The 144,179-nt window shown below is 36.9% G+C and overlaps 6 protein-coding genes across 12 annotated transcripts; 3 read left to right on the plus strand and 3 right to left on the minus strand.

Moving 5' to 3' along the window:
• Window positions 1-292: 292 nt before the first annotated feature.
• On the plus strand, window positions 293-66,571 carry LOC306859880 (rho guanine nucleotide exchange factor 25-like). 2 transcript variants are annotated; one of them, XM_079401268.1, is made up of 17 exons: window positions 293-795; window positions 2,959-3,097; window positions 45,312-45,619; window positions 46,707-46,817; window positions 51,890-52,014; window positions 53,244-53,310; window positions 53,657-53,760; window positions 53,914-53,983; window positions 56,853-56,942; window positions 57,715-57,807; window positions 58,913-58,963; window positions 59,231-59,308; window positions 60,443-60,634; window positions 60,718-60,898; window positions 61,073-61,290; window positions 62,198-62,365; window positions 64,604-66,571. In XM_079401268.1, exons 1-17 carry the CDS (start codon window positions 700-702, stop codon window positions 64,721-64,723), a joined length of 2,211 nt encoding a protein of 736 aa, XP_079257394.1. In that variant the 5' UTR covers window positions 293-699; the 3' UTR covers window positions 64,724-66,571. The 2 variants fall into 2 exon arrangements, with proteins under 2 accessions (XP_079257394.1, XP_079257395.1); XM_079401269.1 differs by lacking the exons at window positions 293-795; window positions 2,959-3,097 and adding an exon at window positions 16,299-16,696.
• Window positions 66,572-68,739: 2,168 nt separating this feature from the next.
• On the minus strand, window positions 68,740-70,433 carry sp5l (Sp5 transcription factor-like; the record flags this gene model as incomplete). Its single annotated transcript, XM_079400101.1, has 2 exons — window positions 68,740-69,774; window positions 70,380-70,433. 2 exons carry the CDS (start codon window positions 70,431-70,433, stop codon window positions 68,740-68,742), a joined length of 1,089 nt encoding a protein of 362 aa, XP_079256227.1.
• A 20,331-nt stretch (window positions 70,434-90,764) lies between these two features.
• On the plus strand, window positions 90,765-100,486 carry LOC306859806 (solute carrier family 26 member 10-like). Its single transcript, XM_079401078.1, has 18 exons — window positions 90,765-91,328; window positions 92,608-92,718; window positions 92,949-93,106; window positions 93,234-93,398; window positions 93,487-93,639; window positions 93,856-93,938; window positions 94,676-94,823; window positions 94,928-95,041; window positions 95,254-95,331; window positions 95,576-95,671; window positions 95,782-95,888; window positions 96,782-96,851; window positions 97,034-97,213; window positions 98,120-98,174; window positions 98,283-98,371; window positions 98,462-98,516; window positions 98,922-99,028; window positions 99,158-100,486. The coding sequence occupies exons 1-18, from the start codon at window positions 91,064-91,066 to the stop codon at window positions 99,194-99,196; spliced, it is 2,073 nt and encodes a 690-aa protein (XP_079257204.1). The 5' UTR covers window positions 90,765-91,063; the 3' UTR covers window positions 99,197-100,486.
• Window positions 100,487-100,500: 14 nt separating this feature from the next.
• On the minus strand, window positions 100,501-129,481 carry b4galnt1a (beta-1,4-N-acetyl-galactosaminyl transferase 1a). 2 transcript variants are annotated; one of them, XM_079401089.1, is made up of 14 exons: window positions 129,211-129,481; window positions 119,164-119,284; window positions 118,787-119,094; window positions 118,641-118,688; window positions 114,514-115,855; window positions 114,056-114,232; window positions 113,777-113,883; window positions 113,072-113,112; window positions 111,650-111,830; window positions 110,356-110,448; window positions 110,086-110,273; window positions 109,835-109,975; window positions 101,927-102,164; window positions 100,524-101,848 (listed from the first exon to the last, which is right to left on the minus strand). In XM_079401089.1, the coding sequence occupies exons 5-14, from the start codon at window positions 114,759-114,761 to the stop codon at window positions 101,631-101,633; spliced, it is 1,632 nt and encodes a 543-aa protein (XP_079257215.1). In that variant the 5' UTR covers window positions 114,762-115,855; window positions 118,641-118,688; window positions 118,787-119,094; window positions 119,164-119,284; window positions 129,211-129,481; the 3' UTR covers window positions 100,524-101,630. The 2 variants fall into 2 exon arrangements, with proteins under 2 accessions (XP_079257214.1, XP_079257215.1); XM_079401088.1 differs by lacking the exons at window positions 118,641-118,688; window positions 118,787-119,094; window positions 119,164-119,284 and having other exon boundaries at window positions 100,501-101,848; window positions 114,514-114,731; window positions 129,211-129,312.
• A 6,432-nt stretch (window positions 129,482-135,913) lies between these two features.
• c1galt1la (core 1 synthase, glycoprotein-N-acetylgalactosamine 3-beta-galactosyltransferase 1, like a) lies at window positions 135,914-141,271 on the plus strand. 5 transcript variants are annotated; one of them, XM_079400008.1, is made up of 6 exons: window positions 135,929-136,010; window positions 136,112-136,268; window positions 136,676-136,730; window positions 137,352-137,616; window positions 138,469-139,133; window positions 140,620-141,271. In XM_079400008.1, exons 4-6 carry the CDS (start codon window positions 137,394-137,396, stop codon window positions 140,944-140,946), a joined length of 1,215 nt encoding a protein of 404 aa, XP_079256134.1. In that variant the 5' UTR covers window positions 135,929-136,010; window positions 136,112-136,268; window positions 136,676-136,730; window positions 137,352-137,393; the 3' UTR covers window positions 140,947-141,271. The 5 variants fall into 5 exon arrangements, with proteins under 5 accessions (XP_079256130.1, XP_079256134.1, XP_079256131.1 ...); XM_079400005.1 differs by having other exon boundaries at window positions 135,935-136,024; XM_079400006.1 differs by having other exon boundaries at window positions 135,935-136,010; window positions 136,679-136,730.
• A 1,073-nt stretch (window positions 141,272-142,344) lies between these two features.
• LOC306859370 (uncharacterized protein) lies at window positions 142,345-143,719 on the minus strand (the record flags this gene model as incomplete). The annotated part of the gene is made up of 5 exons (XM_079400385.1): window positions 142,345-142,427; window positions 143,176-143,229; window positions 143,308-143,337; window positions 143,435-143,534; window positions 143,618-143,719. 5 exons carry the CDS (start codon window positions 143,717-143,719, stop codon window positions 142,345-142,347), a joined length of 369 nt encoding a protein of 122 aa, XP_079256511.1.
• Window positions 143,720-144,179: the final 460 nt, after the last annotated feature.

Below are 144,179 nucleotides of genomic sequence, written 5' to 3' on the forward strand. Positions count from 1 at the left end.
TCCATTCAGACTGGATAGGAAACAAGAAGAGAGAATGATGATGAAAGTACAAGAAGAAAAGGAGGAGGACGAAGAAGTGGGAGATAGAGGAGGAAGACAGAAACTTCAGTGTGGTGTTGTGCAAGAGAGGCACAATAAAAGATGAAACTGATGTAGAGAGGGTGGAGAGGAGTCGGCTGAAGGGGTGGTAGATGCACGCAGCCAATGACAATCCAGAAAGGCTGACCCATGACCGGTTAGATGTTCTGTTCACAAAAGGTCCCAAAAGCCAAGGAACTGGCTAAAACAAGTTACTTTTCTCAAAGGAAAGGAAAGGAGAAAGAACAGAAAGCTATCTTTACGGTTTAATGTGGTGTGGATAACCCTCTCTCAGGAACAATCCTGGTTTTAGGGGGAGGAGGAGAGAGGCCTGACTGAGACCCACAGCAAGACCTTCCCACCTGTGTGAAGGACAGGAGCCAGAGAAGACGCTTTAGTTTGGGCAACAGCACTCTCTCGTCCACTTTAAACTAGACAAAAACAGACCATTCTCCTCCATAATTCATTATTTATGTGCAAGAGCGTTCCAGAGGATCATAGAAAATTGGAGCTGAGCTGCGAATCAAAGCTCTGGCACGACAAACTATAAGAAACAGAGGGATTTTGAAGGAGGGAGGGAATATCGACAAGGAGCTTCACGTAGACAGAGGCTGCTGGAATATGAAATCTCTTCCAAAGAACCAGGGACGAACCGACCAGATTTTGGGCGCTATGGCGGATATGCTGACATCTCTGGCGATACCCAATCAGAAGTGGGTGAGTGACCTCTGTGGCCTTTCACATTTGTACTTAGTTGTTGATCAATATTAATGCAACACACATGTGACTATTGCACAATAATATCTGTCCTAATTTTGTATTTTGTGCTTTGAGAGGCTTTAGGTTTTATTTTAAGTAGCATTTGCTTTCATATATGTAAACAAGATTTGCATGTAACTCAAACTAAAGAAAGACAGCTGGTTTTGCGTGTTTGGAGAACAATTCACATGCATTTTAAATTTACTGTAACTTAGCATGGTCATAATCATAATTCACAGAGCAGTTCCTGTTATTTTTTCAGAGATGATAAAGTTTAACGGCCAGTGAAATCAGAAAAAGATGCATGAAGGATAAGCTTATTGTCAGTCATCCAATCTAACTGGCTTGACTTCTGCAATTAATGTGTGCCAGTTTACAACAGGAACTATTTGCAGACATGCTCCAGATTGTGTATTTGTAAATTTGAGGAAAAGAAATGACAGATGAATTTAAAATGTGAAGTGTGTGCTTCCTCTGTACGTGTGTACAGTTTCAGAAAAACAGTTGATAAAGATGAAATGACCCTTTGTTTGTGAACATCCATGTTTAAAATCATGTCATAACAATGGCATCTATCAAACGAGGAACACATCACAGGTAGGAAAAGAATTGAGGGATAAACAATGAAGTCAGTCAGAGAATGACAGAGAAGCATTTCGGAGGAAAACTATGCAAGACCGCTGTGCCAGATTGCAGTGACACATGAAAAACACTCTCCTGGGTATTTAGGAGGAATTTAGAGCACTTGTAGGCACAGGAAACTAGCGCTGATTAAGACATCTCCTCATAAACAAACACACGCATGCCGTCTTCTCAAAATAGCTGTCAAGCTGTAGGTCTGATTGGCTTTTTAGGTCTACTGTTCTTTAAGGCTTTCCAAATCCTGAATACATACACACATATACACACAGTTCAAATAGTTTAAGAGCAACAATGCAGAGGTTTTAAAATACCACTCTTTTGCATTTTTAGTTCCACTGCCCATGCCAAAATAAAGTCTGAGGAGGAAAACATTTGCGTGAGGAATGTTAAGGCTGGATGGTAGGAAACCTTCTGCTAAGAACATAAAAGTAAATGTGACATACATAAAAAATGTCCCATTTCACTATCAGTCTATTGGATAAAGAATTCCCAAAATATTATTGTTATGAAAATATTATCTTGCAGTTATAGTCATCCTTTGGATCTCTTAAATATTTTTCTCTAAAATCTTAATCTTTATTGTCACTCTTCAGTATTTGTTATGGCTCAACCTAGGTAGGGCAAAGAGAACAGCACTAAAAATATACTAAATTTATGTTAAATTTAAATTAATGTCCGTCTATGTGTGTATACATACGCATACGCACCATTCAAATATTTGGGGTCAGTAAGATTTTTTTTGAAAGAAAGTAACCAGCAAGGATGCATTAAATTAATCAAAAGTGACACCAAATATGCATATTAGAATGATTTCTGAAGGATCATGGAATAAAGACTTGCCATCACATGAATGAATAAATTACATTTCAAAATATATTACAGTTTAATATATAAAAATTTAATATATTTTTAATTGTAATAATATTTGACAATAACACAATATTGCTGTATTTATACTGTATTTTTGATGAAATGTATAAATGCAGCCTTGGTGAGCATTAGAAACTTCTTTCAAAAACATTACTAAACTGAAACTGTTATATAAACATGTTTAAACATTCTTTAATGTCTTTAATGTGTGTGTGACTCAGTATTAAATCAGTAAATGATTAAATAAATATGACCCTGGTTGTGAAAATCCAGCTTAAAGTCATTCTTTTGTGATTTACTGTTTTCTAAAATCATCCTTCATAAGGTAAAGACCATTCTGTGAAAATGTAACCTTGATATCTTTAATATTGACTGAGTAAGGCCATGTCAAAGATTGAAATCATAGTGAAATTAATGGTTGAAATCAAACTTTGATGCTTGTTATCTCATAATTAGGTTTTGAGACTTTAGCCTGGATTTCACAGATAGGGTCACAAATATCTAAAATAAAATATGTAATTTCAAATCTCCCATTATGAAAGTTTATATCTTTACAGCTGAAAATGCACATTTCAAGTAGAATTTGTGACTGTCCATCTTTGGTTGTAGAACTCGGAGGGTATTGAGCACCTGAGTGTGACACAGGAACAGAAAACAGGAAAACGACGCCCATGGGACACAGAGGGACTGAATTGGGATGACATGTCCCGGGACAGCCTGGAAAGAGTACGAAGAAGAGACCGAGCAAGTAAGACACAACAACCATATTTGGTCAAATGTTGCTTGACTTGACTATTAGCAGGTTAAACATATACAGCAAGAGTTGCCAGTGATCAACTCCAACGTGATGGATATGGAGCCAAGGCACATTTAAAAAAAAAAAAAAATAGAACATGGAGTTTGAAGATGGCCTTGGCGCAATCTTGACCTTCAGTAACAAAGGAGTGTATGCCAGTGTTGATGTTGATGTAAGGTCATGTTTCTGTTTAAAGCAGCTATTATTTCTGTTTGACCTACACCTCACTTCTGCCACATGTGATATCAGAAATTGTTTTGATCTGTGCAATATGCTTAATAACAGAGTGACATCCTTATTATGGGCTGAAAAAGGCGTCTTTTTGCTGCACTCAACCCGCAGTACAAACAAACATTCTGGCCTACAGTGTTTAGGGTTTGCCAAATATTTACAAGTGCAGCTAACACTATCAGCATGTTTTGGGTGCTCACATGAAATTATAATGGTTTCAGCATGGGCTGAAAATAACTTCACCTAAGATTTAAAGGCATAGTTTGCTTTTCATGAAAAGCGTAAACACTGTGGCGCTATCAAAACATTGATCTGTTTGTTTGATCATCCATTAGCAGAATATTAGTAACAGTGGCTAAACCAGTGGCATGGGTTTGGGGCTGGACTACCTGTTTGTCTGACCAATGGAAGATGCGGTATAAGCAACCTGTTTGAAAACACTCATTGAATGCTTCTCAGTACTCAGATGTTTCCTTGTTTCTCCAGCCCATGACCTGGAAATCCTTGATCATGAAGATGTAACATCTAAAAAAAAGAAACAAATAAATAAAACAAAAAAGCACCTAAATAATACTAATAATGTATAGCGATGTAGTTGAAAACTTCACATCTAACAAAATTCATTCCAACATACTGCTACATTCAGTAAAAAAACGACAGTAATGTGTTGCTTAAAGATGTGCAACAATCGATCCTGTTTTTGTTTCTTTCAGTAGGGCCTACTCTTGTTAATGCAGCAAAACTAGACATATTCATTGGCGATATTATGTCTAACATGTAAGTTACTCATTATTAATTTTTTTGTTTATTGAAATATGTTTACTGTTGCGGTGAATATCAGCACGGCCTGCACAGTGATATATTTGTTGATAGCTGGATGCAATTACAGCTGGAAAATGATATTGTTTTTGTATGTATTATTATTTTAACTACAGTCCAACAATGAAAGTCTGAAGAGGTAAATAGGGCTAATGATGTGTTTTGGCTGTGAGTGAATTTATGTTGGGTGTAGATAAGTTCAGGTAACAAAGCTCTGATCAGATCGGCTCTGTCACAGGTCTAAGCAGGTGGTTAATGAACCTCACCCTGTAACTGTACTGCCTGAACTGATAATCAAACTTATTTAATTTAAATTGTTGAGAGGAAACAATCTTTGCTAATCTTCCATGACAAAAATTGGATGAAAAGCTGCTCTGAACAGCTTCCAGATGGGAGACCCACTCGCCTGTCTTTAGCCAATGTCAGTAAAATGCACTACTTGTTGTAGCTACGATTATTTGGAGTTAAACGCATTAAATTGAGTTAATCAGAACAAAAAAGAGCTTTGTAGTGGGATGGGTGCTGAATACTGAGGTAGGTGACATGTAGCCAAATTACTTACTGTCCGACACGTGGTGTATAGGAAAGCAAGGAGCCCTAGGATGTTTGTCGCAAATTAGACTGCTTAGATGAATTGCCATGTCAAAGCTGTAGCTTCTAAATATTAGTTTAAGACATACCAAGAGCAAGCACCAGTGCCCATTTAATCAGGGTTGCTTCCTTATGTAAGTTTACTTATTTTGTTTACTTCGATGCTGTGAATGAAAACAAACAATTGTAAATGAAAATTCACAAGCGATGACCGAAATGACTACTTCTCGATAGGATAGTTTACCCCAAAATGAAAACTCTTTTGCATGTCATTTATTCACCATTTGCCATTCTAAACCTGTATAACATTCTTGGAGCACAAGAGAAGTTCTGAAGATATTGTAGTACTTGCAATTACACTGAATGAGGACTAAAGCTTTCAAGCTTCAAAAAAAGGATGTAAAAGCACCATTATGTGTCATAACACCAAAAGTAATCCATGACTCCATGCGCTACATTACAAGTCTTCTTCAGCTGTACAGTAGCTGCTGAATACACTATTCACTGGCAATCTTGCCTTCCAGTGAACTGTTCACCACTGTGTCTCTATCACCAAAATGAATTAAGTAACCAGAGCTGTGGTTCCCAAAAGCATCATAAGCCTAAGTAGATCATAGAAAGCATTGGCACCAATAGTCTCTTTGATCTACTTATGATAACAATGCAGATCAGTCCCGTCCAATTGAATCAGTGAGTAATTCAGACTTTTGTGCACTGATTAATTAAGAAGATTCAAATCAAAAGAATGATTTATTTACAAATCAGATTTTAAAGCTTCTCTCATGAACGTACCAAAGTAAGCTTAAAGTGAATAATGATAAAAAAATATAGTTCATCCAAAAATGAAATTGGCTAAAAATGAATTCACTTTCTGCCATCCATAAATACATATCTTATATATATATATAGACACACACACACACACACACACACACACACACACACACACACTTAAATTAAATGTTTCTCATTCAAAGCTATTCATACAAGGCTTCAGAACATGCAATTGAATCCTGTTTAAAATAGCGAATGGAAAACATTGTTCAGTTGTCTCCTTTTGTATTTCACAGAAGAAAGTCTAGTAGATTTGGAACGACATGAAGGTGAGTTAACAATGACACAATTTTTTATTTTTGGGTCAACTGTTGCTTTAATAGCAGCCTGTTTAACCAAATAAGTTCTCAAAAGAGCTTAGCCATTTTGTAAGATGCCGTCCCTTCAAGTTAATACTTTTAGGGTTCCCCATCAATAAGATCTGAAGGGCTCAAAGTGAAATTTCCATTCCTTGCTTTGTCTATGGCTAAAGGGGCCTCTGCAGTACTAGAAGAGCTAGAGGCACAGGAGATTACCCATCTGTTAAAGATTAGAAACAAGATGCCGTTTAGCAGCTTCAGTGGAATCACAGGACAGTGCCAGCATTCACTAAATCACATGCAGACGTGTAGCTTGAACACATTCACCCTCTTTTTTTACTCCATTTTCTTCTCTTCCTTACCAAAAGCTTATGTCCTGCAGTCCATTCAGGACATTTCGTTGGATAGAAGCCCTCAAGTCTTCACTAAATCCTCAAGCTTCACTTTCCATTCTAAGAGTCTTGAAGCATGTCATGTAGCTCTTTCATAACAGGGTTGACTGTGGATGATGACACAAATGTTCAAAACGATATGTATGCCCTTCAATTCTTTTCTTTTGTCTGGATGAATGCTGGAAAACCATAACAAAAGGAGGCAGCAAGAGCAGACTTTTCCAAGGTGAATGGCTCATACATGTATAGTTTCCTGGGCCTATATGACCGCAAATAGTGAGAGTGACATAATCAGATCCCTGTGCTGAGATGTATTTGCTTTAAATATTTTATGTGAAGACATATTTCACCTTTTAAAATGGCAGGGCACTGAGAATTATTTGTTGTTCATAATTTTTGTATTATTCATTTATTGGTTCATGTGCGTTCAAGGCTGAGTCTCATAGCGCCGTATTTTTTGTTCATAATTATTTTATTCATTATTCGTCATTCATTATTTAGTTACAGGAAAGCTGTTTGGCTCTGTCATGTGTTGCTGATGTATCTTTCTCTTGCATTCAGAAAATAATCATGCTTTCATCACTACAGTAGAAGATGCCTGCTGTGCAAACAAAGATTTTTTTGGTGCTGATATTTGACATAAAACATTATGTAGCGGCGTATCTCAAAAATCCTCAATATATGGTTTGTTCTGCAAGAAATGTTCATCCATTCATAAATTGGCCCATTATAAAGACCCCCTTTTCACATACTCCTTAGATTAAAAAAACAACAACACACAGCTGGGGGAATGTGGAGTCAGAATTCCCAAGAGACCCATAGGCTAAGCAAGTCCTAACCTTAAAAGGGCCTTTGTTACCACAGCTTTGGCGCTGCTCTGCCACACTGGGGAAAATTGGTGGTGGTTGCCTCAGGCTTTCCCAGTGTGTGTGTGTGTTTTCACCTCTATATGTTTTATTGAGCATGTTTAATGCATGTCAAACCTTTATTAGAACATAAACATTGACATTTATTGTTACAGTGTGTCTGCTATCCAACCTAACCTCCAGAATTCAGAACTGATGTAGCTGCATCCTTTAAATTCATGAGAAAGAATTGGCCACACCCCACAGAAAATTGAGTAGAAATGACAGGATTAGACATTTGCTGAATTGGAATATGTCAGCTGCAAGTCCTTCCACCTTGGTCCAAAAAAACTTATAGAGTATCTATCTGTATATCATTTGGTTGTTTTATCTCTCATTCGATCATTCTGTCTAATAAGGTTCTGTCATTCTGTCTATTTGTCACGTGTATAATTCTGTTGTTTGTCTATCATTCTATCTATTATTTTATCATTCTGTCCATTTATTGTTTTATATACACTGCAATATAAAAGTTTTTTTCTTAAAGGAAATTTATACTTTTATTTATCAGGAATACATTAATCAAAAGTGACAACAAAGACTTTTACGTTGATTTCTAGTTCAATGAAATGCTGTCCTTTTGAACATTAAATATGTCAAAGAATCATGAAAAACATAATTCAAACACAGTTTCCACAAACATATTATTAATGTTTTCAACATTGATAATAATAAGACATTTTTCTTGAACACCAAATCAGCATATTAGAATGATTTCTGAAGCATCATGTGAAACTGAAGACTTTTGGACAAAATTGGACAAATTACAATTTAGAATATATTAAAATCTATTAATTATGTTAGCTGTTATTCTCTCTATAGTTCTGTCATTCTATCTGTCATACTTGTCTTCTGTTCTTCTGTTGTGCTACTGTTCTCTGCCCTTAAAGCTTATGAACTTCAATCATTTTAAACCATTTTATTTAGCTTTGTCAAGCCAACATTCAATGTTTATCTAGTCAAACTTTGCCTTTCTAATTCAGAGATTTTAATGAATTTCTCTATTTAATATCATTTTCATTTGAATTCTACTTAATTACGTTGACATTTGAATTGCAAATCTTCATCATTTTGCGAACTCAATTCAAATGTAGAATTACTATTGAATTTAAAATGCATTCTCAATTCAATTCTAAATAGTAAAAATATGTGGCTCTAATCTTTGCACATCACAGCCACAAAATAAAAAAAAAAAAAACAGTCTATCTAGAAAGAATAGATATGCAACAAAATTAAAATTAAATTAGGTCAAATCTTATATAAAAAAAAAAACTAGAGTTGTTAAGGAGCACCGACATTCTCTCGAGTTAATGCTCCAGAGCGGGAGACACATTGATAAACTGCTGGCCTCTAGGCCAGAAGCCAAACTCTCACACCCAGTAACCATCAGCCAGCATCCTCTCAATCAGCTCCTAGAACAATTTAAGCCTGTGTCAGGAACATCGTAAAGCTCTAGGGCTGTTTGTATATTTCTTGGCGTTGTGTTTTTCCACTGGATGTTGATATATGGTTACTGTTGGGTGAGATGTATCCCGTTGTTGAAAGATCTGTGGTTTAGGATGGAGTTTGGGAATCAGACGGGTCATGTGGTGGACGTTGGTCTGTTTTGTTTTGCCTCTTTGGTGCTAACTGTTGCTTTGTTGGTCATTAATCAGAGCAGAGTTTGCTACACCTTCCCCCAAATGCCTTAGCCAAGTCCTCATGATGAACAGCGCTCTGGGGATGATCTGAAGATGAGAAAAGGCTAGTCTGACATTGTTGAGTCATTGTCTTTTTGGCTACAGGGTTGAGAGAACAACATTCATGCCAACAGAGACAGCGGTCTTGCAGAGATCAGATCTAATGATCTGCTTCTTTATGTATCAGGGAACAAAACTGGTCCACAGATGGCATTTCCACACTGTGATGTTTTATGAACCGAAATCCCAGGATGAGATAAAGGACCAAGAGGAAATGCATGCTGTTCTACTCATCAGAATAAGATGTAAGAGGAGACTTTATATGGAAATGGTAGCAGAAGTAGTTTGGAGTCTGTATAATTTAAAACAGATATGCCTTACATCATTTCTGCATTAATTTGTGGTTGAATGGACTGTGTTGCATGTCTAGATGGTAAGAAGGATTGTGTTTACATTGGATAAACCTATCTGTTTAAATATCTCATCACTAATCTTTGAAAATCCTCTTCAGGACATCTTAGCGGCTATATTTATATAATTTGGGGGAGAGTATTCAGCTGAGGTGCATCTGTTTAAGTACAATATGCAAAGGATGGGGAGTTCTGGTGAGAGGGATTGTGGGAGGCACAGCTTGATATGTTTCCCATCAGTCTACACAGTACAGGTGACAGTATGTATGTTTTTTGAATGACATATATTTAAATGTGCATTTTTGTCTCCTTTTCAGTTCATTTTATTGACCACATCCCACAGGATTGACCACATCCCACAGAATTGGAATGACAGGAAATTAAATTGGTTGAATTAAGCCATTTTGAAGATAGATAGATAGCTAGATATAATTGAATTTAGCAGCTAATTTGAAATTTAAATTTTCGATTCAGTTCTAAACGGTACATATCCCTTGTATGTGAAGATGTGAGTGAGTGTGTGTGCACATTTTTGTATATATTTTTGTGAGAGTCCTGGCCAATCTCTTGGCTTGTGTTGGGAGACAGACCAGCAAACAAAGTGCAGAGCGTACAACACCAGCTCACTGCAGCCAGCTGGATTTCTGCCAGCTGTCTCTCTGTTCTCCCACACTGCTGCCTATTCATGCAGGCCTTAATTGGAGCTCCTGCTTTTAGAAAGAGAAAGAATGAGAATTCGAGAGGTCTAAACATCCCAATAAAAACACAGTATGGTGAAGGCACTGCACAGGATGATTTAGAATGGGTTGGAGAAAGGCAGTGAGAGGACTTAGTCACTTTACTTCATTTTCATTTATACATGTTGATGTAAATTAACTTGGGACAGCTGTATTGGTCATTGCATGATTGCATAATTACATATTTAAGCTTGCTGACCTTGAACCCTCTACTGCTAACATTTTCACTGTTCCTGTCACTGTCAATGCTGTTAGATCTTGAACCATTGTTTGTGTAATTAGCATGCAGTGAACAACGCCAGAATCCATCATCATCAGTATGTGCAAAAACAATTTGGAGGGGAGTGGGCAAGCAGAGCCAACACTACTTTAAGCTATTTGTCAATCCATTTTTTCATTTCATGCACTTAAATGTGAGTGGACATTGATAAACTTAGTATTTGACAAAATAATTTTTGAGCCTCCCATCATAATAATGTCATTTGTGTGAGTTTGAGGTAGGACTATCTGTTTGGCGATGAATTATTGATGGGAAACCTGTTTGAAAATTATATTTGCGGTTTTGTATTGTATATATTCTCATGTTTGAATGCAGTATGTATGAGGATGAGCGTGGATGAGTTTACGTGCGTGTTTGAATACAGTATACGCGTGCCAGGGCAAACTCATAAATGGAGGCAATGAAGTGGGGAGAATGAGTAAATAAATAGAAACAGGAAAGGGTGAGGGAAGAACAGAGGAAAGAGAAGACAAAAAAGACTTGTATGGGTTTTGATACACTATTCATCTCATGTTCTTTCTTTGGTTCTTTTACCCTGTTGCCATGGAATTCTAATATGTATTTGTGCTGATGGATTACAATATTCAAATGCCAGACATTATTTATTACAACTTTAAAATTGTGTTGTAGTCTTGTTCAGCATAGGAAAGTGCCTTTCAGATTCTGTACATTCTTGTTAGTTTAACAGAAAAATAAGATACTGTAAAAACTTGTCTATTGGTTAACCAGACATTATATTATTGTATTTTCAATCAGAAATTATATGAAATTTAATGGGACAATACATGATTTTACACACACAAAAAAAGAAAAAAGTGAGTATAGGCAGCTTTGTTTCTGGATGTCCCTGTCTTATATATTACATTGGGTTGTATTTGTATTTTATTTTATTAATATTTTTAAATAAAAAAAAAATAAGTTAAATACTTGTCAGTTATGTACATTGACGTTAATGTTTATTGCATTATTTTAGTATTTTTTTTCTTACTCAAATATTGCTCATATATAATATATATAACATTTTTAAAATGTTATTTTGTATAATTAGTATAGTAATTAAGATATATTAATACAATTATTGTATTTTGCTGTAAAAATGCATAAAATACAGTATAAAATTGCAGTGCATTTAACCGTGCATATTTTGTTCAGACACTCTTAGAAAGGCCAATGAAAAACTCATGCCTGAGTGTTCACAAATCAGAGAAAGATTCTTTAGAGGGGTAAAGACTTGCCCAGGCACATAGTATACACTCCCTCTACTGATCAGAGATGTTAATGCAATCCTTACTGACAGCATAAGCCTTTAGTATGAGCCTTGTTATGTATCATAAGATCACATGGTTGAGATATCAATGAGTTTTTTTTACAAAGTAAATACACTGCAAAATATGTTAATTTTGCGATTACATTCTTCCCTGTACCAGTTTAGGCAGCTACTGTACACTGTGTTGATTTTGAGGGAGGTATCTGCCTCAAAAATGATTCACTTGCATGCCTTTAACGAAACAATCTGGAAGAGTGAACACAAGTGCTCAGAACAGCTTAACCAAATTTGCACTTCTGTCATGGTTAATTTCCTCAAGTATTGCAAAGAGAAAAAGCAAACTGGTTAGCGAGGAAGAGAGAAAAGTTGACTCGTGATCGTATACAAACATCACCATGCAACTCCCTTTCTCTTGCTGTGGTAAGCAGTGTACACTTGAAGTGAGAAGGAACAAAAACAGGACAGGACTGCTTGTTTGATGTGTGGTATTAGTCTTTGCATCCTACGGTGTGCCTTTTGAAATGGCTTTTTCAGTTTCAATTTAATTTGTCTTCCTTTTAACCAAATCAAAATACTGTTTGTTCTGTTTGTAGTTGGATTATAGATTATAAGAGAGAAAATGCAGCTTTGTTCTTGCGAGTCAAATCCTCTGCCATTCACGTCACAGGCAGACAACAGTGTGATGTGTTGCGGTTTACAACACTGCAACCTGGTGGAGGTGTTAAGGGGCTGACAGCAATGTTGCGGTAACAAAGTCACGTCATTCGTTTGCAATGAGAATTGCCGATTTGAGGTGACAGTGATGGACCGACTAAGTTGTTTACATGAAGGTTTATAATGGAGCCACAGCAGGTTTTGAATAGTCAAGCTACAGTTTCCATCTGTCTGCCCAAATATGACATTATGCGTTAACAGATACTGAAGGATTAATAATGTATGTCACACGTCATCTCTGTCTTTCAGAGCAAGCACACAATGCTGAGGCCAGTGGTAGTCTGATTAATATGTATAATGCTGAACAAAACCAATCTCCAGTCACATTGTCTAGGTCTGATAGTCTGGCTTTGAACTGGAACGATTGCTGGCATCTGACTGAAGTGTCCAAAAAATATGAGTTATTGCTTTAATCTGACTGAAACCAAATTGTTAAATAACACGCGAACGCACTTACTGTTTTACATGCAAGATATTTTGTGCCTGTAATGACAGTTTAAACTGTAAATTATTTTAAATGCAAAACAGGTGGTTTGACTTTGATGCATTGTGTGTATTCTGCATGTGGTCATCTCAGTCCTGATGTTCTATCTTCCTGGTGGGGGAAATGTTTGTTGGCTTCTTTAGTGAATTCTTCATTCTTATTGGCTGTATTGCACTTATATGGAGCCTCTCTGGTTTTCTGCAATAGACACTGGGTAATTGAGCTCTGGAGAGAGACTAATTCCATCAACACACACACACACACAAACTCAGCAAAATCCCCAGCTGCTCATGTACTCTAGAAGAGGCCTGCACTCCATTTCCTGCTCCTCTTCACCATTAGCATCACATTCCAACACACATTTTGCTTACACGCGCCTGGTCTCTTTATAGACACACTTGACACTGTTTAAGGGATAGCTCATGGAAAAATGAAAATTCTGTCAGCACTTAGTCAAGATATTCTGAAGAATGTTAGTAACTAAACAGTTTTGGTGACCATTGATTCAGATTGTATTGACAAAAAAAAAAAAAAGAAATTTCTCAAAATATTTCATAGTTGATTGGAATGAAATAAGGGTGAGTAAACAATACTTTTACATTTTTTTTTCTTTGGTGACCTGTCCCTTCAACCCAGGGTCATTATTGGGTTATTTTGTTCTATATTTCACATTCTTCATACAATATGCTTTCATCTTGTTTTTAATCTTGGCTCATCAGCTTTAAATAATATTGTAGTTATATTGTACATCTGTAAACCCCAGTTTAATGTTAATGTCTTTTATACATTAACATATCGATGAGATTACACTCTAAAAAAAATGCTGGGCTAAAAATAACCCAGGTTTGGTTAAATATGGACAAACACAGTGATTGGGTTAACTGTTTCACTCAACCTGCTGGGTAGTTTTATTTAACTCGACTGTTGTTTAAAAATTTCTTGCTTAAAATGAACCCAGAATAGGTTGGAAATTTGGAAATGTATTAATAGCCTATGCTTAATAAATCAACATTTATTGATAAGTTTAATAAATAATAATTAATGAACATTTATTAAAATGCTTGTTAATAAATGTTCACTGTTTGATTATTAGCAATGCCTCTAGTAATTATGTGTCTGATTTTTAATTTCCAACCTATTTTGTGTTCATTTTAAACCAGCCATATAGTATTTTTGAACAATATCTGAGTTAAATAAAACTGCCCAGGATGTTGGTCAAACATTTAACCCATCTGTTGGGTCAAAATAACCTAGTTGCTGGATTTGTCCATTTTGAACCCAACTTGGGTTGATTTTAACCCAGCATTTTTTAGAGTGTAGTAAAAGTAACCAGGTTGAGTCCAACTTTTATGGATTTATGAGGATTATTATTTTAATTTTCTCTAAAATATATTTATGCAGTTTGTGGCAATTGTGCTTTTTTCTTGAACATATGGGATGGAAATAATTCACAAGTAATTTTTTATTTTACATTAATTTTACATAAACTTAGATGGAAACTAGCTATTGATTAGACAAAGCAGTACATCATCGACTTTAAAAACTGTTTGTTCATCTGTGGAAATGTCACTATGTAGATCCTCTCTTGTACTCACAAGTCTTCTAAAACATACATCTCTCATATGCTAAAATTGAACAGTTTGTGAAAGTTTGTGGTATTCAACTCATAATCTTACAGCGGTCCTAATTATTATGGCTAATAAAACTGGGTCCCACTTAATATTAAGTGTCCCTAATACCTGTGTACTTACATAGTAACTAGATGTGTACGTAGTATGTAACCACAGTGTAAGTACACATTGGTAAATAGTATCTACAGCTGTAATATTTCTGTAATATTTCTACACACATGTAACAACCCTCAAAATGGTATGTGTAAGTACAAATGTGTAACAGGACATTGGTAACAACACTTTTTTCGCTTCACTAAGTACTCGTGTAACAGGAATTATATTATATATATATATATATATATATATACAAAACTACATTTTGTAACAACAGTATGTATAAGAGTAATTGGAACAATTTGATCCAGGGGGTGGAGATGGGTAAGTTTAGGGGTGGAAATGGGATCCAGGGGGTGAAAACAGGTAGGTTTAGGCATATGTAAAGTGGGAGGAGTTGGATCTCGAATTGGTGGAGTTGGTGCACCACAGTAATACCAGTGCACTTACATGGTAACTCCTCAGGAACTGTCCACTTAATATAAAGCACCAACCACAATTTATATGTAAAGCCTAACTTACTGGCCACTGCAGTGTAACATCAGAGTAATTACATTTACATTTACATTTATTCATTTAGCTGACGCTTTTATCCAAAGCGACTTACAATTGATATGTCAGAGGTCGCACGCCTCTGGAGCAACTAGGGGTTAAGTGTCTTGCTCAGGGACACATTGATGTCTCACAGTGGATTCGAACCCGGGTCTCTCACACCAAAGGCATGTGTCTTATCCACTGCGCCATCACCACCCATACTTAATTACATGGTAAATCCATAGGAATTGTCTACTTAATATAAAGTGTAACACTTTCTTTACCAAAAAGTGTTGTTACCAATGTCCTGTTACACATTTGTACTTACACACACCATTTAGGGAGTTGTTACATACGTGTAGTTACACAAACATTAGAGCTGTAGATACTATGTACCAATGTGTACTTACATTGTGGTTACATACAACATACATATCTAGTTACTTTGCAAGTACTCAGGTATTAGGGACACTTAATATAAAGTGGGACCTAAAACTGGCCTTTACTACTGGTTAAGTCTGTAGAGAAAGCCCTTAGGCTTTACCTCAATAACAATCCCACATTGGTTGTGTTGAAATGACATTGTAAGTCACCAGTGCTGCAACAGAACATTCAATCAGAGGTGACAAGCACACAAACTCACACTCACCACCTTGTATCAAAGCCTCCAAGATGCATAAACAAAGAAACATATGATCAAAACCTATAAACATTACTATTTGAAACGTGATATCTGCATTCAACACACCCAACTCTGTGTGTCTTCCCAGGTCTGTTACTTTCAGAACCAATCAAACAGCAGCTATCTTTATCTCGACGCCCTCGTATTCTGCAACCCTGTGTACAGTAAACACAGCACACCCGTTCCTCGTCCCAGCAGGTCTGTGAATGCCTCTCTGAGTGGAGGTAGTTGTAGAGATACTCTATTAGCCTGAAATAATTACCACATGCAATGAAGCTCACATTCAGATTTTATTCTCCACCTTGTTTATCTTGGATATGACTCATGAGGGTTCGAATTAGGACCAGCCGTCTTAGATCTTCTAAACTTATGTGCTAAAAAAGTCCAAGACTGATGGTTGAATAGAATGGAGAGCAGAGAGAGAATTATGAGAACAGTAAACGCAAGATGAAGGGGAAAAAAGGGGGAGTGGGAGCTGTATCCTGGAATAGCCAGCAAGTCAAGCTGCTAACTCCGCCCCCTCACCCCCCTCATTCTCTCGCTCGCTCTAACTCTCTCTCTCTCTGGCAGTCTTACAGTCTGTCATTTGAGCAGACAGTGAGAGCAGTAGGGACGAAAAACAGGGAGCCTGAGCTGTGCTTTTGCCTGCCGTTGACTCGTCTTGTGCAGTGACAACCCGAGACTGGATATCTGGACGGTGTATGATTCCCTAACTGACTAGCAGGACTTTCACTCCTCTTGGGATTTGTTCTGAGGTTCTCCCCCACACCTCTTTGGAATTACCGCTGCAGGGATATCCCCGGCGTGAACGTGCGCGTGTGATGTGCCATGCCCATGCCTGCTAATCTTGTGGTCAGCGACTGGGGTAGACCATGAAGGGGGGCCACCACCACCGGGGCTGCGCCTGCCACCACTTTTTTCGGAAAGTCCTGGCAAAGTGCGGCTGCTGTTATGCCCGGGTCAGAGGTCAGTGACTTTAACACTGTCACGGTGGACTTGATTACAGAGATAAAGTATAAGAAAACTACTACTATGCTTTGAGTTTGCAACTTGTTTGAATGCTATTCTTAGTGTTTTTCTCCCACACTGGTGTTCTGATTTTCTTATTTAGTCTACAATGTTCTTCAGTGCTTCTTGCATTCCAAATCTTCTCACCCACCTAGTCTCTGAAGTGATTATTGAGTGTCAGTGTATTGCATTGCATGCGTGTTGGGGGGATTCTATTTTTTTTCTTCTGCTCACGCTCAGCTGGAGCAACAGATGTCTGTCACTTTTCCTGGTTATGGCTTTCCCTCACACTTTTCTCACTCCCCCTCTCATGCGATTATCGATCGGCGAGAAATGGAATGTATGCATTGGATGGAGCGTGTTTACATATAGGACAGGGTGCCATGTGTTCAGGGGGGTTTTTGGTGCAGCACGTGGGTGCATGAAACACTGGGGGCTGCACAGAAACATTCCTTCCTCTGTTCAATAGTGAGACTTTGACTAAAGACACCCTGTGTCTCTCTACCTTCCTTTTTGGTTTGTCTTTCAGCATTTTCAGCCAGTCATGGAAGTGTCTGCTAATAAAGGGATAGTTCACTCAAAAATGAAAATTTTGTCATCATTTACTTACCCACAGTCCAATGTCAATCCGAACATTTCTCTTTTTTGTCTATACCATGAAAGTCAGTGGGGCAGTGTTGTTTTGGATCCCAGTGGCTTTCATTGTAGGGACAAGTACAGTTATTCAAAATATCTTCTCTTCTGTTACACAGAAGAAATAAAGTCGTACAGGTTTGGAATGACATAAAGGTAAGTAAATAATGACACAATTTTGATATTTGTGTGAACTCCATCTTTAAAGTTGCAGTAGTGAGTTCAACTTTTAGTAAAATATGGCATGTTAAATGGTAGCTACAAAGGAAAATAATTTCGATTACATCTACACAATTGGTTCTTTCTATACCCCATCTGTTTTCAATCGAAAATTGTGTAATTTATGTAAAGCGCAACACTTTAAAGCTTTCTTCGTGTGTTCTTTTATCATCGTTTTGACTCTGCAGGCTCTGGCATAGTTCAGATGCCTCTAGTTTAATCTCCAGTGCTTATGTAATGGCTATTCTTCCTCTGAGCCAGAGTATGTGCTTTCTACCTTCACTTAGAATCATCTAAGTTAACCTCAGACATCATTCTGAAGTCGTGCCGAACCGTGCGAGCCATGTAAGGGCTGCAAAGTTTCTGAAATAGCTGTTAGTTAGGGATGTTGCCATTTGAATGATCCATCTTCCCTGAAGAAATGTCAAAGAAAGAAAGAATTATAACTTTGAATTGACTTTATTTCTGTATTAAAACAGTTTTAACCCTATAGAGTGGTTGGCCTTATTTCACCATCATGTTTAGATCAAATGACAAAAATGATAACTATTCATTTTATCATAGAAACCCAACTATTATTGCTCACAGAATAAATTAATCATGCCTAACTGTGAATAGTGCATATAGAGTGTAGAAAACTATTACTTTGCATAATACTACACAACTATAACTCCCAAGACGACTGCAGTGTCAGTCAAACAAAAATTGCTAAGTGCACCTTTAAAAATCCATGGAAAGAGAATAAAACACCTCGTAAGTGAAAAATGGCAGTGTACTTACTTTCACCAGCAAAGATGACCGTGTCGAAGTGACAGTACCCTGTGGTTATGTGTAGCTGATTTCGAATGCTACTCTAAGTCAGCTAATATGATTTTAATGTTGGGCATTAGCATCGGGCTCTCCTCCTTAAATATAAATCACATTAGGAGAAAGCTGTAGGCAGATGGAGATGCTTAAACTCATATGTGACTTCCTCCCACCCTCTCCTTCGTTCACTTTACCAGCCTGACTCTCCTGCCTTGGAGATTATATGCCTCTTTCTGACACCTAAGCTCTATTCTCTTTGATAGAAGGGAGTATAAATGGCTGGTTTACGTAAGAGCATTTAATCACGCTTGGATGAGGGCTAAATGTTTATTCAGCCCTGGGAATAAAGTACACAACCTGAATGAGGAGGGCTGTCGACGTGCTGTTTTCTGCATGGTTAAAGGGGCAGATGTGATCGCATGTGCGGTACGAGCTATCGGTCTGGTTCAATGTCACGCACATCCCTTTCGAGACCCTACAGATGTCTGAAACGCATATTCCATACTAAGAGTGCAATGCAAACACTTGGATACACCCTCTTTGTTTTGATGTTTATAGGAAAAACAATCTAGACTGTGCAAAGATAATTATCCTCACATATCAGTTGTTCTTCAATGGTTTTTCCTGTCTGTGAGGGTGTAATGGATGGAAAAGTCCAGAACTTGCACTTCCAGGAAGCAACTTCCACAACCTGTTGTAATTTAACTTTTCCACCCTTCTTAAAAAGTATATGGTACCATACTGTATGCTAGTACCACAGAACTTTGATATACACACCATGGTCCTGAATGATTACCGTATGGAAATTTGAAATTTGTTTTCTATCCGAAATAGAAATTTGTTATGTTATAGAACGCATTTCTAAATATCATAACAGGATATTTGTATGTATTTTGCATGTGCCATGCTACCATTTAAAAGTTTAGTGTCAGTAAGATTTTTTTTAAATGTTTTTGAAAGAAGTCTTATGCTTACTAAGGCTCCATTTATTTGATCGAAAATACAGTAAAATAGTTTAAAAATAAATAAATATTATTACAGTTTACTATAACAGTTTTTTTATTTTAATATTCTATTTTAATTTAGAAATCATTTTAATATGCTGATTTGGTGTTGAAAAAACATTTCTTATTATTCTTATTATTATCAGTGTTGAAGACAGTTGTGCTGCCTAATATTTTCATGAAAACCTTTCTACATTTTTTTCAGGGTTCTTTGCTAAATAGAACATTTATTTTTCTTGGTATTTGAGATGAAAATCTTTTCTAACATTATACATGTCATTACTGTCACTTTTGATCAATTTAATGCATGCTTTGTTTTTAATACATTTCTTTGTAGGGTGATGTTCTGCTTGCTTGCCAATGTCAAAAAGCCTGGTCCCTATATAGCTTGATTCAATGTAAATTTATGGCTTTTTCCTCTGATTTAGCATCCCTCATGCACAAACCGTAAGCTTGATTTTTTAAAAAACTGTTTTATGCATCAGTATTAAAAAACTCAATCACTTCCATGAGTTCCCTAGTGGTGTAGCTGTCTTTCCAAAGACCAGGAGAATTTCAATCACATAGCTTTTTTAGCCAAACCATCATTCTGGTAATTGCAGAGCAGTGAAAGCTGTTTCTTTTCCACAGTGCAGCTGTGGATGGCTATTATTTACAAGCCCAGCAGGAATCCACCATATGACGTCTCTTCTCTCCATCCTAATGAGCACCAAGTTCCATGACAATCATTTGCTCAGACACTATTAAGGTGACCATGACTATGTAGCTGAGACAGTTCCCCACTGATATCTGAATGAAAACATTTGGTTGCAAATAGGGTGTCTGCATGTGTGTCTATGTATCATTCATAGACCCACTTAGAGAATCAATAAACTTGGAACAGAAATCTTGGACGTAATGGCACCATGCATTGACTTTATGAAATCAAGCATCAGCAAGGCTTGCAGCTGAGACAGCACATTTCAAAGTAATTGCTATTAGCATCACACTTAACTTGCAGATAGAAAGGCAATAATGTTATGAGTTAGAAACAAGAAAGGAAAATAGAAAGGGAGGAAGTAAAGGACGGATGCAAACCGTCTGAAGAGACATAACTCAAGAATTGTGTCTGAGCCGAGCTAAGACTTTGTGTTATCTTCTGAAACTTGCTTGGCTCTGACAGAAACAGGAAGCTGAGTTTTTACCTCAGGAAAAAACACATCTTTGCTTAAAATGAGCTGGACAAAGGAGCTTGTTATAGATTTTGCAGCTGTGTTCATTGAGAAGAACATTGCCATACAGGCTGGGAGCCATTTCAGTAAAAGATTCAGGAATTTCGCCCACTGATTAGCATAGTTGTGTTATTTATTAGCATGCACTTGTTTTAGCATGCAATTTACTAGAAATAGCAAGTCCTGCATGGATATTTCCTGGTTAAACTGGATTAGATGAATAAGACATTTCTTTTGCCTGAAATAATAAAGTAGCACAGCTGTTTAGTAAATTTAAGAGAGCCTACCTGCTAAGATTTGAAAAAGCTTCTGCTCTCTTTAAATGTGAAGTATACAGTTTCTGTACCTGTGTCACTTAACAGAATTACAGAAATAAAGCATAATCTCAAAAAACCTTTCCCTTACATGACATTATGATTATTTTTATTCTTACAAAATCTTACTATTTATCTGAGACTTGGCAGTAAAGAACTAACATGAAGAAACACTTCAAGTTCAGTGTCTCGAATGAAACCCAAACATTCCATTAAATTCCTTCTTGTAAAATTATCCCTAATGTTTCCCTTGTTTTACCCCATTATCTGTCTCTGCTTATTTGGGAAAGTCTTCAAATTTTTGCTTGCACAGTTCCCAAACTCCCACTACAGGTTGAACTCGAAACAGCTGGATGGATCTTTAACAAATGGTATGGTAGGCGAGTTAGTGAAAAAAATCTTACTAACTTCACTTTTAATGTGTTGTTACATTGTCAGTGTGTAGATGATTACTTTATCTCCCTGTCGTCTCTGGAAGTCTGTCGTGACAAAGATATTTGAAGCTTCATGAAAATAAAATGGCCGCCCAAAAACAGCTTTACATTACTGAAATGCATGATCTTCAGAGGCATGTAAATCTTCTTAACCCATCTGCTTTAGGCGGGTGGTGAAGAATAATGCTTTAATGAAGCCCGGGTATGAGCATGTGCTTCTCCTCATGGTAGTGATTAAGAGGGAGACAGTACCACTCTGCAGTAAGTCACAATATCTGCTGCTATATTGCGTTTCTACCACTGCAAAGCCCTTTACACCTCGGTGGTATGTCACAAACCCACAGATAATCTTGATTTTATATATACTTTTCCAGAGTACAGGCAGGCATAACACGTGAGGATATCAGACAGACTCCAGTGGCAGGAAAGAAGTGAGCAAATCGAGTAGGATCTCAGCGCCATTGCTCTGCCAAGAGGATGGTCTCCTTTCCAAGCCCCTGTTTTCTTTGGCCGTGGCGTATATTGAAACCAATGGCTCCATGCTTTCTGTCTCCCCGTGCCTTCATTTTCACCTGCAGGTTTCCTTTCACATTTTCACCCTGAGCCAATTTCAAAGCCGACTGTGGTGATGCCTGAGAGATGCGATATAAGGCAATTAGGGGTGGAGAAACGGTCACAACAACAATTGTTTGTCTCACTCTCTCTGTGTGTCTCTGAAACCAAATCCAGAGTGAAAATTTCTTGACAATTTACTCATCCCCATGTCACCAAAGTTTTTTGAGAAAAATGTTCCAGGAATTTTGTCCATATAATGGACTTGCAGTTTCAATGTAGCTTCGAAGGGCGTAAACCCAGCCGAGGAATAATCCTAAAAGATCAGGTACTTTTTAACCACAAATGCTCATCTTGCACTAACTCTGCGATGCACATGTGCATCTTCATGCATTGCGTAATCACATTGGAAAGGTCAAGCATGGTTAGATCTTCATCTGTGTACTTTGGTTAAAAAAGCTAGGGTAGGGTGAAAAAATCCATCTCATTTTCTCCTCCATCTTCAAAATCATCCAATATCATTGTTTTATCTTTTTTTGTGAAAGACGTTTGACTTTCTTTGCATGTTCGCTTTGTAAACACTGGGTCGGTACTTCTGCCTACGTCATGCGTGTGAGATTACATAAAGCGTGAGGTCGAGCATGGGCAAGACAAGACTTTGTGGTTAAAAGTGTATACATTTACATTTTTTAAGAAAATGACCAATCATTTCACTAGATAAGACCCTTATTGCTTGGCTGGGATCATGTAGAGCCCTTTGAAACTGCAATTTTGACCTTCAGCCCGTTGGCCACCATTAAAGTCTACTATATGGAGAAAAAACAAATGTTTTCCTCAAAAACCTTATTTACTTTCCAACTGAAGACCGAAAGACATGAACATATTGGATGACATGGGGGTGAGTAAATTATCAGGAAATTTTCATCCTGGAATGAACTACTCCTTTAAAGAAAATGAGTGAACGAGTGAGCAAATTTGGAAAGAAATTGATTGTACATTCATTGCTATTGATTGTTTGGATGGATGGATGGATGGATGGATTGACATTTCTATCCATAAATGCTATTGATAGAGTTGTCTGTCTATATGTATTTATATAAAACACTGGATCAGCGTGCATCAACATGACTGAAAACAAGAAACACTTGTGCAACTTCATACAGCCATTTTGAGACATAGTAGCATCGACTTCAAACATAGGGTCCATTTCAACTTTAGCCTACATTATTTTTTTCCATTTTAATCTGGTTTGTTAGAGAAATCTGAGGTGAGCTTCCCTGATTTGCTTTCTCTTGGTCTCAGTATTCCCAGGTTTCTGCAGGATTTGTCACACACACATCCAGGCTACCATGAGCCCACCTGAGGCCAGTGTCTCTGAACAGTCTTGACTCAGCCTCGTAATGAGCTGGCACTCACAATGCTTGGCAGCTACTCAAACCAGAGAGGGAGAGAGGACTTCACAACTACAGCAATAATAATTCTCATACAAAAAAAAAGACTGATCTGCTCCCATTGCACATGAACGGTGATAAGTGGCTCTTCAAGGGGCTGTCTGATTGGACGGGTTATTAGCTGCTGGTTAGAAGATGTTTTTCATGCAAGGCCACTTACTATGGCGTGTATGCTTGGAACAAACTGGGTTTAACTGCCAACCTTAAGGGTGTAGTGGTACTAAAGCCAACTGGGATGAGCTCTTTAGCACTAAACCTGCAACCTTTGTGGCAACAGACCTGCTTATACATTCTAAATAAAATCTAAACTATTTTGTTTCTGTGTGTGCTTAGAATAGATCTATAAATAGAGACATTGATAGATATTATTTATAGTAGATGGATATGATTTGTGTTCACATCCCACTAGCTGAAGTATTTGAATTTGCGGACATCTTTTTTGTCATCCACTTATAAGGTCTCGTTTCTCCATGCATTATGGAAAAAGCTGCAAAAATAGCAAAAACTGAAAGCAAGCTGAGGTACTTGAGACTGCTCTTCGCTCAGTAGTAGGAGATATTTTTAAGAAAACACCCCACCCCCCCTTCTTTCTTTCTGTCTTTCTTTCCTTCCCTCCTTTGCTCTCTCTCTCTTTCTATCACTGTAAATCTCCCTGATATATTTTCCTTCCATCCCTCACTCTTTCCATCTCTTACTCAGTCAGCCCCTCCAGCAAAATTAAGAAATAGCCTCAGCTGAATATTGGGCAGAAAGTTGTATGATATGCCTGTGAGGAATGTGAAGCATCAAGTGAAGCATTAAGATCATTTCAGGGGCAAATCTCACTTTCTGATTTTCTCTCTTTATCAATCTCTTCCCCTGAACCAGACTAGATTAAATTCTGTCCACAGCTGGATGCAATAACCTCCTCAACTATATTTACCTTTGCTTATCCTCAGCACATTCCCTCTCTCTCTTTCTGTCTCTGACCCTGAACTCCCCAAGGAGGATATGTAAGGAAAATCATCCGTTAGCGTTTCCATTAATCTCAAAGGCCACTGCTCAGTTGGCGCCACTGGAAATGTGTGATTTAAAATCTGCCATCTTTGCTCATGAGATCTTAGATCTTTAGACACTGTAAATGCCATTTGGCTAATTAGATGTAATCAGATTGTGTTTGCTGTTTGCGTCAGTGTAAGGACGAAAAGAATGAGGGAACAAGTTATTAGATGCAGGAGTGCATTCCATGCCTTGTTTAGAAAAAAAAGAAAGAGGGAGGACCTCGTTCTTCTGAATTCCACATTCTGCTGATCCTTGAACATCATCTCTGCTCTAAATTGTGCTGTGATTCACAACATTACAAATGCCAGAATGAGCCATGCTTCTGGTGTTTATCTTGGTGGTGAGAGGAGTGTTTTCATTTACTGTTGATGTGTATTTTAGTGGCACATTATTGAATTGTGTTTTTCAACACAAAGGTCTTTCTGTCACTGTTGGCAATCTCTTGAAGTTGTTTTCCCTTGAGGGTTCTTCACGGACAGCACTGGTAGACATATTTTCTTGTAGTGAACAAACAAATTGTGGTGGAGTAGAAACAGTTCTTTAACCTCTTGGACCAACAGCAGCTTGACTCCGTGTACACAGAATACAAAAAAAGGACAGATGCTCCTTGCTAAGGCTCAGCGCAAACATGAGAATAATAGCTTGTTTATGAAATCCAGCGTGTTATCCACTTATGCAACAAGCCAGTGACTTACTAAGAAATGCATGTCTGTATACAGTTACTTCTGACCTTGGGCGGAAATGAAATATGTGTAGCAGACAGCGTTTTTTAAGAAGACATTATGTGCTTTGTTCTTAGATCGGAAAGTGTGCTGCTTCAGCGTCAAGCTTTGTTAGTTAAGTCACTCCTGTAGTTTTCAAACTGCTGATCTAAGTGCTGTATGGGGCCAAATGCTGGTTTAATTAGAAAAAGGAGGAAAGTGAGAAAGAGCTCTTATGGTGAGACGTACCATATTCCAGTGATAGCTGATGATTTAACTTTTACATGTCATTGGATTTATTCATATATCTATATGCTAAAAGTAAATTCATAGTAATATTATGGTGCATGTTCAATAACAAGTTATTAGCATGTTGCATGTACAAACATGTTAAAACCATGCTATTTTGTGAAAGAAAAAAAATGAAGAGAAACCTTACGAAAAAGTACTGTAGAGGAGCCATCTGTGGTCCAATACGGTATGGTATAGATAGATAGATAGATAGATAGATAGATAGATAGATAGATAGATAGATAGATAGATAGATAGGATTTACAGTAGTTCCTTCTGCTTGAAAGAAAATAACCAACACTTACTATGGGGTACTATTGAAGTATTTTCAGTACTATTAGAATCAGAAGAATACTATGATAGCGTATTACCATTTGATGTGAATGGCACCTTTTTTTGTGAGGTATATGCAATAAACATTGTATTAGCTCCCTGCCCAAAAATGTGTTAATACCATAGTATTTCTTGGGGAAGAAAGAAAGAACCCTGACAAAAAGTACTGAAGAGGTACCATGTTCCTGTGATCTGATAGCAGATGGTAAAGCCATGGAACACTGTTATATATTAATAATTGATGACTTTGATTGCAAGATAAATAAAGAATGAAATACAAGAAAGTAAGATTTCCTCCTGCAACCAAATGCTGACGCTCTTGACACCGGTCCTTCACTCATTTGATGATGCTCAGTTGGCATTTTCACTGTCAGTCAGTCTTTTGTGCTGAACATGACAGTGATTGGCTCGAGTGTGTCTCTGACGTGAGTGATAACAAGCTGGCTATGTAAAGTGAACTTTCAGACGCGTGTGCTGTATGCATATGTCAGTCGATGCCCGTAACATGCCTCTCTTTTCTTTTGTGTGGTTGTCGCTAACTCTCTTCCCTTGGGGTTTAGTTGCCATGGCAATGTGACTTGAAGAAACAGAGACATGGTAAGGAATAAAAATTTGTGCTGGAGGCTTAACCATTATTGGTCTGCACATACTGTATACAGTGTGCAATCAGTCATGTTAACTATGATGCACCTGTGAGTCACTAGAAGCATCATCATTTGTAAGTATTACACAAAGCTCAAAGCAAAGATCCTCCCACGCAGATGGTGACACCCAGTAAACTACCTCAACATAGCTGAGAAACAAGGCTAAATACAACCTTCATTAGACAGGAAATACTGGGCATCCCTTGTTATTAAATCCCCACAAGATGTTATGCAGATGGTTAAATACACTGAGTTTTCCTCCTCAAATAAGCATTGTCTTACCAATAGCAATGAGGAGTGTGTCTGCAGGGGTGAATTGTTCCTCTGATCAGTAGAAAGGACTTTCATACCACTAAAACATCATAGCAGACACTCACAGAGCTCATCTGCCTTTTGAGCTACACAGAAAGCAAGATGAAGACTTTTTATTCTACCATTCTCTGATCAACAGGTTCGTTCACTTCCTGCCATGTAGAATCTAGTCTCACTTAGACAGACCCTTGACTAAATAACATCTTATGCTGGCCTACTTAGATTGGTAAAGATCACACACACACACACACACACACACACACACACACACACATTTATATAACATATTAAGACTACCAGAGAACCAGGAATATAATCTGCCTGTCTGTCTACATATGCATATATATATATATATATATATATATATATATATGTATATATGCATATGTAGACAGACAGGCAGATTATATTCCTGGTTCTCTGGTAGTCTTAATATGTTATATACAGTATGTATACAGTATGTATTGCATTAAATATTAAGAACTAGAGAAAAAATTATATAGAATTTTTATATTTTTAGATATAATTACATATTATATATGTAATTTATAAATGTATATGTTTTATAATTTTTCTCTCATTCCCTGTTAGTCTTAATATTATATGCTACTTGTATAATTTCTTTGATGTTTTGTTTAGTCTGTTAAATAAATGTAATGTTTAGGTTTTGTTGTTGCTGCTGCATCAAGGTGGCCCTCCTCAGATTCAGAAATTGCTTCCAATTTTGTGCGCTGCAGTATGTATTGACTGGACTGTGGGAGGTCTGTGAGTATGGTGTGTGAGACTTTTAGACTGTAAAAAATCTGTGTTTTCTGTGCACTCTGCAATGTGTGATGCTCTGTTGTGGTCGTGTGTGGGTACAGTAACAGGGAGGTGGATGAGCAGGCAACTTCAGGGAGATGTTTTTTGCTTCTAATGATCATAATTGTGGAGATCTGTGCACAAACAGGCAGTGCCACGTGGACTCCCTCGTAATGCAGGGCTTCTCTTCTGCAACAATCTCCATGAGCCATCCAATCAGTGGCATCTGGGGCTAAAAATCCTGCCACATGAACCAAAGGCTGCTGTAGGCAGATAAAAGCTTACGCACAGGGAGGTCCACCCACACACACACATTGTCACATGCCTAATTGCTGTGTGTGTTGTGATGGAAGATGAGGTACAGACACAAAGTAGTGTGAAAGAATAACTCCAAACAGATGGTAATAGACAGAAGTGATGTGCATGCTCATCCTAATGGGATGCTGGTTTTTCTGTTATTCTCTTCCTTAATTATCCCGTATAGGGAACAGGTGCTGTTGGTTTTCCTCGCCTCTGTGCCCACGTGTTCAGGTTGTTATTGTTGCCCAGGGCTGCAATGAAAAACATGCAGATTGCTCACTATTACACTATATGGATCTGCATAATGGACTCATATAAGCACAACAGAACTCCTTTCATACATTTTTTATTTTTATATACATTTATATACAATCACCTCCATAATTATTGGAACAGTAAAGACAAAATTGTTCTGTTGGCTGTGGAGTCAAGACATTTGCAAATATGATTAAAACATGAATATGAGACAAAACTACAGAATGTCACATTTTATTATTAGCTGTTTCAACACATACATGTTTTAGCAAATAAAAAGAACAGCAATTTTAGAGTTCATCCCACTCATTGATGAGCATAAGTATTGGGACAGTTGAACATAAGGCAGATATAAAAGATTAAAAGCTATTATTTAGTTGCAGATCCCTTGCGCACAATCACAGCAGTGAGTCTGTGACCCATAGACATCACCAGACTCTTGGTCTCATCCTTTGAAATAATTTTCTCAGCCTTTAATGCAGCCAATTCCAATTGTTGCTTGTTTTGGGGAGTTTCTGCCTTTACTCTCCTCTTCAGCTGGTGAAATTAATGTTCAATCGGATTTAAATCTGGAGCTTGACTTAGATTCCTTGACTGAACTGGCAGGGCGTTTTGGGTCATTGTCCTGATGCAATATGAAGCACTTCCCAATGAATCTGGTGGCATTTTCTTGAATATTGGTAGGCAAGATGGTTTTGTACACTTCCAAATTCATTCTGCCCATGCCATGACAACACCTCCACCATGCGTTACAGATGAGGCTGTATGCTTGGGATCATTTGCAGTTCCCTTTTTTTCTCACATTTTTGCTTTCCTATCACTTCGATAAAGGTTAATCTTTGTCTCATCGGTCCATAAACACAGTTCAAAAACTCTTCTAGCTCACCTTTGTGCTTTTCTGCAAACTCTAATCTTGCCTTTCTATATTTTGTGCTGGTCAGAGGTTTGCATCTTGCTGTGCAGCATCTGTAATTCTGTGTCAAAGTCTCCTGAGGACAGTAGATTGTCAGAGCATCACCCCAGCTTTCTGGAAGTTGTTGGTGATTTTACAGACACGTCTTTTAGGGTTCATTTTCACAGCTTTTATGATTTGTCTGTCATCAACTACTGTTGTTTTCTCAGCCGATCAGGTAGTTGTTGGTTGCTGGTGTCACTGGTGGTTTCCAAACTCTTGATTTCTCCATGCCCTTTGTTTCTGCTATAGCTCTAATTGACTTCCTCTTTTCTTTTAGCATCCAAATTGCTTGCTTATCTCTCAAAGTCAGCTCCCTCGTCTTCATCCTGGTTTGTGTGTGTCATCATCGAATGCAAGATTCAGAATGCAGAAGTAATGGATATAACTGATACGACACATTCCCTGCTTTTAATATCTGAAGAATTAATGTAACAGGACACAGCTGATCACTTAGAAAGACCTGTGAGGAAACTGTTCCAATACTTATGCTCACATCAGATAGAGGGATGAAACTCTAAAAGTGCTGAACTTCTTAGCTGGTAAAACATCTATGTGTTGAATCACCCAATAATAAAATGTGACATTCTGTAGTTTTGTCTCATATTCATCTTTTAATCATATTTGTAAATGTCTTGACTCCACAGCCAACAGAGCAATTTGTCTTTACCGTTTCAATACTTTTGGAGGGCACTGTACACTGTAAAAAATGATCGTGATTTAACGGTAAAAAACTGTGAAAATGCTACGGTAAAAACCTGTTACATGGTTAACGGAAACTTCCTGTAAAATTTACAGGGAAAAACCGTAAACTGATGTTCCCAGAATTCCCTGCGTTCCATTTCAAATTCTGTTTGAATTTGACGTTTTTTCTTTGAAATAACTGTTTCTTCTTAGTTTTTTCTTATCAGTTATGTTTATTAGGGTTGTATGTTACATCTAATGTTGTTAAATTAATGTTTATAGCATATTTCATTTTAAGGAGTCTCACCATGATGGTGTTTAGTGCTTGTATGAATGACACTGCATGTGCACCTTCTGTAAATGCTTTTGTTTAAAAGTTGCTTGTGAAGGGCTTTGGCTCATCATGTGACTTTCTCATCATCACCTGCATTTGGTGGTTATCGGTGTATTTCAAAAGAACAAAACAGATTTCAGTACTTTAATAGGTTGGTATATTAAGATTATATCAGTTAAATAAATTACGGTATTTAACTGTAAATTTAAGTTAAAACCGTAAAACCTAAAACGTTGCTACTGTATTTTATACGGTAGAATTCTGCCAACCACAGCTGCCGGTATTTTACCGAGAATTTGACAGATTTTTTTTTACAGTGTAGATTCTATTTGTATAAAATAATATTCAACTACTTCATTAAAAATGTGCACAACCATGTTCAGTCACACTAGTTTGATTGTGTGTGAAAATTAGACTGATTAATTGTTTGAGTTGGTTGATTAGTGGAAGGTTTTGCTTGTATTTGTGATACAGGATATCTCCAAATGGTTTCGCTGACATACATTATTTGCTTTTGTTGAGGCTTGGTTTCTCTGTTTGTTAGTTATGGTCTGTCCCTGTTGATGAGCTTTGACCTAAGCAATTTGTAATTTTTTTGGTCATATGATGTCATTGTTTTTAAGAATGTTCCCCTTGACACACTCAACTGCAGTGCAAAAACTTGGACTATTTGGCCTCTGTTTAGTGATTTGGCCTCCTGTCTGTTACGTCATCAAATTCATGTGTTAAATTGCTTAAGCTCAGGCCCCGGTTGCAACAAATTCCTTAAGCTAAGAAAACCCTTAATTATATGTATCGCACAAGAGTTTTCACAATGTTTGTTGAAACCAGCTAATCTTTTATTACTGATACACATTGCTAAATGCAAAATTAATGGGATTGTTCACCCCAAAACCTGACTTTTTCTTCAGTGAAACAAAAAAGAAGATATTTTGAATAATGTCTCAACTGTTTTGTGCAACTGTTTTTTTTTTAAATAGCTTTTTTATGTTCCTCAGACAAAACAAAATCAAACAGACTGGAAAGGACATGAGGGTGAGAAAATGATTTTCAATTTTGGGTCAACTATTCAATTTTTTGCCAAGTTAAATCAAATAGTTTTGTCTTTGCAAATTCATGTCAGATATTTTCTGGAGTCAGTGCTTTCTACATGTTTGATTTGATTCACTCACATAGTTCTCATCTGCGTGAGTCAAATATTGTTCTTACAAACTGATTTAATCAACCAACGTATTAGGTTACAGTTCCTAATAAAGTTACTGATACACTGGCAAGCAACTCTCCACATGCTCAAGCTCATTCACACATCCCTCTCTTGTATTATTGACATTCACATTCAGGATTCTGTGGTGCTTTCTTAAGCTGACAGCGAAAAGATAAATCTGAGTCATCAGGAACTATGGAGCTCATCGTTCATCCCCCTCCACTCGGCCACTCCAACAGCAGTCATGGCCTGTCTGGATGAGTGCATCAGCAGTGAGGGGTGATGCCAGGGTTGACTCAGGTCAGGTCTGGGGTGTAATTTACATCTCTTTTACCCCTCTTTTTTAGTGTCAGCAGGGCCTGAGCCAGGAAAGCAGATAGCCACGGTCTCGGTCTTGCACAGCGGTTGTGCGTCTGTGGTGGAACATGGCAAGAGGATGAGGGAAAGAGGCTGGGGTTGCTTTATAAGAAGGCTTTTGGGAGCAGCCGGGCAGGAATGCTGTGGTTTTTTCCACAGACCAGTAGTTCATCACCACTTTGGAGCTTGAGCCATGCCACTCAGTTCCCACACCATCATAGAAACAGCATTAATAGCGTGGTAAGCCTCTTACCCAGACGCTTCGGAGCGTGAGACTGATATCGCTAGTGCATTATGCATTTTTTTATGCCCAGTTTCACTTTTCATTGTTTCGCTTTTCAAAATGCACCAAATCCAGTCATTTCATCAGATTATGGAATGGCAGTGAGAGCAGGTCATGTGACCTCAACATGTGCGCATGCTTAAAATAGTTATCAGTGTGACGGTTCAACTTTTCTCAATCAGCCTGCCTCTGAGAGAGCGCCAGATATGCCGAAATTGGAGGGCGTCTCTGATTCTGTGGTGGAGGAAGAGGAAGTCTACTGTCATGACTCCATTGAGAGGACTGAAGTGCTCTTATCAGGGTTCATACTGAATGTTTGGGGCATTCGTGAAGCAGTAATTATTGTGTCAACCTGACTGTGTGTGCGTGCTTGAGTTTACGTATATTACATTATGAGAAAAAGTGATTTTCACAATAGGAATATTGTTATACTTTATTCTCATAATTGTTACTTTAAAAAATTATTTAATTCTCTGAACATTGGGACTATTTAATCAATATTTTTTTTTAAATGTGGCACTAAAATGGCATTATAGAATGCTTTATGATAGGTAATAAGGAAATAATTAGGTGGATGTCATAAAGTATGACTCCGATCTGAAAGACTGAAATCTGACAGCAATACTGCCTTCGATCATCAGCGAACCTGAATGATTAAAAAGATCTGACTAAAAAAAAAAATCCATCCATGAATCATACTTCTTCTTTCATAAATGTGGCCCTAAGAGCTAGAAAGATCTTTTTTCTCACACAAAGCTATTAAAAGTAAAGTCGTGACGTATTGTCAAGTATGGTGACCCATACTCGAAATTGGTGCTCTGCGTTTAACCCATCCAAGTGCACACACACAGCAGTGAGTAGTGAACAAATGCACACACACACACACACACACACACACACCGTGAACACACACCCGGAGCAGTGGGCAGCCATGCTGCGGCGCCCGGGGAGCAGTTGGGGGTTCGGTGCCTTGCTCAAGGGCACCTCAGTCGTGGTATTGAGGGTGGAGAGAGCGCTGGACATTCACTCCCCCCACCTACAATCCCTGCCGGCCGGGGACTCGAACCCGCAACCTTTCGATCACGAGTATTGTATTGCTATAGAAGTTTTGAAATATTGGACTACTTTTATGACACTTTCAGGCTGGTCCAGCTGATGCAGATGCACATGAGTAGAAAAAATAAAATGAAAAGTATTTATATTATCCTGCAATTTATCAGTTTTGCCAGTCTGCTCTTCCTCTATACCATTTCTACCCATTGGAACTGAGATCATTCTTAAGTATTGTTACCACCTCCCATCACAGCCTCTGTCAATCACTAGACTTCAGTCTCTCCCTTCTGAAATATCTCATCTTGTGTCACTCTCTCTTTCACTTTTACTTCTTTCAGTTTCACCATTGACATTATTAGACCTGCTCTTTGTTGAAAAGTAAACACAAATGAACTGAAGGGGTTCATGTTTGCAGAAGCATTTCTAGCGCATGCCCCTTCTTTTTTTTCTGAGTGAAATGCATTTTGAAAGCAACTTCCATACCGAGACTGATTTTAATGCTCATCTTAGCATTTCTTCATGACTGGGCAGGGTGGCGGTGGTGTGGGGCGCTGGTGGTTGAGGGTCTCTGGGGTTGAGGAGGGCGACAGAGACTGTGTAATGCTGCAGGATAGGGGGAGTGGAGAAGAGCAAAAGAGCATGTGGCAGAGAAAATGCAAAGGAGGAAGATGGGGAGGGTGGAGGAGCAGTGGAGGAAACAGCCAAGTGCCAGTTCTCATTAATTAAACAAACACATGAAGAAAAAGAGCTGTTAAAGGGACAGATCACCCCCCAAAAAATAAACAAAAAAAACCTTTAACCCTTATTACATTCAAAATCATTTGTTTTTCCTTTCAGATAATAAAAACAGAAATTGTGGAGAATATACTGGTGTTTTTTCTTACACTGAAAGGGTATTGGAGTTTCAACCTTCAAAAAGGACCTTAAAACTATCATAAAAGTGGTCCATAAGACCAAAATATGTTATGTTTATATTTTAAATATATTTATATATAATATAAATTCTATGAATGTAAACATATACATGTAAATACATGTAAATATTTTCAAAATATATACTGTATGTGTGTGTATTTATTTATACATAAATATACACAGTACACACATATATATTATGCAAACAAAAACTTTTATTTTGGATGTGATTAATCACGATTAATTGTTTGAAAGCACTTAAATTAAAGTTGTTATTCAGTGATAATGTTGCCATCCATTGAGCTATTAACTGCTGATCAACTGATTCATTAAAAAGATCTAACTGAAAAGAAAGACTCATTCATGAATAAGAACAGTGCCACAGGAGCTGGAAAAAAATGTATCACAAAAAGCTGTTGTATTGCTTCAGAAGTCTTGAAATATAGTCTTTTGTACTCCTTTACTTTCATCGTGCTCTTCTTGAAGCCTGAAAGCACTAGTCTTTAAAAAGAAACGCATACATGCTTAGAGTAAATGGATGACAGGATTTTAATTTTTGGATGAACTATTTTTTTTAGCTAAACACACAGAAAGGGGAAAAAAGGATTATAAGCCTAAAGAAGGTTGTGGCTATAAACATCAGGCTACATTTAAAAGTCTTGCTGCATTGCAAGGAAAAACTAAGCCAGGAAATGGCTGTAATCACAACCAGCCAGGAAACCAGCACTCTGATCTAGAGTGGGAGATGGTGTGTGTGGCCACAGGGGCTCGGAGCAAATAATGTTAATGGTGCAGTGCAGTACAGTACGGTCCGATCCGGAGTGGCGTGTTATGTGTCCACTCAGGAGAGGCCATCCTTCAGTGCCTCTACATACACAGACCTGTCTGAGGCTCAAACAGCTCCATTTACTCTGTGTAAGTGAAATGCAATCTAAAGGCCAGGCCTCGGTTGAGAACAAGTGGTCTAGAGTGTGAGTGAGACAAAGAGCAGGAACTACATACTTCATGACAACAGAAAAAAATAGACACTCCAAATGATTCTGCATTTGTGGCTCCACTTGCACGGCACTCTCATTCCTGGTTAGATGATGCTCTTATCGTAGAATGAGAGAGGACACTACAATTACACTACACAAGCAGAGTTGATACATTGGAGGGAAAGTTCACCCAAAAATGAAAATTCTGTCATCGTTTATTCACCCTCTCGCTATTCCAAATGCGCATGACTTGCTTTCTTCTGCAGAACACAAAAGAAGGTATTTTGAAAAATGTCCCAGTGTCTGTACAATAAAATTCAGTGTTGTTTTGGGCCCCACTAGCTTTCATTGTACGGACAAAAATAGATAAAATAATCTTCATAATATCTTCTCTTGTAGTTCATCTTCTCTTTTTCAAAAAAAGCTGTACAGGTTTGAAATGAAAAGGGGGTGAATTCAATTTTTATATTTGAGTGAACTATCCCTTTAAACCTTTGTGTAAATGAGTGACAATGTATGGTTCGAATATTTAACTTTATCCATAAAAGTAGTTTAAGGTTCCATAAATTTTTTCAGTAGTTTTTGATTTATTGGATTAGAATTTTTTAATATTTTTACTCACAACTCACAATTTCTGCCTGGTGAAATGCTTTAGAGCTTTGCATAACTAAAAAGGTGTGTGTGTGTGTGTATATATATATATATATATATATATATATATAATATTTAATCGCGATTAATCACATGATTGTCATGAGTTATCTCGTGACTAATCACAACTTAATCGCACATTTTTATCTGTTCTAAATGTACCTTAAATTAATACTTTTCAAGTTTTTAATACTCTAATCAACATGGGCATGGGCAAATATGGATGCTTTATGCAAATGTATGTTTATTATTATTGAAACCATAGTCAACATAGAGCATGAAGACTAGACATGTTTCAAAGGTCATAGATTAAAGAACTTCATGTCTATTAGACGCATGAAAAAAAGAACATAGAAATACCAGGTTCCCATTACTTCTCTTTCTTTGCACTGAGCAATTATCTTACACAGAAATGCCTGTTTATATTTTCGCAGGACAGGTTTATATTTTCACATTTATTTAGCTCACTTCTTCTGAACATGCAAAACGTACATTTATTATTACATTTGTTTGCCTCTTTGTGCCCACATACTGTATTTTGATGCAGCTAAATTATCAATAAAACACTTTTCATTGATATATTTTACTGTTTCTGGTGTCAGACAACAGAATGAACATGAAATAGTGACTGAAACATGACTCATTAAGACTACATAACCAGCTCTCCCTTCCAAGATGTTAATCTGCACAAAAATCCTGATAATCGAACCATCGTCTGATGAAATCAAATACACATAAGATAAAGACAATAGCTGTGCTGTGATTTCTGCTATACGTACATGTAAAATTAGAGAAGCAACATAATATCTGTTTTTTTTAACGCATTACTAATTATACATATATATATATATTTCAAAGGCGAAAAAAGTTAATAAGAAATATATAATTTTTTTAGTTGTTTTAACTATTTTAATGCTTGTGTGTTGTCTTCTTTAAAGCCGTTTTAAGTAATCTTGAGGCCTTCTTGTAAGGTTGCTGAGGCCCAGGTTGAGAAATACTGTTGTAGGTAAATGTTTGGGAGGAGAGGTCTTCCATCTTGGATAAAATGTGCTTCTTCAATGTGTGGGTCTAAATGAGAAAGCCTGGGTTTGGTGCAATCTCCAGAAATTGGATTATAGTAATATCAGCTGCAAAGAGGAAGTTGCAGTTTTTTTTCCAAATAATATCCTCACTTCATAACATCATATTTTCCAAGGCCTTGTCCATTAAAGTTCTGCTCTAGCCTCCAAACTTTCAGATAGCGCCTAATTATCCATAAATTACAGCCAGTGTCCCTGATTAACAGATGAGCATGTGTTTTGGATGCAGAGCCACCATATTGGATGCTGATGTTCTACCTGGCTGCTTAACAATCTTAACCTTGTTAGTTTTGATGGTATTGGATGTTGGTCCATAGATCTATGCCACTTCCCGTCCTATAGGAAGACAGAGAAAACATCAGGTGCAGATGCAGTGACTCAACCCCAATCCAAACGCAGCGACTGTGGCCATGCCAAACAAAGCTGACTAAAGCTCTGCGGGTCTCCAGAGGCCTGAGCCTCTGAAAATTGCTGCCATTAGAGCCAACACACTCCCTCCTGCAGAGCGGCTGCCTCGGCACTCTACCAGCCAATCAATAAGTGGAAATGGAGCCCAAATTCCTGGAAAGGTGGACTCCACAACACATTGGTCTTCACATGCACATGTCCCACAGCAGACATTATCACTAACATTTCTACAAGGTTGCAAGCATTTGCATACTTTTATGGCTTGTGAGACTGTCTGTTGTTTCTTGAATTGTGTAGCATTAGGCAAATTTATCAAACTAAATTAAATTTATTCAGTGTCCATTCCTATCACCCATTTATATATTAAATTCCTTGTTCCAGAGGCATTCCCATTTGTTTTGAGCGTGAACTTCAGTAATTTTAAGGTTTATGCTTTCAAGAAAAATTCAGGATATATTCAGTAAAAGCGAATATTGTTATATGCAGTTTAACCCCTCAGGTGAATTTATCATTAAATGATTTTTAAATATTATATTATATTATATTATATTATATTATATTAATCAATAGTGCACTATTGAAAATGCATATTTAAAATTTTTCTAAATGAAGTTTTTAATTCAATTAAGTTTTGCATTGAATGAAACAATTTGAATTGTTGATATAAATCACATATTTTATATTTTTTCATGACAAAAATCTAAAACTTTTTCTACAGTTTTTCTACATGTCCTACTTCCTAGTACTATTTTGAAGTTTAAATTAAATTTAGAATCCCAGATTTTCCACATTGGTCTCAAAGTTTTTTGCTTTGATCTTCATTGAGAAGTACGTTATATACTTCTTCCTCAGATAACAAAGTCTGGAAAGTTTTTAGCAAGTGTCTTAGAATCTGCATTATCCCAGAGCACAGAGATTGTGCAGCTCAGAAAAGGGAACAATCCCTTCTGTTGCACCAGACTTCTCATAAAGACAGGGCTCAGAAGAAAGTGAGAGAGATTTAGAAGAAGGACGAGGATTGTGGAGAGAGAGATGGCAGAATTGGAAGAACAGCACAGCATTAGCTGATCACTGGGGATGAGGAGGGCTCAGTCTTAATATTTTGCTTAATTCAGTTTTTAATTATCAATTTTGTTGAGCAGTGCAGTGGCTGCATTATCAGAATGCCTCTTTGTAATCTCTCCTGGCTCTCAGACACACCATCACAGAAATGAGTTCACACACATACACACACACACACACACACACACACACATGTTGGGTTTCCATGTTTTATGGGGACTCTCCATAGGCGTAATGGTTTTTATACTGTACAATCTGTATGTGCTATTGCCCTACACCAACCCTACACCTAAACTTAGCCCTCACAGGAAACATGCTGCATTTTTAGATTTTCAAAAAACTTTATGCTGTATGATTTATAAGCTTGTTTCCTCATGGGGACCAAAAAATGTCCCCACAAGATTAAGATTTACTGGTATTACTATCCTTGTGGGGACATTTGGTCCCCAGAACGTGATGAATACCAGGTGCACACACACACACACACACACACACACACACACTTCAGACTGACAGGAGAGCAGTTTTTCATTTCATATTATATCCCCTCCTCTCCTTGTCAATGTCAGAGTGATGGAGAGAGACATACTTAACCCAGTCAGAAAAACATCTAGAACACCTTTGCAGTGCCGGATGGGTATTATGTTAATTCCCTGGATCCCCCAGTTGGCAAAATGCCAAGATGCAGGAAGTAAACCATGTGATAAACCATGAGATACCAATACCATTGTATCCAACTTCATCACAGTACAGTATGTTTTACAACATTAATTTCTCAAAAGACTTGCATGTATGTATACAGATGATCTGAATCTTAATTTAAGAATTGGGACCTTTTAGTTCATGACATCCATCCATCCATATGTCATTTGATTGATATATCATTCTAAAATATAGTGAAATATTAATGTAATTAGTAAATAATATTTGCAGTTTGTTGTATTTCAAACATCGATTATTAATAATTATATGGGAGATACCCTTATGTAGTGGTATGATAACATGTTTTGGAGTAATTCTTACTAAAAATTAAACTGAAAAATTAAACTACATCTTCAGTTCAAATTTGAATTAAATTTCAGCATCCTGTTGCCTGCCTTATTCTGAAATTGAATTGAATTTAAAAGTCATTCTCTATTCAGTTCTACATGGTGCTCAGCTGTAGTTTGTGGGACTGAGTATATGTTGCAGGCCTGGAGTCAGACACATGTCGCATGAAATCAGACACTTGAAAAGAGCAATTCCTTTCCATAACATTCAGATGCCTGCAACAATACACACACAGGCATCTTATTTATTTTCCTGCAAAGTTATTTAGAATAGTTTTTGCTGCCTTGTTTGCTGTCTGTTTTCAAGCGATACAGCAAGTTAGTTTTTCTTTCTTCATCTCTTCCTGTATCCACTGTGCCTTAGCTTGTGTTTGTTCAAGACCTTTTCCCTTCCCTCCTATTTTGAGCCCCTGCTCTCCTCCATCCATTCATCTCTCCATCTCAGATCCCCTTACACTCACCCCCCACTCACGCTTTCATGTTGACTTTGTTGCTGAGGGCCGACGAAACAGCCCACCAGCCGCTCTGAGCTGAAACACATGCTCTCCAGAAATTATGCTTGGGCCTGTCAGCAGGGGGCTGTGGGGAATTCTGTGTTTTCTTCCGTCCAACTGAGCCAACCTTAGATAACTATTCAGTCTCCGTGCAGGGTTGTTTTCACTGTGCTCTCTCGTTTCCGTCTCGCTCAGCTAATGTGTTGTGTGGGCACTCATTTTGCTGGAGAGGATTCCGGTGATGGAGACTGGAGTTTCGGGGGCCCGTGGCTCTCTGCTGTGTGGACAAAACAGCATGTTCTTTTTGTGTAGTAAAAGGCTGTTCGGTAGCCCTGAGGTCTGGGAAATCCAATAACCTGTTAGGCTTGTTTCACACCTAAGTGTTTTTTTTGCCCATATTTACAGGTTACAGAATTCATACTGTGTCTACTTTCTGTTCAGTAAATCAGACTGAATCCAGATTGTTTTAGCAGTTTATCGCTACAGTTTGGACTTTGGGTTATGTTCTGTGTAGTTGAATTAACATTTTAATGTAAATGTGATCCCACTCCTTATGTAAATTAAGTTTATATCAATAGCTATTCATTATAAATGGGCAGCTCCCAATTACCATTTTATAATTTACGGCCATTATTAAAAGAAATATTCAATGTAGTAACCCAGAAACCACTTTATGTTTCAGGATAGAGCTGAAGCTTCACAAACATACTGCTTTCGCAATTGTTTTATTGCTCAGAGGTTACTCTTTCATGCCTTAGGAGATCTGTCTAATTCAGTGTTATTTTGGTATGATATTATTTAAATTTTTATTAGTTTTGTTTTTATTTATAAATATGTCCATTTAGCTTTAATTAAGTTTTATTGTAATGTTTGTAATTGTAGTATTTTATTTTAATTTATTTTATTATATTTATTTCAAAATAAGTCCGAATTTATAATAAATATATATCAGTTAGTTGGTAGTTTCAAATTTTCATTTAAATATTTAAAAAATGTTATCTAATATTTATATTTTATTTCATCTCCATTTCAATTATCAAACATTATGTTTTAATATTTCAAATAGTTTTATAGAATAAATAGTTAGTTTTTCATAATTTCAATTACCAAAAAGATATATAATTATTTTATGTTTTTGTTTTCTTATAGTTTAATTTTTTTACAATCAACATTATCTCAGATATTAAAATTTCTTTGGAGGAATAAAACTATAAAGTCAGTGTAATTGGCAGAGCTAGGATAATTTGGTTTCAGAAGAAATTTATGATTTCTGACATTTTGTGAAACTGAACATTTCTGGCATCTCCTAATGTCTAGGAAAATGAGATTACTAGAATCTTTTTGTCAGCAGAAAAATCTGAGACTAATTTTCTATTGCTCTCCGTTTAATCATATTAATAACTGAGATGTTTAAGAGATCTCATTTGTAATTTTTCTTTCTCATGAAAAATGTACTGTATATTCTGAAAAAAAAAACTTACAGCTTGTACTGTCAGTGTACAAATACAGGTTTAAATGATGTTGCATAAAGAAATCTCATTATGTATTCTCTCTAGTTTCCCCTTCGCTGAAGCTATCTAGCTATTAAGAAAAATCCGTTGTAATGTGTTGAGCACTCAGTCAGTGCCATATTAAGAGGATCTCTCTGTGCACACCACCAGCACTTAAGCGTAGCTCTGCAGCTTTCAAATCAGTTCAGCTCATCTGTTTGCCAGCAATCAAAATGGAGCATATCTTCCTGTAATTTCAGCCTCGCTCTACAAGGTGTGCTTTACAGTTTTTAAAAAAACCCTTGGGTCTCCATTTGCGTGCTTTTTTGCATTTCATCTCGTTACTTCAACAAATACCCTGGGTTTTAAGTCTGCATGTGGGGATATAGTGATGAATAACGCATTGTTTCATGTGGGTGTCACCGCTGATTTGTGGAGGATACGGTTAGCAGTGGCTGCCGGTTCCCAACAGCCTTTAGTTCCTGATAACATTCAGTTCCCTGCTTTTAAAAAACAAACAAAAAAAACAGGGTAATGAATTGGTTTTTGCTTTTTCATAACTGCCACTCTTTCTTAATCCGTTGGGTCCATACTGAGTGTGGAATGAAACCATTCCTCTCTTTTGTGTCCCGTGTGGAGACAAAGGAGGAACAGTCTGGTATGTTGTTCACACTTAGAACTGTTCCCCTCTGAGCACACAGCAGCACGTTATCAGGAAAGCAGCTTTGCCCTGCTGTTTAGCCAGCAATAAGAGTTATAATCCTTCCACTTTAGGTTCTGCTGAATTCCATTTGGGTTGAGGTCAGCTCCATTATTACACTGATTATTCCTCGACAAAAGTGGAAAGTTTGTGGATTAGATCACGACAGGAGTTGTTTCTTTGTGTATCAGCACAAATTCTAGGTCAGTTCTGCTACACAAAACATTAGCTTAATAAATTAGTCGGACCTCTGCATTGTTCTCTCTGAACCCATGTGTTCTGTCTGGAGTCTGAGAGACCCCTAGGCCATTTTAATAGCTGATGTTGCATCATGAATGTTATGTGACTTATGCGTGGGATCTCCCAGACAAATATTCTCTGATTAGTCTACACAGTACAATAGTGTATTTTATGCCATTTTTGTGCAAATTTTCCCTCTTTTTTAATTTATTGTTGAGTTTATTATTGTTGAGGTTTATTTCTGTCAGGACCACTATCATCAAAGATGACTGACAATTAGCATACAGTTTGGTTCTGTACGTTGAAAGAACTCCCTGTGCATCCATGCAGCCTAGAGCAGACAGAGCAGTGATAACCACGTAGGGTAAACAGAACAGAACCAACATAAATGTGATGCAGATATCATTAATGTTCAATAATTTATTACACATTTTAGAAATTAGTCTGATTCATAGGAGAATCAGAAGACTGAATCCTGACTGGACGAGAGGAGGAGCTGGGGATGGAGGAGGGTAATTAGCTATTGAGCAACACAAAAGCTGCTGATAATACTGAAGGACCTTATATATGAATGCTAAGATAGGCGTTGTATTCCTATTGGTAGACGTGGATCAGCTGAGAGTAAGCTGATGCGAACTTGACTGCCAGAACTGATTTTTGATTTTTGATTTAATTCAAAATAATGCACATTAATTTGACACAAAATCAAAAAGAGGTTCCTTAAAGGAAAAGTTTACCCAAATATGCACATTTGTTTACCCAAATATGCACATATGCCCATCTAAGATGTAGATGAGTTTGTTTTCTTATTGGAGCAGATTTGGAGGAATTTATCATTAAATCACTTGCTCTGCAGTGAATGGGTGCCGTCCGAATGACAGTCCAAGGTACTGATTAAATCATCACAATAATCCACAAGTAATCCAAATGACTCCAATCCATCAATTAACATCTTGTGAAGTGAAGTCTGCATGTTGAGCATTTGGAGACTCAATTCGTTTTGATGTGTAAGAAAATATTTTGCTTGCAAAATGTTTTTGTAACGGACCAATAGAAAGCATTTTATATTCATATTCAATCACTGTTGACCCTGTCTATTGTGCCTAAATTTTTGAAAACCATTTGAAGCGCATGCAAAAAAAGTTTTTCTTAAATGAAAAAGGTTTTAAAAGGAAAACTGATTGAGACTCAAAACCTTGAGGGAAAAATACTGGTTTGATTTTTTATTGGATACACAATAACTAGTATTCCAGATAGTTGTTTATTTTTATTAGTTTTATTTTTATTTGTTTGTGTTTTTGCTGAAATAACAACCATTGTAAGTCACATTTCACACTAATAAATGCATGTCTAATTTGTGATTAGATTAAAGCTGCCTACTGAGTTTCAGTTTTTCAAAGTAACATTAAAGCATGGGAAACTAAAGCTTAACTTCATAAACACTATTAGAAAAATAATGGTTTAGCAATGGTATGTAGCAGGTACTGACACAGCCTGACATCTGGGCACAGCACTGCGTGTCTCTGGGCAAAGTGTGTGTGTTTGTGGCATCCTGTCAGGCTGTGTTCGTTGAATCAAGGGGTCAACCAGGGGCTGGATCAGACGGGTGAGAGACTGAAACATGCGAAGCCTGTCCTTGCTGCCGCTGATAACCTCAGACAGCCACTGTTCTGGGTCAGGAAGAGAGTAGTGGAGGGTGTGAGGCACGACGTAGACAGAGAATAAAAAAAGTTGGTGACCTTCCTCTGGACGAGGATTAAAGTGTGCTTCCTGTGCACATCCCCCCCGTTCTTTTCCCAGGGTCCCTCTGACACCAGCACCGCAGTCTCAGCCTGAGCCTCGACTTTGGGGCGGGGTCTATATTTAGCTCTTCAGGGTCACACGACAGCTTGACTAACCAGTGTAGCTTCTCAAAATCTGCCCTAAACCAGTTTGAGTAGTCCTCATATGATTAACACTAACTGGGATGTGCGGCACGAGGCCTCTCTGCACTGGTCATATACTAACACACCGCACACACACACACACACACACACACACACACACACACACACACACATGTATTCAGTAATGACAGCGTGCAAGTTGCATACTTGTATACACTCACAAAATTTCCATTGAACTCACAACAGGTGCATATGCACATGATTTTGTTCTTTCCTTCATACTAGTGTTGATGAATGTTTTATTCAAAATGAAATAGTTAGTGATTAGGATATTACATTCCTAAAACATCTCCATTAAAGTGTTCATCCATAGTTGTACATCACTTTTTAGTGCATCCTTGTGCTTCATAAAGAAAAGATCTTCAAGTAAAGCCAAGTTTGTCATCATCAAAACCAGTTGATACACAATAACCATAATATGATGAAGCACATCATTTCTGTCACTCTGAAATAAGGCACTTTGTCAGTGCAATTAAATGTTTAATTGAAAAACATAAGTTTTCCATAGTTTTGGACAATTTACAACTGTGGCATGTTTGATATGGGAAAATGAAGTGATGCAAAGGTAATTATCTCAGAATACAGAGAACAGAGTATTTTTTGTGTAATTTCCAGTCAAGTTGTAATTTTGTCAAATTATGTGTTAAATGTGACAATATTATTTGTGTGTATTTTGAATATTTAAAGTGCTAGCAAAGGAGTCATCCATTTTATTTAAAAATGTGTTGTTTCCCTCAAAGAGTGAAAAGAAATACAGTATATAATTTGAGATGTGGTTAAAAATTACACTGTGTTGAAAATGTTCATGTTATTATTATCCAACATTGATAATAATAAGAAATATTACTTAAGAACCAAATCAGCGTATTAGAATGATTTCTGAATAATTATGTGGCACTGAAGACTGGAGTAATGGCTACTGAAAATTCAGCTTTGCCATCACAGGAATAAATTACATAAACAAATAAAGTAAAAAATCGATTAAAATTGAGAAAGCTATTTTAGTTACAATTATAAATTGTAATAATATTTCACAATTGTACTGTTTTTACTGTAATATTGATCAAATAAATGCAACCATGTTGAGCATAAGAGACTTCTTTCAAAAAAATTGGTCCTAAAATTTGGAATAGAAGTGTATTTGAAAGTCTCCAGGGTCAACATTGGCTGTAGTTGAAGAAACTAGTCACAAGCCTGAAGTCTGAGAAGGGAAAAATGCTTCACAATGCCTCAGCTATGGGCCATATTTAGCGTTATAGTGTGTTTATGTCGAGTGTGTTTATATATAAGGCAGATTTATTTTGTTTTCCCTCTGCTGTTGCGCTCTCAGATGGTTATTCCCAACTTAATTCCTCTTCCCTCTCTTTCTCTCTTCCCTCTCTGTCTCTACAGACTCATACTCAGCCGCTGGCAGTGAGGGCAGTATCTCCACCTCGGTGGCCTCTCTGCCGCCCCAGGCCTCGGGCAGTTCAGCCCCAAACTCCCCAGGCTCCCGTCGCTCTGTCAGCACCCTGAAGAAATGGCTGACCAATCCAGTGCGAAAGCTGAGTGCCGGGGCGACCGGGACGGCCAAGGGGGAGCGGCAGGTCCGTAGACTGGAGAGCAAACCCCCACCTCCACCCGCCAGGAGCAGCCAAGACCTGGGCAGCCCACAAACAGAGGAGCAGTTCACTATCCTGCCAGTCACAGACAAAGACCTGGTGAGAATTTTTTTTTTATGTGTATTATTTTCCTAATAAAAGATGGACACTCAAACCAGGGTTATCATACTAAACGCCAATTTACACCAAGAATGATAACTATAAAGATAACCATAACAGTTTTGTTATCTGTTGCTTTAAATTCTTGAGCTTTTTTAAGTTTGGTGGATTCTGATTGGATGTCAATGTTTTTATCATTCATCAGCTAAAAAAATCCTCTGTGTCATTATTGTTATAATTGTAGTGTGAACCTCCTTATTCTCATAAAACTAGGATGATTTATCATCATCATCAATGTTATAATTTATAGTTACTGTCCTTAAAAATAAAACCATAAAACATTGTTAAATAAAATTAAATGTTAACTAAAATAAAAAACTATATAAAAAGCATATTTTATTTCAGCTAGTTGCCAAGGTAGTATTTTCATTTTGTTAAACTTTAGTACTAAACTAAACTTTAACTATAATAGATATAGAATTTCTCATTTTCATTTAGTTTAACTTGAAGTACTAAAATAACGAAAACTAAAATGAATAAACAAAAATTTATAAAAACTATATAGACATGAAAACACAAACTAATAAAAATTACAAAAACACAACAAAACGACTTAAACTTGAGCTGAAATTAGTTAAAAGTGAAAGCAGAAAATATAAAAATAAAACCAAATTGTAAATATTTTCAGGACTATGATAGTATATAAGTGATATTAAAATAACACTGCCATAACACTGTTTATTTTTCATAAACAGTATCAACAAGCCTTCTTGTGTTTAATCAGTCTCTCACATAAAACATCAGTTTACATCACAGTACAGGTGTTCCTATGTTTTTCATTACGGCGTGTGAATTGCACCACACTGTGCTGCCAACTGCACGCCAGAGCCCTGTGGTTCGCCTATGAACTGTTCGATGTGAACTTTAATCACTGTGACCCTCTAACACACCCACTCGTCATAGTCACACAGAGAGAGGAATTATGGGTCAGCCTTATTTTGACCTGAGTATTGATGTTTATGAAAGACCATGAAGGTTGTGGTTCCTGGTTCTTTTAAAGCAGTATGTTGTGTGTGTGTGTGTTCAGGAGTGGAGAGATGGCCTTCCTGCTTTCGACGACTGTGATCCAGGTGTCCAGCAGTCCTACAGCTTCCGGTCGGACTCTCCACAGGGATCCACCACGCTAGGACAAACACAGGTAAGTCAGATTCACAAAATCAGATTTTGGCTTCATTTTGAATGTTTTTTTAAACCGCACACTTACTGATAACAAAATCAATGACAAATACTGCTGTAAAGCAGCTCTAAAAAGACAATAGTGTCATCGTTCAGCTCAAGTCAGTTTGATGTTGATTCAATGCAGTTCAATAACATTGTCAATGTTGCAAAATTCATCAATTATGAAAAAAGTTTGATTCATCTATAAAGCAGCTCTACAAAAGACAAAAATATCATCAGCCAACTCAATTCAGTTCATTTTTTAAAAAGTTTGCAAGTGCTCTTTCTTTAAGTTTGATGTTTAAAGAATAAAAAAAAGATATAACTCAGAATTTTTATTCATCTAGATGCTTTTTAGGGTCAATGTAGGTGTGATCAAGGACCTTGTTTACATGCTTCTGTATGTCTAGTAAACTTCATACCGCCCATCAAAAGTCTCTGGGCATGGCATCTGAAGCTGAGGCTACTATACAGTGACTCTTAGTAAGAATGACTAAGGGAAAGAGAAAACAAGAAAGGAGGTTGTAAGGACTTGGGGGCTTTCTGTCAGCTTGCACATGGGGGTTCGATGTGTTTGTATCCACGCTGAGGGTGAGAGAGGCCAGATGGTCATTTGACTGATGGGTCATTTGTTGCCAGGTTCTCTCCCACAGGTTGAACCTTTAAAAAGTGAAAACACACATTGATCAAACACACTTCTTCGCAAGTTCTTCTTGTAAAGTGTGGTCCAAAAGACTTTTATTTTCTATTTGAATATATTTTAAAATATATTAATTTATTCCTGTGACGACAAAGCTGAATCTTGAACTGCTTTGGAGCTCTAGAAACATTTATCATCATCATTTTTGAAAGCAGTTATTTTTGTGGAAACTTTTTTAGGGTTCTTTGATGAATATAAAGTTCAAAAGCACAGAATTTATTTAAACTAAATATCTTTTGCAACATTATAAATGTCTTTACTGTCATGTTTGATCAATGTAATGAATCCATTCTAGATAAAAAGTATTAATCTCCTTCAATAAATAAATAAATAGCTAGCATATTATCAACATAACAGTTTCAGTGAGAAATTAATTTGGAACACAAATCTATTTTTTTCTGTCCTCTTCTTTCTAGATCTAAAAAGATTTAATCTCAGGTTTTCAATGTGGTCTGACATTTTTGACCCCACTGTATATTTTTGCATGCGCATGTATACTATCTGAGCCAGAACACATAAATGAAACACTATGCACAACACATAAATAATCACGATAGCCAGAAGAGAGTGAATGTAAATCCAAATCGATGGCTAAATGCGGTAACATTCATCATTCCATCAGAAGGTGAGTGATGAAAGGTAATTATGACCAGAGGCCCAAAACAACAAGGGAAGGAGACTGAGATCTCAAGCACTGTGATTATGATCGGAAATTAATTTATTACAGAAACAACATGAACTTAAGGTCTAGACATGTAAGGTATATGCTGCTTTATATTTTTGTGTAAAACCATAATACAGTGGCCGATGGTGAGGCATTTCTGTCTTATGTAGATGTTTACTTATGTTTTACTGGAAAACAAGACATATTGGGTTTAACTACTCGTCGTATTGTTGTTGCTCTTCAGCGTTATGTGTTACTCTGTAACTTCCTGCCTCTCTCCGTGGTGAGGCTGAGGTGTAGTTCATATCATAGTCATTTGTGTCTCTGATTCAGCTCAGCAGACACCCCACTTTGTACCTGACACAGAAACATTTGCTGTGGGGATCCAGCGTGAGTTTATTATTTGTTGGCTAATGGAAAATTCCTGTATGAATATGTAAGCACTCCTCGGATCCGGCCTGTCTCCCGGACGGAGGAACGCAGCACATGTTTATCAAACTGGCTGTTTTGTTTTATTCCCCACACAAATGGAGGTCTGACACAGCACTTTGAGCGATCTAACGTAACACGAGTCCCTGCGTATCATACATAAAAAGCAGGGGAAAAGAAGGTTGGATTACCTTGCTCTGCTCGAGCTAACTTTAACAATTTCCTGTAGAAAAACAACAAGCAGTATGATCTTTCTTTTTATTAAAGGTCCAAGTAAAGACTCTGGGCTTCTGGGTGGAAAACAAGCTGTGGAGATAAAAAAGGGGTAAAGTGCAGGAATGGGGGTTCTCCTGCTGGCTGTGCCAAAAAACATCTGGAAATGATCTGAGTAGCCCTGTGAGCTAGGCAGGAGTAACCACACTGCTCTAAAACACACAAACACCAGCCCGCACCAGAAAACAACACAACAGTGTAATATAATACGCAGACAAGCTTGACGGCACGAACGTATCAGCAAAGTGTGGGGCGTAACACTGGGCTACAACACAGCATGATGAAGCAATACAACACAATATAAACATGATTTACACAACCGTTCAGACGTTTGGGGTTAGTGAGGTATGATTCTATCTTTTAAAGAAATACATTTTTTAATTAAATATTACATTTAAGCAGATTTGAGCTGTCTTCATCATTTATAATAATGTTTCTTGAGCACCAAATCAGCATATTAAAATGATTTCTGAATGATCGTGTGACACTGAAGACTGATGCTGATGCTGATGCTGGAAATTCAGCGCTGCCATCATGGAAATAAATGAAATTTTAAAATATATTCAAATAGAAAACAGTTATAACTGTAGTAAATGGTATTAGAGTTTTTAATGCATTTTTAATCAAATAATTGCAGCTTTGGTGAAACTTCTTTTAAGCATATTTAGAAATCTTACCAACCCCAAAGTTTTGAATCATTGTGTACATAAAAATTCTATGTTTTAAGGATTTTCATAACATAATAAATTGTAAAACCGAGTTAAATTAAAATATTAATTTATTTACTGAACATTGTTTTTTTTTTTACTTTCTTCTGTAGATTTGTTATTCTTTTTCATTCAACTCCAATGAATGACAAGTGAAGCTTGAAGCTTCTTCAGAAAGAATGCAAAGCATCATAAAAGTAGTTTGACTCAAATGCTATATTTCAAATACTCTAAAGTGACTTTGTGTGAAAAACAAAAATTTAAGAAATTTAATTACAGATAATATTCAGTGTTAACGGCTGCAACTAAATCATTGATTCAGTGTTTATTAAGAATAAATAAATAAAAAATGGTTCACAATTTGGTACTCTAATGAATGTATCAAGGAGATCTAGAACAGATGTCAAGATTTTCAGTATTTAATGGTTGAAGATTCATCCTCTCTTTCCAACAAAGCAATTAGCTTCAGAAGACATGGAATTCAGTGCAAAAGGGATATGAAACACTTTAAGGTTCTTTTGTATGGCTCTTTAATATCTGGCCCTTATTCTTGTAACTGAATGGAAAAGAGCAACCAGTACATATTATTCAAAATATCTCCTTTTGTGCTCCACTGAAAAAAGAAAATCACACAGATTTGGAGCGACATGAGGGTGAGTAAATTATCATATGATGCAAGGAACTTCCGTTCATTGTAATCCACATCATTTTGGAATAGACTGTGTCACATTTTTCTCACACAATAACACACTTATAAGCAAAGGAAGTGCTTTGTAAAGGTCCTGTAAACAAACAAAGTGGAAAAAAGCAATAACATAATAGATGGATAGAGATGTGCTCTCCATCACAAGCTCTGAGCAAAGGAATCCTTGCTTTGAAGAGGATGTGTGACATTATAGTGGAAGGAGTGTATTGTGTGTGAGAGAGAAAGAGAGCGAGAGACCGGGGTCCTGAGAATGAAGATAAAGTGATGCTTCACAGGTGACTGTGACGTTAACCAAACAGCTAAACAGCTTTGGTTAAAGGGCAGATCTTATCAGGGCTTTAGTGCATTTAAGGAGCAGGGAAACGTAATAAATGTGTGACATTGCTTTTTGTTGTTGTTTATAGAGATGTTTTTGATTCTAACAAAGCAGTAATATGTCTGTTGATGTACAGTACACTACTGGTTGTTTTTGTCTGCAGGTTATTTGATGTGGCCTTTGCCCCTATACCGAATAGTTATATCTTCATTATCTGTGACTGTCTTCAAGTCTGCCATTGATTTTTTCATACAACAGTGGTGATGCATAATAGTTTATTCCACAAAGAGTGTTCTGTGTCAGTTAGATGACAATCACTATTGTGTGGGTACAAATTTTAGTTTTAGTTAACAATAACAACACTGTTTCAAATCCAAACCTGTGTGTCCTAAAAAGATATTTTAGGAAATGTCATAGTGTATTTTTTTATTTTTTTGTCCATACAACGAAAGCTAAAGGTCACCAAAGGGGTTTGAGTTTATGGAATAGAAATGTAATATGTTTAGTAATAAATCGCGTATGAGTGTGGAACATATCTGAGTGATTTTAGCACAATGCTATGCAGTTGCACAATTTTATCTTTCACTAGGCAAAAATTGTAAGTTAGTTATAAAAGAACACTATTTCACAACAAGTTGCATGATTTGATGTATTATTCATGTCTGTTGCGCAAATGGTGTGCAAAAATATATTTTTGATATATTAACGCATTGTAGATATTACAAGCATGACTACAAACAACTGTGAGGGACGTGACAAAGTGTGAGGATTTATAGCATTGTTTATGTCCTAGTTTTACCTCTGATGTGGTTAACAAACACATTAACAAAGACAGGACGTCTTCAGACTTCCTCTTTCCGTCTCAAATTATTGAACAACTTTTGGGGGGCTGTATGCACATCTATCCTCTACTAAAACAATGGTCCATATCGACCAAAACAATTTGACACGAGTTTCTGTAAGAACATTGTTACTTCACGGGGTCAATGGAGTTGAGATTTAGGGTAGTGCATCTCCTCTGTCTCGTTGGTGTCATGATTATTAGTGAGTGCTGAATTCCTGTTATCATTCAGTCACTGTCACCAGCAGACCCAGCGTGCTCTTTTCCTGTCACCTAGGCAACCTGAGCTATTAGAACAGCTCATATCTTCCCAATCCATTCTCTCGCCTCTGTCCCTGCAGCCATCCCTGGAGTGAATAATATTTCAGCATTATGTCTCGTCTCTTATTCACAGTTATCCTTCTCTGTGTCTGCAGATCACCCAGTGCACCAGCATACAGGCTGACGACAATGGCTCTGCGTTGATGGATGACAACTCCAGCCAATCATCAGCTACCATAGACAGCGAAGAAGATCGGAAGAGTGCCTTAGAAAAAAGCATGTGTGTGTGAAATCGCCTTCATTTGCGACTTGTGCTAAGTATCATAGGAGCTTCTTATTTTAGGCTGCTTATGTAACAGAAATGCTTCATTTAAATTTTTTTGATGTGGTATTACTTTGAAATTTCTGTTGCAATATTTAGCAGAGCAGACATCAGATGTTCATTAGTACACCACAATCACGTCATCCCTGAAGGAAAATCCAGTTTAAGCCAGTAGGTGGTCATTAACTGGTTCAAGGTGGTAGACTAGTCACAACAGCTTAAGGAGATAAAATTGTTTTTTGGATCATGGTAGCTGGAGGATCATGACCATCTTTGACTGTCTAATGACTATGTTAGATCAGCTAATGACAAAATTGGACCTGTTATGTTATTATCTTATCTGGCAATCGACATGTTTTCAATATAGTAACTTAGGTAATGACTACCAGTACCAGGTAGAAACCAGCTGCCAGATGGCCAACACAGGTCAAACTGGTTTTTGAAACATGGTAGCTGGTAGACCAACTAAAGATCATCTTAAACTATCTAAACATAATATTAGACCAGCTAATTACCATCTTAGATGATCTAATGATCAGCTTGGACCAGCTTATAACCATCTTTACAAGCTAGAAACCAGATACCCGCTCACCAGGTTAAACTGTTTTTTGAAACATGATAGCTACTAGTCCAGATGAAGATAATTTTAAACTGATTAAAGATAATCTTAGATGAGCCAATGACCAGCTTGGACCAACTAATGAGCTTTTTAACTAGCTAGAAACCAGCTGGTTTTACAGCTAAACATAATCCTGCAAATGACCTTTTAGATTATTTTATGACCAATTTGGACCAGCTAATGACCATATTAACCAGTTAAAGACTAGCAAAAAAACATCTTAATCCAGGTAAAGATCATCTTTGACCAACTAATTACAGTTTTAGATGAGCTAATTACCAATTTGGACCAATTAATGACCATCTCCATGCAGCTAGAAACCAGTTACTATGTTCCAAAACACAGCTACCATCATAAACTGGATTTTCCAGTAGGAATATTTACACATTACAACATAAAGGCCCTTCATCTGGTCCACAAATAGCTCCCAGATTATTAATATGCTGCGCCAGTCAGAACTAATATTATACCCTGTATTACTCACAGCAGATGTTTTGAGCTGTCAGATATTGTTAATGTATTGAATGACTTGATGAAACCAGTGAAGCTGACCTCCTTTCTTCTGCAGGTATGTTTTAAAAGAGTTGATAGATACAGAAAAGCTGTATGTAGCTGATCTAGGATTTATTGTGGAGGTGAGCTAAAAAATATCTATTAACAAATCACATGTGGATTTGATCAACTCTGTTATGGAATGCTATCCATTTTCCTGTAATCTTAGAATGACTCGAATGCATTTCAGAGCATTTAATCACCGCATAATTAGATTTGATGCATCAACTGACCTGAATTCCTCTCAGCTGTAATACTGATCACAGTATAAATCAAAGTAATGGTGCCTGGATTTAATATATATTTGGTGATCTATATTTTTTTATGAAAGTGATATTTTATCACACTTGAAATGCCTCAGTTTTAATAATAAAAGAGTATTTTATGGGTCATGAGCTTTGGAAGTTCATCATGTTCTGTCTCTCAAAGGGCTACATGGCCACTATGAATGCAAAAGGAGTTCCAGAAGATATGAAGGGAAAAGACAAAATAGTGTTCGGGAATATTCATCAGATCTACGACTGGCATAAAGAGTAGGTTTCAGTATGTTCCTAAACCTTTAGACCGAATTGTTCTCAGCTTCTCATGTCAAATCTGTGGAATTTAGTGCATGCAGATTCCATATGGTCCTGCTGATGGCTTATGGTGGGCTCAGTGTCTGATTCTCCCCTCTGTTCTGGTCTCAGTTATTTCCTGGGTGAGCTGGAGAAATGTGTGGCTGAGCCTGAACGACTGGCCCAACTTTTTATCAAACATGTAAGTCTCTCTATTATTCTCGCTTTCATCTGTCTGTCTGTTTCTAGCAAGGTTGAGCAGAACTTCCTCTTGCACTGAATAAACAGAGCTGAGAAAACACAGGGGTTTTTAACACGCACGCTTGTTTTAACACCCCATTTATTCTCCCATCATCCCACTCTATTTCTGTCACCCCTCAGACACCCTGTTACTGATACGGCCCATTTGAGGCTGTGTTTGCTTGTGTTGTGTCCATTGGTTCACAACCACAAGGGAAAAAGAGGCGGGAAAAGTAAGAGGAGGAACAACAAGGACAGCTACGTCCTTTGATAACACTACTGCTTTACACACTGTGTCTATTTCTGGAGTTCAGTCCTACGCTATGGACATACACACATAAATAACTCGCCAAGAAGAAACAACACAATTCCCGCCACCCACTGGCGTACACGGTAAAAACTAAAATTCACAGATTTACAGTTGTGGAAGTACTTCGCAGTAATTTGTTAAAAGCTACCACATGCTGTGATACAAGTTTTGGTGGTGAATCAAAGCGTTTTGCTTAAATGAAAAGTGCTGAGTTACTGTACGAATTGGCGTCTGCCAGCGTTTGCCCTTTCTACCGTTTAATGAGCCTGAGCCCTTTGGGTAATAACTTAAAAAGGCTTGAGGGGAATAAAGAAACTTATAACAAAAATCTAAAGGTTGAGTCAAACTGTGAAACAAGCGTAGTGGGAAATCGGTTGGTAATGAGAAACAGTAATGGAGGGTGAGTGAGGGCCAGACTGTCCCCACACTTTTTTTTCCTTTCACAAACAAGACCTTCCCCCCTCTCTTTCTCGTTCCAATTTCCTCAGCCTCTACTCTCACCCTTTCTTTTAACTCCTACAGTGCATAACAAAGTTATTAGACACTGAAGTTATGTCAGGACTTTCCAACTTCCAGTCATTGATGCATAACGTAGATAAATTAAGATGATGGGTTGCAAAATCTTTCAGCTGGTCTCAGACAGTCTTATAAGGACATGTCACTGCACTGAAAAGAAAAAAAAATTCTGAATTAGTATTTTTTTTTTTTTTTGCTGTTTTTTAGTAAATATAACCAAACATATTACACAAATTACATTTATAATTTTGAATTATAATAATTAATAATACAAATAATAGTTTTAAGCATAAATTTAACAAATAAGTGAGTTTATTCTACTATACAGTAAAGTTACATTTGTTAACATTATTTAATGCATTAGGTATCATAAACTAACAAATTTTACAATAATATTAATGTTAATTAATTTAAATGCAAAATTAATACATTTAATTTATAAATATCCCATTTTGTGTTCATTCATAATAAATTAAAGAGAGAGTTCATCCAAAAATGACAATTTTGTCATCATTTATTCACCCTTATGTCATTCCAAACTGAGTTTCTTTCTTATGTTGAACACAAAAGAGGATATTTTGAAGAATGCTGGAAATCAAACAGTTGATGGTCCCCATTGACCTCCACAATTTGTCTTTCCCAACTATGGAAGTCAACGGGGACCAACAACTGTTTAGTTCTTTAAAATTCTTCAAAATATCTTCTTTCATGATCAGCATAAGAAAAAAACTTATACAGGTTTGGAACAACATGAGGGTGAGTAAATTATTTTTTGTGAACTATTCCTTCAATACTTATTTATTTAGAAATTAACATTAATCCAAAAATAATAAATATTGTAAAAATATTATTCATTTTTAATTTGTGATACCTAATATATTATCTAATGTTAGCAAGTTAAAAAATTATAAAGTGTTATTGAAAATAAACTTGATTCAAGATTATATTTTTGGTAACTTATGCTTTAAGGATGTAAAGAACAAAAATGAAATGAATTTCGTGCAGTGTCCATGTGAAGCTCTTACAATCTGTTAGAACCATTCATGCTTTGACGTCTACCCAGTCGGCTTGTCTCTAGGCAACTCGTTCTGTGTGTATGAGTGTTTATTTCTGTGTGTGTGAGGTAGTGTCCAGTTGTAACGTCCTACTACCTGAATGCAGTGTGTGTGTGAGAGAGAATGGGCCTCTGATTACATTGAGGATAATTGGGCTGAATTATACATGGCCTTCTGCTCATGCTCCTCCATCAGTGTTGCGTAATCTCTCTCTCTCTGCCATCACAGCACGCTGCTCATATACTGCAGACAAAGTCAGTTTCAAACTTATTAAACACTTACAGCAGCTTGAAAGTTTCCATTGAATCACCTCCGTCATGATATATGTTCACCGCTCCCCATCTTTTTCTAGCTGCATTTACATGTAGTATCAGGAAAGAAGGATTTAGATCAGATAAACTACCAGTAGTTACCAATTTATCAATCTTTTTCTTAAATGTCTTTGACGTATTTCCATAACAGTTACTGTTTCTTCTCACTGGCAACTATTTACTTTACTAATAGGATTTCTGGACATCTTTCAGCCACTTAAGGCACTCTAACAAATATATGAATGTCACTACTTTAGATACAAAAAAATTCAAACTAGATGGATTCTACAAACAAATTATGATAGAGACTTTCTGAGATCTAACTGCAATGATTTTTTATCTAATACAAGTGATTTTTAGTGACTGTATAAAGTCACTTTCACTTTCATCACATTAATAGTGGACATTAACTAGGTTTTATCTCAATTTGAACTGTATATACTGTATATTATTGTATCATTCAGTTATTAAAATAAAATTTGTATTAAAAAGAAATCACATTTTTAATGTGGTTTAAGTGTCCAAATACTTCTTGTGCAACATGCAACTATTACTACTCAGTATAACTATAAATACTTCACTGTATAACTAGTCTGCTGAGCTAATTCAGTCTGCCCTTTCTGTTTGCACAAACCACAGGAAAGACGGCTTCACATGTACGTGGTATATTGCCAGAACAAACCTAAGTCTGAGTACATCGTGTCAGAATACATTGAGACCTACTTTGAGGTAAGTGCATATGAAGTGCAAGCACACAAACACATGCATACACACTCAAGTGGAGTCCTCAAAGATACACAGGTTATGCATGAGGGGCTGTTTTGGTCGCGCAAGTCCATCTGTGTAAATATCTCAAGGCAGACTTTCTCGTTCTCTTTCCATTGGCACTCTGTGTGTGTGTGTGTGTGTGTGTGTGTATAATCGCTCAGTGGACATGAAGGCCTCGACTGACCCATCAATTCTTGGAACAGACAAAACAGGGAGCTGCTTGATCGAAAAGTTTGACACTTAATGGATTCTTCTCAGTGTTGTTCCAAAACATTTAGAGGTTTGATAGCTGGCATTACTTTAGGTTTTATAGATTGAGATTGCAGGGCATTATGGGATAATGGATCAAGGAGAGTGTTACCAGCATAAGCTTAATGCATACTGTCCAGTATGTACTGCATAATGCCTACCATTTTCTAATATTTGAAACAAAAGTTAAAAGTTAAATTTATCTATCATTTTTTTTAAACATTTTTAACTTAACTTTTGGCAGTCACATCATATGTTGTGTCAAGAAAAAGATTTTAAAGGGATAAAATATTTATTGTAATATGCTTTATTTGCATTCTGCACGTATCCGCTAATGAAATAGCTCATCTGGGTGCAACAAATTTATACTACAATTTTTTTTTTAAAGTGTGGTTAGTATTGTAGTATGCTGTCGCTGGCTTTCTCTCTTTGTGCATAAAGGAATCAGTCAATGAGGTGAATGTTTGTATGTGTTTGTGTGCAGGAACTGAAACAGCAGCTGGGTCACAGGCTGCAGCTGAACGACCTGCTCATCAAACCCGTGCAGAGGATCATGAAGTACCAGCTGCTTCTGAAGGTGAAACAGGGTGCAACACAGATGAACACAAACACACAAATCACACGCATTCTTGTGCACTCATTGCTCATTCTATTAGGAGTGTTGTGGACCATGTCTAATCAATTCCATATCATAAATAAAACTAGAATATCAAATTATTATCAAAATATTGATGGAGATATATTTGATTTTAAGAGCAAAAAGTAAAGAAAAATGCCCATTGCCTCACTTTGTATGTTGACGACAATTTTCTATATTCCATTTCTATATAAGCAAATTAATAAGCTAACAATGTTTACACTACTATTTACAATACTATTCAAAGGTTTGGGGTCAGCAAGATTTTTTTGAAAGAACTCTCTTATGCTTACAATGCTTGCATTCATTTGATCAAAAATACAGTAAAAACAGTAATACTGTAAACTATTATTACAATTAAAATAACTTTCTATTTTAATATATTTTAATTTATTTCTGTGATGGCACAGCTGAATTTTTAGCAGCCATTACTCCAGTCTTTAGTGTCACATGGTCCTTCAGAAGTCATTCTAATAGGCTGATTTGTTGCTTGAGAAAGGTGTATTATTATTAATGCTGAAAACAGTTAAAAATTTATTTAAAGCAGAATCCTTTTTTTAACATTGTAAAATGTCTTTGTTACTTTTGATCAATTTAATGTGTCCTGCTGAATAAAACTATAAGTTACTCTTACTGACCCCAAACCTTTTAACGGTATTATCTAAATGTTCTTATATTCTGCCCTGGTTGGCAATCACTGCTTAAGAAAGAAATGCATTCTTTGTATGCCGATGCCTTCGGTTTTAAATTGATCACAGTAACACCACAGACCTGTTACTATTCACAAGTTTATGGAAGAATAATTGTAAGATGTTACCAACTGTCAAATGGTTAAATTTAACTGAAATCTCAGTGGTTTTTCTTAGCTGCTTTGTAACTGTAGAGTCACCCACATACAATACATTTCTTCTCATGTTCAAGGATACACCAGCTTACTACTCAGAATGCACTTAATTAGTTTCCACACACAAAAAGCCATTAGTACAAATAGACCCTGATATAAAGATAGAACATTCTAGAGCTCATGCTGTGTGTCTTGTGGCAGGATTTCCTCAAGTACTACACAAAGGCTGGGATGGACACTGAAGAGCTGGAGGTATGAGTCACCCAGACACCGTAATTATTATGGAAGTTTTATTTCTCAAGACCAGAAACACATAATCCCACCAAGGAACATTGTGTGACTCCTTGACCATGCCAACATATTTTTTTCTTCCCTTTGGTGTCAGTTTGAGCCAGAAATCAGTAATACTGTATTTGCTTATAGGCTTTAGTAAGCAATTGAGGTCAGTTTCCATGCATTGCTCTTTCTCGTATTCTGTCCTTCTTCATCTTTCTCTGTCTTTCTTTCACTCTGAAACAGAAAGCAGTGGAGGTGATGTGTTTTGTTCCGAAGCGCTGCAATGACATGATGAACGTGGGTCGGCTGCAAGGCTTTGAGGTATGGCGCCAGACGCAGGCTGTGGATTAAAGCTGTCGGGCTGTGGAAATACTGGGAGAGACTCTGATCCCCTGAAGCAAGGGAGTACAAGAGAGACTGAAAAAAAATTGAAAATGTGGATTTTAAGCGTAAACTATATGATTTTTTTTTATTCAGCAGAGGTGCATTAAATTAAGCAAAAGAGACAGTAAAGACTTTTACTTTGTCACTTAACATATGCATTTTAATATAAATTCAGTTTTTATATCAGTTAATATAAAACTTTTATTCATCAAAGAATCCAGAATAAAATGTATCACAGTTTCCACAAAATATTAAGCTGATTTTTACTGTATTAAAAAAAGGTAGCCTTAGTGAGCATGAGACATTTAATAATCTGTTTTCATTGCAGTGTAGCATATTTATGTATGTTTTGTATGTTGTGTTTTTCTAGGAAATGTTTCTTTGCCATGTTTACTGGTTGTATGATTTTCTATAAAGCTTTGGAATTATATTTATTATAAAAAAATAATAATGGGTTGAAGAAAAAAACATTAGTTTAGTTTTAGTGCTGTCAAATGATTAATCGCGATTAATCGCATCCAAAATAAAGGTTTTTGCTTGCATACTATATGTGTGTGTACTGTGTATATGTATTATGTATATATAAATACACACCCATGCATGTATACATTTAAGAAAAATGTTACATTTATATATTAAATATATTTATATAATATAATATAAATATATGCATGTAAATATTTTCAAAATATATACTGTATCTGTGTGTATTTATATATACATAATAAATGTACACAGTACACACAGATATATTATGTAAATAAAAACTTTTATTTTGGATGCAATTAATCATGAAGTTTAGTTAGCTAATGCAGATTAAATATTTTCCACATATTTGACTATTTTGTTTTGGCTTTTAGGCACAATGACAACTGAAATCCAGCAGAAAGTTGTTTTGCAGTAATGTGTTTATGCTTAAATTTTTTTCATATTTTGTATATATAATATAATTACGTGCATACACAAATACAGTTAGCTGTGTTTATATTTTAAGAAGGGGATCATCATATTTGGTGGTCCCAATGGGTTTGAAAAGCCTTGCCCTAAAATTATATTTTCTGTCTTTATCAGGGGAAGATCACGGCACAAGGAAAACTTCTCCAGCAAGACACATTCACAGTTACGGAACAGGACAGCAGCATTCTTTCCCGTGCTAAAGAGAGACGGGTCTTCCTATTTGAACAGCTTGTCATCTTCAGTGAGCCAATAGACAGGAAGAAAGGATTCTCTCTACCTGGATATATTTTTAAGAACAGTATAAAGGTGAGTTTGAGGAAGTTATTATCATGCAGGGTTTCTGTATTACACAGTATGTTTGCATGTGTTAACATGGATTTTCCTTTCAGATAAGTTGTCTGGGTGTGGAGGCATGTGTAGATGGTGACCCGAATCACTTTGCTCTGATGTCTCGGGGGGCTGATGGCAGCACGGTGCAATTTGTTTTGCACTCTTTATCACAGGACATCTGCAAGGCTTGGGTCAGTGACGTGAGCCAAATACTGGAGACTCAACGTAATTTCTTAAATGGTGAGACCTTCAAAGTTTCAGTTTTAAGAAAATAATATAAACTTCAGTCAAAGTAGCTGCCATATTTAAATGACATGAACATTAAGCTATGAGGGATAATAGGACAGTCAGTTCAATGTTTTTGTTTGTGTCAAATTAAAAATGGCTATCAATTTTGTTTTGTGTGTGTTTCAGCCCTGCAGTCACCCATAGAGTACCAGAGAAGGGAGAGCAAGAGCAACAGTTTGGGCCGTAGCATGAAGCCTCCTCTTTCAGCAGCGGTTGGTCTGAGGCCCCACTCCTCAGCTTCTATCGACCGACACAAACTGCCCTCTGTGCGCTCATGTAACACATCTTTGCCCTCTCTCTACCTGCCCAGCCAGGTCCCCACTGATGACCACTCACAGCCAGAGGTAAGATAGTTCAAGCATCTGAGGTTTGCTTGAAACTCAAGCACCCTTTTTTTGCGGTTATCCATGCTTTTAATCAGACCTACCTAGGCTGAATTCCAATTTTCATGCAAACTAATAAATAAGATTGGGTTTAATGCGTCCCAAATCATAGTATACTTAATGGTGTACTATTTTTGAATGTTTAGTATGCATGCTTGAACAGTTTGTACCTGTTCTCTTTTGGCTTTTTGATGTGTTGTTACTGTTAACTAAAACTATTAATTGAAATAAAGCTAAAGAAAAAAACATTAGATGAAAAATGAAAATTAGAAATATTTTCTTGGAAATAAACTGACATACATTTAAGTTTAATTAGTAAACTGACTTAGTAAAACTGACATAAAAATACATTAACACTATTTATTAAAAATATATATTTATATATATATATATATATATATAAACATATATATAATTCAAAATATTCATAAAACCTATAATAGTGTGTGCAGTATATAAATAGTAAAATAATACTCCACAGATGTAATCAAATCAATAACAATAATAATAATCATATAAAATCACTAAATTAAAAATATTAAAATAAATCTATTTAAAAATATTTATTAAAAATAACTATGATAGTATGTAAATAATAGTAAAATAACACTTTACAGATAATAATATACAGTATAATATTTAAATACAAACATGAGTATGTTACTGTAGTCAGTCTTGCTGAAGAAGAATATCTTCTGTCTGAGATAATTTTTTAACTTTCACCTCAACTTATTTCTTAACTCTTAAGTTTTCTTTACTCATCCCAGTGTCATCATCTGAGGGGTCACAATCTTCTGTGGTCAATGGATATAAATAACTTTTTATTTCTTGCAATTTTGTAACTGCTGTTTCTGTCTGACGTTTACAGTCAACACAATTCCAGCGCTGTCCTGTGGACTCCAGACTGAATTCCCAGACGGTGTCTCCAACTCATGTGCAGCTGGCCTTCTCTGAAGAGCCATCATTCTCCCAGGCACCTGTAAACTGCCAGGCGGTCTCCAACGGCCTGTGTTCCTCTAGCACCCAAGCCTCACAGGTAAAGTGCATGCTATGCTGGTGTTTGGTAAGCATGCAATTTAGAAAAAGAAGCCACACTGCTCCCCCTGCTGGTGTAATGAAGACATTCAATAACAAAAATAAACATGCTCTTATTTGCAGGACAGGTACAATGTCTAAAGCTCTGGTTTTATGTGATTTAATACAACTGGTTTCATTGCCAATTATATTTCCGACAAAACAATTGGAGCAAAATATTAGCTCATTTCATTAGAAATAGTGCAGAGTCTTGAATATTTCTTATTCATTTTACCTCATACCTCTTTAATCATGTGTATAACTGCTGTGATGTCTCCCATGTTGAGGTTTTGCTTATTCTGATAATGTTAAAACATCCCTCTCCGTCTACAGTGGCGTCTAGTCCTGAAAGAGCTTTGATGACAGCTCAACAATAGTTGTGTGAAATAGCTGTTTATCTGCTTTACTCAGGCCTTTGAGCAACAGCACTTCACAAACAGGAAGGAGACGGGTTGACAGAAGGAAGTAACAGATCCCTATCAAATGCCTGATTGTTCTTGCAGGCTGTTGAATCAGACTGGTGCTGGATCCAAGCGCTGTTTTGACTTCAGTTCCCCTGTGTTTTTGTTTAAAGCCAGCTCATTTTATAGTAGTTTATCTAAAATTATCTACCATCTAATTTCAATTAATGCCGGCGATGATTACATTTCTTCAGGCAATATTTATAATATTAAGGAAAAATAGGGGTTTCTTAGGATGTGCTTATATTAGCATTTTGATTATTTCTATTCTGATATTGAAGGTGAGAAATGAGTCAAGGACAGGTATACCAAGGGACACCGATCATAACTAAGATCTCTGAGGTTTATAATAAGTGTGAAAAGCTTTCAGAGTTTCTAGACAGAACCAAAAAGCAAGGCATAAGACAATAACACATCTGTCTCTCTCATATCTAAGAAGGATTCTTTATCTGACAGGAGTGTTGAACAATATGTCGTCATTTCTGAAGCTCTGTTGTGACAATTTTCAGTCATGAGTATTTTAGTCATGTCATAAACCGTGTAACAAACATATTACTCTTAATATCCTGGACTGCTCGCGGTAATTAAGACTCTTCAGCCATTTTTAGACTAGCGCTAGGCTTGTGACAGCTCATTATTCTCTGCTTGGGGAATAGACGACAATTTCTTTGCCGTCACGCATCGCAAACCTTTATACATTCACGAATGAAGATTTCACTAGAATTGTCTGGGGAAGAATTTGAATCCTATGGAAGCCCGTGAGACTTAAAAAAATTAAAAGTTAATTGAGACTTAATATATCTCACTTGCAACTTTGCAACATACCAATTGCATTGTTTATAATTGCGACTTTGTATCTTATATTGTAATTTTATAGCACACAATTGTGGTTTTTCTTTCTCATAATTGTGGTTCATGCCACATTATGAGTTTATCTGGCAAGTGCAGCTTTCTCACAATTGCAACTATTTCTTATAATTGTGATTTTATATCTTACACATGCAACTTCATATCTCCCAGTTGTGACTTTATATTTCGCAATGTGACACTATTCCTCATAACTGTGACCTCAAAACCCATAATTTTGACTTTATCCCTCACGGTGTGACTATATCCTGCAGTTTTATCTTCTATCTTCATGACTTTATTTCTTTAAATTTTGTCTTTCATATGTCTTTATTTTGCAATCACAACTTTGTTTCTCGTAAATGTAAATTTATATCTTAAAACTGTGACTTTTTATCTCACAGTGTGACTAAATTTTGCAATGACGACTTTTTATGTGACTTTATATACCTTATATTTTGTAGTTACGACTTTATATCTCATTCTTTGGCTTTATATTTTACATTTGCAACTTTATTTCTCACAATTGCGACTTTATATCTCCCAATTGTTACTTTATATACCACAGGGCGGCTTAATATCTAGCAACTTGACTTATATCTTGCCGCTCTGTTTCTCATAATTGTGATTTAACTCACATTTGCAACTTTACAGCTTATAATGTGACTATATCTTGCCGTTTTACTTTATTAACTCAACTTTATTTCTCATAATTGCTCCTTCATGCCTTCGCAATTATGACTATATCTCATACTTGTGACTTTATATCTTACAATATGATTTTATTTCTTACTTGAAACACTTTTTTCTCAATAGGCACAAAAAAAGGCTTCCACAGAATCTTAAACTATCAGTGGCAAAAATAGTTTTTTTTTTTCTCCATTGTGTCCCAGAGCTCAGGAGATGTTGGCCGCAGATCTTCACAGAGAGAGGGACGCATGGCTGTTCCAAGTCCCTCCTCCACTCTTCAGCGCTCCAGTAACTTGGCCCAGCTTGATGAGGATGACCTGTGAATGGAAAGACCCTGAATCTGACATTTGCACCAGAGCATGCCACAGTCTGGACTTTATTCACGTCTGTTATCTTGTGGTATTCTTCCTAAACCTGTGACGCGAATTACCTAGTGACTTTTTAAATAGTTTTATATAATTTCTCTTTTTTTTTTGTCATTGTTGTCTTTTATTGAAGTTGTGTTTTGTTCAAAGGAGAATCAACCATTCCTATATTGGGAGGTCACTGGAGCAGGAACCAGAGCAAACCTTTATTTGAGGGTGTGAGGATACATTTGGGCAAGCGTGCATGTAATGTATGAATGTGTATTTGTGTGCTAAATTCTGATGGCTTCATCCTTGCAAACATGCTGAACATTTTCCATCAGATGTGTTTTGCAAAGAACATACTGTATTATTATAAACATAAGAGGGTCTTTAGTGGGCTCACGCTGGATTTTAAAGGTTTCGCACTATCGGTGCCTCTTTACAAAAGCTGTCTTTCTATCTCCTGTCTATATTGAATGCTTTTGTGGGCTGCGTAAACTCTTCTGAAGGAGCTAAGGGGAAACAGACTGTAAATGCAGCTAATTTGTATATACCGTATGTAGAAGAATGATCTGTGCATGGAGATACGGACACTTGGCTTTCTCTTCGCTAATTGGATGTTTGAATTCTCGAAGATCAATCAACTCTGTTGTAGTGGACAATGAGTGACGCCGTTCGCGGAGCTTCGTGTTCAGACTTCACAACTACAGGTGGACATGAGAGATCACACACAACGAGCATCTGGAGGAACTGCTCAAGGGTTGGACTGAAAGATGGACAGCAGTTGTTACAGCAGAGGAACATGCAGTATAAAAGCAGTTATCTGTGGTTAAATGACTCTTTTTGGTTTCTGCCACCCTCCTCGTGTAATGCACACTGCCTGGATTATTCTGCAGGTCTTGTCGTACAAATTGAGGTTGCTGAATTATTAGATATTATTATTATTATTATTACATAACTTAATGAAGGCCAAAAGTAAATTGTCATGTCATTATGTGCCAAAAGCAGGTGCCAGTACCCTTTACACAAAAATGAATGAAATATTAAGCCTAAAATGCAATTCAGTTCATTTATCGACCATTTGAAAACAAGCTAAAACACTTGCTTAATTTTTGAGAAAATGTTCTCATAAAAATGAGGGAAAAAGCTAAAGGTTTAAACACATTTTTTGGTTATTGTGTTTTGTTTAGTTGTTTTATTGTTCTTTTTAAAGCAAAGTATTTGTTAATGACAAACCAAATCATTAGTTAGAAAGAGGATTGACATTGTTAATCGAGTCTGAAACATATAGTTTGTCATAAAATGTTAGATGTCTCACCAAAGAAGGGATGGTATGTGTTTGGTATTTGATGTTGAAGCATGATCAAAAAGCACTTTCACGCCGTTTAGCTCGTTGCACATTCTTTCCAACAGAGGGTACCAGAGAACTTCAGCGCTGTATACACAAAACAATCAGTCTTTTCCACAGATCAGTTTAAAACTTCAAATTCAAAACTCTGTGCTTTACTGTCGGCATGTTTCAGATGCATTCGCATAAATATCCTTAAAATGATTGTAACAACCTTCTCTTGCCTTGCCGTAATATTCAAATCAGCAGAAATCAAATAATTTGACATAGCCCTGTATAAACTGAAAGCTTTCCTGTACTGCCTTTCCACAAATGTGGATTTAAATCTTACATTGTTGCATGTTATTTTGAAGAACACCCCTAAAAGATGAAGGAAATGATGTAGAGAAAGAATTGGACATAATTTATGTCTATGTGACAAAACCTATCATTGTATTATATCAAATTAAACTGGTTCCTTTTGGAACACAAGAGTGTTTTGGAACACACAATGTTTCCTTTTCTGCTGTATTCACAGATTTTGCTGTGTGATGTCTTTGAGGATGTGTGTTCGTGTTAGGGGAGACCGGGGCTAGTTGTCACACTTCAATATTTCTCAGAGTAGGATTATTTCAGAAAGTCAGATTCTGTATAGAAAAAAATGTTCTTTTACAAAAAGACCCAAGATAGTTCACTGAACACGACCTATAAAAGTGCAGTTTGTCAAAGTCACAATAAAACCTGCCATTAAATGGCTTTTTGGCTTATCAGCAAGATTGTCCCGTAAAACAACTATAAATTAAATTGAAATGATCATTTGTATAAAATTACAAAATGTCAAGTATATGACAACTTGCCCTAATATTATGAAAAATATTTTTGCCCTGAAAACAAAGTTAAACCTTTCAGTCAAAATGATATTCTAATTTTAATCTAAAAATATAATCTTCATTAAATAATTGACCTTTTTTGCATTGTGGTTTCATTGAGGTATAGTTAGTTCCAAGATATAATGATGAGACAAAATTTACAGAAATTATTAGTTTTTTTAGACTCTTGATCTGTGTGTTTGAAACTAACACACAAAATCATTGCTAGAGAAAGTCAAAATGTGGAGTTTTTGGATTTTTTAAAACACCTTTAGTTATTGTGACAACTTGCCCCGTTAAGTAGGTTCTGGTGTAGTTTATTCAGAAGCAACTGGTCGGAACTAGATTTGCTTGTTGAATTTCTTATTATTAAACTCCATCAGACACTTCATGTTGACCTACATGGATGAAAACCTTCACAGTCATTTTTGCCAAGTATATGGGAAAAAAAAACAAAAAAAACGAAAGACTAGAATCATACTGATATAAAACAAGAAGATCAGTGAGCTTTCTGTGATCTGGCTAGGGAATCTAGTTAACACATGCAGACATCTGGTTAATTTGTCTCTGTTTAGATCACATTCAAGGCATTCTTGAGCAGTAAAGGGTTCATTTACACACACAGATGGGGGAAGAGGGTTTGTGAGCATTCACTATCACAAAGGTGCCAAATCAAAGAGACTTCTGTCATGGCCAGTGGGATATAAACAGCCGGGGGTCCATTCACAATGAGCTCCAGTAGAGCGCTATCCTCAGTGACTGTCGTCTGTTATTTACACTGGCCATTACGAGACAACATGACTGTGAACTTGATGGGAGAAAGTCAGACCACTGTTCTCATGAATGGCCCGACTATTTACTGACAACTGTAAAATGTCAGAAGACTCTCCAGTCATTTGTCTTTGCTTTAAGTGCTTCCTCGACACCTTGGAAACAATGGCCACCTTAAATTATCATCCTGAATGCTAGTACATTAACATTAGAATAAATGCAAAATGCTGAGGCCTGACACGCTGTGTTAGATTTAACATTAGCCATTTGCTGAACTTCACACATCTGTTAAAATGCACTAAGGGTGCTTGACAAGGTATTAGACGCTGTGAAGGAAGGAACAAAACGAAGCACGAGATTTTGATTTGCACAGTTATTTGTGTTTATTAATATTTCACATGCTGGTCTTAATAGAACTGTGCGCTATATAAACATTATATACATTTGGTTCATGTCTTGAAACTATTTAGATTTAGAGTGAAATAGATTTATAGCATTGCCATTCTCTGCAAGAAAACAAGACCTACGGTGATCTGTCAGGGAATAATGTTGGCCAATTTTTCAACCAGATCTTATGATTTTAATATAAGGCATCAATTTTCCCTAAAAACTAGAGAAAGCAACAACAAAATGTAAACAAATGACATTTTCAGCATGTAACAAATACTTTTGATTGTGCTGTTCAGAGAATTTCTTGGAATTTAATTATCCTTAAATAAATGTGCAAGGGCAAATTCAGTCATAAGAAGTCTTTGCATCCAGAGCCATAAAAAAACGTCACTTTTATCAGCTCTATCACGTCCATTGTGACCTAAAGTCTCAAAGATCAATTTCGGTGCAGCATTGTGTTCTTTCTCTCCAGTGTTTTCAAAACAGGCCCATGCTCCTATTGCTTTTTGGAATATACTATATTTTTTTAACAATTTCACCTTTTCTATAAAATTTTTTAGATGACACAAATGGCCTCAAAGGGTCTCTGGTTTCATTCCTGATACTATACTGTGTTCTTTTGCATTCAGCATCCTTTACTCTCTCTTAATGTTGCTTAGCAGTGCATCAGTCCCACTTTGAGAAGGCTGACTGGACCGGCTCTTCCTGCTCTGGTGGGTCTTCACATGCTTGGAGAGGTGATCGCTCCGCATAAACCTTTTGCCACACTGCTGACAGCCGAAACGCTTCTCCCCGGTGTGTGTGCGAAGATGCCTCTGCAGCTCATCTGAGCGCGTGAAGCTCTTTCCACAGAAGAGCCAGTTGCAGATGAAGGGCCGCTCGCCGGCATGCCAGCGCAGGTGCGCCTTCAGGTGAGAGGTTTTTTTGTAGACCTTGCCGCAATCTGGAATGTGACAAATGTGTAGTCTTTTCTTCCCGAATTCCAGAGCAGCACCTCCATTTCCCGTGGACTGGCAGTTGGGGCATTTGCACCTGCGACAACGGCGAGTTGAGCTCAACAGACCTTTTGAGGTTCCTTGAAGAAGAGCAGCGATTTGAGGCTGGTGGCCCAAAACCAGCTGGCGTCCCAGAGAGAAGGGGTGCCCAGAGGGTGCACTGTTACTCTGAGATAGACTCCACCACTGCTGGCCATCCTCAACATGTCCACCTGGCAGGTGAGGTCTTCCTGAAGCGTTTTGAAGGAAGCTAGGAAAGTTCTGACCCACAGTGTTGTGCTGCGTGTAGTACTGTGCGTTCCCCTGCACCTGGGAGGAGAGCATCTTTACTGGAGACAGATCGAATGAGTAGGCAGACGGAGGCTCGGCTGGAGGGGTGAGGGGGAGCTCGTGGTGGTGATGGTGGTGATGATGGTGATGATGGGAGTGCGAGCCCAGGGTGGGCTGCATGTGACTGGGGAACTGCATTTTGGGCACGGTGAAGGTCATCTGGTGAGCGCTCAAGCTGGAGTTTGGGGCCACGTCATTGCTCCAGAGCTGAAACATGCTGGAAGCGGAGCCCACCGGCCCCTCGTAAGGGAGCTGCGACCCCTCCTGCCAAGCATGACTGCATGTGGTGGCCAAAAAGGAAAGGGTGTTAGGACCGCTTTCTGGAGAGGAGCTGGGAGTACGATCCTAGAGGGGAGAAAATAATTGATTCAGAATTATATAGAATTATATTTGGTATAAAATTAATTTTGTAATATAAGTTTATTTACAGTCTTGTTTTTAGTTTTTATTATTATTTTGGATTATTTTTGAATTAGTAAATTAATAATTCCAAAATGATAATAATTAAATTTTAACGCAGCAATTAAACTCATTTTACTAAATTATTTTTACAGCGAATATATTGAATATAATACACAATCTTGCCAAAATGACAAATTTAAGTTACTTGCACTTTTTAATTACTTGTAATTTAATGACTTTTCTTAAACTCAGAATAGTTGTTAAATTTAAAGGAAAACAATTGACATTTTAAATGAATGTAAAGTAGATGAAAGAAAGAAAGAAAGAAAGAAAGAAAGAAAGAAAGAAAGAAAGAAAGAAAGAAAGAAAGAAAGAAAGAAAGAAAGAAAGAAAGAAAGAAAAAGAAAAAGAAAAATACCTCCAAATAAAAGTTATGCTGCGAAAAAAATTCAAAGTTGTTGATTTAATTGTGTTGATTTAATAAGTATCCTTATGTAAGCGGAAAATGTATGATAAAACAAATTTATTAAAAAACAAATGTGTAGTACCTGTAAGAAATTGTGCAGGAAATTGTCCGCTCTGGATAAGGTTAACGCAGCCATGTGTGCACGGGAGCTTCAAGATATATCCACACCTGCGTGAAGCGCTGCGCGCAGTGCGTAACCGTGACAAAGTCAGAGAGTGCGGGCGAGGAGGCTCGCAAAGATCCTGTACGGATTGACCCCGTTACGCAACCAGGTTACCGGTGCATGAGTTTAGATATAGTGATCATCAATAATCCCTCGATTCTCTCTTCCTACTCCTGTCCTTTATCGGTTGTAAGAGTCTTTGACCACTTCGCGCTCTTGCTCCTGGTTTTCTGGGTCCCTTTTTCAAAAGCAGCGGCTTTCAAACCAGAACTCTTCCTTTTGAAGTGCGACTGAAGGGCCTGTCGCAATAAGTCCTGAGGATCATTTCAAAGGCGGTCGGAATGCATCTTCTCTTTATAGGGAAAAGATCCTCTCGACGGGGTCTCTTAAGTATGTATCAGGAGGGCCAGTGAATGGAGGAGAGATGCGGTGGGGGAATATTGGGGAGGGCAATCTTTGGGAGATTAGCAAGAGGGGTGTGTATTATAACCTTTATTTCATTCTAATTTAATTTTGCCAAATGTAAACCTGTGAGAACCCCTTTACTTTACAGGTTGTTGGTGAGAAGAGTCCAATATGAGAAAGTGTGTTTACATGTATCTGATATTTGCAGGTTTAACGACTCGTTCTTTTGTCAAAAATTAAACGAGCACACTTGCTTCTTACAATCAAGCCTTTATAATAACTTAATTAAACCAACAAAATGTAGCTAGTCACAATAATTTCCACTCGATTTTAAGAGTTTCAACTTGATTTTTCCCCATCAGTAATTACATAAAAGCGCGACGAACCACACAAATTATAACTTTTTAAAATGCATTTTAAATAAAAAAACGTGCATTTAAAAATGAATATGACAATATATTATACATATGAAAATGTGATATTTCTAACTGCTTAATTGGCATTAATATAATGTTTTTTTCCCCTACTGTTGGTTCCTAATGTAGTTTGAAGGGTTTAAAGTAGGCCATTTTATGTATTTTAGCTCCACTGTAGGCTGTTCGATTTTTCTGTTAATCTGTTTTTAATCTCTTCAGATGTTATTAGTTGTCAATTGATCATTCTGGTGACGCTCAATGATGTTTGAAGACGATCGAATAAGGCTATTATTCTTGTCCCATTAATAAAGGCGATTAAAGAAGCTATCTATACCAGGTAATCAGTAGAAGTTTCCAGCAAAACAAATGAAATAAATCTCTATGCACACTCAGTAGTTCGCACTCTGAAGTGATATAATTAATAAAGAACTCTGCGTGACATTTTCACACTCCGGGTTCAAGTTAAGGGCGTCATCACATTTAAAGGGATTAAATGCAGAGCATCCAAAGTTCATCTAACACTTTGAGTCTTTCTCTCACAGAATTTACATTGAAGTCGGAAAGCCATTTAACATCTTAATACATAGAAAATCCTCACTGCTTTGTGGTGCCTCTCACCTCCAGGCGCATAACAATCGACCTTTGTCCTAGCAGATGCATTGCTTTAGTCTGCTAAAATATACCACAGTGATGGAGAAATGAGATGACACGTAGGAAACGTACTTAATTGTCTTCAGATCCGTCAACTAGGATAGAGCTGCTGTAACATTCATTTTTATCTTGAAGACTGCCTTTAAAATAAACTAACCTAGGAAATGATACTGAGCCTATTAATGACTGTTTATACCGAGTTAGTGATTTCATTCACACATTAAAAGAAAGAAGAAAAAACAATGTTTAATAATAGATAGATAGATAGATAGATAGATAGATAGATAGATAGATAGATAGATAGATAGATAGATAGACTGAAATGATTGCTGTTAAATTTTACATTTGCAAAATTTGAGTCATTATGTCTCGTTTTTATAATAAGTGTTTTTAATATTTTATGCCTCGGTTATTAAAAATCTAAACTGCATAGATTCCTCTTTCACAATGGCTGAATTAACATTTTCTGTTTGTCTGTTTATCTTAAATTTGACTGACTGCTGATTGCTTAGAGTTCATTAAAATAAAAAAACAAAATCTATAACATTCGTAAAAAACCATCAACATACACTCTTAAAAATAAAGGTGCTTCACGAGAAGAACCTTTTTGTCCAAATGGTTCTGTAAAGAGTGGTTCCTTTAACATCTGAAGACCCTTTCTGTTTCACAAAAGGTTCTTTGTGGTGAAAGAAGGTTCTTCAGAGTATAAAAAGGTAAGCAAGAGATGGTTCTTTAAAGAACCTTTGACTGAATGGTTCTTTGTGGAGCCAAAAATGTTTTTTTTTTTCTATGGCATCTCTTGAAGAACCTTTTGAAGCTTGTTTTGTTAAAAATTAAGCTGCAAAATTTTGGTTCTGTGGAAACATCATGTTAAAGACACTAAATTTTAAACGCAACATGATAAGCAGCACATCCCTGCACTGTATGGAGGGCAATTAAGGTGTGTAATACTAATAAAACAAAATAATAGTCAAAAAAGGGGGAAGAGAGGACGGATGTATACATCAAAAATTTTGTGGCTTTACGGGGAGGCTGTTTCTGTCGCCTTTTGCGTGCTTTATTACGGAGCAGAAGTTGTTAATTACCCAGATTCTTATTTCCTGTCCCCTAAATCCCCCCTCCTTCCCCCAGCCACCCCCACTCCTCTCACTGCCTCCCAGATGAGTGTCTTTGAAGTGCAAAGTACGCTCTCCTCACTTTGAACTGTGCAAACAATGCTCCAGTGGTTGTGCTTACCTTCCCCATGTTACCTCATTTAAATAGACCTGGATACGGCTTATGCCATTTTCAAGGGAAAACTCATTTCCAAAGCAAGCGCAGATCCCAGCCTTCATTAGGCAGCTGTAGAGATGGCAGGCAATCAGGAGAACTGCCTTTAACAGAGGTTTCAGCTGCTGTTAGGTGGCCGCACACTATTTCCTGAGCATGATTAGTTTACTACATCCATTCAGGCATAAAATGGTTAGCTCCTCCATTTATATATGGTTTGAACTGAAATTAAATTATTTAAAATGATGCTTTGAAATGAAAAAAAAAACAAAATGTGTCTATTATAATATATGTGACCCCGGACCACAAAACCAGTCATAAGTAGCACGGGTATATGTGTAGTAATAGCCAACAATACATTGTATGCGTCAAAATCATCCATTTTTCTTTTATGCCAAAAAACATCAGGATATTAAGTAAAGATCATGTTACATGAAGATATTTTGTAAATTTCCTACCATAAATATATCAAAACTTGATTTTTGATTTGTAATATGCATTGCTAAGAATTTAATTTGGACAACTTTAAAGATTTATTTTGCACCCTCAGATTCCAGATTTTGAAATAGTTTTATCTCAGCCAAATATTGTCCAATCCTAACAAACCATAAATCAATTATTAATTAATAATAACAGCTTTCATATGATGTATAAATCTCAATTTCAAAAAATTGACCGTCATAATTCTTCCCTTAGTCTTTTTGATTTCAGTTTAAATCATTATTTTTTACATTTAAATTTATCTGATTTATCAAATACTTTATCATAGAGAATATAAACATATATATGTGTATGGTAGATTTAATTGATTTAATTTAGATTAGATTTCATTTCATTTATCTGTAGATTTAATTTATAGATTTAATTTATTTCTACAATCTAATTTTAAAAATGTATTAGTGATACAGACAGCAAGTCTTACTTTTCTCCATTACAAATGCAAAATCCAAAAGAAAATAGATACTAGATGTCCAATAGTTATAAACAATTATGTCAAAAATTATATTACAAAAAAAAAAATATTAAAATAATATAATATATAGAATATTATGTTTTTCTTTATGTCATCTTAGATGCATATCATTTTAAGTAATGGTAGTAAATTAGCAAATTCATTCTAATTTATCATAGCATATATATGTATTATAGTATATAGATTTAATTTAACTTTACACTCTAATTTCTAAAATTTGTTATTGGTCCAGACAGCAAGATTCCAACTCTTCTCTATCACAAATGCAAAATCCATTGATTCAAAGATCAATGTCCTCATAAAATAAGCAAAACAATGGCAGGCATGTTGTCAAGCTGTTTTTTTAGCATGTCTGGAGGGCAGTTTAAGAGTCTCAGATCGCTAAATTGTCCCAGCTGTCTTGACCATCTGCACTCCAAACAGCCAGCCACAAGCTTTTGTACTGCTGGCCATCTCCAAAAGCCAGTTTACAGCCCCACATGGACTAAATGACTTGAAACCCCCAACTTGACAAATGTGGCATAATGGATGAGACAGAGTGCATGTAAAAACCTGCTGCCCCCTGCATCTTTCTAGCCAAAACTCTAATCAATGCAATCAGGAATGGCACTGGCCATAATTACCTCGACAGTGTCAAGGAATGTTGAATAGTTTAGGATGCTGATGATGCTGAGCTTTAGGTCTGGCTTACTGATGATTTTGCACAAATATTTGATTTAATTGCCATAATCTCTCATTTAATGTTCATATAATGATTCTTGAGGCATTGGAGAACCGTCTGGAGAACCTCTAGCACCTTTTGAAGGGGCCTCAAGTATCCTATATTTGTGTTCAAGGAAACCTATTTCTGCCACATACTGATAAAAAAAAAAAGAAAAAGTTGTGACTTTTTCCTCACAATTCTGAGTTTATATCTCGCAATTCAAAATTTGTTTCAATTTTGCAAATCTGATTTTAATTTAGAGACAGAGTTTGTTTCTGCCACAGAATAAAAAAGTTAATTGCAACTTTCTATAACTTTCTTTCAAAATTACTGACTTTTTTTGAGTTTATATCTCATAATTTGAACTTTTCTTCTCAGAATTGCGAGTTTACTGTATGCCTCGCTATTGCAAGTTATCTCACAATACTAATTAACTAACTTTTTTTTTTATCTCACATTTCTGAGTTTATATCCCACAATTTAAATTTAGTTTCTCGCAATTCTGAGAAAATAAATCCAAACTGCAAGAAATAAAACTGTGAGTTTGTGAGATATAATCTTGAAATTCTGAGATGAAAAATGGGATAAAAAGTCACAATTACATTTTGTTTTATTTCATGGTGGAAATGGGCTTCAATATGAATATATATTTCAAGTGCCTCAAAATCTTCCCATTTATGAAAAGATTCCACAAATGGTGTCGGAAATATCTAGTTTTTTTACTATTTTTTTTATTTTTTATTACTTAGTTCATTACCAACTGATCACTTCTAAAGGTTAAAAGTACAAATGAAAGTTTTTGAAAATACTAAAAAGAAGATTTATTGAATTGGAGTTAAGAATTAGAGTTATTTTGCACTATGAAATGCCATTTTATGAAATAAACCATTTTGAAACTATGAAAGAAGTGTTTTTAACAACTGTCCATTTGCATTAATGCGAGAAGGAATTCCATCATTTGTGTGTGAAAATGCAAAAGCACAAAAATCTACTTGTCAGAAAAACTTTTATCATTACTAGGGGCACTTGAAGTTTGTTTGTATTTTGTTTTTCAGTACTCTTAACAACTTCAGAAGTCAGATCACAGGAGCCTGTGATCAAAGCAGCTTTCGGTTAGTTCAGGAAACACAGGAGCTATACCCCGTGCTTTGATATTCTACATCAATATTTCAATTCAACAATCGCTTGACATGCGCCTGCACTCCCTGAGACGAAAGACGAAAGGAAAGAGTGAAATGGAGGGGGTACTGGAACTGTATATAAAAACGAGAGTGAAGACTTTACAGCATGGAACAACTCCCTTCCTCAGCACCGATCTGCCTCGTCTGTCATTTAAATACACCCTGACTGCTTAATCCCACAGCAACAATGGATGGTAAACCAGAGCGATTCAGCTCTTTGACCCACACAAAGTCACGTGACAAACTCTGAAAGTTGCCATCTGAAAGAAATTTGCTCAGTGTCCGAGCTTTGAAGAATACTTCAGCACTTTGAACTCTCACATATTGAAAAGACATCCTGTTTGAAGACCAGACATTCAGCCTCAAGCACTCAGTTCCACTGGAAGACAGACCATTTGATACAGACTACTGTTCAAAAGTCTGGGATCAGTAAGATTTTTTGAAAGAAATTAATACTTTTTTCAGCAAATATGTATTAAATTGATCAAAAGACATTTACAATGTTACAAAATATTGTTATTTCAAATAAAAGCTGTTCGTTTGAACTTTTCTCAACAAATCTGGGAAAAAATGGTTTTAAACAACTGTTTTAAACATTGATAATAAGAAATGAAGGATCACGTGACACTGAATTCCAGAGTAATGATGCTGAAAATTCAGCTTTACCCTCACAAGAATTAATTACATTTTAAAATATATTAAAATATAGAAAACAGTCTTAAATTGTAATAATAGTTCAGTTTTACTATATTTTTAGTGCAACAAATGCAGCCTTGGAGAGCAAAGCTTACTGATCCCAAACTTTTGAACATAGTGAAGTTTGTTTGCTTCTTATATTGAGAAAAGACTTTCTAGAATTATACACAAAAGAGTCCAAAAGACTAAGATCATTAATGAAAAATGCTATTTTGCATTTCTATACATTTTCCCCAGTAAAAACAACACTATTCCAATAATAATTTGAGCCAAAAATGTATATGAATTTCAGAATGTCTTAGTATCTGATATGTATTATTTAGTTTATTAAAAAAAAAAAAAAAAAAAAAAAAAAAATTGAACAAAGTTTTTCAATGTGGATTTTGGACCCACAATACTTTATTACTCTATTACTTTACTCTGACACTTATTAAAATGCACTGAAGTCAGACACAGCAGATGTTGGTTGTGTGCAAATAACGTATCTGAAATTGAAAATGAATGATTACTAATTTACAGTGCGAGGGGGGCATTTTTTATTTATGGATCATGTTCTTTAAACCCCTTAAAGACTAAAGACTAATTCCCCAAAATAGCTGTCAGTCTAAGGCAACATAATATAAATAATATACAAGCCCGGTTGAAAACAAAAGAAAAGAACAGGCGGATTATCAATCAAATACGGCTCATAACACGCAAACACACACTGAAAACAAAAGAAAATAAATAGTCAGAACACCTGACAATGTCAAGTTAATGTGGGTATTGCGCAGCACATGGACCCCAGCCAGTTTCCTTAGAAGCTCAGAATTACAGTGAGACATGTGAGGGGTATGTCAGGCTTTGATGGCTGTGTTCTAATTACACGTATAATTCCTGTACCTCCATTTGATTACATGGCAGAAAGCTTTACTCTGTGGAAATCACTAATATAATCGTGGAATTCTGATTGGATGTTAACTAACTTTGCAATACATTATTTTTCCGTCAAATCACTTTAGTTTAGTTAGAAACATTTCTAAGAAATAGCTTTACTTCATTAGGAGAGGAAGTGAAAAAACAACCTATTACATTTAACCAGCAATCAAAACCAAAACATTTGGTTAGAGGGGTCCAACCTTCCTATACCAAGCTATGCAGATCACAATTGTTCCTACAACAAAAGCTGTTGAAATGGATATGACGTTTGCTTCTGACAGTGATGGCATTCACACGGAAGGGACAAAAGTGAATGATGATTTAAGCGTTTTCTTAACAAAAAGAATGTTTCTTTAAACTCATCAAATGCAGGTGCTTCTACAGGCCCTTACTCTGACCGTACATGTGCGCACCTAGCAGATTTACTCAAATGTGCCTAAAATGCAAACATTATATAAAGTGCTTAAACTATAAGTAAACAGTATCCTGATTATTTTTTTTTCCCATGGAACAGACACACCATAAAAAAATAAATACATACATACACATTTAAATACTCTTTGGAGCCTGAAAGACTATAATCACTTTCATATGGAATCTTGTTTCTGCCACAGTATAAATAAAAAGGTGATTACAACGTTTTTCATTAGCAATTCTGATTTTTTAACTAACAATTCTTGAGTTTGTGAGTTTATGTCTCACAATTTTGTCTTTTTCTCTGAGTTGTGAGATGAACATGAAATCCTGAGGGGGAAAGAAATGTCGAAATTGTGAGATATAAACTCACAATGGCAAGAAAAACTGCAAGAAAAAAGCCCAAGTTCTGAGTTTATTGGCAAAAAAAAAAAAAAAAGTATGAAATGTGAGATGAAAAAGTCACAATTAAATGTTTATATTTTTTTTTATCCTGTGGCAAAACATGATGCAATACCTACATGTTATTTTAAATCTGTATGACTTTCTTTTGCAGAACATAAAAGAAGATAATTTGAAAAATATTGGTAACTGAACCATTTCAGTTTCCATTGATCTTCACTATAAACAAAATTACAATAGGACAGTGGGACCCACAACAGTTTGGTTACAAAGACTCTTCAAAATATATGTATAGTTCAGTCATGAAACTCTAGATGGTGCAGGCTGATGGGTTGTTAACGTAACTGATGATATTCAGAGAGTTAAACGGCTTGGCACAAGCTGATTGGTTCATGTTGCATATGCAGCCAATGAGCTTACTGTCTTGCATTTATAAGGCTGGCTAGTATTCACTTGAGATTTTGGCAGCGTACTTTCAGAGTTTCTCTGAAACCCTTCATCTTCCCCAGCTCCACCTGTATAGATCTGCTACGGGTTATTTTATATACTATTTGCACAGCAGCAATGTCTTAAATACTCACAGCACCGTATCGCCATATGCATTAGCAGTAGCAAGTTCCTGTATACTTGCTTGCAACAGCAGCAGCAATAATCTGCAACTACAGCAATAACCAACAGCAGCAGCAGCAGCGTTGCAGATCTGTTCCGCCGAGACCAAACACATTAACATTGTCATATCCATCACCATGCTAAAATTTTCTGAGGGATGTCATTATTGAACTTCTTTTGTGACATCAGGGTGAGTAAATGATGCCAGAATTTTCATTTTAACCTATTGATATGAAAAGATCTATGTGAAGACATTATGATAAAAACATTTTTGAAGGACATGAGGGTGAGTAAATAACAACAGAACTTAAATTTTTATATGAAGTCTCCTCACTCAGACCCTCTGTGCCCCTCCTCCACCCTGTATCTCAGGCCATATGCAGCCTACTCATCCAATGCATTAGTAATGAGCTGGTGGCAGAGTCCCTGACATGAGAAGCAGCTCTCTGCTCACAGATGTAGATTTATTTGTGTTTGCACACCTCCATCAGCAGCTGTTTGGCCCCCACGGTTAGCACAGCCCCCGTAATACACGGAGAGATGTCATCCGGCAGCGGGCCATGCCAGACATCGGCGGTGTCCTGTTGTGTGCTGCTTAACTAGGGGTGCTTTGAAGATGCCACCTTTTGACAGAGAGGTGCTTTTATCTAATCCTCATGCCGTAATTTGCACCCCCGTACCTTTAATTTATGACTACTGATCAAATACCTGCCTTTGGAAAATGAGAAACTTAAGTGTTTTTTTATTTTTTCCTTCTTTTCTCAATGCAAAAAGAATTCCTAATGTTGCAGGTTGAAGGGGGTGCATTAAGATAGAGAGGAACGCTGGATCAACATTTCTTTGATCTATGGTTTAATTGAGTGTGCAGACAATAATAAGACCAAACCTGCTGTGATGGATCAATGACATTAATTCCTGATACAAATTCATAATGTTAACTTGCACAATGTACTAAGGAACGATGGGCATTTTCATATACAATATATGTTCCCACACCTTTAGTTCAATGAATTTGCTTTGTATTTCTAGCAATATTTTAGAGCTGAGTATAGAAAAACCCCCACAAATAAATAAATAAATAAAATGTGCATAATTGTCCATTCTTTTTTAGAATATGTTATTTTTTTACATGATTTTCAAACTATTAAAATTCCCTGACATTTCCTGGAATTGAACTGAAATTAACAAATTAATCATTATTTGATATTTTTTAATGAAAACACTATAACCACATACTGTACTGTATACAGTATATAATAAACAATATGAAGTAGAGTAAAAGCAGTAATTATACATACATACATACATACAGATAGATAGATAGATAGATAGATAGATAGATAGATAGATAGATAGATAGATAGATAGATAGATAGATAGAATTTCTTTTCCCTCCCAATTTCCTCCAAATCAATGACTTTCAGTGTCATTTTTTTCTGAGCCCTGTTACCCTGATTAATTTCTCACCTTGACCTTTATTAACATTAATTTGATAAATTTGAAATATACTACATTTACAAATGACAAACTTCAGAGTCACCACTGGAATGACACACATTGAGTGAGGCATTTGTGAGAAAGTCTTTTCAGGACGTCTCGGTCTACTGTACATTACGTCTATTGACTTCCCTTCATTGAGTTCACTTCACTCGCTGACGACAAGCAGGCACGTCAGAGACAGTTTTACTCCTTGTCTTCTAAGATCTTTTCTTCCTCTTTCCCCACCACAGAACAGACGGCTCTAGTTTGCAAAACAAATGAACAAACAGATAACAGGAATGGAGTGATGAAAGAGTAAACAACAAGCTCAATGCCCCAAAACCATAATACACTCTAAGTAGGTTATCCGCCATAACCCAATTTGATTGTTACGTATCCTACTATCTGAATGATGAACTTCATCTGTCCACTAAATCCAGGTGAAATAAAAAAGATAAGACAACACTCTCCTTTCATAAGCTGCAGTATACCCCAAACACTTCATTATGAAGAAAGATGATATTTAGTCAATCTATTGATGTTGCCTAACTAATTGTAAAGCAGGGACTCAAAGCAGATGCTGCATTTCAAAGCACTTGTGAGCAACTAGACAGGTTATGATTTATGCTAAGATGCGTGGCTTCAAAGCGCCGAATGAGGCTTCTAAACAAATTGAACAAGTCAAGCACTATTCACCCAGGACTGAGAGAGTGCCGAGCGCATGCAGATCAGAGGAGAGCGCCTGCCGCTTGTAATATCCCTCAATGGAAGCTCAGGTCTGCTGGGAAGAGCCAGCAGATAGCGGTTAACACTGGGCTGTGTACTCGGGCATGGGAATTCTGTGCCAACGTTGCTGCAACACCTGTGCTGAGGATCCAAGCCTCACTCATGTCATGGGCATGATCAGGCAGTCGGTAGTGGGGAGGCTGGCAGACCCTCCCTGGAGACTTGACACCTTTTCTGCACGGCACCATTATTTAGGTGTGAACAGAGAGAAACACACGGTCTGTGTCAACAATCTGATGCAATATCAGTAAACATTGATAATTATTTATGAAGCGCCAGCTTACTGTACCATGATAGCTGTTAAAAAAGCTTGTGGAATATCCTCTGGATATTGCAGCTTGTGAGTAATGAGCGTTGACAAGTCAAGTTAGTTGTCAACAGGTTTTGATGGAGGTAGAGGATGCAGGTTTGTCTGCAAAGACCCCTAACAGAAAAATAACATATTGGGGTATGTGTGATGGACAATTTCAATGTATGGACAAAATCAGTTCTTTTAGGAAGGTGAGTAACTGATAACTGAACTTTCAGTTTGGGGTTAACTATCCCCTTAAATGAATGTGATTAATGTTTCAAAGGGAGGATTTCACAGTAATACCATAGAAGAACAATTTTGGTCCACAAGTAACCTTTTATTAAACAGTTTAGTGAGAAGAAAATTTTAATCATCTAAAAACCTTTTTCCTCTTTTAAAGAACCTTTTGTTCAATGGAAACCCAGGTGCCAAAAAAAAAAAAAAAAAGTTTTAAGAACATTTTGCTATATTCAACATGTCCAGTTTTTAAAATTGTTTAAAAAAAATTTTCTTGGTTGTATGAACGTCAAGGGAACACTATTATTTAAAGAGTTTGTTCATAACTTTGAGAGAACCTTGCCAGAACGGAACCTTCCCATGGGGAATATTCTCAGAACTTTAGATGTTAAAGGTTCTTCATGGAACCAAAGATTCCAATAAAGAATGTTTATTTTTATGTGTATAGCCAGAGGAAATAAAAAGTATTTTGTTTTAATATATTAAATATAAAACATATTGTATACTTATTCCTGTAAGATATCTGTAATGACATTTTCTAGTAAAAAATGTGACCGGTTTATGCATCTCTCTCGCTCATTTTTTTTCACCTTTTCCTTTCTCCCATTTGATGCAACCTAAATTGGTGCTGAAGAAACAAATTGCTAAATTTTTAATTAACTTCATAACATCTGCACTTCAGCTTTGAGAGAGCAGGGAGATTTCCTTTTAACCTGTTCCAGCACATTTGCACACCAAGGTAAATCTTGATGCTGGCACTTTTACAGAGAGGAAGAAAAAAAATTAAAAATGGAAATGAACTCGTACTTGTGTGTAGATCAAAGACACAGAATTATTCAACTTTTTGCCATTGCTTGATCTTCAAAAATAAAAGAAGTGAAAGTGGGGAAACGCAGAGATGGATAGCTCGGTGCCGTCTGCTTATTTATCATACTGCTTTTACACTCCTTCATACATTTGTTGTAAATATCTATCCTGATTCTTTTTTTATATCAAAGTAGATCATCTACATGGCAGAGGAAATAATATTTTCACATCAAAAACAAATCTGCATCCCTGTTCCTGTGGGGCTGTCATTTGCGTTAAATTAAGTATTAAAAAATTAAAGTAAATGAGTACAGATAGACCAGTTTTGTTCATTTTCAATATGTGCAAATATTCAGAAGATAGAATATTTATTGATGCAATGTGAGTAGTTAAATGCAAATATTAACCTATTTTATTATTAATATTTTCATTTAAAATTTATTTCCAATGTGGAATTTGAAATGTGTATTTATTTTTAAAATACTATAAATTTAAATTAAATTGACTGTATTTAATCTGTATTAACCAATATTTTGTTTCTTTTTTCATAGGAAAATAGGAAACAAGTTTCAACTTTCTGTATTGCAAGTTCTGGTCCAGCAGAGGGCAGTGCTGAGTCAACGATGAACCAGTGAGTCTACACAGTATGTGCTTCACATAGGCCTTTTGCAGTATTCATAAACATAGTCTAACATAATAAACGGACAGTTTGTTTTGCACAGACTTCACAAGATAGAACTCTGTAGAATAACAGATACACTATATATTTGCCAGAAACACAGATACGTTCATGCAGTAGAATAAGCATGGCTGAAATGTGAGCGGTCCGGTGACCATCCCCCTCTGCACACCTGCACTGATATGTATGATAGTCCAGAACAGTACAGCTTCTTCAACAACTCTCTCTTTGATGAAAAACACAATGCTAGCTCTGTATGGCAGCCATCACCTGTCTACCTGTGGGAAAAGAGGGCATGCTTCCAACCCAAACAGCAGGGCAATATACAGGGACGATGCCTGCTGAGCTTGTAGAGTGGGTTGTGACTGAAAAAAATAATAATTCACACCTAATAAAGTATGAGGTTTGTCTTGCATCAACCTCTCCACTAGGGGACAGTCTTTAAATCATTAAGTCTTATATTATAAATATTATTAGCCTTTAGTTAATTGATGAAATATGTATCGTGTTAAGTATATGTACACCATTCCAAAGTTTGGGGTCAGTAATCATTTTTAAATAATATTTTTATTCCGCATGGACCCAGTAAAGATTTTAAATTCCACATGCTTTTAAATAAATGCTGTTCTTTGAAACTTTCCATTTATCAAAGAATCCTGAAAAAAAAGTATCACAGTTTCCATAAATATGCAGATCAACCATTTTCATTTTAGTTGAGTACCAGATCGCATATTAGAATGATTTCTAAGGATCATGTGACACTGAAGACTGGAGTAAGTCAGTGGCTGTTAAAAAGTCATTTTTTATCATCACAGGAATAAATTACTTTTAAAAATGTATAAACATAAAAATACTTATTTTAAATTGTAATAATATTTCACAATATGTATTTTTACTTTTGTGAGCATACACTCTTAAAAATAAAGGTGCTTCATGATGCCACCTTTTTGTCTAAATTGTTCCATAACGAACCTTTAACATATGAAGAACCTTTCTGTTTCATAAAAGGTTCTATGTGGTGAAAGAAGGTTCTTCAGAGTATAAAAAGGTAAGAAAGAGATGGTTCCTTAAAGAACCTTTGACTGAATGGTTCTTTGTGGAACCAAAAATGGTTTTCTGCAGTCAGTAAGAACAAGGATGTTATGAGTTGTGTTAAAAATGCTGAGCAAGAGACCTTATGAAAGGTCTGCTGAACTATTATATGTCTGATATTTTTTAGAATCAAGTGCTTTATCATAGCTAAGCGATATATGCCAATGATTGGTAAAATTTATACTTTTAAATGTAAATTGTATGATGCTTCCTCACAGAGCTTTTATGAATTAACATAGTTCCCTGTCTGTGTTCCCTTGGAGGAGGCCAAAAGATGCAAGATGCAGTAACTGGGCAGTGTCCCTCCTGCTCTCTCTGCACCCACCTTCACCTTCACCCCTCTGTTTTCAGCATCAAAGGGCAGTCATGGCTCCAGCTGGGTGGCCACTGGCCTCTTATTTCCTCCCACATGCTCTCCTGCCATTCATTCTGATCCAGGCCCCGTCAGGGCTGAGTGGACCCATGGGATCCGACCAACTGGACCGCTCATGGCCACTTCCTGGTCATTTAAGACCTGTACTGCAGAATGGAGGGCCATTGTCCAGACTGTTATCTGATGGCCCGAGCCAAAAAGCAGACAAAGCCAAGTGCTTGGAGACTCACCCCTTCCGCTTTGCTGAGGTTACGGTGCTTTTTTTAAAGCATGGCGATGGATGATTAAAAAGAGATGAATGAAACTGAAATATTATCAATGAAAACAAACATCAGCCATTTTAAATGAGCATAAATAATTGCGATAAAATAAACAAGTTTTATAATGGTCAAGGGTCTATGAAGGTGAAATATTAATCATAGGTAGAGGAAGTGACTGCTGTGTGAAAATGAGTTGATAAAGAAGACTTTGTTACTTTGTTAAGCTATGATCCTCATTCTTGTTTCATACATTTTCATTGAAATTGCGAATACACATTCCAGTTTATACATTTTATTATTTATGCTAAAGTGCAACCCTGCCTCATCAGAGCTCTTAGTCAATCTGTCACAGCTAAAGATTAATAGCAGTACACAATTGTGACATAAAAGTTCATATGTGTTGAACTGGGTGGAAGATAATAATAGTTTAGTCTAAAATATGTAATAATATGCAATACCATTCAAAAGTTTGGTCAGCAAGTTCCTTACACTCTTAAAAATAAATAAATCTATCTATCTATCTATCTATCTATCTATCTATCTATCTATCTATCTATCTATCTATCTATCTATCTATCTATCTATCTATCTATCTATCTATCTATCTATCTATCTATCTATCTATCTATCTATCTATCTATCTATCTATCTATCTATCTATCTATCTATCTATCTATACACTATTAATTCAGGGTGACAGTATGTCCCCAAATGACTCTAAGTATCCGTGTGAACAAGACTAGTACTGTAAAGTACCTCCATTACAGCCTCTCTTGCAAAACTGACCACGTCAGTGTTTCGCTCTGAGAAGACACATTTGTTAATTAAAACTTTGCATCTAAGCAATACTGTAAGAACTCACTGTCTCATTATTGCTAATCATTCTCTAAATTAAAACCTTTACTGTTTAACCATTAACATAACATTAACCATCTCAACGATATTTGGTATAAACAAATCAAACTAGCCTGACAGAGTGGCTAGAAATCACTGATGTCAGCTCTCCTTAAGAGCCAAGAGTCCTTCAGGATCTCTGGACTCTTTACTTAAGATGAGTGTGTGTGTGTGAGTGTGCGTGTGAGAGAGATAGCTGACCTGGGTTCACCCAAGACCTCACTCTGGCACCAAATATTAGTTATCAGTCTCCACTGAGATCCTCAGGGGTCATATAAAGAGGGAATATAGAATTTGAGGGCCACACAGTGATAGAGCTGCGGACAATGCAAAGAAAATTTCACAATGTAGTTCAAGGTTGTGTCCCAACAGGGCATTATAGCAGCACAATGCTGAAAGTAAGGGCTAGGAACAGTAATTCCCTATAGCGCAATCCGATGCTACACCAACGCTTTGGAAGTCATCTATACTTACCATAAACTTTGAGAAGATTGTGTATGTATAAAATCTATCAAATATATACATAGAAGTGTGAGATTAGAGGTGAAGGTGTGTTTGCTAAGGTTTATCCTCCTCAGAGAACACAAGGTCACTGCATGTTCTTCAACTCCCCTTCCTCTCCTGCTGCTGTTCAGACGCCGGTCACACTCCTGTTTTCCAAATGATAAGACAAGTTACCATGGTTCAAAACAATTTAAACTGTAAGCATTTTGTTGGCCTGCATTTTCTGAGTCAGCACTCAATGACCCTAAACATTCTGTTTTCGTAATCAGTTATTTTCTGGCTGATTGTGTGCAGATCTGGTATAATATTTAGGAATATTATCATATAATTTGTATATACATATATTGTTTTTTTTTGCAGCATATAATTATTTTCAGATTAAAACTAATATAGGAAAAAAATCCAAACTGTACAGAAATTTTAAATTATATTAAAAGTTATTTAAATAAATATATTAAATTAGTAGTTTAAAATGGTAAAATAATATTTGTTTGGTTTATTGATTGTGGAATTAGATTTTAAACAAAACATTAGATGTATAAGCACTCATTGACCTTTTTTTTCAATAATCTTTTCTGGCTGATTCTTTGCAGAGCTGGTGTAATGTTTAGTAATAATATTATTAAGTTATTACATATTTTTGGGATTTACATATAATTATTCTAATAAACTTTCCAAATTATATTATGGAGGCAGAAATCTAAATTTAAAAAACAAAACAAACAAGGCTGTAAAATGTAGAAAAGCAAAACAAAGAAAGTCAAATAAAATATGCCATGATAAAAGGTAAAAAGTGCAGGTTACACAATACAGCCAGACACATGACAAAATCAAATCTATGGATGTGCCCAGTATTGCTAAGATGATCAAGCAGTACAGCAGTATGGAGAGACCAGAATAGCTGAAGGAGCAAAGAAGAACTAATCATTATTCATTATAACCCGTAAAATGAATGTGGAGATGTACTTGTGATTGAACAGGAAGGGAGAGGTGGTCAGATGGCGACAGAAAGATCAGTTCAGCACCCGTCTCGTTGTCGAGGTCAGAGCAAAGGACATACCAGTGGGGGTCAGCTGAAGTAGCCCATAAAAAAGATAAGGAACAATGAGAGGAACTATTGATTTTTGACTAATTATTTGTCGCCCATCCAATAACAAGAACAACGTGATGAAGCAGACGACAATAGCCGAGGACCACGACACACTCTCAGCGTGAGGGGGGCATGAAGGTTAACAAGTTATTGTTCTAATGCAATTATTGCATATACAGCTAGGGAAATTATACCACAAAAACATTTCTAGTTAAAGAAAACCAAGTCGGTCCCCCTTATGCAAGTACTATCACATGACATGCTTTATTTTTTAACTATGCAATGAGATCCAGCTTTCTGTAACAACACTAATTCCTTTTTCCACTTTTCCTTTGGATTCATTCAAATAAATGCCTTAAATAGCTTCACAAATGTTATATCTTCATTTGGCTTTTTTATGCAGACTGCTTGGGCAGTCAGAGGGGAAATATGTCTGAGACTCAACACTTTATCAACGAAGACCACCTGTCAACCGACATCCAGATTAGACTGTAAACACACTCCAGTTGAAGTGAATCACTCTTGTTTATAATATCTATATTGTCTGGTTTATCATAACCTGTCTTTTGTTGGAGTGCTCGAGCTTCGTCTTGCTTTTGAGGGGGGTTCAACACTCCATATCCTCTTCCATTCAGTGCATTGTTCCTTTCACCGCTGATTAATATCTTGTTTAAACAGCCACCAGACGCAACACGCCATCAGTGTGTCCATAAATTCTCCTGAGCTGATGAACAATAGCTGCATTCCTTGACAAAAAAAAAAAACTTCACATATCAGAGCATATCTACAGAGACCTGGAGATTCTGGAGAATATGAGATCAAAACAACTGTATTTTTCACTTATAATTAAAAATACACTCAAAATGGATACACTTCACATTTTGGACTATATCCAATGGTGAAGACATTGTGAAGACATCCCCTCTGGATGGCTTTTGCTTTGTCTTTAGCAATACAGCCACAGTGAAAAAAGTGCTTACGAAATTAATGTCTAATGCTGATATAAAATGTTTGTGTAATTTGGCAACAATCTGTTAAAGAATGAATGAGATAATTAGTCATAAAGTTCATGCCCTTTAGCCATGCTTCCCTCAATCAGAGAAAGCATTTATTTGAAGTGTTGGACTGACTTTTCTGTTACATCAAAATGCATGATTATTATATTTGATAAACTCTATATTTGATACATTTAAATTCTAAATGACTTCTCTTGTTCATATTGCTTTTTCAAAGTCTCTGTCAGTCAGAAGCAGTGTAATTTTAGTATTATTGTTTTAATTTTTGTTAATATTTAACATTTTTATATTTTGTTTTTATTTAAAGTTTAAGTTATAGTATTAGTATTTTTTTTGTTTGTTTTTGACATTTTTATTTTTTTTAAATATGCATGTATAGGTTTAGTTAAGTTAGTATTTAAGTTTAAACTAATGAAAATGTCTGGATTTTATATTTTATTTTAGCTCATGTTTATTTTATTTCAAGTAATTAAATTGTTTTTGTAATGTATTTTTTTTTTAGTTAATGTTAATAACCCTGTATTATTTAAGTACTACTGATATATTATTATGTTTTTTTAATATTTTGAATGAGATTTTTTAAGTATATTTTCTGTTTTCACTTTAATTCAACTTAAAGGTATAGTCATTTTTTGTTGTTTTAGTTTTAGTTAACATAATAACCCTGATTGAGACTCATAAGAACTAGCAGTACCACCTCAACCAAGTTTGCAGTGTGACAGCAGCCTGTCCAGTCTGAGCCAGCGCAGGTGCGTGGCATTCTGCACGAACCAACAAACAACATGGTCAGGAAGAGGATCATTCATGCGTCCTAATACTGGGCTATTACCAAAACAACTGTTCCATTTATATTGTATCGGTCTTTGTTTTATGGGTTGGACATTTTGTGAGATTGCAATCTCAGGCACCCGTGACATTGTCTAGCAGTACAAACGGCAATGGTTTTGTTGGCTGAGCCAGAGCTAGAGTGATCTCCACCACGTTCACACTAAAACTCAGAGGCTCACCCATTTTTCATTGCAGTTTAACAACGTAAGTTACTCTTCAGACAATAGAACATACTTGACAATGGCAATGAAGTACATTCAACTGGTTCATTCAAATTGAAACTCTGGGCTTCCCCTTAACTACTAAGTACTTCACTCAGACATGAAAATTTGCTTAAAATGTACTCACCCTATGTATAGATGAGTTTGTTTCTTTATCAGAACAGATTTCCATCTGAAATTCAGTTCAAATAGCTGATAAAAGCACCACAATAATCCACAAGTAATTCATACGACTCCAGTCCATCAGTTAAATTCTTTTCAAGTAAAATAAGAAAAAATCCATCATTAAGATGTTTCAACTTTAAACCGTTGCTTCTGGCCAAAATATGAGTTCATAATCCATAATAATTTGTTTAGAATTCTGGAATGTTTTCGCTTTCAAATACTGCTCGATCTGTGCATATTTCTCTCCTGATTCAGATGAGACTATTTCACTGGAGAAAGCAATATTATGTTTAGAAAACTCATATTTTAGCTGGAATCAGCAACATGTGTTTATTACAAACATAGCTTTTCAATTCAAAACTAATTCATTTATCGACTGGAGCCTTGTGGATTACTTGTGGATTATTGTCATGTTTTTAACTCTCATTCTGACGGCACCCATTCACTGCAGAGGACTGGTGAGCAAGTAATGCTAAATTTCTTCAAATCTGTTCCTACATCTTGGATGGCCTGAGTATTTTTTCAGCAAATTTTCATTTTTGGGTGAACTATTCCTTTAATGAAATAAAAGTACACAATGCACGCTTTCCAGAGTCATATTGCGGTTTGATCAGCGAGTGAAAGAAATTATATATGATTACGCTTCACAAGGCAGCTTTGGTTCCTCAAAGCCCAAGAAGACACTAAAGGCAGGGAGAAATCGAGCCCCTCTCGGAAATGACCACCTCTAATAATCAGTAATAGTTGTGGTTTGAGGTTTCACCTTCAACAATAGCACTTTGATCGTCATGCAGATGTCACACAGAGCAATACATTGTACACTTTCTATACACCGTGACTCCTGATGTCATTGACATGAAGACAGAGTCTGTTTGAAGAGTTACGGCCATGATGAGGAGGAGGGACTGAGAGCAGGTCTATGTGTTAAAGATGAGAGTGTGTCATTGATTGTTTTGTAAAAGCCTTTAGCAGTAGGACCTGGAAGAGGTTTTTCAAGAATACGTATGGAGACTGTTTCATAAAAGTAGGATGTTTTTTGCAGTTTGACTTTATCTAAAAAAAAAAAAGAAAAAAAGAAAGACACTGGTGTTCAATTGGCTCCAGTACTTGACAGGAAAATACAATTGTTCCTGATGTCTTATTCCAACGACTCCTGCTATAAATGAGAGGTTGGGCACATGTTTGGAGCAGTTTAACTCTGAATATTATTTACCTTGCTCTCCGAAGAACACTTTAGGACGAGATGAGTGCATCAGTGGCCGTGTATAGAAATATATACACTGAGGATCGCTTCAGACAGACGTATGGTACGGAAGACCAGTCTAGAGGGAGAGAGCGGCTCCGCGACAGACTGGCGCAGAGATGCAGCTGCTCTCGGGTGGACTGTCTTCACCTGCTCAAGAAGAGACTGCCCGTGTGCAGCTGGCTGCCAAAATACAAGCTCAAGAAATGGCTTTTAGGAGATATCATAGCGGGACTGACTGTTGGAATAGTACACATTCCCCAAGGTAAAAAAAAACAAACAAAAAAAAACTTTAATTTACGCTATGAAATAGGCTAGAAGAGAAAGAAATGTTTCGAGAATATGAAAAAGTTATTAAATAAAATCAGGTTAGGATCATTCACGTGAACATAGTTTTGGAACGATACAACGACTTTGATGAGAGAAACGTATTAAATCGAATATTTTTGAACACCTTATGGCTGGCTACTTTGATATAAACTCAAAAAATAGCCTATAAAACAATAGTTGTTCATGCGAAATCCTACATCGTGTAAATTATATACACATTATCTTTTTAATATGTTATGTTTTTAATAATAACACTTTTAGTAAGAAAATCTCATGAACTTTTTAACACCGTGTGGAGAGATTAATTAATTACTTAATAGATAAATAGCCTAAATAAAGTCTTAACCATCACGTTAGATGAGTTAAATAATTTATCTGTGACTTGAATACACGTGAGTAAACAAAAGTGAATAATTACTTTAAAAAGGTGTTTTCTATTGTCATGTCTATATATGCCTATATATACTAATATGAAATATAAAGAGATTTTTTAGAACAACTATCGACGTTTTCACTGTAAAAAGTGATAAGTTGACTTAACTTAATCACTCCAAAAAGTGATAAGTTGACAACCTAAAAAAATTGAGGAAACCCCTTGCCTTAATTTTTTTAATAAATAATAATAATAAAAAATAAGTTAAGTGAATTGTCAAGTTCACTTAACTTTTTATTTTTATTTTTAATATTATTTACTTAATAATTTTAAGGCAACTGGTTTCCTCAATTTTTTTAAGTTAATTCAACGTATCACTTTTTACAGTGTAGGAGTACATTAGACCTGAACAAAACATTTAACAAATCGGTTAAACATATATCTGATTTTTGAAATTTTTTATTGAACTTTTCTTGTCACATGACAGCAATATGGCGCCCTATGTGTTTGTTATACTTGTGGAGGTCAGTTTGAGATTGTTGACCAATTATAACAACAACAACAACAACAACAACAATAATAATAATAATAATAATAAAACAACAACAATAATTCCAATATTGATAACATATTCATAATAGAAACTGCATATTTAATCAGAATTAGAATGAGCTTTATTGCCAGGTATGTTTGCACATAAGAGGAATTTGTTTTAGTGACAGAAAAAAATAAGACTTTGAATTTAAATTTTAGTAGTTTTAATTTAGTAGATTAAATGCATCATGTATTTGACCCATATTCAAGACACCATAAATGATAAAACATACTGTTTGTTTGCTAGGAATGGCCTTTGCTTTGTTGACATCAGTGGCTCCTGTCTACGGACTTTACACGTCCTTCTTCCCTGTAGTTCTCTATATGCTCTTCGGCACTGGTCACCACGTTTCTACAGGTAAAAGACTTTCATTGAGTTTAGCACGGTGAAAAAAACTGTGTTTTATTTAAAAATGTGGTTCCATAAAGTTTCCACAGATTTGTTCACCTAGGCTATCACATTTTGGATACCAGTATTCCCAAGAGTGCTTGAATATTTACTATGTTATTCATCTGCAACCATGTTTAACCAGTGTCAGTGTTTAACCAAGAAAATGAAATACCAATTCAAGAGTTTGACTTTTGCAGGTACCTTTGCTGTGTTGAGTTTGATGACTGGTTCAGTGGTGGAGCAGCTTGTTCCCATCCCACTCGCTCTGAACTCCAGTAGCCCAGAGGCTGCAGAGTTGGAGGCCCAGAGGATTGGCGTGGCATCTGCTGTAGCATTTCTCTCAGGCATAATGATGGTAAGACAATTCTGCTGTGTAAACACATAGCATCCATGTGTTTTAGTTAAGCAGTTTGTTGTCTGATGAAATGTTAGACTCGGACTACAGAATTATGATGGCGTGTTGCTTGTTTTTATTGTCCCAGCTCTGCATGTGCGGGCTCCAGTTGGGTTTCCTTTCCACTTACCTGTCAGAACCAATTGTTAAGGCGTTTACAAGTGCAGCCGCCTTCCATGTGACTGTCTCACAGCTGCAAAGCATGTTGGGATTACGGCTTCCCCGATTTGCTGGTGCCTTCTCTCTTTTTAAGGTAAGACATGGTGGAACACAGACTGTTTTTTTCTATTCTGGCTACTAATGGAATAATTACTTAAAACTACTATCTTTTAAACCCACAGACTCTGGCATCAGTGATGGAGAATGTGCCCCACACTAATTTGGCTGAGCTGGTGATCTCCCTGCTTTGCCTGGCTGTTCTGGTGCCAGTTAAAGAGGTCAACTCACGCTTTCGGGAGCGTCTACGCACTCCCATCCCCGTGGAGATCATCACTGTGAGTTTGCACTCCTCAACAGATATTTTGAAGATTTAAAACATTTGTGTAATGTTGTGTGAATTACAGACATAAATAAGCAAGTGAACTTTTGTACAAATATTTGTCATTCACAAGACAACTAGTCCAGTATAATGAGAGTTTCATCATCAACCCTATTTCTACTGTTGTCTGCACTGTGAAAAATAATCTTCCATTCTCTTGTGGCTCCTGCAGGTAATAATTGCAACAGGAATTACATATGCCTTTTCCCTGGATTCCAAATATGACATACAGATAGTAGGACATATTCCAGCAGGGTAATATTTTATTATTATTTTTAAATATATATATATTTAATAACATATAGATTTAAAAAAAAAAGAGTCTCTTATGTTTACAAGGGCTGAATTTATTTGATCAAAAATACAGTAAAATAATAAAACAGTTAAAATGATTATAATTTATTTATTTATTTCTGTGATAGCAAACTGATTTTCAGCAGTTATTTGTCCAGTCTTTAGAAATCATTCTAATATGCTGATTTGGTGCTCAAGAAACATTTCTTATTATTATTAATGTTAAAAACAGTTAGATTAATATAAATGTAAACATAGTTAATAAATCACTTAATAATAAGTTTAGTGTGTTTTTTCAGGATTTATTAATAAAAAGAATGTTCAAAAGTACAGCATTTATTTGAAATAAAAATATTCTGTAACAGTGTAAAAGTCTTTACTGTCACTTTTGATCAATTTATTGTATTGATATATTGAAGAATGATAATATAAAATAATAATATAATAAAAGAAGCTGCTGTCAGACTCCTTGTGCAAACAAAAAATCTCACTGGATTATTACAATTAATGGCAAAATGAATGTTTGGAAATGTAAACTGATATTTCTTACTGACACTCTACAGCAAAAGATAGAAATAACTGACTTAAAACCATTTTTAGCTAGTGAAAATACTAGTGTTCTAATAATTTTGGCCACCACTGCATGTACATCCTGCAGTTTAACTATAATTTAAAGCTAAATATTGACTACTTTTCAGCTTCCCCGAGCCACGGCTGCCTGCATTGGAGACGGTTCCAGAAATTGCCGGTGACACAGTTGCTATCACCCTTGTTGCTTATGCTGTGTCTGTATCTCTAGCCATGATTTATGCCGATAAGCATGGATACTCCATTGATCCAAATCAGGTAGATACTATATTAATAATCTGAAAAGTTTTACTGGGTTCGACTGGTTGAGCATAGATTTGTAATTATCATCAGAAAACAATGTTCTTTCATTTTTGCTTTAGGAGCTTCTAGCACATGGGATCTCCAACACTGTGTCATCTCTCTTCACATGTTTCCCCAACTCAGCTACACTGGCCACCACAAACATACTGGACAGTGCCGGAGGTCACACACAGGTACTGGTTTGTTTGAGATCACCTGTGCTGTTCTTATTCCATGTTAGAAAACTAAGCAATGTTATGCAGTAAATGTCCCGCTGAGATAATATAATGAATGTTTACTGCATTATGTTTATTGCTAGAAGTGTAAGTTGATCATTTTTCTGTTTGAGATTGTCAAACATAATAGGAGTTCAATACAATAATATCCTTTTTCTGTACTTCAACAGCTTGCAGGACTGTTCACAAGTCTGGTCGTTCTTATTGTACTTCTGCTAATAGGACCTCTGTTTTATTTTCTACCCAAGGTAAGACACATATACAATGAATTTATCTTCTAATGTGACATATTTCAGAATGAAACAGTATTTTCTTAAGAGTATCGCTTTGGGTAAATGCATCTGATAAATGCACCATAAATCAATGTAAATATTGTCTTATAGGTCATAGACATTTGGTAACAAAACAAATAGGGTACTTTTCATGCTATTTTTTAAGGAATTATCAATATAACCTTTAGCATAACTGTCTCTCTCCTTTCTCTTCATCCAGGCTGTGCTTGCATGTATAAATGTGACCAGCCTGAGACAGATGTTCCTGCTGTTTCAGGATCTCCCAGACCTTTGGCGAATTAGCAAAATTGATTTTGTACGGTTTTACCAACACTTGTTCCCAGATAATCACTAAATATGTTTAATTTCTGAATGAAATTGAGAAAAGCTGATTAATTTCAATTGTTGTTACGTATGTTTGAACAGATGGTGTGGCTTGTGACCTGGCTGTCAGTAGTTGTGCTAAATGTAGACCTGGGCCTGGCCATTGGGGTGGTCTTCTCAATGATGACCGTTATATGTCGTACACAGAGGTAAAAAAACTGACACTTTCCATTATGACTATTTGGGCTTTCATATACTCACTTCATGAGATATTTAGTATAAATTAGAGCAATGTTTACTAACTTCAGGGTCATGACCCGCACTAGGAGGAACTCTAACCTGTGCTATATACACATAAATGAGTGAAAAATATTCAGTTAGAGAAGAACATATAACACATTATGAAAAATTATATAAATAAGTAGATTAAACCCCTATGCTAAAGGCAGAATGAATTTAGCTCTATACCTGTTAAAGAATTCTAAGCATGTTTTTCCAAACTATTTATGATCAAAACAACACCATGTAACATATTGGAAGCAAGAAATGATTTTTATATAGCAAGCAATAAAATTACTCCTGAATGTATTTGCTGAAGAAATGCATGCACAGGTTTAACTTTAAACATGAATTGAACATTAAACTTATTTCTGTATAAATTTAATTAAATGTACGCTTAGATTTCATAAGAGTTTTGAAACATATAACATGTAAAAAAAGGATCCTCTGGGAGAAAGATTGGGAACCACTGAATTAGAGTGTGTGTATCATCCTGGCTGTATAGAGATAATGATATTATCAATCCAACTAGAGCAGCCCCAGTGAAACGAGGTATTGAGTACATAATATAATTGAGATCGAAACTACCTAATTAGATTTGTGTATTTATCTGCTTTAATAATCATGTTTACTACATCCTTTAATTATGTGTTCCAAAGCTCAGGGGCTGTATAAAAACAGCGAACCAGTATCCCTTACAGACCCCTGTGTTCCAAAACAACCTTCCTCTCTTGGCGGATATGATATTCACATTTAAGTAAAGGGGAGATAAAGTTGAGACAAAAAGATGTCCCTGAACTCATAGTAAACTTTCTGTTTTCAGGGCCAACTGCTCTGTGTTAGGAAGAGCTGCCAACACGGAGATTTACAGATCCATCAACAACCATAATAAAGTGAGTCAACAGTCATCATATTAAGTTTCTTTTCTTATTACCACACGTAACGTAATTTACTATGATTAGAATTGGGCCTTGTGCTTTTGCAAAGTAAATCGATTAACTGTTATTGTCTTAATCACATCTGTGTTGCGTAACTGCCAATGTGGTTATACCCTCCTCATCTCTCTGTACCGTAGTGCTATGAAGTCCCTGGTGTGAAGATCCTGACCTACAATGGGCCCATCTACTATGGGAACCGTAGCTTTTTTAAGGCTGATATGGCTCAGCTTCTGGGCCTCACCCCTGAGAGGATAAGCAGCCGAGAGAAAGCCCTGAAGGCCATTGAGAAGAGAGAGAGAGAGGCCATTAGCTCTGTAGTAAGATGATCAATCTATCAGTTTATATGTAATATGCTCCTCAAGTTTAGGAGTTTATTTTAGCTTATACTTACCCCCAAAAATGTCCCCTGGCATTTTATGTTTTACATTATATCTGAATGTTCATAAGCCACATTCAGAGCTGTTGTAAATGCACAGCTGCACATTCTGTGTTGAAGGCATAGTGAAAAACCCTTCATCATTTACTCACCCTCATGATGTTCCAAAAAGAATGTGGTTAATTTTTTTAATAAAAAAATAAGATGTTATATTCTCTGTCTCTCCATTAGAAAGACCAGATAACCAAAACTTCCCAAAGAAGATCCCAAAATAATTAATTTAGGCTTTTGAGCTTCCACTTTGCCATATGTCATGTGCCCCATGGATGTGCCTAAATTAAATCTGTTCATCATTTAAAGTGATCATATACCTTCACCTTACCTGGATAAAACTGCTCAATTCATATAGATTCATTTTATGATGCCTTCATGAACTTTTTGGATCTTAGAAGTCTTTCAATGGAGGGACAGAAACATCTAAGATTTCATTAAAATATCTAATTTATATTTGGGTGAACTATCCATTTAATGAGCCATATTGCACGTAATTATATAACTATAATATTGAACTATATTACTTGGTGGAAAAATGGTTTATTAATATAATGATAAGTTTAATGTCAGCTGTTGCCGTGGTTGTATTTTACTTGCATTTAAGTGGTTTTAAAATCTAGTGGCTTTTTGCTTTCATAACCTCTGAAAGGCTTTACTTGTAATCAGGCCTGCATTATTATATTGATTTGATATTATATTGATATTTGCCTTGATATTTTGGAGATTTTCTTCTAACAACGAAATAACATATTTAAAGAAAAGATCTGATTGGATAACTGTATTGTTTTTCAAGGAACAAGGAGTTACAGACAGTTCATTTTCTTCAAAGAATGACTTGTTCAGATCAGGTGCATCCCCACTTGTTCAAGTAATATCAAAAATCACATTAAAGAGTCTTTTATTTCAGTTGTTTTACACTTCTATGTCTTCTATTTTTTTTAAATTGTTCACTGCAGAGATGGCTGAGGGTGAAGTCGAAGCTGTGTTAATAGACTGCAGCAGTGTCATTTTCGTGGATGTTGCAGGAGCTCGGTTATTCATACAGGTGAGCCGGACTGTATAGGTTTTGTTTAGACACCAGTCAACATTGACATCAAAAATGCCTTATGTTTACGGTACTTATATCCTGCCACAGATGTGCATGGAGTGCCAGAAGATAGGGGTGTGGATATACCTGGCTAACTGCAATGGTGAGTTTTCACATATACTGTATACTTAAAGGGATAGTTCACCCAAAAATGAAAATTCTATCATCGTTTACTCACCCTCAAGTAGTTCCAAACCTGTATGAATGTCTTTGTTTCCCACATTCTTCAGAATATCTTCCTATGTGTTCAGCAGAACGGAGCAGTTCTGGGGCACCATTGACTTCCATAGTATTTTTTTATCCTTCTATGGAAGTCAATGGTGCCCCAAAACAGCCTGGTTACAAACTTTCTTCAAAATATCTTCTTTTGTGTTCGGCAGAACAAAGACATTCATACAGGTTTGGAACTACGTGAGGGTGAGTAAATGATGACAGAATTTTCATTTTTGGGTGAACTATCCCTTTAAATAAACCTTTCAAACAATAATATTTTCTCTCTCTCCTGTAGAGAGTGTTCTGAAGATTCTCACATCTAGCGGGCTGATGAACTACATGAGTCCTCAGCATATTTTTGTTACAATTCATGATGCAGTGGTCTACATACAACAGCAGCGGGTATGATGCAAAACCTTCTCCATAAATGTGATTTCATATCTCAACAAAACAGCATATTTTATGTGCTAAACTGTAGCGTTATGGAACAATTTCATTTCCATTTAAAAATGTCATTGTTTTGTTTGACAGGAGAAACCTCCCGAGAACAACACAATGGTTTGGGTGTGATCTATCTGACACAAAGCAATGCAAGACTGAGACTCAAAACAGGACCTAAAGAACCAGTTGGTTACTTCAAGTGTGTCAGAAAAATGACTTAAAGTTATTCCAGCATTTATTTCGACTCATGCTGTGATGAGTTTGTCAGGGCTATCAGTGGTTGTTTTAATAAAAATTCATTGTCATAAACATTTTAATTTGAATGAACGATCAGTAATGTGTGACCAGCACAAGAATGTTCATGTTATCAATGCAATGGATTTTTTATGGAGAGGTGTTCTAATCTCTTTTCTATTGCACTAGTAAAAACAAAACAAAAAACCTAGTCAATCAATAAGATTCATGCTTTTTATCAGTTGCCCAGAGCTGCTGTTGTTACATAAAACTAGAGTTGGTGGCACTCACAGATTATTTTGCTAATCGGCAGTAAACTGCTTGGCTCGCTTGTTTCTGTACTCTTGTATTTGGTGTTGGTTAAGAAACACCATAATAAATACAAAAATCTGAAAACGTATATATTGTTTGACTCATTTCCTTTGCCATGACAGAAACCAAAAACACACCTCTTTGTGTACTAGAACAGCTGGTGTTTGGTTTTTCATCTTTTATAAATGCCATCTGTCAAAGAGTGAAACTGCATTGTTATTCAGCCTCTGTATTTTGTGCATTGGTCAGAAATTGGACCGAATATTTGTGCTGAACATTCATGTTGGTGTGAACCAGCCTCAACATTGCCAACCATGATTAATAGCAGTGTTAACAATATTTCCAGCCCTGCAAACTCCATGTGTAGGCAACAAAGATCAAATATGGTTATTTTATTATGTATGTCTGCATCTTTTCAATTTATCAAAAGTGGCTGAATGTTTTTTTTATGAAAATGGATGTTCTGATCTTGCCATCTTTTACTTTTAAAGTATACATAAATGCTGTACGTTACCAAATTTCCTTCCATAAGCTATATATTATGCAATATTCATATTTAATCATTACATGGTAAAAGATTACCAAGAGACCAAACCAAGAAATAATTGTCTTTTAAATAATTTTAAATAAATATTTTCTTTTATTTTTCTTTTCAGTGTCATTTAAAGCGCAAATGATAAAATCAACTCAAATTTAATTTTACTATATCGTGCATTATCCTGCTTGCCTCTATTTAACCATTTTTGGATCAAAGTTTGGTGATTGTATAAACTCTTTTAATTTGTAGAGTTTGAGTTTCTAAGTCTGCAAGTGAAATACTGACTATCTTATTATAACCTGTTAGTACCTTGACCTGATAAAAAAATACTGTTCAAACACAAACTCAAAAATTCTCAAATCATTTTTGTTTAATGTTTGATGTCTGCATTTTTCCTGTGGTATTTCAAAGACCACTCTCAGGAGAACACCAGTTTTTTCTTTAAAGCTCAAGAAATACTACACTAATTGGCTGAATGGAAATCAGCCCACATTACTGGTGCACAGGACTACCCAGCTGCCCCTGCTGGCATCTTGCAGCCACACTGGATGTTGGTGTTATACAAAAGGCTAAAATTAGTAATTGTTTTCAAATGATGATGTGATCTGACATTGATTTTTATTTGCTCTATGAAGATGTTTCATAGAGGGAGACAAACCCAATGCTTTACAAGATCAGTGATAAGTTAAATATAGTGAAAAAAAATACTCATCACATTTATGAATTACAGCATAATCATATTGTGGTTCAACAGAAAAAAATCAAAACAAAATAAGAGAGACTGGGGAAAGCTGTCTCAAGGGCAAACTGTTTTTTTCTGGCCCTTACTGGTGAAATTAGGATATTATTCTATAAATAAATTACTTATAAAAATAAATCGTTGTTGAGATATATCAACAAGGGATAGAAAAACCCCACATGTGCCAGCTGTAAAATTTCCTGTCAATTTAATGGACGCTCTGATGAGCTGCTTTTATCTTGTGGCTTGAAAAGGCAATTGCCACATTTAATAAATTGAGAGCAAAATTTATTTAAGATACAGCTGCCAAATGTATTATGTTCATAATGAAGATGCATCAGCAAATCTCTTAATAAAGGGAAATAAACAGAAACATTTGTTATTTTAGTTGGCATAGTAGGCTACAATATGTAACATTATTTAAAAGGAAAGATACCCAAATAGTCTGCATATTTTATTTAATATAAAAATAAATGCAATATTTTTTACTCCACAATTAAAAAAAAAAAAATCCACGAATCCATCATTAACACATATGCACAAAAACCTTTGGTATTCAACATAATGTCACATAACATTGTTTTCAAAAGACACAAAATTACTTCCATCTCCAAACTGCTTTGAGATGAAATGACACAATTCATGTCCTTAATGCATGTCCTTTCTGGCGTTGTTTTATAAAGGCTCGTTTGAGAGTGTCTGCCATGAAAGTGCTTTGTAGAAGTTTTAACATTCCACATTTAGTCACTGGTGACACATTTAAAATGATTCTTGAGATAATAAAGATCATATTCATTCACAGATGTCTCCTGAGTGGATGCATAACGGAACTTGGAATAGGCCTTGTCAATCTCAGACTGTCCCCATGGCAACATCGCCTTGATCTTCGATGCATGACTGATAATAATATCATCACAGGAGCCCACGTGGAGGGAGCTGAGTCCATCAACAAAAAATGCTAAAGAAGAACCAAAAACATAGTAATGCACACACGTGTCAAATACATGCATAATCTACTTTGCATTAGGCCTCTTACCTAAATGGCCAGCTCGAGCCAGACGCGGGTCAAAGCCCACCTGTCGTATCTTTTCTGTGCGAGCCATGAAGAAATTAATGACGCCATCTGCAACCACACAATTGGGAAATCCCTCGATAACGTGGTGGAATCCCGTCCTTATGTGTAAGCAATCCCCCTCTTCATCACCTGCGTCTGTGGAGATGATGTGTCGATAGGTAGCAGTGTATCCCGTCACTTCTCTCACAGCTCCCCCCACCTCACGGTGCAAACACAAACCCAGGAAGCAGTTTGTCAGAACATGTACATACTTTTTAATCTATTTGAAACATTTATATTACATTATATATTTTAACATATAAGCAATTTTACATTTAATAAGAATATTTATTAAACTTCGTACAATTAGCTACACTTAGATAGGGCTGCCAACTTTTGAGTTCAACTTAAGAGTGAGAATTCTATATTATATATATATATATATATATATATAGAAACATCTGTCAGCAGAGTTTTGCAATAACAAGAATAGCAATACAGTGAAAAAATTGCAATATTTAGCTATGGTCATACTTTTATAAATAATGCAACCGCATTTAAAAAATATTTTGACACGAAAATAAAATATTTTTCTATTAATCTATCTGCATTGCTTGATCATCTAAATTATATCGTCTCCCATTCGGAAATGAATCCTATGGAGCACCGAATTACTCAAAATGAAATAATTAAATATATCAATTAAATGTTGAAATATATAAATAAATTGTTAAATAAATAAATAAATAAATCACAAGTATGGATTCAATTGTTAGTACATGAGTGTGAATAAATTAATGAATAAATAAGTGCATAAATAAATATTTATTTCATTTTCAGGGTTACAGTATGGTTGTTGTCACGTAAATTAAATACATGAATGAATAAATACATATTTATTTATTTTTGCATTTATTTATTCATTTATTCATTCAATCATTTATTCCTTTATTATGATTCCATGCATTAATGAACGAATTAATAAATATTTATTTATTTATGCATTCATTCATGTATACAATCATTTAATTATGTATTTATCGATTTATTTATATAGCCTATTTCAACATTTATTTAATGATTTAATTTTGAGTCATTTGGCCCTCCATAGAATCTCTCATTTATGCATTTATATGGCCGTCAGCAGCACGAAACACAACTTTTATTCAAAATTCTGAACGGATTATAGCCTACTAAGAAAGTGCACTTCTTGCTTTATAATCACTAAAAAGGTGTCACTTTACTTCAGTTCATCGCGATCTCACAAAGTTCCTTAATAATTGGTGTCTAAAATACAGATAATTCCATATTCATTAAGCATTTATTATCAATGTTTTCTTTGGGATATATTAATCTTTTCAGTGATTTTATTCTGTATAAATTCAGAATTTAATGCTACTTAACACAGTTATTCATAGATTTAGTGCACAGGTATCCTGCATTTATTCTCCATATACATCTGTGATTTAATGCTTGATTTTAGATATGCTCTTGTTCCACTGACGTATTGCTCTTATGTCTTTCTTTCCTTCGTCTGACATATAAAAGTTCACCTTGTTATGTTCCATTTATGTTGGACAGGATGTTGGAAACGTATTCTTTATGCATAATGTTTTTATATGCACGGAAGTGTTCGATTTGTATCCATCTCTTCTTAGAGCATACGAATATTCTGGGCCTAGCAATATTGGAAGATTTGCAGAGCTTGCTGTTTCTGCTCAAAGGGTGTAAAAACCACAATAACCTCCTCCGACAATCAAGTTGACCTTGCTCTGACATTATCCAAGTCAGGGAGAGCGAAAGGAAAATAGTAGGTAAATAGCAGCCATATCACCCTGCAGACCAAGACTGGTTGCCCACTGAAGCCAAGCAGGGTTGAGACTGGTCAGTACCTGGATGGGAGACCTCCTGGGAAAACTAGGTTGCTGTTGGAAGAGGTGTTAGTGAGGCCAGCAGGGGGTGCTCACCCTGCAGTCTGTGTGGGTCCTAACGCCCCAGTGTAGTGAGAGGGACACTATACTGTAAAAAGTATACAGGTCTCCTCTCCACCAGTAAGCTGGTGTGTGGTGGGCGTTTTGGCGCAATATGGCTGCCATCGCATCATCCAGGTGGAAGCTGGACATTGGTGGTGTTTGAGGAGATCCCCCCCCCTTCTATGTAAAGCGCTTTGAGTACCCAGAAAAGCGCTATATAAATGTAACTAATTATTAATTATTATTATTAAATTATTTTAACATTTTGTTGATCAGACAAGAACATTCTTGATCAGACGAGAATATTCCATGAAGATGTAGGTATCGAAGCCTTTATAATACTCCTTCAAATTGGCATCTTCAATCTTTCTCTTTGCATGCTCTGAAGATCTTCATCTCTCGGCTCTTGAATATTACTATACTCAGATCAGATTACTCAGATCCGATTACTCAGATTGTTAGACTTTTTTAGCACAATCTGTTCAGCTTGGATATTGTATCCATTTTTTATCTTTTTCTTTAATTTTCATATTTAATCATCTGTAATCTGTATCCCTTATACTTATGATAATTGATTTTTAATAAACTACACTTACGGAAAGACTTTGTCTGCCTGGATCTCTTCTCAGTGCATCAATAATTAATTAACCTCTTATGGTGTTACAGTGAGAGGATTTGCAATAGTGCAGGAAAAAATGTGTAGGCCTACAGGAACCTTTACCTAATCCGTTTCGCCAATATTAACTGAGGGTGCTCTTGACCGCCTGCGAAAATGAAAATGGCCCTCATACTCTATATTTGCAATGTCTGTGCAATGACTACTGCTTACTCACGCTTGTGGTCTTTGCGTTAGATCACTTAGCCCGTTTCAACATACTCACTTCCTGCATTTGTTTTTGAGGTGTTAGGCATAAAGATCACAAGTGCATGTAGAACTTTTGATGGGTAGCGGAAGCTGGGAGGCCTTTGAAATTACAGTCACATCGGAAAATTTAAACCTGCTTTCCCGCAGCCGCTGATCCAGAGAGAGCAGCGCTCATCATGAAAGCTTTAGGCCTATGTTTTACAGCATCACTAACAGTCTAGTATAGGCTACATTTCTGTGTTGCAAACATTAAATGTGACTTGTGCTAGCAAAATGAATCACAATGAGCAAATTTTCAAAAATGAGTTATTTTTATTTTCCATTAAAAGACCTTCAAAATGATGTAGGCTATGATTCGTTGGAATCTGCCAAACAATGACTGACATCCGTTTGAAGTCGACAAAGTCAGCAAAGTAAAATAGAGTTAATCATGTCATTGGTCAGATTGTGATGACAAGCACGACGTGTGTTGCGTGCTATGCTCACAAATGTGTTTTTATAACAGTAAAAACATTTTTAGTGTAGTCGCACTGTTATCTAGAGCCATGTTTATTAAAAAACACTGATAAAAACATGTATACCCCCACTTTATTGGTATTTAGAAGCCTATATGTTTATGTTGAATGATGGCGCTTAAGCAGTATATAAGAAGTGTTTCTGTTGCTCATAAAAACGTTTCAGTGTATTTGACAAATATTACATTTAATGCAAATTATGTGTGAAGAGTAGCCTATGGAAACACCGTGCGAGCATCACTACTGGGAGCTGTGTCTGACTTTTTTTTTTATTATTAATGGTACCAAAGATAAAAGTACAGAAAATATTAACTTTACGTACAAAGAGTTGACATTACATGCAAAGCACCTTTTATATACGTATATAACAATAAATAAATAATACAAACGAAAGCTTTAACAAAATTGATATAAAAGATTAAATAAAGGAACTGTTTTAAGAGCTGTAAGATTCTTGGAAGATGAAATAGTTTGGATGTACTGTTGAACCTCTTTTTTAAAAACAATAGGCCTAAATAAAGGGGTTTGATGATAGAATTTACTGCGGTGAATATGAAATTTCACAAGAAATAATAAAAGGTTAATAATAAAATATTCCTTAATTTTCTCTCTTTGTATATTAAAGAAGCCAAACAGTATCCTTAAAGAGCAAAGAGAAACCCTGGAGCACATTACGATTGATAACACTAGAGAATTCAATCCAAAATAGATGTGTGTGAGGACAATCCCAGAAAATATGCATATCAGTTTCATTAGGTTCGCCACAAAAGAAACTGCTTTTAGGCCTGATTTTAACACTTTAACTAGGTAAAATCTGTTTAACAATTTGAATGAGATTTCTTTAACCTTGCTATTTATCATGTAGGCCTATTTCTATACTTTTTTCCAATTAATATGATCAACAACATTCTTCAACATTCAACAACATTCTAAGACACCACATATGGAGTTGTTACAAGCTCCTTTTGAAAGAGCAATCTAATCTTATAGTTACTAATCTTATAGTTAATCTTATAAGTGACTTGAAGTCTTTGCTTTTAATTCCGCCCCGACTGCAAGCGTCTACTCTCGCCAGCCAGTGGCAGGCTAGTGTAGTTCATTTTGAACAAGCCTAAAGCCGGGCATACACTGTGCGATTATCATCCGATTTTGAGCCGAATTCTGAGTCGTGCCACTCTTTTTTGAGTTGGGCTGAATTTCAGCATTGTCGTGCGTCGTTTGTTGTGCAGTGTACAGTGTACAGGGGAAACGAGAAGTGATTATCCTCTCTCGAAAGGGAACCGGACCAGTCAATTCATTAAGCTACTGAAAGTGAAAGTGAAAACTGACCAACTGACCCAATATGTCTTTTCGTCTCAGAGGAGATGAAAGACATATTGGGAAGTATTTTGTGTTAAACAAGTTGTTTTTGGAATTTCCCTGTCTGTAATAAATGTTTATTTCATTGACTGAAGATTCATTAAGATGTTCATTCAGTGTTCGGAGTCTGGACAGGACTAGCTAGACGGTTGAGAATTTTAATGCTTTATTTGATATAAAATAATAAAGCTTAGATATCACCATAGTGAATATGGGTAATATTAAAACCATTTTATGTAAAAATAGAAAAGTGTAACGAATTTAGATAACATCTAATGCTGCCTTGTCGGGTTAAAATAATGACAAAATAATGAAGATTAGTAAAAAAATGTTTGTTAAAATTAGTAAAATAATGAAGTTTAGATATTAAAGAGTGAACTGGGAAATAAAGCCTTTTTTATTAAATAGAAGGGGATGATGGATTTCTAAGGTATGAACTGACATACCCTGAGATGTCTTTAATGTTAATACTTTTAAAATGACTACACATCCATGAATGAGCAAACACCTACTAATTACTCACAAAGTAAGTGAACTCAACCTCACAAGATTGCTTATCTAAAGGGAGGTACTGACCGTTTGTGGTGAAAAGTCACACCCTGAAACTACGCTTGGGACACTATTGCTTATGCAAGTTCATCAGTATTCTTTACTTCCAGAATTGTTATGCATCAATACTGCACGTTTCTGTGTCTACGCAAACATAAGTAAATATACATTTGATAGAACCACACTTTACGTAAAAATACATACAAATAGATACAAAATAAGAATGTTGTAGTGCTTGTTTATACATGTAAACCAACCCGCAGCTGCATGATGCCCTTGCTTTCTCCTTTGCATCTTACAATTTTCTGTTTAAGTTATCTTTGAATCTCATTTGTTTGCCACAACCAACCAAACGACACAAAAGCTTTGTGTAATGAGAAATTTATGCTCTGTGGTATGTTTTTCTTCAACCACATCACCTTTAGATTTTTTGCTGTATGAAATATTAGGAAGTTGTCTCCAAATGTAAGCCTGTGTTTGGTGGTGCTGCTACAAGAAGTGTACTGAGGAGCACTTTAACACTTTAACTGACTCTCAAAGCATGTGGCAGAGCATCAATACATCACGGATTATGCAAGCACCAACAACACTAGCTCAACACAAAACACAATGAGCTCATCTCTCCCTGAGGAGCTGAGTCAAGTCTTTGCTAGGTTTGACTTTGTAAATACCTGACCATACGGGACATTTTTACAGGACGCGTCCTTGCCAGGATTTCTATATTGCCTAAAATATCCAGGTTTTGGCTGTTTGCACTGTGCAGGTAGATCTTTGTGTGACATTCATGAGAGCTATAGAGAGCAGAGCAGATGGCTCCTTATGCTTTCGAATCGCTCTCGCGCCTACCTTGTGTCTTTTCTGATCAGTGCGCAGCGACGCTTCAAGTCAAACAAATGAACAAACACATGCGCATATTTATTTGCATATTTTGATATTTATTTTGTATATATTTGCATATTTTTATATTTATTTGATCGTTCTCTGTAGATTTCACCTTCTCATGTGCAGCGCCATGATTGGTCAATTATGTACAATACCTTCATGTTAGTGGTCAAACTACTTTGGATGATTTAGGCAATATTAAAATCCTGGCCAGGACATGTCCCGTATGAACGGCACATGGTCACCATATAAATACCTCATGCACCACAACATGGACCCAGCAGGGACCCCCATCAAGTGTGCTGGTGTTGAGTCCCCTTGAGGTGAGACGGGCTCTGAACCACATCAACCCGAGCAAGGCTACTGGGCCAGAAGGCATACCAGGGTGTCTCCTAAAAATACACTGTGCAGGCAAGCTGACAGCAATATTCACTGACCTGTTTAACAACACCCTGGAGCAGGCCATTATTTCAACATGCTTCAAGTCAGCCATTATCCCAGTTCCAAAGTAGGAAAGTTTTGATTAAATATTTTCAGCAACTTGTCACACATCAAGAGATTTCACCCTCCGAGAATCAACACCAATTTGCCTATAGAGGAAACAGGTCAAATGGAAAGAAGTTGCTCACCACACAGCCCTAAAACACATAGGGACACGCATGTGCAGATGCTATTTATTGATTATAGTGCCGCCTTCGAAACCACCCCACCAACGCAACCTTGGCCTCAATACACAGTTGTGTAGCTGGGTGCATGACTGCCTCACCGGTAAACCGCAGACTGTGCTCAAGTTTCCCCCTCCATCATACTGAACACAGGAGCACCGCAGGGCTCTGTGCTGAGCCTCCTTCTCTTCTCACTCTACACATACAACAGCAAACCATCTAATGAGATGAATAGTATCAGTAAGTTTTCAGATGACACCATTGTTGTAGGCAGAATAACCAACACCAACAAATCAGCCTACAGAGCTGAGGTCAAGAAGTTAGAGAGCTGTAGCCAAAACAACAACCTGATCCTCAACACAACAAAAGACAAAGGAGATGATCCTGGAATTCAGAAGACTGAAATTCACAAACCTAGAGACCTCAACCTCCTCTCTCATATTATCTCTTGTGCAATTCTTTAATGTGCAATTCTTTAATGTCTATAACATTTATGTAAATTTGTTGTCTTTGTATGTCTCTCTGTAGTTTTTATTTATTGGACTATTATATGGTGTACGGTGTATAATGTATATTATGCATGTAGAGTTGCATTGCCATTAGTGTATAAAACTTGTGTATAGAATTGTTATATGGGTGTTTGTGTATTCATAGGCATCTGGAGTTTGCTTCACTGTTTCATTGTACATGCACAGTGACGATAAATAATTTACTTACTGAAGAGTGCACTGATATGATAATCAATGTTATTAATAAGGCTGTGTTCTCCAAGAGAAATTTTTACAAATTTTTAGCCAGTTGCAAGACAAAACCACAGCAGCATGACACAGATGCACAGCAAAGTTTCATCCAATGTTTGAGACATTTTCTAAAGCAGTTTCTTATCATTCCTGTTTCTAAATCACAAAGGCATGGGCTATGTGGAAAGACAAAAAATTCAATCATTTAGATCCTAATCTGTCTGTCATTATTTCTTAGTCACATACCTCATCACTTTACATATAAAAACATGACTGGTCAGAACACACTGTATTTTCATGAACATTTGTCTTGGTATTAACAGATGATTGAAAAACTCTCACCAGGTCCAAAGTTGTTCTCTCCAATATATCCATCATTTTTTCCAGTTTGGTGCTTGAGGTGAAAATAAAGTCATCATCCACCCAAAGCACATATTTGGTTGATACCTGAGAGACGGCCAGGTTACGGCCAGCAAACCAGCCCTGTAATTAAAAGACAGCATATTAAATATATTTGTCCTAAAAAGAAAACATAATAGCTCAAATAGCCTTTGCTGAGTTTATTTAAGAATATAAAAATAGAACATCCATACCTTGCCAAAGGGCATGATATAATGTTCAATGTAGGGTCCAGTTACAGGTTTAGGCTCCTCTGTGTCATCAGCTATCACTATAGTTATAGTGGGGTAGAACTGTCGAATGCTATTGATCAAATCCTTAAGTTTATCATAGCGTAGAAATGTTTTTGTGGCAATTGTGACAAGAGTGCTTATATTGTAATCTGCAAGAAGGATGATATAAAAAAATTAGTATTGTAAAATAAAATTTTATTATGAATTGATTATGAATTATATTTGTTTTACCATTTTTGGGTCCAGGATTATAAAATTTAGGCATTGGTGGATGTCTGATCTTAACAGTAAAGGAGGCCTGGAATATACCTGCTTTAAATTGTACTGCCATAGACAAAGGAACAGTGTTATGTAACTTAAAACTAGGCACAAAACAGACTGCTGAATATAAAGATAAGCATTTATTACAGAATAAACAAAATGTAAATGAATACCTTTCTAGTAATCTAGAAAGTTTTGACAGTTTTTCTTATTTTAAAGTATTTTAAAGTCAATTTTTGTCCTGATGATCTTGCCTTAATCATTGTGTGTTTTGAATAGTTTAATCATATAATTATTCAGCTCTATAAATCCCTGTGGATGGCTATATTATCTGTGTCATTACAACATCATCACAGGAACCTGCTATATGAGACGACAGAGAACATGCTGGCCAGATAATGAATATTTGACTTGACATTGTCTGTGCAGTGCTACTGTACATCACAAAAGATCACAGAAGAATTCTGAAGCTGTTTGCTCAGTGATGCAGTTTGTTGTAATTGTAGTTGGGGTAGAGAACATATTTCTGATAGCAAACCCATTATTTCCTCAGGTGAATGCGATAATACATTGCTGTTGTTTGCATAACTCAAACATCTGCTTTCATTATACCTATTTGATGATTCTGAGTTGTTGTCACATTAAAGCCACACTGTAAAAGTGATTGTGGCGAGGGGGGCGTGATTCAGCGGAGTCTGCAGCGGGAGAGTACATTGGGAGACGAGCGGGGAGAAAGTGGGTCAAGTGCAAAATGATGAACACCTGTGTTTGATTGCAGTGATTGGCGCGGAGAGACTGCTTAAGACGCCGGAGAGAGATGCACAGGGAGAGAGACGGAGACTTGTGTGTGTGTGTGTGACTGCCAGGAGCTGTGGGAAACGCTGGAGAAAGACGTACCGACACAAGCTGCGCTTTTGCTCATCTGGGCCGTTGGGCCAACTTTATTTTGAGTTTATTTTATTTTGAATAAAACCACTCGAGTCTCCGACAGCCACCCTTGTCCTCTTCCTTCCAGATACCGAACTGAGTTGTGTTACAGTGATTTTTGCTAAAATTAATTAAAATGAGTTTAACAACAGTTTCTGAACATTCTGTATCTACTTATTGTGTCTAATCTAATTAAATAAGAAAAACTGAAGTTTTTACTCAACCAATCGCGTGAAATCTACCCTAACAAATTGTTACCTCAATTTTATTGAGTAGATTCTATAGGTTTACAGTGTATTTTTGGTGGAAAGTCTGTGTTCTGGAGTCTCAGTCTCACCTATGTCTGCTGTGTTGGGATGGAACCGGGTGTTTGTGTAGGTAACAAACTCTAGCTGTCTGTTCAGGGAAGCCAGTGAACTGCTTACAAAACTAATATGCATCTCCCCTTCTCCTTTGACTTGCACTCCATCCACCAGCGCTGCTGTATTGAATGTTCCCATTGTAGCAATCAGATCTACCTGCAAGTGATATTGTATTAAAAAAGTATGACTTTGCTCTTTTAAAGCAATTTATTGCAATTTATCTTGTCCTTGGATAAAAAAATATAGTCTGTCAATCCCTCTGTGAGGAAGCTTTCTTTGTATTACATCCCTTTTAAAGGGATAGCTCACTCCAAAATAAAAATGATGTTAAGATTGACTAATTTCAAACCTGTATGCTGTTAAAGAAATCACTTAAATAGGACCTGCCTGACAAAGTGAAGTGGACCAAAAGATCCTCAAAAGCTACACATCATGTTGAGATCCAAAGAAATTCAGGAACAAATGAGAAAGAAAGTAATTGAGATCCATCAGTCTGGAAAAGGTTATAAAGCCATTTATAAAGCTTTGGGACTCCAGCGACCCACAGTGAGAGCCATTATCCACAAATGGCGAAAACATGGAACTGTGGTGAACCTTCCCAGGAGTGGCCGGCCGACCAAAATTACCCCAAGAGCACAGTGAAGACTCATTCAAGAGGTCACAAAAGACCCCACAACAACATCTAAAGAACTGCAGGCCTCACTTGCCTCAGTTAAGGTCAGTGTTCATGACTCCACCATAAGAAAGAGACTGGGCAAAGTGGCCTGCATGGCAGAGTTCCAAGACGAAAACCGCTGCTGAGCAAAGAGAACATAAAGGCTCGTCTCAGTTTTGCCAGAAAACCTCTTGATGATCCCCAAGACTTTTGGGAAAATACTCTGTGGACTGACAAGACAAAAGTTGAACTTTTTGGAAGGTGTGAGTCCCATTACATCTGGCGTAAAAGTAACACAGCATTTCAGAAAAAGAACATCATACCAACAGTAAAATATGGTGGTGGTAGTGTGATGGTCTGGGGCTGTTTTGTTTTACATGTTTTACAGCTTGTTCATCTCATGTTTTGTGTGGGCTTTGTTTTATTTGTGCCATGAGCTCCTCTGTCAGTTGTCTTAACCCAGCCCCTTATTTAACTTAGTTTATTTGCCCTACCTGCTCTTCCTCATTACCCTCCTATTCTGTGCCAGATTGTTGGTTAAACAAAGCACGTTGATCTCTACATTTGAGTCATCAACCATCCCTTACCACAAAACTTGACAGTCTTTTCATTATGAAATAGATCTTTATAAATAATCTTCTGAAGCAAACAGAATAAAGGTTTAAAATGACATTAGGTTGAGTAAGTTCATTTAATCAATTACATTTCATTATTGAAGCATGAAGAATAATTCTGTACTTACCAAATAAGGGCCCTTTTTGGGTATTTGGTCCAGACTTAAACCTTGAAAACACAATAACAGACTTTATGTGAGATCTTACTCTTGTGCTTTAACTCGTAAAAGATATGGCTTATATGCTTAGAAAAAATAGTTTTTTTAATTGGTCATAATCTTTTATGGCACATCAGAGGTTAAGTTTGAGCTATTTTTGAGGTTAAAACCTGTATATTAAAATTAAAAATTGTATTTATTTCCAGAGGAATGAAAATTAAGTTATGTATTTCAATTCAAGACAGACATAATTTTTTTAAATGCTGACACAAAACCGAATTCAGTTCCCCCACATTTCTGCTTCTAAATTACACCTCAAAAAAATACAATTAAAATGTGTTTTTTATTTTTATTTATTTATTTAATTTTTGTGAAACCAAACTGTCATTTAACATATTTATCAATCTGTCAGACACATATTTAGCTGTATCATACATGTGAACAATGTCTCTCGCTCTCAGTAACATTCTATGATTTCTACTGAGGGGGACCAAACACCCAACCCCTCCGAAACACGATTTCTACCAAGGGGACCCCCAAAGCTCTAAACACACCCCTGCACAGTAAATGGTTCACTTTGATTGGACCCAAAATAAATCAAATTGATCAGTGGTTCTTGAAGACAAGCTAAGCCAATCTGTTTTTACATATAAAAACATCTTGACTGTATTTTACCAGGAATTAGAATGGTCCTTGTTGGTCTGACTTCCACACCCTGCATAGGGTACTGAAGAGGGCTGTTGGCTTCGGCTATGATAAGTGAGTCTGCAGCTGTATACGTCCTGAATGGGGAAAACACTACTAATTTAACAGTTATTTATTCATGTCATTCCAAAACTGTATGACTCTCTTTCCCAGCGGAACAATAAAGATATATTTTATTAGGTTCCCCCCGGAATGAGCAGAATGAGCAATTTTTTAGAATGCAGAAATTTGGTAAAAATGGTGCATCACCTCTTACGGAAACTTTGATACTCTTTATTTCTGTATTGCTTTGCTTTTTGCAGGTCTGAATCCTGGAAGGACGCATGTAGCTGGGTAGCTGATACTTGAGGAAACAGCAGCTGAGAGAATGGGAAATGAATGCCTGGTTTGTCTCCTTCACAAACGCACCCATTATTGGCAAGCCTCCTGTTTAAAAGCAAAAAGCATATTTTAAAATGTTCTAAAATCCAGCCACACGTTACATCTTTCATTCAGTGTACTTACAAAAAAAAAAAGTGGAAGAGTTGCCATGATTTGTGAATTATAATGATACATTTCCCTGTTTTAATTTCAAATACTGAGGTTTTTAATTGCCAGTGGAACTTAATTACAACATACATTTGAGATGGAAATTGGATGGTGGAAGTGGTTTTGTAGCAAAGCTACACTGGCACACAAAGTGTCTATTTCCTGTAGTTTCTACTCACTTTGGCAGGCTGTCTTTGACATGGTAAGGAATATGGTCATTTTTGCGGCCCATGTTTTGTATCCTTTCCTCCAGTAGCACTTTTAAAGAGTCTGGTCCTTGTAGCACGTCAATCATCGTAACGGTGTATACATACCAGTAGTTAATGAGCATGGCGGTGAGTGACAAGACCACCAACAAAACTGCCACTGCTTTCTTTTTTACAGCATGCATAATTGCCTGAAGCACAGAAAGACAGAAGAGAGGCATTGGGAATTACACAACAATTTATACAAATTATCTTCAGGACACAGTTGACATAAATGACAGGTATAAAATGCTTTGCATTCATCTTGTATACTGGTCAGTAAAGAATTCTGCATGTCTCAAAGCAGACGATTAAATCGAGTAAACCAACTGCAGCATCAGCTGAAACGCAAAGCAAGGACCTGGTTGATTTCCTTGCATTTGTATCCCTCTTCGGTGTTATGGAACTGGAGAGAGAGGGTGTGCCCGAAGCGTGAATCTTGCTTCAAAGTACTGGCTGAGTACTGCTGCTCCATAGTAAACAGAGGAAGTGCGATCACGAATCTCGAAAGTCAAACTAAAAAAAACAAATCTCTGCATCCACACGTAGCCTACATACACAACCATGGCAACGACAATCGCGGAAACAAGCGAAGATGACACAAAAGCATATTCCATCAAAAGCCAACACGGATAAGTTGTGTGAGACAAAGCAAAATCAACCTTACGCACCAATCAAAAAGAAACAACACAACCTCGGCGTCCAATTCGAGCCCTTCCTGCTCCTTGAGTTTCTCTCCACCGCTGGAAAGCTGCTCTGATATATATTTACGCGGGTCCTACCTCTTGCCTGATCGTAACCCTTCTTTTTAATGTTTTGTTTCTCTGACATGTTCCTCTTTTTTATCTGCCATCTCTCTCTATCTTTTTTTTCAGTAGCTAGTTATTGATGAATTATTAACAATTGTTAACAACAGCTTCCAGTTACAATATATGTCCAAAGCTTGTTCTGATTTAAGAAAGGAACACAAAAACAGACATGAAAGAGGAGAATTCAGTTTATTTAATCAACAGTCTTCATTCAAAGGTTCATTTTATTTTGTGAATTTATATGAGCAAACATTAGGAAAATTAATTGGCAGTAATAACCTAACTGAAAATAACTGAACTACGAACTAACAGTTTTCAGCGGCTTATATGCTAATTCACTTATGTGCCTTAATTTTTTTTGTTTATATCTTGAATTTTTCCAGTTAAATAGCCACCAAGTTTTCCTGCTCTGGCCTTCAGCTCTGCTTCTTCCAATTTTTTGCCCTCCAGCCACTTTTGAAAGCAACCTAGGAAAAAAAAAGATATACAGCTGATCAATCAATTGCACAGCAAATACAATCAACAGATTACATGGATAGAATAAAAGTTAGAAACACCGTAGGGATCAGTTATTTTGTTTGGTGTAGTAGCATCTCATAAACCTCCATTTCCACTATCAAGGTAAATTGTTACTGTTTTTGTTCTATACTGATGACGACATTGACACAGTTATGTTTTCTTTTTCAATTGTGGTGCTGTGAAATCAGTATTAGAATGGACTGACTGAGCAAATTACATATCGCAAATTCGCATATCGCAAAAAAGAAATGGAACAGAATAGTAGTTGTTTTTTTTTAAATTATGGATATAATCAATAACTCAGTCTTTTTTACTTTTTGAAGTGAAGTGAAGTGAAGTGACATTCAGCCAAGTATGGTGACCCATACTCGGAATTCGTGCTCTGCATTTAACCCATCCAACGTGCACACACACAGCAGTGAACACACACACACCGTGAACACACACCCGGAGCAGTGGGCAGCCATTTTATGCTGCAGCGCCCGGGGAGCAGTTGGGGGTTCGGTGCCTTGCTCAAGGGAACCTCAGTCGTGGTATTGAGGGTGGAGAGAGCGCTGGACATTCACTCCCCCCACCTACAATTCCTGCCGGCCGGAGACTCGAACCCGCAACCTTCGGATTACAAGTCTGACTCTCTAACCATTAGGCCACGACTCCCCCTCCCCCCCCTTTTTGATGTACTGTTACAAAGTGTGTCATTTTATAGGATAGACTGAGTTTGGCTATCACAGGGAAGTTGTCTCAATCAATCACAAAAAAAAAAAAAACCTTGACAAAATCTGAATTACACACATATTTTACAATTATGTGTTTCCTTGAGCAGTTGTTGGATTCAAACAATTAATTCAAACTCTCTTACATTACTACAGTATTTTCGGTCCTGCTCCAGGGGACACACTGTCCTTCAGAGTTTAGTTACAACCCTAATCAACCACACCTAAGCCAGCAAATCATGTGCTGGAAAAAAAAAATGACAGGCCACCTGTGCTGAAGCAGGTTGGAAACAAAATTCAGGGGACAGTGGGTCCCCAGGAGTAGGATTGAAGACCTAGACAACAGTTCATTTAAAATTTCAGAGTAGTATTTTGTTGCTTTTATGTACAGAAATGCATAATATTAAACCACACTTTTATATAATGTAATTGTATACAATTTAATCATTACAATATTGTTAGCCAAAATAATATTCTGATGTTTTTGTACATTATTTCAAAAAATTTCCCAGTTTCATAAATTTCATGAATCTATGTATATTTTGTTGTTACCAAATATGATGTTTAACGGCAGGTTTCATTGTGCCACATATTGTGAGAAAATGTCTGACTTTGGTATGTTCAGTTAAATATGTTTTGTATGTTCAGTAGTTTTTGTATGCTTTGAGATAAATGCACAATAGAAAGAAAAATACTTCTGGAATAAGAAATAACAAATAGTTCCAGTCTCTTCTATATATTGAATTAAATAAATATGTACCTCATGGTTTTCTGAAATTTGTTCAGAGCTTTGATAGGTAACAACAGCAAATCTGTTCTCTGTGGGAAAGGGTGTAAAGGACTTGGGGTCCTTATAACAATGGGGCCAGATTAAACATATGGACAACTGGGTCAAGGGGCACCATACAATAAATTTGCCTGTTCAAATCTTTAAAAATGTAAATACTTTTGTGATACCACATGGTAATGCCGCCAGACCTGTGTGCTGTTCCAGCAGTGGTATGGATGATATTTATACTCAAGCTAATGATTGACTTCAGATGCCAATGGATTGAAATGTTGATGTGCAGTGCTATATAGCTATATCAAACTTAGAAGGTTTAAACAAATGGCCAAAGAGGGCCAGAAAGGGTGCACCCCTGGATGTGATGCCAATGAGAATATGCCAAGTTGTCCAGAAGGCTAACCTGGTCCTGTCACCAAGTCTTTTCACTATACTTAATACTAATAATAATTGTGATTGATTAAATAAAAATGTTCTGAAAAGATCATATCGTTAAAATCTTTACAACTGCTGTTTGAGGGTTCTTTATTTTGTCTACAGGGGGGCTCCTCTCTGCAATCAAACAAATACATCAAACAAATACAATTACATTTTTGGGTGAATATCCCTTTAATGACAGTCGGCTGCATGTTTAGTACTGTCCCTTTAAGAGCTGCACGCATCTAATATACAGGTATGCATCCGTTTGTCTCGGCTGTTTACTTTCATATTAGACATAGCCAACTGAGTCTATATGTAAACCTTGTGTGTTTTGACAGTATTAGTTCAAAAGATAACTTAGTTGAGTAATCAGGCGCTATTAGGCGTTTTAGTGCGTGCGCTTCAGGTGTACGGGCTCAGAAAAAAGCGCACGGCAGATCAGCGCGCGAATGAAAAGGCTTTGAAACACGCAAATATTGTACTTTTGTGATTGCGAATAAGGGAAGTGTCCCGTGAGTGTAACTCTACCGCCGAGTTAACACTGATGTGAATGTATGCGGCGCTGTACAGTAGGCTATAGCCTACTAGAGACGGCGGCGCCAGAACTGAACTGATAGAATGTGTGCTGTAGCACGATACTACGATATTTCTTCAAAAGCTGATCGTTTTGACATTTTTATCGTCTACAATCAAAAATCGTCATATCGAATACCCCTAAGTAATGGTAATAATATTACCATAATTTTAGTATTATTTATACATTTATTATTTTCTTCTTCTTTATTATTATTATTATTATTGTGCACAAAATCTTACCAGTTGTCACTGGAAGGGCCTGGACAGAGCCTGGAGATGTTCCGTTTCCTGGAAAATCAAGTCACAAACATTATATTTACATGTGTAAAACAGCCAGTAACCTGAGTGTGGTGCTTTAAACATTAAATAATAATAATAATAATTACCACAAAGAATTTTGGCAACTAAGCATGTCTGAAGTTCAACATTTAATTTCCTCAATTCCTTCCCTTCGGCAATTGCCTCTTGGTATTTCCGAGAGAGCGATTTGTACCTCTTCTCAAGTTCATCAAATTTCGATTTTGGAATTAATTCATCTTCACTCTCACTTGATATCTCCTCATCCACAGTAAATTTTACATTTTTGTTGTAGAATGAGGAGGGCATAGTGGTTGCTTCCTTTTCAAGACTTGTCTCTGTTCTAAAATGTCCATCAGAAATGTCTGCTTTCCTTCCTCGATGCTTGCCTTCTGTGCTGTATGAAAATGCAAGTTAAAATAAGACATTTTTAAAGATATATTATTAATAGAGTTAATCAGCCTACAGCATTATCTTTAGCTTCCTTCCTTTCTGAAGTTTTGTTCTCTGGTGGAATTTTATCAAGCAGCTTTGCACTCAAATTCTTTTTCCAGTTGCCAGAAATTGTTCAATTTCTTCGCAAGTTTCTGGAAAAAATAAACAAATAAACAAGATGATGTGAAAAAGTGCTTTCTATTGTAAGTAAATGTTTCTTTTCAGTCTAAAACTAAAACTTTTTACTCAAGTATATTTCTTTATACTTGATTCATAAAATGTCCTTTAACTGGACTCTTTAATGTTTTAACTGTAAGATGTTTACATGAAGTAAATGTTTTTACCTGTATTAAACTGACAGAAAAAAATCTAAAAAGTGAAAAGTGAAAAAAAATGAAAATCTAAAAAGCAACACCTAAATTAACTTAACTGATCATTCCTAAATACACACACAGAGAGAGAGACACATACAGACTCTCACAACATAATTTGCATCCCCCCCCCCCCCCCCCCTAAGGCTATAAGCAGATACTAGAGAGGTCAACAAATGCTAGAAATCTTTCTCTAAAACGACAGTGGTGAGTGAAAACTATTCTGCTAGTTTAAATATATGCAAACATAAAATTTGTTTACTTTTAGTTTATTAGTATTAACCTTTGTGCAGTGTTCAGGGTCATTTCAGAACCCAAAATTAAATTGTTAAGAAGAAAAAAAGTTAAACAAAAAAAGGCACAAACAAAACACACACACACACACACACACACACACACACACAAACAAACAAATAAAAGGTAATTAAATAAATAAGGAACAATATCTGGCTGTATGTTAGTGTGCTCATGCTCACACATGCACAGATGTATCTGGCATAATTGCAAAAACTGATACTTGAAGAGAAAGAAGAATATATATATATATATATATATATATATATATATATATATATATATATGCGATCAATATATTATATATAATATATTGATCGCATCCATAATAAAAGATTTTGTTTACATAACATATGTACTTAATATATTTCAGCAAGCAAAACTGTATGCCAATGGTGACTGTTCCAAAATGTGAAAAAGCACTCCCACTTTCCCCCAAAAAAAGTTTGCATGCCTGTAACTCAAGAAGCATGAAAGATATATATATATATTTTAGACTGTGGTTCTTGTTTCCAACTATTAAAACAACTTCATGATTCATGACACCAGCTCAGCCGAGCTGGTCCACCATCTCAGCCAGGTCCCCACCAGCTCAACCAGGTCCCCAACAGCTCAGCCAAGCTGGTCCACCAGCTGCAACCAGGTCCCCAAGCTGTTCCACCAGCTCAGCCAGGTCCCCACCAGCTCAGCCAAGCTGGTCCACCAGCTCAACCAGGTCCCGACCAGCTCAGCCAAGCTGGTCCACCAGCTGCAACCAGGTCCCCAAGCTGTTCCACCAGCTCAGCCAGGTCCCCACCAGCTCAGCCAAGCTGGTCCACCAGCTACAACCAGGTCTCCAAGCTGGTCCACCAGCTCAGCCAGGTCCCCACCAGCTCAGCCAAGCTGGTCCACCAGCTCAACCAGGTCCCCACCAGCTCAGCCAAGCTGGTCCACCAGTTCAACCAGGTCCCCAAGCTGGTCCACCAGCTCAACCAGGTCCCCACCAGCTCAGCCAAGCTGGTCCACCAGCTACAACCAGGTCCCCAAGCTGGTCCACCAGCTCATCCAGGTCCCCACCAGCTCAGCCAAGCTGGTCCACCAGCTCAACCAGGTCCCCATCAGCTCAGCCAAGCTGGTCCACCAGCTCAACCAGGTCCCCACCAGCTCAGCCAAGCTGGTCCACCAGCTGCAACCAGGTCCCCAAGCTGTTCCACCAGCTCAGCCAGGTCCCCACCAGCTCAGCCAAGCTGGTCCACCAGCTGCAACCAGGTCCCCAAGCTGTTCCACCAGCTCAGCCAGGTCCCCACCAGCTCAGCCAAGCTGGTCCACCAGCTACAACCAGGTCCCCAAGCTGGTCCACCAGCTCAGCCAGGTCCCCACCAGCTCAGCCAAGCTGGTCCACCAGCTCAACCAGGTCCCCACCAGCTCAGCCAAGCTGGTCCACCAGCTCAACCAGGTCCCCACCAGCTCAGCCAAGCTGGTCCACCAGCTACAACCAGGTCCCCAAGCTGGTCCACCAGCTCAGCCAGGTCCCCACCAGCTCAGCCAAGCTGGTCCACCAGCTCAACCAGGTCCCCACCAGCTCAGCCAAGCTGGTCCACCAGCTCAGCCAGGTCCCCACCAGCTCAGCCAAGCTGGTCCACCAGCTCAACCAGGTCCCCACCAGCTCAGCCAAGCTGGTCCACCAGCTCAGCCAGGTCCCCACCAGCTCAGCCAAGCTGGTCCACCAGCTCAACCAGGTCCCCACCAGCTCAGCCAAGCTGGTCCACCAGCTGCAACCAGGTCCCCAAGCTGTTCCACCAGCTCAGCCAGATCCCCACCAGCTCAGCCAAGCTGGTCCACCAGCTGCAACCAGGTCCCCAAGCTGTTCCACCAGCTCAGCCAGGTCCCCACCAGCTCAGCCAAGCTGGTCCACCAGCTACAACCAGGTCCCCAAGCTGGTCCACCAGCTCAGCCAGGTCCCCACCAGCTCAGCCAAGCTGGTCCACCAGCTACAACCAGGTCCCCAAGCTGGTCCACCAGCTCAGCCAAGCTGGTCCACCAGCTACAACCAGCTAATAACCATCTTAAACCAGCTTGAACCAGCTACCATCTTAAACTGGTATTAGCTGGATTTTCCAGTAGGCGCCATTCATAATGTAGCTTGTAATCAACAGATGATGTGCTAATGATGACAAACAATATGTAGAGACGTAAATTACAGCCATGTTCATTCATAATTTGGTATGCAAACAAATCAACCTACACTAAACTATAGTAAACAAAACCTGACAGGGTAAAGTTTGGAAAGTAACAGTAACAAAACGTAAACTGATGTCACATAAAGTATCTTACCTTTGATAGATGCGCTGAGAATGCGTTGAATTAAACAACCGAGGCAGATCGCCACTGTATTTTCTTCGTTTATGGTTTATTACTGTGTGTTTACATTCTCCGAGTCAGGATAAATACAGCGAATTCAAACTTCCTGCAGTGCCGAAACACGGAAGAGCGCCACGAGAGTGCTAGCGGCCGAAAGAATATTACATCCGTAGTGGTTTCGACCCGAGTTCGAGTTCGCCTTTTGCCAGACTTTTTCTTCTCCCTTTTCAAATCTCATATCGCATGAGAAAGGCATTTATTTTCAATAAAAATGAAGAAAATGATCAAAAAGTTAAAAATAATAGTATCGGGTAGGGTTAGGGTAGGTGTTGTTACATAGGAGGTTCCTGTACCACCTCCTTCGCACCACCAGAGGGATCCGTCTCCCGAATATTAACTCTCTTGTTGAGCTCAAATTCCCATCATGCCTCTTACCTGGGACTGATTGCGCACTACACCTGCATCTCATTTACACACACACATATAAGCCACTCACACACACCACATCCCTACGAAGTCTTGGGCTGTGTCCAAATTCAGGGTCTGCATCCTTCGGAGTACTCATTTGAAGGATGTTACGTCACAGCGCCGCGACGAAGGCTGTCCAAATTCGTAGGATCCTTCAAATGCGGCCCACAAATACGTCCTCCTTTTCCCTGAATTGGAAGGATGGGTGTGGTGGATCCTTTCCCGTCCTACCTATCCCATAATTCTTTTCGGCAGAGCGTAATGGCGGACGAAGTGAGCGGTAGCGGAGTGGGAGAGGAGTTTCTCTGACAAAACAAGCTAAAGTTTATGCTTCGGCTCAATGAATTTGTAGGAGAAATTAGTAGAATACTTAAAAACAAATAAAAATAGGCAATAATGGCTTACCTGGATGTGACTGTCTTGTAGTCTGATATAAAAAACTCTCCGACAACGAGCAAAGAAAGTATTTAATTTATTTAATTGCTTTATTTCTTCCAAAAGAATTAAAATGAGGAGAATAACTCTTTGTTTGTCCATTTTCCCGCTTCTTGCTTGGCGCTGTCACGGTTGCTAGGCGACAGGATATGAGCAACGGGTAAGGGAGGGAACTGAAAGAAGGGTAGGCTGTCCAAATTCACAAACACCGACTTCCGGGTTTTGCGGACGTCGGAGGATCCCTCCTCCTTCAACCGGGTAGGAAGGATCCTAAGGAGGATGCAGACCCTGAATTTGGACACAGCCTTGATTTGCCCCGGCTGTCACTACTGAGCGCTTCTTACATGTGTTTTCTTTATATCTCTCGACCTTGGACTGTTCCCGTTTCTGATTGTCCTCTGCCTGCTCCGACCCGGATTGTTTACTGGACTCTGATTCTCGCCGCCCACCTCGACTCTCTGTCTGACTCTCGTCTCTGCCTTGTCTCCATTGCACAGTTTGTTGGTATTTGACTGTGCCTGTTTAACTATTCTAATAAAGCTGCAAATGGATCCAGCCCAGTCTGATCTATCACAACAGGTGTAGGGAAGGCTTTATTGTCCCAATAAGGTGGCATCCATTTAATAATTAGAATTAAAACTATAATTTACCCTCAATACGTTATTGCGTACTGTTTTATAATGTACCTACAATTTGCAATGAATAGTATGAAAATCTTGCTATTTTAAGATAGCGTAAATGGAATCTATAGCTATTTGCACTGTGTAAATAACATATCGTTAAAAAAATACAGCTATTTTCACATTTAGCTATTTTCAGAATTAGATTAGAATCCATTGCTATTTGCACTTAGTGTAACTAGTATCTATCGCAAAAAAAAAATGCTATTTACACTGAGTGTATGTCTCTGGTCTACTCGTTAAGCCCTGGTGTGCCTGTCTGTGTTAGCTGTGCCTTGTCTCGCCCTGCCTTGTTTGGAGTTGATTAAAGACTGTTAGTTTGAGTTTACTCCTCGTCTGTGTGTTCCTGTATCCTCCTCGTGTGTGCACCGTGACAGTGTAAATAGCATCTATTGCTATTTGCACTTAGTGTAAATCGCATCTGTCACTATTTACACTTAGTGCAAATAGCCGCTGCCTATAAAAACACTTCAACGGGTAAATGTTTCTGAGCTTGTATCATTAAAGATATGCAGTTCTATTAATATTAGGCTACTTAGATGGTATAAATCACGTTTTAGTGCAAGTTTAAGAGTAACACTTTTGAATTTCCTAACATTAGATAATATCAAAGCATTAAAACTGGATCAGTTTTGAAAACAATGTTTGATTTTCTGTTATTACCAGAGGTGGGAATGTCTGTAACCACCCAGAACACACTATCAATAGTCTAGCAACACCCCAGAAACTGCATAGCAAGAGCCTAGCAACCACCCAGAATATCCTAGCAACACTTCAGCAAACATCTAGAACAACTAACTGACCAACTAACTATTTATGTTTCTTAAGACGTTAAGACAAGCCAGCATAAATGTGTATTTCAAACTTTCAATCTATTACAGGTATTCTTAAATGCTTACAATTCAAATACACAGATGACTTTCCTACCCAGTGAACACTCATGAGATCAATAACACTTAACAAAAAACTCTTATTAGGATTCAGGATTTATTTTTGCAGCTCAATGTCTATTATAGTATACAAGATTATTTAAATTACAGATAATAATTCAGATAATAAACAGCAGATAATAATTCAGAACTTTTGGGAACATATAATTTTAATCTTGCAGTAGATGAAAAACACTAGAAAAGTTCAAATACCAAAGAATTGTATATGAACTTGGTATACACCACAATACAGTACAGTAAAAAAAAAAAAAAAGTAAATTCAGCATCCTCTGCATATTTGGTCAAATTTCATTACAGTATACAGTACTATAGCAGTTTCCTGGTCTCCTGACACAAGACTAGCTATATCTCTAGGCAGCCATTTAATCAAAGGACTTTAATCATTGCTTTTTGAAACATGCTCTGTGGAATTTTCAACAGTATGTTACCTGTGCAACACGATTTAATATGGTTATGGTTAGAGGTGCATACAAGTCTATTAGTAATCCACCCTTGGAATTGTCTGATCATAGCACTGTGTTTTTAATTCCTGTGTATAAAACAGTTTTTAAAAAGCATAAGGCTGAAAACAAATCTATCATGAAATGGTCTGCAGACTCATCTTTAGCTTTGCAAGGAGGTTTTGACTGCACAAATTGGTGGGTTTTTGGGAACTCATGTATTGATATTGATGAATTAACAGATGTAAGAAGTTACATAAATTTTTGTGATGATAAGCTTATTCCTCAAAAAACTGTATGAACATTTGCTAATACAAAGCCATGGATGACTAAATCTATAAAGTCCCATATGATTGAAAGAAACAAGGCATTTCATGCAGGCGACTTAGAAAGGAAGGGTGATTTGCAAAAACAAATAAAGTATGAAATTAGGAGGGCCAAAGATAAACCTGGCTCTGCCTGGGAAAGTATGCATATGATAACTGGATCCAAGAGTAAAAATAATGTCCAAATAATTAGCTGGTTATCAATCCGATATTGTCAGTCCTCTGTCGTGTGTGATCATTAGTTAGTTCTTGTCCAGCCGTGTACGTCTCATTATCTATGATTATCCTGTGTCTTTATAGTCCTGTCTATTCCGTTTGATTTAATCTGGTCTACTCGTTACTCCCTGGTGTTCCTGTCTGCGTCTGCCTTGACTTGCCTTCCCTTCCTTGCCCTGCCCTGCCCTGCCTTGATGTCTTCAGTAAAGACTGTTGAGTTACACCCTCGTCTGCATGTTCCTCCCTGCTGTGTGCAACGTGACAGATATACAGTTGGCTCAAGAATTGAATATGTTTTATACTAGATTTGATGTTGAGGATTTTACTAGTGAAATGAATGTGCTTAGAAATGAGACTATATGTATAATATATAGTGTACATTTTATAATCAGCAGTATGTTATACAAGCTTTTAAAAAGAGCAAAGTGGGAAAGTCCTCTGGACCAGATGAGATTGGAGGACGTTTACTAAAAACATGTGTGGATCAGCTGGGTCAGTTGTGGAAAGAAGCTATAGTTGTTCCTGAAGGGAAGACAAGTTATCTTAAGACTCTAAATTATTTTAGACCTGTTGCTCTGACGTCATTGGTGATGAAAAGTTTTGAGAAATTTGTCAGAGGTAACTTTTATTGATAACTCAAAATCTTTTAGATCTGTTGCAGTTTGCTTACTAGGCCAGAAGGGGAGTTGAGGATGCCTCATCCACCCTGTTAAATATGATTATGAAACATCTGGAGGGAAGTAAAATCCATTAGATTGCTCTTTGTAGATTGTTCATCAGCTTTTAATACTATTCAGCTCCATGTTTCAATAAAGAAATTAATTTCAGAGTTTAAATTAGAATTGAAGATAGTGGGTGGTTATTATATATATATATATATATATATATTTTTTTTTTTTTTAAGTGATAGAATGCAGAGAGTGAGATTAAACAGCACCTTCTCAGATACCTTTAATACCTTGGGCTTATCATTGATGATAAGTTGTGTTTTGATACTCATGTTGAAGCAGTATGCAAAAAAGGCCAGCAACGGTTACACTATCTTCGAAGGCTCTCTACTTTTAATATTAGTACTCTTATGACCATGTATTATGAATTTATTGAATGGCATTGTCAACCAAGGAAGTAGGGGTGGGCGATATGGGAAAAATATCATATCACAATTTTTTTTTTAAATATCACGATTCACGATTTTATCACGATTCTTTGTCATGTTGGTTTTACTATTTTGCTTTTACAAGTTGTCTGAGCATTACAGCCAAACTAGAAAGACAAAGCCTTTCAAGGTAACTCACACACAAAAAAAGACATGGCAGATATTTAGGCCAAAGTGGGCGAAGATAAAAATCTGTGTCATTATTTTATCGTTCTTATTAAAAAATAAGAACAAAGATACACATTACAAATACACATAATATACAAATAAAACAAACAGTGCTTTATTTTAAGGTACAATAGGTGTATTTAGCAGGAGCATTCAATGAAATTGAATGAACAAATATAAAAATAAAACACTACATAGACTGATTCCTAAAGCAACTGTATTAAAGTTTTTCAGTCAAGAATAGGGAGTGATTTTTCTCTTTGCGTTTTGTTGTTTTGTTAACGTTAAATGAATAGTTCCCCCCAAAACTAAATAGTCACCTGTCTGTCAATTCTGTCATAATGTTTTATTTTTATACCATCATTTACTCAAAAGTTGTTTTAAACCTGAATGAGTTTCTTTCTTCTGCTGAACATAAATGCTATTTTGAAGAAGGTGGAAAACCAAACAGTTGCTGGTCCACAGTGACTTCCATAGGATTTTTCTTTCCTGCTATCAAAGTCAATGTAGACCAGCAACTGTTTGGTTACCCTCATTCTTCAAAATATCTTATTTTGGGTTCAGCACAATAAATTAATAGAGGTTTGGGACAACATGTGAGTGAGTAAATAATGACAGAAATTAAATTTTAGGGTGAACTATCCCTTTAATGACAGTCGACAGCATGTTTAGCGTCCTGTCCCTTTAAGACCTACACGCATCTAATATACAGGCACGCATCTGTTTCTCTCCTAACTATTTACTTTTATTTTAGAGATAACCAACTGAGTCTGTATGTAAACCTTGTGTGTTTTGACAGTATTAGCGCAAAAAATAAGTTAGTTGAGTAATCAGGCGCTGTTAGACAGGCTTTTTAGTGCGCGTGCTTCAGGTGTATGCGCTCAGAAAAAGCACACATCAGACCAGCTCGCGAATGAAACATTTAACCAGCAAGGCTTGTATGCAAATAATTACGTTCGCGAATAAGTGCAGTGTCCTGTCAGAGTAACTCTTCTGCTGTATGTCGTGTTGTACAGTATATAGAGACGGAGACCAGAACTGTATTTGACATAATGTGTGCTGTAGCACGATACTACGATATTTCTTCAAAAGCAGATCGTGGAGACATTTTTATCGTCCACGATCAAAAATCGTCATATCGCACACCCCTACAAGGAAGTAAGATTATCGTCATTAAGCAGACTGGGTTATCAAATAGTTTTGAACGGTTTGTTTTACAGAAAGCTAATAGCCTACTATTCTTGCAGATTGTATACTCATCCACTGATTTATTTAAATTATTATTTTATTTTATTTTGTTTTTATTTACTCTTATTCTTTTAATTAAAAAAAAATGTCAGTAAAGCTAATGAAATTCTGTTCAGTTAACGCTTTGACCAGAATTTTGACAGCTTTTTGTGAGGCAAGGTTTTTGTGTTGAATTCTCAATCCAAGCTGGTCTTTTTCCAATTAAGCTGGTTTTTCATCTGAATGAGAGACAGGAATAACATACAAAAGTCATGTGGTCAGAAGACTAAGTAGTACGCATTTTTCATTTTATGACCAGTTATAGCCTACTGTCAAAAAAGTTAATTAATACATTAACTGCCTGATGTGTACCATCACCCTGTGGTGAACAGTGTCAATTAATGTGTTTATTTTATATAGACTGCATTATGAAACATTTATATTGTGCTCATGTCATTTGTGTTGCAACTTATAAATCATGCCAATTTGGTTTCTGTTCTAAATATTAACATACATAATATTTGATATTTGTTTGAACAGCATATTAAAATTAAAGCGGAATCTATCATATTTTTAAGCTTTAAAGAATGTAAATGAGTGTCATGGGTCATGTGAGTAGCATAGAAGGTGAGCAACACCTTCCTATATGTTTGTAAACCAGCACATTGCGTTTTTTAAAACTATTGTTACTGTTGTTGTTATTGCTATTGTTTTAACCTCTGATGTAGCTTATGGACACTAATGAAAAATGTTGCCTGAAGAGGACAACACCAACAACTTTGATAAAGTACAAATGAGAAAAGCCTTTACACTTTGAAAATAAACATTTGCATTAAACAGGCCCACATTTTTTGCAGCTTTGAAACACTTTCTTACAAGCTTTGAATTTATCATTTTCGATTTATTTTGAGGACCTTTAGGTCAAGTTTATTTTCCCCTGATCACGTGTGTTTTGACATATATCAATTTAATAATACAATAAAATGGTTTGTAGTATAATACCTTACCCTAAAAATAGGAGAAATCCTAAATCCGTTTGACTACCTCAACTTGAAAGACACGTGTGGCGTCAAAAAGCGGATGTGCTGCTGCTTGCGAAGTGCGAAAGCATAAACGCACACATACAATAATAAGACGTAGCCTACGTTACGCCATTGTAAAAAACAAAAAAGCTTGAATATAATTCTAAGCGCACAGCAGGAGCGTTATGCGGAACATGAGCAAGGTGCCCTGCTGTTGAGTTAAACTGTATAGGAGGAAATAATCCTTTCAATTGCCTAGTTATTTAATATTTGACATTGGCAGTAAGAATGTTGCATCATAGAGTCCATCACATGTAGTGAATTCATTTTTAGTGTTGCCTGTTGATTGCAGTAGTTCATTTTAGAAAATGTCACCAACTTGTGTGTTAGTTGCTTTTAACCATTATTTTGCATTGCACTCGAAGAAAAGGCTCTTTAAAACACAATTCAGAACATTCTTAGCCTATATAAAGTCTTCAATGTCTTCTAATGTCTATAATATAATGTTTAGCAAAATAAATATGCTCGAATCGTCCGCTTATAGGGTGAAAATGAATATAGGCTACATAATTTACCATGCAAAATGGATTTGAGAAGGATGCCAAGTAAATGAGCAATATGAGTGATTTTTTTTTATGCAGCTATAGCTCTGTAGTCAAACTGTCAAGGACCAACTCCTCAGACAACTGGCACCGCTCCTCAGGTATCCTCAAGACCCAAAGGTTTTGGGTCAAGACTGCATCAGAAAACTGGTCCCTTTCATCTTTAATATAATCCTAATGGTTTGCAACCACAATTGCCATTCTAGTGGCAATTATGTTATTCACAATTGCCATTGTTGGACTCTAGCTGATTCCATATTATAAATGAAGACATAATGTAATGTCTGCCTTACATCTGACCCAGACGTTTGGCCAAAAATACTGCCCATCAGATCTGCCCTTGATAGCAGCTTCATGCATACAACAAGTAAATGGAGACATCTAGTGGCTACATCCAAGTGAATGCAGAGTTCACTCACACGTGATGTTAAAATGGGACAGGAATATCTTGCCCTTACAAAATTTCACATTAAAAGAGTAAAAATAACATACAGTATATATAAAGTAGGGTACAACGGGGCTAAAGGCACACTTTAAGAAACAAAATTGCTATTCACTGCGCCTAAATGTATGATTGCAGAAAAAAATATATACATTTGTATTGAACATTAATGGAGCAACCGATTTTGTGTGAAAATAAATCATACAAGTCGTTTATTTTGTTTAAAAATCTTATAATTGTATGGGGTAGCAAGGGGAGCCTTTTACCCCACACACGGGGTAAAAGGCTCACCAGTTTGGGGTAAAAAGCACGTGGTATTGAAACAAATACTTCAGCTAAAATAATGTTTTTTTATATGTTTATATGTTTTTAATACTAGTTTATACTAGTTTAAAACAATCACTTTAGCAAAGTTTGTACTATTTTCTGCTTATTTTGAAAAAATATTTTTGTTTAATAAATATACTGTCATTAAAATGTTAATATTTTAAAAAAATATTTAAAAATACAGAAACAAAATCCTTTTAATAAGTAAAGATTCTGAAAGCACTGTTGGAGATCCAATAATAATTGAATATATATTTACAGTAAGAACAACAATATTTTATTGTATGATATGATTAATATCATGTTTTTAAATATGATGGTTTCATTCTAAACATGGGGATTATCTCTAATATGGACTCCCAACAAAATATATGATATTTACCATCTGAATCTAACCATGTCATGTCAACAAATGGAAAAGTCAGCCATCTCTTAATTATCATGTTAATTACTGTGGCTTTAGTCCCAACAGCAGTGGCGCATTTTACCCCAAATACCTTTACATAGGCTATTCTTTCTTTATTTAAAAACGTTGCTTTAATTAGGAACAAAACTGAAAATTATTTGCTACTTAAATCTATAACATAAAAAAAACCCCATAAAATATTAGATCAAGTAAGCACAGAATCAACGATCGCGTTAAGGATCAGACAAATATACAGGTGCATCTTGAAAAGCGAATGTTTTGGAAAGTGCTACGCCACGTTTTTGTGCCATCTAGTGGTTTAGATAAAAATAATATCAAAGGCGCCTTTTATCCCGGGGCGCCTTTAGCCACGTTGTATCCTAATATTTACTAAATGATGTTTTATTAACAAAATTCGGGAGGAGCACGTCAGATACTTAGCCTAATTGAACACAAGTAGCACGCAATCTAATCAATCAACTCAAGGATATAAATACAGCTTACATACCTCCACTCATTTGACGGTCTATCAGCATCTGGTTCGCTTGTCTAAACCATGTCTCATCTTGACTTTTCTTCATCAGGAGACGATTCCATCTCTCCCTTGGTCGAATCACCACAGCCAGCCGGCTCTAGGACTACTGCTTTCCCGCGCAGCAAAGCAACCGAGCCCCAGCCTCCTTCTCGCGGGCGGCTCTCGGCTCGTCTCGCCAATCGCCTCCCAAGACGCCCAGGCTCACATTCACCGTCTCCGGCGAGAACACTAGCCGATTCCCCGGCTTCATCGTATCGGTCTTCCATGCCAGCTTTTCCGCCCATAGGCCGCCTCCGCCGCCAGTCACGGCCCTGCTGCCTACCCCTCTTTGCTCAGAGCCCTCAGCCCAAGCAAGCGCTTGGCCGCAATGGCCGGCTTACACAGCCCCGCCACCCGCCTCTTTTTGCTCAGGGCCCGCAGCACAAATGTTTGCATGGCTGCACGGGCAGCCACACCCAGCCCCGCAGTCCCTCCCTTCCGGCCCAGGCCTCACAGCCCAAGCAAGCGCGGGGGCGCCGTGGCCTCCTCACTCAGTCCCACAGCCTACTCCTTCCAGCTCAGGTTTTGCAGCCCAGGCAAACGCTTGGCCGCATGAGCTGTCAAACTCAGCTCCGCCTCCAGCCCCCTACAATACTCTACTCCAAGCGAAATCACAATATTCGCTCTTCACTCCAATGTCCGTCCCTTCAAACGCCATAGCCTCGGAACCCCCACAAGTGGCTCACAATATCCGAGGGCAGATACTAGCAGAAATTCAGGACGCTGGCTCCAGAGGCGGACCTATTCCCAACCCAAGTACCTCCATATTCAGAACTAATATTTCCATAAATCATCCATTAAAACCTCTCCTCGACGAATCACTCGACATCATCCTCCAGGCTGTCTCTCCCAGAACACTCCAAACTTACGTGACAGCATGGAGATATTTTAAGTCGTCTCATCTCTCTTACAACATGCCATTTCCTGATTTTTCTCTACTTTCTATAACCTCATTTATCTCTTTTCTCAACAGCATCAAAGGCCTACAAGTCAGTTGCATCAAAAGTTACTTAAGCGGCATCCAATTTTTCCATAAACTTATGCACGGCGCTCCCTCGCCCGCAATCAGCAATTCCCAAACCGCCATGTTGATCAGAGGAATTCAGTGATCCCGGCCTACACGTCCCGATTCCAGACTACCCATCACTTTAGACATCCTTACTAAATGTATTCACTCCCTCTGCACAAACTACCAGCCCCGCAGTACCGCCCGTACACTCGACGCCATGTTCATTTTAGCCTTTTTCGGGTTCCTGAGATGCTCAGAGCTAACCATCTCCTCTAAATTCGATCCGGCCATCAACCCCACCATTTCAGATCTAACCATCCTCGATAGCGAAACCATATCTTTTTTGATTAAACAATTTTTATTAAGTAAAATGGATCAAGTTAAGAAAGGTCACTCCATTTACATTTTCAATCTCTTTTCTCCCATCCAACCTTACCAAGCTGTCCTTGAATACCTCCGACTCAGAATTTCCCAGGCTAAATCCCCCTTCAAACCTTTATTCTTAGATGATGCCAAAAAAACCCCGCCAGTCGCTCATGGTTCCAAAAACACCTCAAATCCGTCCTGCTTTCGTCAGGTATCTCGGCAAAAAATTTCTCAAGCCACTCCTTTCGCATCGGGGCAGCAACATCAGCAGCCCAAAAAGGCCACACCAAACAACAGATCCAAACCCTAGGAAGATGGTCTTTAGAAGCTTTCCAAAGCTATATTAGAACTAACCAGTTCCACATTAAATTAGTCCACCAGCTTCTCATCGGATGAGTAAAAAAAAAAAAAAAAAAAAGAAAAAATGGTGCGAGCCTTCCAGCCTTTTTGACTTACCTTTTCAAGTCTCACGCTTGGCGAGGCTCAGCCTTCTGACACCGTGAATCTTCACATCTTGTCGAACACCGGCAAGTGCCTCCCGGCCACCCAACTTTACCTTTCTGTCTTTACCTGTCCATCACAGTGAGTCTTGATCTCCCGACGGACGCTGGCGAGAGCCTCCCGGCTAGACAACCTTACCTTTTCAAGTCTCACGCTTGGCGATGCTTACCCGTCCGAAACAGTGAGTATTGTGCTCCCGTCGGGCGTCGACGAGAGCCTCCCCAGCCAGACAACTCACCTTTTCCATATCACGGCCGGCGAGACTTACCCATCCAGAGTGCGAGTTTAATCTCCAGTCGGATGCAAGGCAAGAGCCTCCCGACCACACAACTTGATCTTTTCCGTCTTTACTTGTCCGTCACAGTGAGTCTTGATCTCCCGTCGGACGCTGGCAAGAGCCTCCCGGCCAGACAACCTCACCTTTTCAAGTCCCAAGCTGGAGATGCTTACCCGTCCGACACAGTGGGTATTGTGCTCCTGTCAGGCGTCGGCGAGAGCCTCACAGCCAGACAACTTACCACTTCATCCTACGGTCGGCGAGACCGACCCGTTAGACTCGGTGAGTATTGGCCTCCCGTAGAGCGTCGGTCTTGGCCACCCACCTAATTTTCCGTCCGACGGGCAGTGAGGCCTAGCCTTCAGTTGCTACGGGTCTCGTCCACCCGCCGAACACTGTCCAACTGTCTCTTCTAGCCTCACACCTTTTCCCCCCACCTGGCGAGGCTTACCCGTTCAATGCTCTGTGAGTCTCAATCTCCCATCGGATGCTGCGAGAGCCCTCCCAGTTCCGGGTTTTCTCTTCTCCCTACTCGTCGGCGAGGCTATCCGTCTGACATCGTAGTCTTGATCTCGCGTCAGTCGTTGACGCTGGTCTCCCGGTGGGCTCCTATGCTTGCCGCCCGCAAGTGAGGCTCATCCATTCGATGTGGTGAGTCTTGATCTCCCGTCGGATGTCGCGAGAGCGTCCTTGCCAGGCGTCCCAAAGTCTTTTTATCTGCCAAGCCGATGGGATCCACTTGTCCGACGTTGGAGTATTGAGCTCAAGCCGGAGGCTTCATGGGCCCCCTCGGCCAGACGACCGCCCTCTGTCCTCTGATTAGCAGGGGCTGACGGCCAGTAGAGCCTGTACGCCGACTCCGTGAACTATCCCACTGCAAGCAACTCGGGTCCTCCTGGTCAGGGCCTTAACCACGCTGCTCCTCCATTGGCAGGCAGGGCTCACCCATCCCAACGTGATGAGCACACCGTTGAGCTTCGGTTCGAGCCTTCCCCGACCGGTCGCCCTAAACCACGCAGTTCACACCAGCGACCGGTGGGGCCTAACCATGCATGCCAATACGCTCCCTCAGAGCTCATAGGTTCCCCCGGCCCTGCAATACAGGCCACTCCTCGTAACTAGCTCCCGTTTTTGGGGCATACTCTGGGTTCGGGCCATTCCCGAGCTCAGAGCCCTTCCCCAGGACAGCACGGCAACTATGTATTACCATACTCGCCAAATATGCATTACATAACTCGTGCTAAATATATATAAGGACGCTTTCCTGTAGCTCAAATAGTAGAGCATGGCGCTAGCAACACCAAGGTCATGGGTTCAATTCCTACGGACAGCAAGAGCTGATAAAAATGTAAAAAAACCTGTAACTTGAATGCAATGTAAGTCACTTTTAGTCTGCTAAATGCATAAATGTAAATGTAAGTGTGAACTCGTGAAATTATGCTTTATTAACAAAGTTCGGGAGGAGCACGTCAGATACTTAGCCTAGTTAAACACAAGTAGCACGCAATCTAATCAATCAACTCAAGGATATAAATACAGCTGACATACCTCCACTCATTTGACGGTCTATCAGCATCCCTCCACCACCCCTTCTCCACCAATATCACTAAGTTCTCACCATACTATGGGGGGGGGGGGGGGGGGATACTCTGGGTTCGGGCCATTCCCGAGCTCAGAGCCCTTCCCCAGGACAGCACGGCAACTACGTATTACCATACTCGCCAAATACGCATTACGTAACTCGTGCTAAATATATGTAAGTGTGAACTTGTGAAATCTATATTGCTGTTTGATGCTGCTTTCTAAAGACTAGGAAGACATTATAATATGTAGGCTATTATTTTGTTCTAATGGCATCACTAGTTTTTAAAAGTAAGAAATTAATACAAATCTGCATATGGCTGTGTGAAATAAATGATTTGAGAATAATTTGTATTAGTGTTGTGTATTTATCACCACTTTGTCTTGTTTTACTTTGTCTTATCTGAGGGTTATCAGGCACTTTTTTGTTAGTCAGTTTTAGAACAATATTAATTGTGCTAAACGGGTACACTTGACATAACGTACTCATGGTACAAATGGTTAGCAAATTTGTCATCCATGAAATAAGCGAACGTCCCTAGTGGGCGGGGACTCACATGACAACAAACCGGCCATTCCTCCAATCAAACACCTCGACACGGCGATCACGGCGTGTGTGATGCTGCTGATACAGTAGTCGCTCATGACAGAGGATCTGTTGTTTCGGTAATAGCGCCCAAAGAGGCCTGTTCACCATACGGTAAAAAGCAAAACGTATGCTAATACGGGGCAAAATAAGTCGGGTGACTGGCGTACACCATGTCCTTTAACTAAAGCATGAAATCTTTAACGTTTGTTTAGGTGTAGACGTCACAACGCGCACTCAAACGCAACCTGACGCGTTCCTCTCATGTAAGCTCGCGGATATTTAGAGGAATAAAGACTGAAGGCATGACCGAAGTCCACAGCGTTCCTTGGCACATTGAGAGGCTTGCAGAGGGGAATTAAAGAATGCAAGGTAAGGGCCTTTGTCTTCGATCTCTAATGCACCTCTTTTGTCTCTACGAGTGCGTGCATTATGTATTTTGGTTGTTTAATGCATAGACCATATAACTCGGTATTACAGAATGTTATTTATTTTCTCCATGCATCAAAAGATGTGTAACTTAATAAAATTCCGTGCCGTGTTCTGTCTATTAATAGAATTTGGAAAAATCGAGCTTTTGAATTTATTGAGTCATTGCGGGATTTCCATAGAGCAAACATTCGAACACTTTCGTTAAATTAAATGTTTAGGCCTAACAGTATTAATAGATAGTTATTTAGGATATTTGTAGAAGTGTTTCATCCATCATACAAAGGAGTCACTCTGCAGTCAACCTGAATGTTACTTGTCAACATCATAAAACTGAGATTTTTAAACAGCAGCAATGTGACTGGAGGCCTGGGAGCAGCAGGTGCCTAATTCTTGGAAATGAGGGTAAGAACCAAGATTTATCAGTCATGCAAGGTAACAAGCTTGTAATTATTCCTCACATCTAACCTTGCAGCAGCTGAATCCTAAATAGAAAATGGGCTTAGTATATCGAAATGATATTGAAATGAATAAATGGTTTATGTTTTGTCTATTTGATTAGGTCTTTATAAGGTTATAATTTAGAAAGTGTCAGACTCTAATATAGGAAACCTCATGGTACCTCAAGTATGTTTTTAGATGGGTTCATAAGTTAATGAAAATCTAATAATTAAAAAAAGAATCAGATGGCCTTAACATGAATCATTTTAAAGTATTTACAAGGAATATATTAACTGACATCAGACAGCCATAAACATGCAAATGTGCTGTTATATTAACTTAAAATGTCACAGGGTGCTTCAAGTAAATATGTTAGGAAAAATGAGTTCAGCTGGGAAAAAAAGGTTTGGAAATCCCTGCTGGAGGGAAACAGAATTTAAGTTTATTTGCAAGTTTTCCTGTTATATGGCTACAGGAACAAATTCATAATGCAGGTTATAGTATATTAGGATCTTTGTATCCAGACTGTTAAAACAATCACTGGAAATGAATAGCCTCAAATTAATGTAACTAATATTTTTCTAGTCTCACAGTGACCAATGTTGGTGGGATCCCTGAACTGTCACAATGAAAGCAGGGAATTCAAGATGTGCTTTCTCCCTGGGCTTCCTGGTGGGCAGCTGCACCTTGTACGTCTTCTTGAGACAGGTGTGGTTTGAGGAGAGCTTCAGCTGGAACCGTGATGGCAAGAGCAACACTGCTCCACCGGGGCCTGAACAAAACAGCCCTAACCTTACCTGGAGAGTGGAAGGATCTGCACTGATCAACCTTAAACACCCTCACCAGCCAGGTGCTCAGCGCTCTCTAGTGCATCATTTATGTTACATACATTAATGAGTGTAACATGATATACAGCACTGCAACAAAAAAGCTGGTGCAAAGCTTTCACTTTCTTGTCACTTCATTGAGTTTTCAATGGAAGATCACAGTGATTTGTTAATGTGCACCAAGAAATCTTTAGCAGCGTAGCGGCAGCATTATGTAAAAATGAATGTTTTTAGTTACCGATGCCATTGTATTTGCAGTCAGCCATGAATAATATACTACGTTAGTAAAAGCATCCGATAACATGGTTGTTACTGAGTTAAAGCGATTGTTAGGATGAGTAGTGCTTTCAACCGATTAATCACAATTAACCGCACTCAAATAGAAGTTTTTGTTTACATAATATATGTATGTTTACTGTGTTTGTTTATTATTTATATATAAATACACATTCCGTATATATTTTGAAAATATTTACATGTATACACATTTATATATATTTATATTATTATATTTTGTTATATATAAATATATTTAATATACTGTATAATCATAACATATTTTTCTTAAATATATACATGCATGTGTTTGTGTTTATATATATATATACATAATAAATATACACAGTAGACACTCATATATTATGTAAATAAAACCTTTTATTTTGGAAGTGATTAATTGCAATTAATCGTTTGACAGCACTAAGGACGAGTCAATGGGTCAGTGATCTGACTCTTGTTTTGTAATAAGTTTTGTGTATAAATATATTTGTGTGTGTGTGTATATATATATCCTACTAATAGGTTAGTGTACACAGATTAAAGTTTTGATTGTATTAAACTGCAATATAACTATAGAACTTGTTTTAAAAACACAGGAGAGGATGGTCACATCGCAGATGAGCTGTTTAAGAGAGTGCGTATCCTGTGCTGGGTGATGACAGGGCCTAGTAATCTACAGTCAAAGGCTCGGCATGTGAAGGCGACGTGGAGTCGTCACTGTAACGTGGTGCTGTTTATGAGCTCTGAGGAAGATCGCAGCTTCCCCACAGTGGGTCTCGGCACAGGAGAAGGCCGTGACCAGCTGTACTGGAAGACCATTCGTGCCTTCCACTATGCTCTGAAGAACCACGGCGATGAGGCAGACTGGTTCCTCAAAACCGATGATGACACGTTCGTCGTTGTGGACAACTTGCGCTGGATCTTGTCGAACTACACGGCAGAGCAGCCCATATACTTTGGCAAGAGGTTCAAGCCGTACGCCAAGCAGGGCTACATGAGCGGAGGTGCAGGTTATGTGCTCAGCAAAGAGGCCCTGAGAAGGTTTGTGGAGGGTTTTAGCACTAAAGTGTGCACTCATACCACCTCAGTGGAGGATCTAGCGATGGGTCAGTGTCTGGAGAAAATGGGGGTGGTAGCAGGGGACTCCAGGGACACACTCCACCGTGAAACCTTCCATCCTTTCATTCCTGAACACCATCTTACAGGAAAGTTCTCCAAAACCTTCTGGTACTGGAACTACTGTTTCTACCCAATTGTAGAAGTAAGTCACACGCTTTTATTATTATTTATTTATTTATTTATTTTTAATAAGTCTTTTATGATCACCAAGGCTGAAATTATTTGATCAAAAATACAGTTAAAACAGTAATATTGTGAAATATTATTACAATTCAATTATTACAATTACATTTTTTTTTGGTAGCCATTACTCCAGTCTTCAGTGTCACATGATCCTTCAGAAATCATTCAAATATGCTGATATCGTGCTTATGAAATATATTTTTGTGAAACTCGTTATAGATTTTTTTCAGGATTCTTTGATTAATATTTTGAAACCTTTTGTAATAATATAAATGTCTTTACTGTCACATTTTAGCAATTTAATTTGTCCTTGATGACTTAAAATATAAACCACAAATTTTGGATGGTAGAGTAGGATAAAATATGCACTCATTGTCATTTTGCTTAACATATTTTATGTCCTTCATGTCCTTTGTGACATTTCCACAGCTTCCGTCTCCCACACACAGGAAACAGCTTAGTTATTACTTCAGTAATGACAGAAGTTAAACTCGTTTTTTGAAAGTTTTAAGAACTTGACTACTGTCAATGCCGGAGAGGAGAAAACTATTAAAATGTCAAAAGTAATTTTCCATTCAGGATATAGGTATGAATAAAAATGAACAACATTGTTTGAGAAATATACTTTGAGAACGAAATTACCTAATTTTATCCCTCTCATTATTAAAAGCCAAACTGAACTAGAAACTCAGGTGATTGCAAGCGAAGCCAACAATGGATAGTTTTGATGGAGACAGCATTTGTCAATAGTTTTCCTTTCATGTACATGATGATGTGGTTCGTGACTAGACAGCTAACGTCTAGCAATACAAAACCCAAAAAATAAACTCAATATTGTCTTGTCGTGGTCATCAAAGTGACAATGAGAAAAGATACAAATGCTATTTCAGTGTTTATAAAGTGAGTATAAAATCAAAAGATTAAGAACAGAATTGTGTGATTTCTTTATGAAAAAAAATTTTTTTTAAACATACAAATTAAGCTCATTTGAACAATATTAATAACAAAATTTTCCTTTTTACAAGAGCAAAAATCAGTGTTACAGACAATAGAAGTAAATTTTATTAATACAAAGCTTAATTTATTCTTCTTAAAACTATTTTTTAAGCTGTCAAGTGCTCTTTTTGGTCATTAGTAATTAAATTGTAAACTTTAATATAACTGGATACAAAAACAAATAGCAAGTGATTTATTTATCCCCACACTAAAATCATACACATTATTTGTCCTATGGATGCATATTAATGTTCAATTGAAAGTGCCACACTATAACCCAGATTTTCCCTTTTTTAAAGAAAGGACAGATAAGTCAAAATTAATTTTCATGGTAATCACCATTTTGACAAAAGTGTAATGAACCCAGCATATTTCTTTGAATGCAAACTATCTGCAATCACATGTAAATGTAACAGATCAGCATCTCTTATATTTGTCTTTTCCTACAGGGCCCACAGTGCTGCTCTGACCTAGCTGTGTCTTTCCACTATGTAGACCCTGTGCTAATGTACACTCTTGAGTACTACACTTACCGTCTCAGGCCCTATGGCTACCAACACCGCTACCAGCCTCCAGTGCCTGCTGTACTGTCTTTAGCTTCCCACACTGGGAAACCCACTACAGAAGCTCAGAGATTAGAACGTGTTAAAGAAAAATCAGTTCCAACATACACCATGAATCCCAGAGCTGAGAAAGTGAAGACTACTGGAACATCAAGTCACAAAGTCACAAATGCTGCCCAGGGGAGAAACATAACAGACCAAAGTACTGCATGATTTTGAATATGATTGTTTCTTCTTGTGTAAATCTAAAATGAACGCATGTAGCACTGACAGATGTGAACTTGTGTATCATTTTGAATCATCCAGACTGTGTACTGTGCAAATGGAGTGGTGAAGTGGTTACAGATCTGGGCTAATAACCAAAAGCTGTAAGTTCAAACTATTAACAATGAACAAATTTTGTCATTATTGCTGTTGATCAAGTAACTTGACTGGTTGTGCCAGTTATAAATCAACTGTAAATCACTTCGAATAAGTGTTTGCTACTCAATGGATTAACATGCTATTTGAATAAATTATTTTGCTGCCTTCTAGTCTGAATACAGTGAAAGTGTCTGATTTACAAGCATCATATGGCAAAAGTTCAAGAAGGGCTTCAATAGTTTTTTATTCCAACAATGAGACGCAATGAAAAGCTGAGTTTCATATCATCGATGATTCTTTGGGTTTTCTTTAATATTTCTTTACTTGGAAAGTTCAGATTGGTTTATTTTTTGTCGGGATGTTGTCTATGATTGTTACAGTACTAAACTGTTTCCTTAAAGACATACTGTGCTTTAACGATCTACTGATATCCAAAGCACTAACAGAAAGTCAAACTTGAAGCATTAGTTAAGTATTAGTATTAGGGACATCATGTTTCCTTTATAAAGATTAAGTTGACATCAAGTTAAAATACATATATGATATAGATAATTATATATGCAGCTGGTCACGAAGCCTCTGTGTTTTGGCAAATGTAGCAAATTATTGCTTTGTACAGCATTTTACAGGGTCCAAGTCACTACATTTTATGCTGTTTTAAACATTTAAATCATAAAACATTGTGAGATCAGATATTTTTATTTACAAAAATCATGGTTTATACATTAGACAGCAAAAATAACTTTTAATAAATATATTGAAATGCCGGGGATGTAAGTGGATATGTAAATGTGGCGATATATAATCTAGGTAAATGTGTAATTTGCAGTACAATGAAACCAAGCACACCGTAGGAAATCATGTTTATTTGATTCATCTTATATAAATATTTTCTTTTGCTCCATTACTTTTGTAAAATAAATTATGACTTTTTGTTGTTGCTCCAAAGAAATGTCTTGAAAAGAAGCTGTCATGACAGGGTGGGATAGACGATTCACTGGATATGAAACAATTCATTTGCCTATAACCCACGACGAAACCTGCAACAAGATGTTAAAAAAAACAATTATAATAAATACTCGTATAAATAAGTAGGCTATATATATATATATATATATATATATATATATTTATTTATAAGAAAAGCCAGTCAATTTGTAACAATAGACAGACATACTTTAGGAACAAATGCTGTTGTGATAGTTGTAATAGCCTGCAGATGGCAGAGCAGCTTTACTACTGAATTGCTCACCTCAGTTTGCATTTGTTGAAGAAGATACCTCCGCTTGAGCCTGTTTCTGGATACTCTTTCCTCCATGGACGCCCAGTTTCTGATAAAAACGAATACAGTAAGTCTGAGATGCGTGATAGACTGAACAATTTTCTGACAATTGATCTTTAAGTTTGTCATATGTTTGAGGTTCAATTAGCTAAGACAGGATCGTTTCAAATGTGTACTTTTAGCACACCGTTTCGTATGAACGACCAGTCAGACACTGGTGTAAGTTTCACTAACCTTAGTTGCACATATGCATAATTTTGAGACGGACTTGACTGAAAGTAAAAAAAAACTTACAGATTTCGATTCAGTGACCGCTTTACGATTCAGTGAGTTTATTCATTAAATGATTCATCAGATTCAAATCGGTAACTCGTGTGTCTCATATCAAATAGTTCAAATAACATTACTCATTTGTTCGTAAACCAGTTCACAGTGCTTCTGGTGTATATTTTGATTCACTAAAAAGAACCGGCTAATAAGAGTTATTCGGTTGTGAATCAAACCGTATTGGTCAAGCTGCATGTTTTTGACTCCATAAAAAGAACCGGCTCATAAGAGTCATTTGTTCGTGAATCGAACTACTGTTCGCGCTGGTTTGTTTATTTCGTGCACCCCGCGAGGACAACTCAGAAGAACGACGTTTTTATATATATTCAAACGTTTCGTATTAAATTCAGACTGTAAACCCACAACAAATATTTCATGTAGGTATGATATCAAGATAACGGCCATCTAAAGGTAACGTTATTTCTTTCACAAACATCACTGAATTGAAGAGAAAATGTGTTTAACGTTACCAGGGTCAGCGCTCCGTCGCCCCATGAGTCCAACAAAGATATCGTGCATTTCTCCTAAAAGAAAACATATATTAATTTTTCTTAAATCATTTTTAAATATCTGAAAGCACACAAAGTAACCCAATGCCTTACTTTTACGCTGAGGTGGTATATAATCTGTGTCTGGAAAAAAATTATAATTTACAAACACGTTTCAGTAGAAATAAATGAAGTAAATCCGATACAAAATTACAACAACAGCACAAATATACAAACTCACCAGCGTTCCTGCGCCCCATTAATCCGACGAAACTGTCATAATCTATGTCATTATACCTCTTCAGGACGTTTTGAGCCGACAGCCGAAAACTCGGACTCTCCTGCGTATGAAATTAAGTTTTTATTATACAGCTCAGGCAAACCTATATATTTATACATTTTAGATGATCATAATCTCACTTACGCCTGAAGCTGCTCTTTGAGACTCTGACTGCTGACAGCTCGACTCACTCCATCGGGTTTCCAGCACCAAAACCAAAAACAGTAACACTAGTCCACGGTACATCTTTACAGATAAGTCTGAGGAGAAAATATGTCAAATACTAAAACAATTTACAACATTTCAAAACACCGTTTGTTTACAACACTGTCACATTTTATTCATAAACTAACACAAAGTGTCCCCTCTAAAATACTAATTGCAGTTATACTTGTTTGTTTTGTTTAATCTCTTACAGTGGTATTCAGTATAATTTACCACTAAACCATCAGATTGAAAAAGTGATTGTTTAAAAAAAAATTTAATGAAAAAAATCTAAAACGATAATGTAAAATTGTAATTTGAATGACATTTTACAAGTGTTGGACTCACCTGAGCTGAGGATAATGCTATGTGGAAACAGCTGAGTTACAGTTTGTGGTCGAGGAGTTAAATCCTTTTGTGATGGACTCTCAGACAAGAGACACAGAGACAGGGATTCTCTCCTGTCTGATTGATAAATGATAGCAACATGTGCTAAATCCAA

The sequence above is a fragment of the Barbus barbus genome (genome assembly GCF_936440315.1).
Source record: "Barbus barbus genome assembly, chromosome: 40".
Taxonomy (NCBI): domain Eukaryota; kingdom Metazoa; phylum Chordata; class Actinopteri; order Cypriniformes; family Cyprinidae; genus Barbus; species Barbus barbus.

Coding starts and splice junctions, on each gene's coding strand:
- LOC306859880 (XM_079401268.1), top strand. CDS start 700: ATGAAATCTCTTCCAAAGAACCAGGGACGAACCGACCAGATTTTGGGC. Junction 3,098..45,311: donor ACGAAGAAGAGACCGAGCAA/GTAAGACACAAC, acceptor CTGTCTCTACAG/ACTCATACTCAGCCGCTGGC. Junction 53,761..53,913: donor ATCTACGACTGGCATAAAGA/GTAGGTTTCAGT, acceptor TTCTGGTCTCAG/TTATTTCCTGGGTGAGCTGG.
- LOC306859806 (XM_079401078.1), top strand. CDS start 91,064: ATGAGTGCATCAGTGGCCGTGTATAGAAATATATACACTGAGGATCGC. Junction 95,042..95,253: donor GTGCCGGAGGTCACACACAG/GTACTGGTTTGT, acceptor GTACTTCAACAG/CTTGCAGGACTGTTCACAAG. Junction 98,517..98,921: donor ATACCTGGCTAACTGCAATG/GTGAGTTTTCAC, acceptor TCTCTCCTGTAG/AGAGTGTTCTGAAGATTCTC.
- b4galnt1a (XM_079401089.1), bottom strand. CDS start 114,761: ATGCCTCTCTTCTGTCTTTCTGTGCTTCAGGCAATTATGCATGCTGTA. Junction 113,884..114,055: donor TATCAAAGTTTCCGTAAGAG/GTGATGCACCAT, acceptor TTCCCCATTCAG/GACGTATACAGCTGCAGACT. Junction 111,831..113,071: donor CCAAAAAGGGCCCTTATTTG/GTAAGTACAGAA, acceptor TATCACTTGCAG/GTAGATCTGATTGCTACAAT.
- c1galt1la (XM_079400004.1), top strand. CDS start 137,394: ATGAAAGCAGGGAATTCAAGATGTGCTTTCTCCCTGGGCTTCCTGGTG. Junction 137,617..138,468: donor TAAACACCCTCACCAGCCAG/GTGCTCAGCGCT, acceptor TTAAAAACACAG/GAGAGGATGGTCACATCGCA. Junction 139,134..140,619: donor GTTTCTACCCAATTGTAGAA/GTAAGTCACACG, acceptor CTTTTCCTACAG/GGCCCACAGTGCTGCTCTGA.